At 41.1% G+C, this 126595-nt stretch overlaps 8 protein-coding genes, 1 long non-coding RNA gene and 1 pseudogene across 9 annotated transcripts; 9 read left to right on the top strand and 1 right to left on the bottom strand.

Moving 5' to 3' along the window:
• Window positions 1-10429: 10429 nt before the first annotated feature.
• LOC115790001 (extracellular calcium-sensing receptor-like) lies at window positions 10430-14197 on the top strand. Its single transcript, XM_030743633.1, has 8 exons — window positions 10430-10578; window positions 11007-11301; window positions 11414-11703; window positions 11820-12115; window positions 12385-12590; window positions 12727-12948; window positions 13059-13182; window positions 13299-14197. The coding sequence occupies exons 1-8, from the start codon at window positions 10520-10522 to the stop codon at window positions 14195-14197; spliced, it is 2391 nt and encodes a 796-aa protein (XP_030599493.1). The 5' UTR covers window positions 10430-10519.
• A 3184-nt stretch (window positions 14198-17381) lies between these two features.
• LOC115790006 (uncharacterized) lies at window positions 17382-18227 on the top strand. Its single transcript, XR_004020755.1, has 3 exons — window positions 17382-17646; window positions 17867-18019; window positions 18120-18227. It is a non-coding gene; the product is annotated as an uncharacterized LOC115790006 (long non-coding RNA).
• Window positions 18228-18253: 26 nt separating this feature from the next.
• LOC115790447 (uncharacterized) lies at window positions 18254-24215 on the top strand. Its single transcript, XM_030744262.1, has 9 exons — window positions 18254-18273; window positions 18366-18502; window positions 18609-18702; window positions 18795-18906; window positions 18983-19209; window positions 19584-19755; window positions 19834-19961; window positions 20109-20298; window positions 24157-24215. Exons 2-9 carry the CDS (start codon window positions 18462-18464, stop codon window positions 24213-24215), a joined length of 1023 nt encoding a protein of 340 aa, XP_030600122.1. The 5' UTR covers window positions 18254-18273; window positions 18366-18461.
• Window positions 24216-30651: 6436 nt separating this feature from the next.
• On the top strand, window positions 30652-36581 carry LOC115789993 (extracellular calcium-sensing receptor-like). The gene is made up of 9 exons (XM_030743624.1): window positions 30652-30758; window positions 31178-31472; window positions 31561-31850; window positions 31951-32246; window positions 32483-32688; window positions 32820-33041; window positions 33143-33266; window positions 33364-34159; window positions 36473-36581. Exons 1-9 carry the CDS (start codon window positions 30652-30654, stop codon window positions 36579-36581), a joined length of 2445 nt encoding a protein of 814 aa, XP_030599484.1.
• A 10923-nt stretch (window positions 36582-47504) lies between these two features.
• Window positions 47505-51357, bottom strand: LOC115789997 (extracellular calcium-sensing receptor-like). Its single transcript, XM_030743628.1, has 8 exons — window positions 51209-51357; window positions 50464-50758; window positions 50067-50356; window positions 49666-49964; window positions 49119-49324; window positions 48759-48980; window positions 48525-48648; window positions 47505-48409 (listed from the first exon to the last, which is right to left on the bottom strand). The coding sequence occupies exons 1-8, from the start codon at window positions 51265-51267 to the stop codon at window positions 47505-47507; spliced, it is 2400 nt and encodes a 799-aa protein (XP_030599488.1). The 5' UTR covers window positions 51268-51357.
• Window positions 51358-56910: 5553 nt separating this feature from the next.
• On the top strand, window positions 56911-61124 carry LOC115790448 (extracellular calcium-sensing receptor-like). Its single transcript, XM_030744263.1, has 9 exons — window positions 56911-57146; window positions 57370-57664; window positions 57815-57901; window positions 58182-58451; window positions 58696-58902; window positions 59010-59285; window positions 59684-59911; window positions 59999-60122; window positions 60214-61124. The coding sequence occupies exons 1-9, from the start codon at window positions 56911-56913 to the stop codon at window positions 61122-61124; spliced, it is 2634 nt and encodes an 877-aa protein (XP_030600123.1).
• Window positions 61125-68040: 6916 nt separating this feature from the next.
• On the top strand, window positions 68041-71949 carry LOC115789999 (extracellular calcium-sensing receptor-like). The gene is made up of 8 exons (XM_030743630.1): window positions 68041-68189; window positions 68687-68981; window positions 69083-69372; window positions 69489-69784; window positions 70134-70339; window positions 70478-70699; window positions 70810-70933; window positions 71045-71949. The coding sequence occupies exons 1-8, from the start codon at window positions 68161-68163 to the stop codon at window positions 71947-71949; spliced, it is 2367 nt and encodes a 788-aa protein (XP_030599490.1). The 5' UTR covers window positions 68041-68160.
• Window positions 71950-83151: 11202 nt separating this feature from the next.
• On the top strand, window positions 83152-87126 carry LOC115789992 (extracellular calcium-sensing receptor-like; annotated as a pseudogene).
• A 4876-nt stretch (window positions 87127-92002) lies between these two features.
• On the top strand, window positions 92003-95843 carry LOC115790000 (extracellular calcium-sensing receptor-like). Its single transcript, XM_030743632.1, has 8 exons — window positions 92003-92151; window positions 92596-92890; window positions 92999-93288; window positions 93405-93700; window positions 94044-94249; window positions 94386-94607; window positions 94717-94840; window positions 94939-95843. Exons 1-8 carry the CDS (start codon window positions 92093-92095, stop codon window positions 95841-95843), a joined length of 2397 nt encoding a protein of 798 aa, XP_030599492.1. The 5' UTR covers window positions 92003-92092.
• An 8835-nt stretch (window positions 95844-104678) lies between these two features.
• Window positions 104679-116243, top strand: LOC115790002 (extracellular calcium-sensing receptor-like). The gene is made up of 9 exons (XM_030743634.1): window positions 104679-104717; window positions 112409-112512; window positions 112969-113263; window positions 113372-113661; window positions 113789-114084; window positions 114431-114636; window positions 114780-115001; window positions 115112-115235; window positions 115339-116243. The coding sequence occupies exons 2-9, from the start codon at window positions 112454-112456 to the stop codon at window positions 116241-116243; spliced, it is 2397 nt and encodes a 798-aa protein (XP_030599494.1). The 5' UTR covers window positions 104679-104717; window positions 112409-112453.
• Window positions 116244-126595: the final 10352 nt, after the last annotated feature.

A 126595-nucleotide genomic window follows, 5' to 3' on the forward strand; every position in this document is an offset into this window, starting at 1 on the left:
CTCCTCCGACGCCGTAATTCCTTCGGAATCTCGGGTCTCTCCTCCGGGAGTACGCTCCTGTTGCACAGGGCTAACAGCTGATCCCGGCTGTAAACAATAGAGTGGCTCACCGGTTCTCCAGATGAAGTGGTGAAAAGTCCCAAAAAGAGTATAAGGAATGCCACTACTCTAATGAAACTTTGCAGGTCCATGGCGGGTTTGATATCCGATATAACTACGAAACTAAGAGTCTGAAAGAAAACCTTAAAATACAAGAAAAACACACAAGAAAGGGAAGTAACCTGGGAGCTGCAGTAACAGGCTGCCTACCGTGGCGCCATCTTGGAAAGAAAAAAAAAAAACTGATATGATCTTATTTTCAGAATTGAACGACTTTGGAGAGACGTGGTGTGCAGTGACAAACATATCCTACACTGTGCTGCACTCACTAGAGGACAGTGGTTTGCTTGACCTGTCAAACTGTCTACACATTTTCTGCTGTCATTATGTATTTGTGCCCAGACTACAAGCAAGTCTTGACATCTTCAGGAGTGGCTGGGATAACCATCCACTCAGAACTGAGGGTAACCTAACACCCAATCAGTTATGGGAGATGGGAAGCATTCAGCATGCTGTGGGAGAACCAGAAAATACAGAGGTAAATGGTAATTTTGGTGCCAGCTATTCTGAACTGTTATGGAATTTTGGTGTATTTACTTTATTTCAGTGTAGAAAAACCCTTTTATCTGACTAGTACAATACAACAAAACAAAAAAAGTACATCAAAGGGATGTGTTGAAATTGGTTTTCTTGAAAGGCATCTGTTATGGTCTATCTATTACGGAACAGTTTAATCTAACTTCAACTTAACATAAATAAGACTTTATTGTCCCGAAGGGAAAATTCTTTAACACAGACCAGCCCCGTACTCCCATCACCAAGTAGACAATGACACACAGCATGAGACAAATTGCTTCAAGTAAAAATGTTGAACATTGTTTTGACCATATCTATATTTTGTTTAAGTGCACAATGTATTATTAATATACAGATTATACCCTAAGGACAGAATAATTCTTTTATATTGTAGGCCTACAACTAATATTTTGCTAACTGACTAATCTGTTAACTTTTTACATTAACCAATTAAGTTAGATGGCAGAAGGTGTTTAGTATAATCTTTCACAGAATTTGAAGTAGGTGAAGCTAAAACTGTCACTTCAGTTCTGGATAGAGCTAATAGAAGGTTTTTCATATTAAATGCAAAATGAATCTTTTTATAGAATTGTGGCTAAATTACTGCTGACTAGGTTCTTTTAACAAATGCTATGTTTTTTGATTCTGTATACTTCAGTTAATAATTTGATTACTGAATTAGTTGACAATCATTTCAATAATCAATCTGATAGTTTATGCCCTAACATATAGTTTGTAACTTAAGTCAAGTTGGTGGGTCAAAAAACTTTTGTTATTCTTAGTTTTATGGTTTAAGAATATTCTGGAATTGAAATCAAGGTATGTTAAGCAGTAACAATAAAATTGCCAACCTGTATTAATGTTCTACATACATAGTTTATTCTTTCTTGCAGGGACTCTACCTGCCTCATATTGACTGGGAGGACAGTGGACTGCTTGACGAGCCACACTTTGGTGTATAGAAAACCTACTTCTTCACTGTCTTCCATAGCCTTGCAACAAGACTGTACATGCAGAGCAAGAACTTGTAAGGGTAGAATTTCTCCACAGGTTTTGCACTGCAGCTTTGGCATTTTGCTGAACTCAGGAGCATTAGCAGGTAGAGGCTCGGTGCTGATTTCATGTTGAAGTGGAATGATGAAAATTACATGTCTTCCATTATTGGATGCAGTCTTCAGAAGTTTTGCAGTATAGCCTTCAGACTCAGGTGGAAACACAGAAAGTTTTCTCTGGCCACTCCCTCCTTCAATATTTTTTGAAAGCAAGGAAATTTATTTTAACCTTAAACAATAATTAACTGAAATAATGACGATAGCTAGTGAAGGAAGGAATGTAAATATGCTGCACACTAGATATACCATAAATATAACAATTTAAATAGAAATATATCATCAAGTAGCATATTGCACAATTAATGTTCACAACAAGGTGAAGGTGTTGAAATAACTGCACAGCAGACAGAAATAAGACTGCATAGCAGAGGAACATCAAAATCACATGCCAATGATTTACTGGAAAAGAATGTGTGTTTTGGTCTGATGTTTTGTGTCTACAGGACTCAGATGAGGCCGTTAACAGGCGACAGTGAAGGGCACAGAAGAAGGAACTGATAAGCATGCTACATACTTGCATATTTCATGCATATTGTGTAACTGTGTCTAAGTCTGTGTATAAAAGTTGAACTAAGATAGAGAGCGGTGTCAGACTTGTGTAAAGCTGCACCAACTGACTTCATTAGGCAGCACCGACAATTCTGAACCAGATTAATTTGTAAACTGTTTTAGATGGCTTTATTAAATGTCATAATTGGACTCCTTATTCGTTTGTCTGGTGTCATTCCTGTTCGATAAGCGAACACGCAGAAACCTAAAGGCTTAAGCAGCACTCACTCTTATTATTTAAATTCCTTCACTAGCACTGTCTTGCAACATGAAAGTAAAAACCAAATTCTTACACTTTTGTTAAAATAATACTAATCACAGATATACCAAATGATGTTGAATGGTAAATGGACTAGTTCTTATATAGCACTTTTCTACTCAGTATGAGCACTCAAAGAGCTTATACAACCTGTTTTGCATTCACCCATTCACTTCCATTTATACAAGCACTTCCATTTTTTCGAAGCTAAGCGCTTTTAATTAACTAACATTCACATGCATTCATACTCTGACAGAACGGTCGGAGAGCAACTTGGGGTTAAGTCTTGCCCAAGGATACATCAGCATGTAGCCTGGAGTAGCCAGGATTCGAACCTGGATTCGAAAAATAACGTGTGTATGTGCCTCTGTCATGGAACGTACTCACCAATGGGGGCAAGAAACTGCAACCATGCCCCCCGTGATCCAGAGGCAAACAGGGAAGGACCGAGGGGATATGGCCTATCCACGGCCTACTAGGACCTCAGAAGACGGGAGGCCACACTTCCCGATGGCAATTGCGCACACACCCCAGAGGAGGAAGGAGGGAGACCCCAGATGGACTCCCCATGGTCAAACGGCAAGAATCCAGAGAGCCAGAGGCAATGAGCAGCCAACCCCCGCCGCAGGCTGGCACCCCCTGCACGAGCCGAGAATGCGGCCCCAAGGCCCCAGGCACCTGAGAACCGCCCGACACCTAGCAGAGCCCCCCACGCCAAAGAGGCCTGAGCCACCCCCAGGCCACAACCGCCAAGGGAGCGGGCCAAGAGCCATGCCAAGACATCCGACCATGAATCCCGGGACCCACAAGCACCTGACACCCCAGGGGGGGCAGTGGCAAGCAGCGGGAAGCAGCGGGAAGCAGGGGGAAGCGGTAGAGAGCGGTAGGGAGGGGTAACTCCCACCCTCCACAACCATCTACACACACCCACCACACACATACAAATATCTCTCTCTCTCACACACACACACACACAGTGGTCCTGAATCCGGGACCAACCGGCCCCCTGTGGGAAACTACTGCTCCCTCACCTGAGTGCCCCACGGGCACCCTAGAATTCCGGAATGACGGCCAGACATCTCGACGCGGGCCAACCCACCCCACTCGGCAGTGCGCCCAAGGGGGCACAGACCTCCCAACGCAGGGAGGGGCCCAACTCGGAAACGGGCGGCCCCGGGAACCAGGGCCCCAGACCCCACAGCCCGACCCCCGCGGAGAAAGCCGGCCACCCGGCCCAGGGCCAGCACCACCACCACGGTCACCCCAGCCCCACACCCCAAGACCATAAGAGCACCTGTCCAAGCCCCCACCACCAACATCCAGGGCCCGCACACAGAGACCACAAAACGGCAGTCACCGTCTCCAGTCCAAGAACCATCAGACACCCGAATCCCCCGGCCCACCCCCAGCCACCCACTGGGCACACCGCTAGACGAGACTACAGCCGGTCACCCCCACTAAGTGATGGAGCTGATCAGTGGAAACCAGAGAGATTCAAATTTGTCCAACTGGTTTTTAGAGGTGGCAGACATTCTTTCCACACCAATGTGCTCTAAAAGTAAATTCCTATAGGTAGTAATGCACAAATCATTTTTAGATTTCCAATTCATGAGGATAGTTTTCTTAGCGATGCATATGGGAGTAAGAACTATGTGCGATATATTTTCTTTCACGTTTAATTCACCCACATCACCTAAAACACAGTTTTGGTGATGCTGGCAATTAAAACATGTGGATAAGTCTTCACATATCCTCTGCCAGAACCTTTGAACAGGTGTACAAGACCACATAGCATGCATATAGTTCTCAGCATGACTGCCTGAACAGTAGGTGCATATATTTGTGTCTCTGAGGCCCATTTGGAACATCCTATGTTCTGTATAGTGTATTCTATGAAGAGTTTTGTATTGTATGAGTTGTAAATTTGGACTTTTAGTCATTTTGAAAGTGTTTAAACATATTTGTTCAGAAGTTTTTGGGTTGATGGAAAGATCTCGCTCCTATTTTGCAGTTGGGACGGAAATTGAATCATTAATTTTTAATAATAACTTAGATATTTTTTATAACAATTTAGGGGTATAAAGATTTAGAAATTCTGTTACCAATACAGGGATTTCTTATTTCAGATCACTGAAATTAAACCTTGCCTGTATGATGGACCTCAATTGCTGATATTCGAGAAATTTGTTGTTGCCAATTCCATATTTTGTAACAAGTTCTTCAAATTAAATAAAGGTTCCATCTTGAATGACATGTTCTAGATTCCTTATTCCTTTCTCTTGCCATGCTGAAAAATTCAGTACTTTCTTTGTCTGACAAGATGATGGTCTTCACAGTGTCCTCTAGGAGCTCCAGGTGGGTCTGAATAAATGCTTTCACCATTGTTTCCAGGCCTTCATCTGCCTTCAACGGGATGCCTGAAAACACAAGGTTTTCCCTCACGCTGCGGGCCTGGAGCTCGATGGACTGTTTTTTTTAAATCTTTTTATTTTCTTCGTGAACATTAGGTAATGTCTTTTTCATCCAGAGTTTAACCAACATAGAATTGGGGATCCATTGAGAGCACGTGAAACCATGGATCTCTTACCAATGAGTTGTGCCAGACTTTTTCTTAGTGGTGGTTGAGTTGGCTTTGATTTTGCATTTTTGAGATGACTATTAGATACTGGGGGCACATGAACTATCCTTGTCACTGGCTGCCCCTCTCCAGTGACCTCATTACATTTCCTGATGTTCTCAGTTGTGTACACAGCCTATAGCCCTGTGTCCTGTCTGGCTGCACACAAATTGATGATGGCAGGTGACGCTGTTCCGCTGTACACAGGATCTGCATCTTCCCTGGGTTTCCACTTGTATATGTGAACTGCGCTTTGGAGAGCTAAAGTCAACAGGTATGGTGTTGTCAGGTGGTTGGGTGTTTTGGGCAAGATGCTTAGTCAGTGAGGACACCTGGGCCGTTAACTCTCTAATAGGATCTTGGTGAATTTGCTATTCTTTGTCAACCTTGGTGTTGTTAGTCCTGTCACCACTGTCAAGCGTCGCAACAATCACTGTCTTGGTCTTAACAGTAGCACCCAATCTTTTGTGTATTTCTGCTTCTTCACTCATAGACTTGGTGATTTGTTCTAATACAAAGTCATGACTAATTTGAATGTCTTTGGGATGGGTTTTTAAGTCAGGTCTCACATAATCATTTTTCTTGTTTAACCCTTGATAGTGTATGGATAAAAGTACCTTGGACCAGTTTTACATCATAGTTAAAACCAGTTCTAACTTGTGACTCAAAGACAACACAGCTGCTTTAAAACCATTATTTTGTATAAAAAATGTTGTGGACTCTCTTTGATTGCTTAATATTAGTTAGCTCTTGAAAAATTTTGATACTGTCAAGGCTGAGGCTGAGGACCCCAAAGCAGGACTCGAAGGCAAGAGCTGACTTGATACTTTAGCTTTATTAGCCCAAAACGCAAGCAATACAAAATACTTAGCTCACTTAAACCTTACACTGGAACAGGAACATGAACTAGGACTTGAACATGAACATGAACGCAACACTAACATGAGCACAGATGTAAACTTAAGGGCACTGTGATGGATAATTTTACTTTAACCTCTTATGTGTTGTTCAACTATGGAGTGTGTGACCATGAAGTGACCTGTAGGTTGTAAAAACTGTCCAGATGGCCATTCCCTTATCTGTAACCTATACACACCTTACTTTCTCAGGGCCTTTAGTTTATGGTGTGACCTTCCTTATCTTAGGGTACTATCAATGCAGGGGTATGCAGCTGGGGAGGAACTCCTCTCCTTTATTGGTGGGTTAAGGAGGGGGAGAACAGGGGTGTGAAAAGGGTATAGGTACATTGTGTTTCTGTGTAAGATTCAGAACTCACTCATGCCCCTCTGGGGGTGTGGGGCAACTTCGCCTCGTACGAGAATAAAAACCATGTAACGGAATCTTGTCTCTCTCATTTGACAAATAATTTCCATAACAGCGCACAGCAGGGAAAGCCAATGACGACCCAACAAGGACCAAGGGGGCAGACAATATATACACAATGGGATAACAAGGGAAGAGGCAACAGGTGAGGGGCACAGCTGAACATAATTACACAGAAGAGACAAGGAGAAGGAAAACTAAACACAAACAAACAGGACAAAGGACTGTCAAAATAAAACAGGAAGTAACCAAACAAGGTACAAGCAGACTTAACACAAAGGGAACATAAACATGGCCAAAACAGAAACCTAAACACAGCACTCGGGGAAACACTAGGAAGAGAAACAAAACATGACACAAGGGACAAAGACATGAGAAACAAAACAGACACAGGAACACTGACCAAACAGGAGGACATGGGAATCAAAACATAACACAGACCTGACACCGGAGGGATAACACAACCACCTGAACACAGACCAAGGAAAAGACAACATAAGGGAAATAGGAAATAACACAGATAACTAAACAGAAAACAAAGTCAAACTAAAATCCTAATACATAACTACAAACACAACTCAGTGAAAGATAAGGCACACTGGGCGAATGGCCGAGGATGATGACAGATATTGTTTTTGCCACAAATGTGAGAGTGAAGGAATCTCTTAAGCTCATCAACATTTAGATCACTTCTGTTGGTTAACATTTCTCTAAATGCACCAGGTTTTGTTACTTTAAGGACGCCTGTGATAACCCCTCACTCAGCGAAACCTTCTTGTAAACCTTTATCAATTTTTTTATACAGGTTCCCATAAGAAACATCAGAATTAATTTCAGAGATATGTCCACCAAGGAGTTTAAACTCATACATCATTTACACTCACTACCTGCTTTCTCAAGCTGGAAGATGGACTAACTGTACCCAAAGCAGAACCAACGATTCCTGCAGTTTGCATTGGAGTGTCGAGACTCTTCAGTGATACACCACTGTCTCTGTCTTCTCCAGGGGAAAAGATGTGAGTCGCTGATGGTGGTAATGGGTGATGAGAAAGGGCAGAGATGGCCCTGCTGGGTGTGGCAGGGCATGTACAGGAGTGACCTGTGATGAGGTCATCTAGGAGGAGCAGCTGGGACATGCCTTCATCCTCCAGGTGACCTTAACTGGTCACCTCTCACATGGCTGATAACTAGCTCATACCAGTCTATGTCACTTAACTCTTCAGTGTTGGTTGCCAGGATGCTGTCATCAATGGACCTGATGATGACTTGAAGCAAACTTGTGCTCAAACTCAAAAGTTGTCTCTTTATCTTTATGGTCAGCATCTGCCATAGTGCATTACTGGCCATGACGTTTCATTAGTGGTACAGATACAGCCACTTAACATGGCTGCTCCCAGCAGGCTTTCAGCTGCTGGGAGCCCCCTCTCTTTCTCCTAGGGCGTATCTACTTTCCACTAAACACACTCCTTTGAGTTAATTGCAGAGTGTCACCAAGAGATGGCTCTTTCTTCACAAAAACTTTGACGTAGTTCCAAATGTTTTGATAGGCTTGATGCATAAATATTTTCTCCTGTTAAAATATAAAAATGTAATCAAAGTTATGTTTTGAAAATGTAAAATAGATGGATAAAACTTGACTGTCAGTTTGACATTCAGACTGTAAGATACACTGCAAATCACCAAAAAATATTCCCAGCAAACATTTCTTCTGGGGAAGCAAAGCAGCAGGAAGTGGCACACAGCTAAGGTTAGGCTGTGTTGCCCAGAGTTGAGAATTAAAGCGGTGGCTGTGGAAACGATGGAGAGGAGACGATGATAACAGGCCACCAACTCATTTAATTCTTTGAATTATAAAAGACAAACTCATCTCTTACAATAAACATCAATAATCAATAATTATTATTAATAAACCAAAACCATAGTAGACAAATCATTTATTTCATAAAGTGCAAATAATAAGGTACATAATGCTAAATAATGCATACTTCACATGGGGCAAAAATAAAATGTACCAAAATGATATAAACAGACATTAAATATTTTAATTTGTACAGTAGCTCACTTCCATATTACTGCAATAGAGCTTAGCACACTTTATAATGCCATTTTAAACAGCATTTCGGTCTGGCACATACACATGCAAGCTTCTTGGCCACATGAACAGAATCATTCCAAATGGCGGGTAACGCACTGAAAGGCAATCTGCCGTCACCTTGAAATTGGGGAATAGTCCTACACAATATAATCAGAACTTGTATCAACCTGTTCAAAGCAATTTAGAAAATCACACTGCTTAAATAAGGCTTTGAATACAAACCTTTTTACTACCTCATTATTTGGCACAGAAAATAGCGGACTCATTATAAAAAACCAGGCTACATGTGCACTACAGAAAATACAGCTATTTCCAACACTAAAACATATGTAAACATTCCTGTCTTATTTATACATGAATCTGAACTAATTTGTGCCACTTTAGGACCAGGTTTAAGTCATTAAAATAACATTTATTCCTTAACTGTGGACAAGTCTGTCATGGTTGGCTGTTTGGTGGAAGGGTAGGACCCAAATGCAGGATGCATGACTCTGAGCTAAACTTTGACAGTTTATTATTCTGTGGCTCAGAAGAGAAAATAAACAAAACAACAAAATCTCAACCAAGGCCAAACCACAAAAACCAAGCCTGAGAGAACTCGGGAATATGTAAACTGGGAAACACACAACAGGAAGGAGAAACGCTGACAATGACGCAACAATGATCAGATGAAAACTGAGGGCTTAAATACACATCAGGTAATTAGGGCAAGAGGAAACAGCAGGGCACAACAGGTGAAGCAAATGAAACTAATAACAGGGGGAGCAAAACTGAACACAAAGCACATGGAACACAAGACTGTCAAAATAATACAGGAAGTGACTATCCAAGGAACACGCAGACTTGACACGGGGAACTGGCACACAGACACTGGACAGAGACGCAGACCTGACACGGGGAAACACAAGATACTAGAAAGCTGAGGAATACAAAAGAAAACTAATAAACATAACCAGAACTGAAACAGAATCAAGAAAACACAAAACACTGGGCCACCGGCCGAGGACCATGACAAAGACGAAGAGAAGACAATGATAACAGGCAACCAGCTCATTTAATTCTGAAGCTGCGCCTGCTCATCGGCCTCCTAGTCTCGACGGTAGCGTAATAGCACCCCGTAATAGAAATATTGGTGTACATTCATATTGTACAGCTGACTTAATGAAATACACAGTGTCGAGAAAAAGGGGTGGGGTGGGGTGTATGTGTCAACACAAAACCTCTGGTATAACATTTTTCAAACTGTTACATAAAACAGCACACGATTTTGTGTGATAATAGATATTTTTCTCCAAAAACTAGTCTTGTAAAACCTAAAATATACACTCTAATGCTCTCTGAAACATTAATTAAGGATTAATTATCCATTCATTAATGTCAGACATGCTATTTATGCGTTCTAGTTTAATCTGTTATTCCAAATTTGTTGTAGACACGTGGGAATTATAAGGGAACTCTTGGCCCAGGTCAAAATTGGCCTGAACCAAACTGTGAAGGATTAGAATATGAATAGCATAAACAGGTTAATCAAAGTCCACTTGGTAAGAGCATGTGCTTGAGAAAATGACAAAGCCCCTTTGTCTGAAGACCTATATAAACCAATGAAAACAAACTAACGCCCACATACACACATTTGATCTCAGTCAGGGATGGAGATAGCAGCTCTTGTAGTTGGTCTAGTATTAGCTGTGTGTTTGTTTCACTTGTACTCAGCTGATGCCTTGGGAGTGTGTCTAGATGGTTTGAGTCAAATGACTAGGTATACAGACACTCGGGCTGGTACTGTGGCACCATCTGTGAATTGTAAGCTGCAGGGAGGCACTCGACTGCCTGCATTCTCAAAGGATGGGGACTTTGTTGTTGGTGGTGCTTTTGCCTTTCATGTCTACATGCACACAGTTTACAATACCTACACCAGCAAGCCTGAGCCTGCAAAATGCAAAGGGAGGTCAGTAAGTGGAAGAAGCGGGTGCCAAAAAAATGTTTCAGTGTGTAAGAATAGAAAACTTTTCACATGTATTATGTGTAGTGCTGAAGAAATGAACAAGAAATGTATTCTAACATTTAAAGTAATCTTTTGTGTTTTTGAAATAGAAAAATATACTGTTGAAAAAAAATTTTCTAAATATTAAGCACAAAATAAGAAGACTTTACATTTTTGAATTTACATTTCTGGTGATTTCTTATACTAATCTAACGTGGTGAATTAAACTGGTCAGGCAAACCTCTGATGTCCATTTGATCAGGTTTGGACCTTTATCATAATTTGATCATGGTCCAAACCTACAAAAATTCCTAACAGTGTTTTTTTCTGTTGAGATTTAACATGACTTAAGTCTATATTTTAAATTCTAATAGTAACACAACTGTCTGCAGCATTATCACCAGTGAACTGCAGTCATCGCGTGCAATGGTCTTTGCCATAGAAGAGATTAACAACAGCACAGAGCTGCTGCCTGGAATCAGGCTTGGTTATCAGATCTATGACTCATGTGCATCAGTGCCTGTGGCAGTGCATGTGGCATTTCAGTTTTTGAATAGCTTTGACCCTGTGTTTTACACTGATAGCAAATGCTCACAATCTGGTATGGTGGTAGCTGTTGTTGGTGACTCTGGGTCTACAACATCAATCAGCATATCACGAGTCATCAGTTCCTTTAACGTTCCTCAAGTAAATATTTTTTATCTTCTAGCAAAGTTATTTAAAATATGCATGTGTATGATTTTCACTTATGCAGTTCTTTCAGAGTTACACTTTTTTTTTTTAATATCTGTTGGTTTAGGTGAGCCACTTTTCCACATGTGCATGCTTATCTGACAAACAGCAGTATCCAAGTTTTTTCAGAACAATCCCCGGTGATCAGTTCCAAGCTGAAGCTCTAGCCAAGCTGGTAAAACACTTTGGCTGGACTTGGATAGGTGCTGTCCGGTCTGATTCAGATTATGGAAATTATGGCATGGCATCTTTTTTAGAAGCAGCACAGAAAGAGGGGATCTGTGTGGAATACTCTGTATCTTTCCATCGAACCTACCCACAGAGCAAGATTCAGAAAGTAGCAGATGTTATCCGCAGGTTTGTTCATCTCAGATATTTATTGTGTAGACATTAGTTTATTATTTTCTAAATAAACCTTTGATGATGTGATTGCAGTTAAAAAATGCTGGTAATGCACTTTATTGTCTCTCAAGGTCTACAGCCATTGTTGTTCTGGCGCTGGCATCATTAGGGGACATGAGGGCCCTGTTGGAGGAGCTATCACGTGAGCCTTCCCCACCTCGCCAGTGGATAGGCAGTGAGTCATGGGTAACCAACCCCGAATTAATGAGGTACAGTTTCTGTGCTGGGGCCATTGGATTTGGGATTCAGAAATCTGTAATCCCAGGTCTCAGAAACTTCCTGGTGGATCTCTCTCCCTCTCAAGTAGCTGCTTCCGATATGCTTACAGAGTTCTGGGAGGATGCGTTCAACTGCACACTGAAAAAGAGTAAGAAATTTTTCTTGGTTTTAGAATTATCCTATCAAACTTCTGTGTTGCAAAGTCCACTGCTGCTTCATGAGGTGACTCATTTTCATTCCTTATTGTGAGCAAATACGTGAAAACAGGTATATGTTTGTAAATATACTGAACTGAAATGATAATTTTTCACGTCAAGTTCAGGTGTTACAGATTTTAAATTCATATATTTTAACAACTTTTAAAATGTGAGTTAAAAATGTGATTGATTTTGATAACATAATTTGCTAAATTTTTAGTTCCTGCTGCAGACAAGAAGGTGTGTGATGGAACTGAAGACATACAGAATCTCCAAAGTCAGTACACTGACACATCTCAGCTCAGAATTACTAACATGGTGTACAAGGCTGTGTATGCAATAGCACATGCCATCCATAACACAGTGTGTCAGGGGAAAAACGCCACAGCAAAGTGTGATAAACTAACCAAGTTAGAGTCCAAACAGGTCAGTAGAAATGAATCTGTTAATGCCAATGTCTTTCATCACCTCTAACTCAATGAAAAAATATTAATATGTTACCAAATTATTTCATTCATTTTCTTTTGCTCCCCTTCCTTTCTGTTTTAATCCATCATTACAGGTTTTAACTGAGCTCAAGAAAGTAAATTTTTCACAAAATGGTTATGATGTGTCATTTGATGCTAATGGGGATCCTGTGGCTATTTATGAGCTGGTTAACTGGCAAAAAAATAAAAGTGGCATCACTGAGATAGTAACTGTAGGGCTGTATGATGCATCACTGCCAGCGGGCCAGGAGTTCCAAATTAACAGAAACATAACCTGGATGGACGGTCGCATGCAAGTAATGAGTCAAATGACAAGAATATGACAAATTAAACTTAAGTGAACAAGGTCATTACAGCTTCATGGGAAATATTTGCATCTATTGTGCTGCCCTCATGTCTTTCACAGGTACCAGTGTCAGTGTGCACAGGCAGTTGTCCTCCAGGAACTCGTAAAGTGCTGCAGAAAGGAAAACCCATCTGCTGCTATGACTGTACACCATGTACTGAGGGAGAGATTAGTAATACTACAGGTAAAAATAAAACTATTTCCATGTATGTAAAATGTTTTACTTGTGTAAATATGCAGTATTAGATATATTTCAAGAAACTTTATCTTGTGTTTATTTATTTTTCCTTTTTCATTCAGATTCGACCGATTGTTTACCCTGCCACAAGGAATTCTGGCCTAATGCAAAGAGAGACACTTGTATTCCTAAGCCTGTAGAGTTTCTTTCTTTCCAAGACATCCTAGGAATCATTCTTGCTACATTCTCAGTTCTTGGTGCCTGTCTGGCCATCATAACTGCAGCTATATTCTTTCATCACAGGACAACTCCAATTGTTAGAGCCAACAACTCTGAGCTGAGCTTCCTGCTGCTCATCTCTCTGACTCTATGTTTCTTATGTTCATTAACTTTCATTGGAGCACCATCTGATTGGTCCTGCATGCTGCGTCACACTTCATTTGGTATCACCTTTGTTCTCTGTATCTCCTGTGTACTTGGGAAAACTATAATGGTTTTAATGGCTTTCAAAGCAACACTTCCAGGTAGTAATGTGATGAAATGGTTTGGTCCTCCACAGCAGAGAATGACTGTTGTGTCTTTCACCTTCATTCAAGTTTTAATTTGTACTATTTGGTTGCTACTTAGCCCTCCCTTCCCAATAAAAAATCTAACCACATACAAGGAGAAAATCATACTGGAATGTGCATTAGGCTCTCAAATTGGCTTTTGGGCTGTGCTTGGGTACTTAGGCCTACTTGCTTCATTTTGCTTTGTTTTAGCTGTCTTAGCCCGAAAATTACCTGATAATTTTAATGAAGCCAAGCTTATCACCTTCAGCATGCTGATATTCTGTGCAGTGTGGATCACTTTTATCCCAGCATATGTCAGCTCTCCTGGGAAATTCACTGTGGTTGTGGAGATATTTGCCATTCTGGCCTCAAGCTTTGGATTAATAGTGTGTATATTTGCTCCAAAGTGTTTTATCATATTGTTTAAGCCTGAGAAGAACACTAAAAAATATTTAATGAACAAAAATTAATCATAACACATTGCAGTTTTTGGAAATAGTTCATATTGTAATTGAAAATTGTAAACATTCAATGCACATAGAAAAGTTCTTCCTAATTTTTGTTATTTGTCAAATCAAGTATTTTCAATTTTTTCTGCTAAATAAATGCAAATTTAAATTTCAAATTCTTTTTTTTTATTTATTATGTATAACTTTTTAATGTATGAATATTTACAGAACCAGTCAAAGGTTTGTACACACTCATGTCTTCAGAAATGGGTTAGTGTATCCAAACTTTTGATTGGCACTGTACATTAAATATTCCTACACTAAATAGCACATGAATAAATATAAAGTTATATTTCACAACACTATATGATTCTGAGTTATTTCTCAGTAGTTTGATAAAACTGCTTTTTAAATTTCTGTTTTTATCAAACATCAAACACAAACATGCAAATATAAGTTTAATGTGAACTGATTGAGCTCTGTCAACATATACATAAATACCTGTCTGGCACAATTTCATTCATCATTTACTTAAGATACAGTGGTCCACTGGTAATTGGTGTAGATGCTACTTGTGCACTGAGCTCCCAAGCAGAACAATGCACCTGCCTTTCCAGAAATCTGTTCAGTAGCATTTTCAGGTATATACCAAAAAAGACTCCTGTAGCATTAAAATCTCAGCATTCCAATTCCTTTAGTCAGAGCATAAACTAATAAAAATATATATATATAATGAATTATATATAAAGGATAGATAAAACTACATTCAACGAACATTATTAATCCAAAGCAGGAGGTCATTACATTTGCATTGCAATGTATGCATTGCAAGAAAAGAAAAGAAAAGAAAAGAAAAGAAAAGAAAAGAAAAGAAAAGAAAAGAAAAGAAAAGAAAAGAAAAGAAAAGAAAAGAAAAATGATTTAATTACCAACAGTTTGCAACATGTTTCTTTTTTTTTCCTTTCTTCTTTTTATCCTTCCCTGACTTTGGAAATATGTAGCCAGTTACATTATGGCCAACATATTCAAGAGGATGAGAGACTAGATTAAATGTTAAACATCAACCACGGGTACTGAAACTTCAGCCTTTTTTAAAAGTTTACACAAAGAAAAGATTGCCAGTTACAGAACTTTCCAGGAGGATTCTTCTTTTGGTGTTTCAAGGTTAGACTTTATGGGCATCAGTTTAATCAAATTAAATTTTTACCGTGTTAGTCTAAGAACTTAATATATGCTCTGTTGGGCATGGAAGTTATTTTGCTTTTATGAGGTATATAACAATAAACCTCCACTTTCAAAGTAAATTTATTTGCTTTCAATTAAGGTTAGTACTGAGTACTGAACTTCATAGGGAACTTTAAAAAAAAAAAAAATAAGAGCAATGATATGTTAATGTTGCAAACAATCAAGTAGGAGTGCATCTGAGATTTAAACAAGCAAATATATATAAATACCAATATTTGTAGAACTTTAATTACAGTTTGGCAATAATATGGTAACGATAAGGTAAACTGTGAAAATAAAGTATCCATCCTTCCATTTTCTTCTGCTTTACTCTGAACCCATCCCGAATTACTGCACTCCTCAGCCTATTTCTAAGGGACAGGCCATCCACCCTTCAGAGGAAGCTCATTTCTGCCACTTGTATCTGCGACCTTGTTCTTTCAGTCAATACCCAAACCTTGTGACCATAGATGAAGGTAGGGACGTAGATTGACCGACAAATCGACTGCATCACTGCAGACGCAGCCCCAATCCATCTGCCAGTCTCCCTATCCTTTCTCCCATCACTCGTGAACAGGACCCCAAGATACTTAAACTCCTCCACCTCGGGTAGCAACTTATTCCTGAGCCAGAGTGGGCACTCCACCCTTTACTGGCTGAGGACCATGGCCTCAGATTTAGAGGTGCTAATTCTCATACCAGCCACTTTACACTCAGCCGTTAACTGTTCTGGTGCAAGCTAGAGGCCACCAGGGGATGAAGCCAACAGAACCACATCATCTGCAAAAAGCAGAAATGAGGTTCTGAGGCCACCAAGTTCTGTCACATGGCTATGGTCCGCAGGTCCGCCCACCAGAAGCCCGAGACGGATAGACAAAGATCCAGAGAGGGAGGTCCCAGGTGAAGCCCCACAGCCGAGGGGCAAGAACCCCAGAGAACCCAGGAAGCCAGACCCCCCCCCCCCCCCCCCCCCCCCCCCCCCCGCCCTCGGGGCCCCATGAGCCCGATAAGCACCTGACACCCCACAGGGTCCCATCCCCCACACACCGAAGAGGCCTAAGCCACCCTGAACCACAGCCCCCAGGCGAGCAGGCCACCAGCCAGGCCAGAACATCCGGCCCTGCTCCGGAACCCCAAGGCACCCACAACCCAGTGGCGAGGAGGGGCAGGGGGGGCACAGGAGCGACCTGTGAGGAGCAGCAGGGAGGCAAGTCACGATAAAGTCCAGACCCAGGTCCAGCCATACACACAGTAAAAAATATGGTGTTAATATTTCAGTGTAAACCTAATTTAATCTAAATAGAGTATTTATAACTATATGGAGTGTAAATCGGCTCTGACATTGGAGTTAAAAGTCAGAGTAAAATGCTACATTCACGCAGTGAAACTTTTGACTCTGTCAAGTGTCAATAATGCGCCAGTAAAGATTTTTGGCAACCGCAAAGAGGAGGGGGAGGAGGAAGAAAGAAGACGAAGCACCAGTTTTCTGAAGTTCGTGAGACGGCTACTTCCATTTTGGATTCTGAACGGAGTTGTGCTACATAAAAAGTAAGTAACTTTCAACAATCCGGTGTTATTAACTTACTAACTTATTTTAATATTAATTGTGATGAAGAACGATATTATAGCTTCTGTTGTTATCAATTAAATATGTTCGCAACTATTATGCGTGAGTACTAGCGTAGCAAATGGTTTTTGGCACCATGGCTTAGTTTGTTAGTGGTGAAAAACCGCCTCCATGTCTCCTCATTTTTGTACCCGTTTGGAGAAAGTTGTATTGTGTTAGGGTGAGAGCCGAGGGATAGCCCTATGCTAGACAAGTTGTCCACCTCAAAATATTTGCTCAGTTTTTTTCTAAAGGCTGTCAAGGTAAGAATACGTAACGGTTATAAATTGTAATAGTATTAATCACTGTGCCTTTTGCCATAGGCCCAGATTCCGTGGGTACTCCGGGGTCGTAGCACCCACCGAGTCATGTTAGCATGGTTAGCACCATGGCTGTAGCAGCTAATAGGCGCCATACTGCTTGTACAGATTATGTTCAAGTGTATTGGGAATATTAACTCAGTTTTCAAATGGCATTACCTTTGAAGCACATAAATTAACTATTAAAATGTGTCTGTCGTGGTTGTTTATTTTTGTTATTCTTTTTTTCGAACAGACCATGCTACTGCGTGTTTTGTTTAGTGGGGAGCAGAAGTACGTGAAACTTTCTGACCTAACATTTGATGCATTCGTGAGAGAAGGTTAGTATGCTAGTAAAATAATCTCACTACTTTTTTCTTGCATAAGAAACCCATCTTGCATGAAGTATTTTTTTCTTTGCATTAACATGTATTAAAATGTACTGGATTGAACTCACTGGCATTTTGTAAAATTAGTTGGGTTACTCTACTTATTTCACCCTTTATTTATCAGCAGTGAAGGTTTTCATTTTCACTTCTTTAATATTTCTTTCTGCTTTAGTGTGCCTGAAATTTAACATTCCAGAAGGCAGACAGCAGGATCTGAAGGTGTATGACCAGTCTGATACAGAAGTTGATGTAGATGTTTTTGAAGAAATAGTGAATCAGTCACCTGGAACCTTTCGAGTTATGTTGAGCAACAAAGAAAATCCTGGTAATCACTAACAATTCACCGATGTATTTATATTTAATTTAGAAGCTGGTTTGGGAGCATTAGAGTTCTCCTAAACAGGCTGTTGCTTTACTTTTTGCAGGTGCTGTTCTATCATCATCATCATCTTCATCTTCAGTCACATCTGATGATACAATCATTCTGAATTTCACAATGTGTGACCCATCAGAAGAAGAAGCCACTGCTGAAGAAGTCAACCTAAAAGGCCATGTCACATAAATTATGAGGCACAAGCGGTAAGTTATTACATTTAATTTAGCATTGTTTATGTACTTTCTAGGTTTAGTGGTTCAAGAGTTTTAAAAAATTTTTTTCTTTGAAATTGAAGTTGATTGAAAAAATCTTGACAACAAAGCCTGGTGGTGAGCGTATCATACAAGAGTATGCAAGAACTAAATGCTTGACAGATGCAACCAGAAGACAGATGATAAACATCCTTACAGCTGCAATGACAGAAGCACATGGGTAAGAATCATACACTTAGGCTATAAAGAAACATTTTGGTTTTGAATTGTTTTTCATTATTTTTTCAAACGTCAGTTTAGTGACTCATTGTTTGATCATATATCAGATCATCCCCTCCTAAAAGCATCAGAGTGATGTATGCTCAGGGGATCGTTGCCTTATTTCCCTATCTGGAAGACCCGTTTTCAAAACATGGATATGTAAGTAAAAGGGTCTCAGCAACATTAAGCATATATATTTACCTTCAAAGATGTTTATGGAATGGTAAGTCTGCTTGTATTTATTGACATAGGAGCATTACTATGATCCAGAGAGCGGTTCAGGATACCTTGCATGGCGTTTAAAGACCATTCAAAGAAAAACTGCAGAGGAAAGGGGTGCCTCAGGTAGCAAATCTCCAAAAAGTAAGTTTTCTCAATAGTGAGTATATGTAAAGTAATGTAAAATCTGGCTGGGAGTTAGAAACTTTTTTTTTTTAAGGTGGTGGACCAGGCCATGGTCAATCCAGGGTTTTCACTGCTGACAAAGTGCTGTCAGATGAGGAAGTGGAAGCAGCTATTGCTGTTTTGAAACACTCTGCTGATGATGACACTGTCCGTGAGAAGATGAAGGCTACCTTCCATTACCGTCATTCAATGGTCAATGATGAAAAGAAAGCAGCAACTGTCTTCTCTGTCTTTCCACGGTTTCTGGACACACCAGGACTGGTAAGACAGCTATATCTCATACACTACTAAAATATTCAGTGGCAACAGTCATTGGAGTTTGTCCTGTAACCTGTGTATTACCAGTTTGAACCACAACTCTTTCTAAATTGTTATGTCCTTGGGCAGGACACTTCACCTGCCTTGCCTGCTGGTGGTGTTCAGAAAGCCTGGTGGCACAAGCACATGGCAGCATTGCTTATGTCAGTCTTCCCTTGTGCAACTGTGGGTACAATGTAGCTCACCACCATCAGCATGTAAATGACTAAATGTGGTGTAAATCACTTTGGGGTCCTCTGGACTTCATAAAGCACTATACAAGTACAGGCCATTTACATCTTATCACTGTGTGAAATGCTTTTATTTATGCATTTCAGATAGAACAAGATTTTAGACTCCTGTTTGGTGAAGGCACTGCCAACAAATTTTTGGAGAAGTGGCCCACCAGTCTCAAATCCAAGGTTATAAAGGAAAGCCATGGCCTGGTACCCACCACTGAGCTCTTGGATTTATTGCGGAATGCAGAGTTGGATGCTGAACATGAGAATGGTATGTTGGTCCTCTAGGTAATTGTGACAAATTTATATGTTAGTGGGATGACTGTAACCTGAAGCTGTTGGTCTGTAGGTTGGGATAGTGACATGTCTGCTATTTTGCTTCTGCTGCATCTGCTACCACCATCTGCACAAGGACGAAAGAGGCCGGGTAAGATGTCTGCATCTCAAGCTGTGGATCACCTCATCAGATTTCTAAAGGTACTGCTAAACAGTTGTTTAAAGATAAAAATGCATAATTCAGTCTCTTCATTTTTACAATTCAAAATTTGATTCTGTCTGATCTTCATTCAGAAATTTGTCACTAAATACTTTTGTCATGTTTTTATATATTTTTTTTTTATGTAGGTTGGAACCAGTGTACAGCAGCATCTTGACAATATCACGCAACGTACCCAGCCCTACCTCCTGGCCCAGGGATCCATCCAAAGCAGTATTCACGCATTCTTCATTGTGATTGACAACTATGCTATTCCATGTAAGGCAACATGTTCAGTTGGAGCTCTTGATGAGCTCTTTAAGGCCCATTATGTGTTTGGTACGTCATACAGTGCTCCCTTGACCAACTTCTTCACCTTTCTCCAAACAACTGTTTACAACATAGATGTTGGAGAAACAAAGGAAACACCCAGAGTTGCAGAGTTGAGAGCAAGAATGCTCCATTAGTGTGACATCAAACAATGAAGTGTTTTATCTGCAAATGTGACAGTGATGCACCAAACAGCCTTGTTAAGCACCTTAAACTAATCCATGGTCTTTGTTCTGGCGGGACTCTCCATATTAAATGTGGTCAAGTAGGATGCTCACGTTCTTTTGGTAGCTTTTCTGGTTTTAGAAAGCATCTAAATAGATGTCATCTTAGTGGTTTATTTGAATCTGTAGAAGATGGGGAGTTTTCACCTTACAAAAATGTTCTGGACACAAGAGATGCCAGAGATGTTGAAATGGTGACTGAATCTTTAGAGGCTGACACAGCTTTATCTTCAACAAACATTGTAAATAGTTGTGCATCAGTAATTTCAGATATGGAGGCTGCAGGTGTTGGCCAAAGTTTGGTGAATTCTGTTGTGATTTCCATGGAAGAGATTGTAAAAGACATCCAACATCACGCTAAAGAAACTGTAATAAAGAATGTATTTAGCAGTGAAAGAGACACTGTAATGTGCAAGAAAGTTGAAGCATGTTTTGAAGAACTTGAGAATCCTTTCACAATTCTTAACTCGGAATACAAAAGATCTAAATTTTTGTCAGGCAAGTGGGAAACTGTAAAACCAATTGAATGTGTAATTGGATCAAGATTTGACACTAGACGAAATAAGAAGACGGGAACATATGATCAGGTTGTAGTTCAAGACAAGTTCATGTATGTTCCAATTCTATCTACTTTGGAGTCTATATTTAAAAGTCCATATTCTACTGAAATGTTGAAAAGCTCAACTTTTGATGACTCAACACTTAAAGATATTTATGATGGATCTTTTTTTAAGGGTCATCCTTTGTTTTCAACTGAAAAGCACTCAGTGCAGATCCAGATGTTTTATGATGATTTTGAGGTAGCAAACCCTCTTGGTTCCAAACGAGGTATTTACAAATTGGGTGCAATATATTTTACATTATGTAACTTCTCTGCAAAATGGAATTCTCTTTTAGCTAACATACACCTTTGTGCCTTGTTTCATGCACAAGATGTTAAACGGTATGGCTTTAGTGAAATTCTTGCACCTATTGTTAGAGACATTAGAGTTTTGGAAACTGATGGAATTTTTATTCCACTGTACGGTTGCCATGTTCATGGGAGTATTGTGCAGGTGACTGGGGATAATTTAGGCCTACATAGCTTGTTTGGTCTGGTTGAGTCTTTCAGTGCAAGGTATTGTTGCAGGTTCTGTTTGGCTGAAAAAGATGACTTCCAAACAGAATTCTCCGAAGATTCTTCCAAAATAGTGCTGCGCACCAAAGAAATGCACACTGCACACTGCCAAGAAATGGCTTACAATCCCTCTCTTCCTCATATTTTTGGTGTGAAGCGTTCATGTATTTTAAATTCACTTATGTTTTTTCACACAACTGAAAACTTCTCAGTTGATGTGATGCACGACATTTTTGAAGGTATTGGCCAGTACGAGTTGAAAATTTTGTTTGAGTATTTTAAAGAACACATTACATTGGAGGAACTGAATTTGAGCATACTAACTTTTGACTATGGATTCATGGAGAGGAACAACAGGCCAGTGGCTGTGAATTTATGTGGAGAATCGAATGATCTGGGACTAAATGCAGTTCAATCATGGTGCTTGCTGAAGAATGTTCCCCTCATGTTTGGAGATCTGGTAACATCTGATAATCCACACTGGCGCCTCCTCCTTTTACTACTACAAATTGTAAATATTGTTCTTTCTCCAATGTTAACCCAAGGTCTCTGTGTATATTTAAAACATTTGATTGTGGATCATCACAAACTGTTTAAAAAGTTGTATCCACAGAAAAAACTTTTACCAAAGCACCATTTTCTCATCCATTATCCTAGGTGCATTCAGAAAATTGGCCCTGTACTTCATAGCTGGTGCATGCGCTATGAAGGTAAACACAATTTTTTTAAGAAACAGTTAAAGTCGTTTAAAAACATTACGAAAACACTCGCTAAAAAACATCAAAATTATATGGCACATGTTTGGCAAGCTTCATCAACTTTTAATCGATTGGACATTGGACCAGGGAAAATGGTATCTTTAAACATGGTAAAAGGAGGTTCTGACATTTCTGAGGCAGTGCAAGTGTCTCGTGAGGTTCAAGTTATGAAAGTGAACTGGGCAAAACACAGTGGATTTATGTACCGTCCTCATCTGGTTATTTGTGGCAAAGTTGAATCTGAAATGCCTGTCTTTTACCAGATCAAGTCTGTGTTCATAGTTAAAGACAAATTGTTGCTGCTTACATTGCCTTTATGTACAGTAACTTTTCATGAACATTTTCATGCTTATGAAGTTACTAAAATGATGCAAGGTTTTGTTGTGTTTGATGTCAACCATCTATGTTATCCGAAGCCCTTTGCCATACAAATGTCATATGAAGCAAATGACACTGCTCTCTTTGTTGTCCCATATTGCTATCTTTGGTGAACATTGTTTTGAAGATGATTAAACTGACACTGTTAAAGTAATTATGGCACTGGATCATAAAGTTGAATAAATGTTGTCACTGTGAACTTATAACTTTGTGATTATTGTGATTGGTAGATTTTATAAAAGCCATATAATGCTAAAATTTAGCATTATATGGTATATGTGTAAAAAAAAACAAAACAAGAAAGGGAAAAAAAAACAACACAATAAAGTGTACATTTTTAAGTAAATTTAGTGTAAAATTAACTCCATAAAAATAACAGTATTACTCTGAAGAGTGTAAAACAACAATAGTGTTAAATAATTTGACTCACTGACTTGTTGATTTTGACACTAAAATGAGTAAAATTAACTCTGAAAATTTGACACTGGCCATAGAGTACATTTTACACTATTTTCGAGTGGGACCAAATGTTATCTGAAACGGAGTTAAATTCAACTCTATAGGTGTTACATTGACACTTTGTTTTTTACTGTGCAGGCACACGCATGTGCGCGCGCACACACACACACACACACACACACACACACACACACACACACACACACACACACACACACACAAACACACACACACACACATATTAGGTAAGTGTATGTATTTCTGTTTCTGAATGTATGAGGTGCGCTGGGTGGTGTTAAAATTGAGGGGACAGTTGTGGTCTAAGCCCTAACTGCCAGTTGTTATGCTCGCCCACACCGTCCCCCCAAAACCCTTAGGCCCGGGTTCCTGTACAGGGATTATGTCTAATCCTGGACTAAATACTTTTTCCTTGACTTTTTCCTTTTAGTCTAGGACCATGCTTAATCCATAACTGGGAAACAGGCTGGTAATGTCTAAGGTGCAATTAAAATTGAGGAGCAGACAGATGCTCCTACTAGAGGGCTGCCAGGCTTTAAACTGTTAACTGGCCACTCCAAAATCTACAAAAACACCTGAAAAAGGATACCCAAATTAAATCAGTTGCTGTTCCTGAACTTGGTCTCTTTGTGAAGATGACAAGCTATATTATATATCATTTTTGCAGTCAAAAATGGTTTAATTGCAATTATTATGTAGCTATTAAGTTTGGAACACAGAAAAGTTACACAATTTTTGTATCGTCTAGATTTTTCATGTTTATTTTTATGTAACTATACACTGAGTGTTGAAGGTATGGACTGGAAAATAAAATGAAACTGTATAATGAAGTCTTGTATACTTGTATTTCAAATTTTATCAAAATAGCACAAAAACGTACTGTTTTGGACAGATTTTGTGTGTTGATGTCCAGGCGTTGTCCAACTGGTGCCATTTGGGGACTCCAAGTGGCACCAATGGGACAATGCCTGATATACAAACCTCAAATGAATGTAACTCCTCGATGCTTCAACATACAGTCATCAATGAGGGCTCTAATGAAAGATAATACCCAGAGGAATTCTCTGTTATACACAAATTTACTGATAGTACAAATTATTTATAATTATAGAAATATAAATCAGAGGTTGCCCTAATTTGTAAAAGAAGGAAAATGTTAGGCCTTCATTCACAAAAAACCCAGTCTATTTTCAGTGATTCCTTCACGCACCCAAAATAACACACACACACACACACACACACACACACACACACACACACACACACACACACACACACACACACACACACACACACACACACACACACACACACACACACACACACACACACATAATTTCCAACTCACCTGTTGGGCAGACTTCTGTCCTCCAAGCTCAGGTCCTTTGTGACGGAAAAATTTGTATTCCAACTTTAATAATGTCTGTGTACCTCTTGGATATATAATTGTAATTTTCTTGCACAAAGACTGAGTGTGTGAAGATAAGAAAACAACTAAAATGTACACTGTGTCCAAGGTCATGACGCAGGTTACTGTCATGCCGATGCCTACATGGTGGTTGGAACTGGAACTCCCCACAGCTAACAGAACAAGATTGTATCTACACAATGAGTATAAAGAAGCTCCTATTATTTTGTTCTTTGGACAGTGCTAGTGCGGAGAGTGTTCATGCTGTATTGATTCCTTTGCAAAGGTTTACGCTCTTTCAATAAATCATCAGAAAATCAGTTTGGTTTAGGCGCTCAGCGTATTTGTTCTACCACACCTCTACCAGAGGCCTGGGAGCTTCAGGGTCGTACATAGTTTTTTTATCTGTTTCTAGGACAGCACTCTTCTGGACTGAGATGTCGTTCCTGGAATCTGCTGGAGCCACTGTCCCAGTTTGGAGGTCACTGCCTTAAGTGTTCCATTTACCACCAGGACCACTGTTATCTTCACCCTCCACATTCTCTCTAATGCTTCTCTTAGCCCTTGGTGTTTTTTGAGCTTTTTGTGTTCCTTCTTCTTGACGTTCGCATCACTTGGTATTGCTCCATCTATCACTACAGCTTTTTTCCTCTGCTTGTCCACCACTACTATGTGCAGTTGCTTATTGATCCCCAGTTTGTCTGTCTATATCTGGAAGTCCCACAGGATCTTAGCTTAGCTTAGCTTGGTCATTCCCATTTTGATCTTGGGACTGGAAGTCCCATTTTGATCTTGGGACTTCCAGGTCATACTTGGCAGAGATGTTCCTGTATACTCTGCCTGCCACTTGGTTATGGCGTGCCATGTGCGCCCTGGGTGCTGGCATCTTGCACCCCGCTGTTAAGTGCTGGATTGAATCAGGGGCATCTCTGCACAGCCTGGTCTCGCCCGTTGTGGTAGACCCCAGTCTCTATCGATCTTGTGCTTAGAGCTTGTTCCTGTGCTGCCATGATTAGTGCCGCTTTGGTGTCTTTCAGCCCGGCTTTGTGCAGCCATTGGTAATATTTTTCGATATCAGCCACTTCTTCTATCTGCCGGTGGTACATGCCTGTCCTTCCATGAGTGTTCCTCCTGCCTGAGCTATTCACTAAGCACGTGATCATTTGTGGCATTTTTCCTGATGTACTCACGGATCTTTATTGTTTCATCCAGAATAGTGATTCTGATACTCACTAGTTCTCTGCCTCCTTCCTTGCACTTAGTGTACAGTCTAAGGATACTGGATTTAGGGGAAAACCCTGGATGCATGATAAGAAGCTTTCTTGTCTTGATGTCAGTGGCTTCTATCTCCTCCTTTGGCCAGCTTATTATCCCAGCAGGGTATCTGACAACTGGCAGGGTGTAGGTGTGGAGAAGATGACTGATGTTTGCTCCGTTCCATAGTCGGTATCCGTAGTCATTCTTGTTGATGATCTGGCTGACGGGGTTCAGGTCTATGCCGAACAGCAGTGGGAACAGAGCATTTCCTTGGAAAATCCTGCATTTGATGGTAACTTGTACAATTGGCTTGAAGTTGGCCCCTAGTGTTGTTCTCCACATCCCCATCGAGTTCCTGCTAAAGGCTCTTAGGGTTTTGTTGACAGTGTACACTTCAAGGCATTCCAGGAACCATGTATGTGGTATTGAGTCATAGGCTTTCTTGGAATCAGTCAGTCATTCTGGGTGTGTCTCAGCCTTTAGCAGCTGGTTCATTTTTGCTGCCAGGTGCTCATGGAGTGCAGTTAGCTTCTTCAGCCAGTAGGTGTGAATCATGTCAGGGCCTGGTGCTGTCCAGCTCTTCATATTTGAGACTCTTTCCTGGATGTCATCCACTGTGATGATTACTGGAGCCTGTTCAGGGAGGTTGCTGTGGTCTGCACTTAGATCCACCAACCGCTGAGCCACTGCGCTGCAGTGGTTTGAATCATATTTTTCTAATAGATTCCAATTTGTTCATTTAAATGAGGAGTCTTCTTCACACACTAAAGTTAATTATGGAGTTCCACAGGATTCTGTGCTAGGACCAATTTTATTTACATGCATAATATACATGCTTCCCTTAGACAGTATTATTAGAAAGCATTGCATAAATTTTCATTGTTATGCAGACTATATCCAGCTTGACCTGTCCATGAAGCAAGATGATGCATATCAGTTATTTAAGGAATGTCTTAAAGACATTAAGGCTTGGATGACCTCTACTTTCCTGCTTCTAAATTCGGATAAAACTGAAATTATTATACTTGGCCCTACAAACCTTAGAAACATGGTGTCCAACCAGATACTTACTCTGGGTGGCATTACCTTAGCCTTATGTAGCACTGTGAGGACTCTTGGAGTCATTTTTGACTAGTATATGTCCTTCAATGCATATATTAAGCAAAAATGTAGAACTGCTTTTTTGCAATTGTGCAATATTTCTAAAATTAGAAACATCCAAAAGCTAATTCATGCATTTATTACTTCTAGGCTGGACTATTGTAATTCATTATTATCAGGCTGTACTAAAAGCTTCCTGAAAAGCCTTCAGCTTCAAATCTGGTCCAATCACAACTATCTACCCCCTGGGGACACTCTGTACCACTTCATCCAATTTACTCCAGAACTCCTCTTTCTCTTTTAACTGACATTCAACCCAGTTAAAACAACATTCAGCATCACCCCTTTGATTTCCACCTTCAAACTGTGACACTCGCTTCAGCTCCACCACATTATTCACTTACTCTCCCTTCAAGATTACCCCTACTCCATTTCCTTTCTACACTGTGGAGCTTAAATACGATGAGGGTACAAAAATGCCAAGGTTTCTTAAATTATATAATAAGTGGAAAATGGAACAAACAAGCAATAAATATATTGGAAGAACTTCTATTTAATTTGAACAAGTTTCATTTCAACAAACATCAGACATGATTAGGATTTATCAATCAGTGGGTTAAAGATTAGCTGCACTGTGAGTTTGTTTCTGAATTTGTGTCCTGAAGCCGATACTGGCCTGACTAGTGCAAGTTGTCTGGTGGAAGGCAAGCATGGTGGACCTGCCTCCAGAGCCTAAGTGGCTAGAAAATGCCCAGTCCTGAGGGTGAAAGGGTTTTAGAAACTGTGTGTGCCAGAAGGCCCCCACTGACTTTGCTGTGGACCACCACCCTGTGACAGGGGATCCATCATAGGATAGCAAGGACAGATGGGGCATCTTGGTCGAACCATCGAACGGTCATGCCCAGACTCATTGTCATCAGACAGGCATCTATTTTCAAAATTTGGAAGCTATCACGTGAGCCTTTCCCACCTCGCCAGTGGATACATTCATTCATGCATTCAATTGCTCACAGAAAAAAGGTAAAAAACTTTGCTTAATTTTTAAAATATCCCATTAACCGTGTAGTGTTACAAAGTCCGCTGCTGATATATGACTTGACCCATTTTCACCTACAGATAATGATCAAATATGAATTGAACACAGTCGTATATCTGGAAATATTCTCACTGATGACTTTTCAGTTTTTTCTTTCAGCACCTGTAATATATATATATATATATATATATATATATATATATATATATATATATATATATATACACACACACACACAACTGTATGTTATTCCCCTTTCACAAATTTTAACCATAAATGTAGTTTAACTTTCAGGCTTGAAGACATCTTCTCTGTCTTTTGTATGTTTAGTTCCTTCTGCAGACAAGAAAGTTTGTGATGGAACTGATAACATGCAGAATCTCCAAAGTCAGTACACTGACACATCTCAGCTTAGAAACATCCTTTCTCAGCTGGGTCAAGTGATGGCTTTTTAAGTAGAGGTTTAATTACAGCCACCTTGAAGGTCTGTGGTACATAGCCAACCACAGACCTAAAGGTAGCCATCACCTAGGTCTGCCAGTCCAGAGGTACTGTCCCTAACTTTCAAATTTTTTTGCAGAGGAATGTTAACCTAGATGGCCACAGAACATCCAGACCTCAGTGTCCACAAAGTTATTTAACTACCTCAGTGACCTTGCTCCTAGTGATGCATGAGTCATCCAAACTCTGCTTCTTCAGAAGGCATGCCAGCAGGATTGATAAGCTCCTCAAAGTATTCTTTCCACTCCATGTTTATGTCCTTAATTGAAGTCAGCAGCCTTTCATTTCTGCCATATACTGTGTAGACAGGAAACCACTTTGCTCTGCCGAGTCGGGTAACAATTTGCCAAGAATTTCCTCAATGCTGACCAAGGGTCCATTGCCTCACTATAGTCTTCCCACATCTGAGTTTTTTCTTCAGTTACTTGCGCTGCTTGTCTTACCAGTACGGTCAGCTGCCATCAGATTCCAGAGAATGGGTGCACTGTGGGCCCACAGAAGGGTGAACACATGTCAATCTTTCAGGCTAGGTCCGACTGGAAGACGCCATTATTATGTTGAATAATACTGAGCGTTCTTGTTTTTGTTCTTTTTTTGTTTATTTTTTTTATTGTATTGTGAATGATCATTTGTGCTTGAAAGCTGTTAGGAGTGATATGAAAATGTGATGCATGAATCCTTTACTTGATTACTTAAATCTAAAACCATAGATCAAACCACTTCAATACCCAGAGTTGATCCTTAATTATAACATTTACATTTAGCAAATAGAGACTAAGCTTTTCTCTTCCAGGGTTTTGAATTGTAAATATTAATTTGAAATGTAAAAGAAAGATGCACTTTTGTATTTTGCAGCTCTGATCCCTGATTATTAAACAGGAATTAACACATTTTTTCCTGGTAATAATTTCATTATTAAGCCTGCTTTAATGTGTTATTAACATGGAATTAACTAGAGAGAGGCAGTTGTGCATTCTACAGCCTTGATGTGTGGTTATTATAAATAAACTGCCACAAATGTTGCCTCGTAATAAACTACATCATTAAACCTAACATTTACACCATTACTTGTAAATAAAGAAAAACACTAGGAATATAAGGGAGGATTATTCTAGCATTAAAATATGGTTGTGGTAATGGTAATAATATCCTAATACGATAAAGCATCAGCTAAGATGATCCTATTATTATGATAATGTTATGAAGTCGGTAAATAAAACCTGGATATTACTTTGATCATTAAGTTGTTTTAACTTGTTTTTGTTATGTTATTATTACTTTATTACTACACTTTTTACCACATTATTACTGAACAGTAACAGAAAATGCTACAGTTTTTTTTAAGTAGGTAAAAGGCAACAAAGGTGAACTGTCATAATCCAGGATGTTCAGTACAGTCTTTTTCTTGTGTGATCATAATGTGTTTATGGAGCTACATCTTCTTTTTGGTCAACAGCAAATCTTTTGTGATCTATGATTTGAAAGTTAGACAGTCTTTCAGGGTGTTTAGTTGCTTATAAATTGTCTACTTCTTTCTATTATAATATAAATTTCCAAATACTTCTTCCAAATACTACACATAAATTATGATTTTATAGCAGACAGGTTATCATATTGTTACCAAAATTAAAAAAAAAATTGCTATACTCCTATGATTACTGTTTTTGCTTCATAGTCATTCTTAATTTTGTTTCCCTTACTTTTATGGCCCCTAGTTATTACCCAACTATTTAAATTTCAGTCTAATATTTCTTAAACAAAGTTGCTATGAAGCCACCACTTGAATAACATCTTAGTAAATACACAAAATTAAGTTGTAATACCTTATAAGTTCCTCTTATTCCCACATTGTTTCCCCACTATATAAACCAGTGAAAACTTGCTTATGCACATACACAGTCACCTGACATCAGGCAGTGATGGTGATAGCAGGTCTTGTAATTGGACTGGTACTGGCTGTGTATGTATTTCAACTGAATTCAGCTGTTGTCTTAGCTATGTGCCTAGACTGTCAGAATCAAAGGACTAGTTTCACAGGTGCTGGTACTGTGACTTCATTTGTAAAATGTAAGCTGCGGGGTAGCACTCGTTTACCTGCATTCTCAATGGATGGAGATTTTATCATCAGGGGATCTTTCGCCCTTCATGCCTACATGAACACTATTTACAGTAACTACACGAGCATGCCTGAGTCTGTGAAATGCAAAGGGAGGTCAGTAAAAGGGAGATGTGGGTGATAAAAGCATATTTTGATATGTATATTTCATGGTGCTGAACTTGCTTTGTGTTCTGCTGAAAACAAAGCAAGAAGTTTTGCAAAAATACTGATAAATTTAGTTTTTAAAGTCATTTAAATGTTTGCTGTGTTTTCACAACATAAATTATAGTGTGTTAAGTAACAGTTAAAAATTTGTTTGTTTTTTCTATTATTTATTACTGATTTCTCATACCAGTATTGGGTACGAGATGTATCTGGTAGGTAAAAGTTCAATATACATTTGATAGGCAGATCAATTACAGTCATTCTTTGACAGTGGTCCAAACGTGCAAGTCTTCCTTATTATGTTTTCTTTTGAAATCAAAACTGACTTGAATCTTTGTAGCCTAAAAAGTGGCATAATTGCTTTGCAGCATTGACACCCGTGAGCTGCGCTTCTCACGTGCAATGGTCTTTGCCATAGAAGAGATTAACAACAGCACAGAGCTGCTGCCAGGAATCAGGCTTGGGTATCAGATTTATGACTCATGTGCATTAGTGCCTGTGGCAGTGCATGTGGCATTTCAGTTTTTGAATAGCTTTGACCCTGTGTTTTACACTGATAACAATTGCTCTCAATCTGGTATGGTGGTAGCTGCTGTTGGTGACTCTGGGTCTACACCATCCATCAGCATCTCACGGCTTATCAGTTCATTTAACATTCCTCAAGTAAGTATTTTGAATTTCTGCCACATTTTCTATTTAACACATGCATCTGCATGATTGTTGATTGTGCGGTTTTATTTTTTTCCTTTAGGTGAGCCACTTTGCCACATGTGCATGTTTGTCTGACAAGCAGCAGTACCCAAGTTTTTTCAGAACAATCCCCAGTGACCACTTTCAAGCTGCTGCTCTAGCCAAACTCATAAAACACTTTGGCTGGACTTGGATAGGTGCTGTCCGGTCAGATTCAGATTATGGAAATAACGGCATGGAGTCTTTTCTAGAAGCAGCACAGAGAGAGGGGATCTGTGTGGAATATTCTGTGTCTTTCTATCGGACCCACCCACAGAGCAGGATTCAGAGAGTAGCAGATGTTATCCGCAGGTTTCTGTATCACACATACTGTGTGAAATTTAAAATTAACCTTTCATGATGTTATGAGACAGTTAAAAACATGTTCACATACATTATATTGTCTCTTAAGGTCTAAAGCTGTGGTTGTTGTGGCATTTGCATCTTTTGGAAACATGAAGATCCTGTTGGAGGAGCTTTCACGTGAGCCTTCCCCACCTCACCAGTGGATAGGCAGTGAGTCATGGGTAACCAACACAGAATTAACAAGGTTCACTTTCTGTGCTGGGGCCATTGGATTTGGGATTCCAAAGTCTGTAATCCCGGGATTCAGAGACTTCCTGCTGAATCTCTCTTTCTCTGAAGTTGCTGCTTCCCCAGTGTTTACAGAGTTCTGGGAGGACTCATTCAACTGTACACTGAACAAAAGTAAGGTTTTCTTGATTTTAAGTTGACACACTTCTTCTCAAAACCTACAGATAATGGCCAAATATTTTCATTTGATTTAATCACTTCTGAGGTCAAGTTCAGGTGACAGATTTTATATCTTTTTTTCTATCCTTTTACCTTGACATAATTTGTCAGATTCATCAAAAGGAAGATGTCTGAAATCTAGATTAACTTTTACTGTTGAAAACATCTAGTCTGCCTTTTTGTATTTTTAGTTCCTGCTGCAGACAAGAAGGTGTGTGATGGAACTGAAGACATACAGAATCTCCAAAGCCAGTACACTGACACATCTGAGCTCAGAATTACTAACATGGTGTACAAGGCTGTGTATGCAATAGCACACGCCATCCATAATGCAGTGTGTAAAGGGAAAAATGCCACAGCTACGTGTGACAAACGAATGAAGATAGAGCCCAAACAGGTCAGATTAAATGAATCAATGTCTCCCATCATCTCTAATGTCACTTGGATGAAAATTTAATATTAGTTGTTAAAATATTGTACCTTTTTTCTTTCTTTCTTGTCCCTTTCTGTCTTAATTAATTTTTACAGGTTTTGAGTCAGTTAGCAAAAGTGAATTTTTCCCAGAATGGTTATGATGTGTTATTTAATGCTAATGGGGATCCTGTGGCTGTTTATGAGCTGGTTAATTGGCAAAAAAGTGAAAGTGGCATCACTAAAATAGTAACTGTTGGGCTTTATTATGCATCACTGCCAGTGGGCCAGGAGTTCAGAATTAATAGAAACATAACCTGGATGGAGCATAGCACAAAGGTAATGAGTCCAAAGACAATAATCTGCTAATTAAACTTTGGAGAATAGATTAATTACTGCTGCATAGCAAATATCTATATGTACTGTTATGTCTTCAACAGGTGCCAGTGTCAGTGTGCAGTGACAGCTGTCCTCCAGGAACTCGTAAAGTGCTACCGAAAGGAAAACCCACCTGCTGCTATGACTGTATACTGTGTCCTGAGGGAGAGATCAGTAATACTACAGGTAAAATAAAATTATGTTTATTGTTCATATCTGTAACCCTGAACAAACCCATCTCTCACTGTATTTTTTTGGTGTCGTTGTTTGCTTTTTCATTCAGATGCGTTTGATTGTTTACCCTGCCACAAGGAATTCTGGCCTAATGCAAAGAGAGACATTTGCGTTCCTAAGCCTGTAGAGTTTCTTTCTTTTCAAGACAGCCTAGGAATCATCCTGGCTACAGTCTCAGCTGTTGGTGCTTGTCTGGCCATTATCACTGCAGCTATATTTTTTTGTCACAGGACATCTCCAGTTGTCAGAGCCAACAACTCTGAGCTGAGCTTCCTGCTGCTCATCTCTCTGACTCTGTGTTTCTTATGTTCATTAACTTTCATTGGAGCACCATCTGATTGGTCCTGCATGCTGCGTCACACTTCATTTGGTATCACCTTTGTTCTCTGTATCTCCTGTGTACTTGGGAAAACTATAATGGTTTTAATGGCTTTTAAAGCTACACTTCCAGGTAGTAATGTGATGAAATGGTTTGGTCCTCCACAGCAGAGAATGACTGTCATGTGTTTCACATTTATTCAAGTTTTAATATGTACAATTTGGCTGGTACTTAGCCCTCCCTTTCCTATGAAAAATCTAACCACATACAAGGAGAAAATCATACTGGAATGTGCTTTGGGTTCAGCTTTTGGCTTCTGGGCTGTGCTTGGGTATATAGGCTTACTGGCTTCATTTTGCTTTGTCTTAGCTGTCTTAGCACGTAAATTACCTGATAATTTCAATGAAGCTAAACTCATCACTTTCAGCATGCTGATATTCTGCGCAGTGTGGATCACCTTTATCCCAGCATATGTCAGCTCTCCTGGGAAATTCACTGTGGTTGTGGAGATATTTGCCATTCTGGCTTCATGCTTCGAAACTACAGACTGGGACTCAATGAGGGCTGCCTGTGACAGTCTGGATGACTACACGGACACTGTAACCTCGTATATCCACTTCTGCGAGGACAGCATTGTGCCATCACGCACCAGGGTGAGTTATAACAGTGACAAACCCTGGTTTACTCCCAAACTGAAGCAGCTGTGGATAGAGAAGAGGGAGGCTTTTAAAAGTGGGGACAAAGACTGCTACAAAGAGGCCAAGTACAGGTTTAGCAAGGAAGTGGCCACTGCTAGATCACATCACTCTGAGAATATACAGCAGCAGATCTCAGAGAACGACGCGGCCTCTGTATGGAAAAGTTTTAGGCAGATTACCAACTACAAGCCTAAAACCCCCCACTCCACAGACGACCTACAAACTGCAAATAGACTGAACGAGTTCTATTGTCGTTTTGATGATCAGTTCAGCAGCCTTCACACCTCCACCAGTCCCAACCACAATACAGCCAACACAAATATTCACCCCCCAACCTCCCCCACTCCCCACACCTCAGAGAAGCCCACATCATCAAGCACTCCCACCCCAGAGTCCCCCTCCTCCCCCACCCCCACAGTCTTTTGTATTCAGGAGGACCAGGTGCTAAAGCAGTTCAGGAGTGTCAAAGCTCGCAAAGCTCCAGGTCCAGATGGTGTCTCACCTGCCACACTGAGACACTGTGCTAACGAGCTTGCCCCATTGTTCACGAACATCTTCAACTCCTCACTGGAGGCTTGCCACGTGCCTGTCTGCTTTAAAACCGCTACCATTGTTCCTGTCCCCAAGAAGCCAAGGATCACTGGACTAAATGACTACAGACCTGTGGCACTGACTTCTGTGGTCATGAAGTCATTTGAGCGTCTGGTGCTGTCCCACCTCAAGTCCCTCACAGCCCCCCTTCTGGACCCCCTGCAGTTTGCCTACATAGCCAACAGGTCTGTGGACGACGCCATCAACCTGACTCTGCACTTCATCCTACAGCATCTGGACTCCCAGGGAACCTACGCCAGGATCCTGTTTGTGGACTTCAGCTCTGCCTTCAACACCATCATCCCTGATCTCCTCCAAGACAAGCTGTCCCAGATGAACGTGCCAGATCCCATCTGCAGGTGGATCATTGACTTCCTGATGAACAGGAAGCAGCACGTGAGGCTGGGGAAGAATGTCTCGGACTCCCGGGCCATCAGCACTGGCACTCCTCAGGGCTGTGTCCTCTCTCCTCTGCTCTTCTCCCTGTATACCAACTGCTGCACCTCTGACCACCAGTCTGTCAAGCTTATTAACTTTGCAGACGACATGACTCTCATCGGACTCATCTCAGACGGGGACGAGTCGGCCTACAGGATGGAGGTCAAATGTCTGGTGTCCTGGTGCAGCCACAATAACCTGGTACTGAATGCCCAGAAGACAGTGGAGATTATAGTGGACTTTAGGAAGCACACAGCCCCTCAACCCTCCATCATCCTGACTGACACCCCCATCACCACAGTGGACTCTTTTCGCTTCCTGGGAACTACCATCACCCAGGACCTCAAGTGGGAGCCCACCATCACCTCTGTCGTCAAAAAGGCCCAGCAGAGGATGTACTTCCTGCGGCAGTTGAAGAAATTCAACTTGCCAGCAAGGACCATGGTGCAGTTCTATACTGCCATCATTGAGTCCATCCTTACCTCCTCCATCACTGTGTGGTACGCTGGAGCCACCACTAGGGACAAACAGAGACTACAGCGCGTTGTGCACTCTGCTGAGAAGGTGATTGGCTGTAACCTCCCATCTCTCCAGGACCTGTACACCTCCAGGACACTGGGGCGTGCAGGTCGGATCACAGCCGACCACTCTCACCCTGGGCACAGACTTTTTGACCCTCTCCCCTCAGGCAGGAGGCTACGGTCCATACGGACCAGAACCTCCCGCCATAAGAACAGTTTCTTCCCCTCTGCTGTTGGACTCATGAACAATAACCCTAAGACTGTTACCACCACCCTCCACAAACGCTGATGACCCTATGTCTATGCACCTGTCTGATTGCACTGATGTACATATTAGTGGAATATAGTTTACATTCTTTTATCTTTTAATTAGTCTCTGCACTGTATATTTTGTAATTTTGTAATATTGTGTTATAGTTATAGCTCTAATATCTCTGTATATTTGCAATTTGTATACTTGTATATTGTCTTATAGTTTTTATACTTATTTGTTTTTTCTGTAAGCACGAAGTACCGCAGCAATTTCCTAATGCTGTGAACCTGTTCACCCATATGGCAATAAAAACCTTCTGATTCTGATTCTGATTCTGATTCCAGCTTTGGACTAATGATGTGTATATTTGCTCCAAAATGTTTTATCATATTGTTTAAGCCCAAGAAGAACACCAAGACATCTTTAATGAACAAAAATCAATCATAGCATATCAGTGCTTTGGAAATGGTTAATATTCCAACAGCAAGTCAAAATTGTACACATTCAGTGAACATAAAAAAGATATTAATTTTCAGATGTTAATTTAATGAAATACTTACATTTTTAAGCGTTTTGTAATTTACATGTCAATTGTTGAATTTATTGCTTATGTGTGTAATTGTTTAATAGATAAATGTTTCATTCATAGTTAAGCACATAAATATAAAGTCACATTTCATAGTAAATCTTGATTGTTAGAGAGTTGTTTAATACAGCTACTGTTAATATTTCTATTTGTCTACAAAACCAAGCTTAAAAATTGTAATTTTAAGTTTAATTCAATTCAATTCAATTCAATTCAATTTTATTTACATAGCGCAAAATCACAACAAAATGTTGCCTCAAGGTGCTTTGTATTGTGGATAAAGACCCTACAATAATACAGAGAAAACCCAACAGTCAAAATGACCCCCTATGAGCAGCACTTGGTGACAGTGGGAAGGAAAAACTCCCTTTTAACAGGAAGAAACCTCCAGCAGAACCAGGCTCAGGGAGGGGCAGTCATCTGCTGTGACTGGTTGGGCTAAAGGGAGAGAAAAGACATGCTGTGGAAGAGAGCCAGAGATTAATAACAATTAATGGTTAAATACAGAGTGGAATATAAACAAAGTAAATAAGGTGAATGAAAAGAAACAGTGCATTATGGGAACCCCCCCAGCAGCCTAGGCCTATAGCAGCATAGCTAAGGAATGGTTCAGGGTCACCTGATCCAGCCCTAACTATAGGCTTGATCAAAAAGGAAAGTTTTAAGCCTAACCATAATAGTAGAGAGGGTGTCTGTCTGCTCTGCACTGTGTCGGCACATGGCACTGAAGAGCATAATAATGAAGGAATTAGATCTTTAAACTTAGTTACAGCACTTTCAGAAAGATTTCTACTGTAATAAAACTTATTCCCCATTGCTGTGTAATCCATTAAAGTAAATGTAAATGTTACTAAGAAATGATCAGACAGGAGGGGGCTTTCAGGAAATACTGTTAAGTCTTCAGTTTCAATGCCATATGTCAGGACAAGATCCAGAGCATGATTAAAGTGGTGGGTGGGCTCCTTTACATTTTGAGAGAAGCCAACTGAGTCTAACAATAGATTAAATGCAGTGTTGAGGCTGTCATTTTCAGTATCTACATGAATGTTAAAATCACCTACTATAATTATTTTATCTGAACTGAGCACTAAATCAATTGAGCGTCAACTGAGTGAGCTCTGTGATATCATGGTCATGTACACCTATCTGGCACCACTTGAGTAATTTATTCATGGCGTGTTACACTGGGAAATACTGGGTTCTGATTTTCATGCTACTTTGAGATGTAGCAGACACGTAAATGCTCTTTATTAAGCAGTAGCCTCCCCAAGTTGCGGCCTTATGTCCTAAAAGAGACGAGGTGGACTAAGTCTAAGTAAGTCTCCCCAAGCAGAGCAATACACCCTTTCCACGACAAATCTGTTCAGTAAGGAACACAAAAAAAGGCTGCTGTGGCATTAACCTGTCCTGTCTAATCCCAAAAGAATAAAAGAATAATCAGAGAGAAATTTTAATTCATGGCTTGCACCTGTTCCTGTCCTAACAAGTTGCCAAAATACATTTGTATGAATGCTGAATAGCAACATCCATAACGGTAGGATTTAGTAACCACCTGTTGGCAACTGGCTTTCTTTTTTTTTTTTTGTCATCCTGTAGCAAGTTACAATATGGCAGACATACCAGCACAGCTTCTAAAAAATGCCATATATCAAATTGGACAAGTTGCAAAAAAATTTCAAATCAGTGTATTGGAACATGAGTTTTTTTCCTCTTAAATTTCCCTAAAGCAGTAAAGGACTATATACACATACATACAGACACACACACAACACACACACACACACACACACACACACACACACACACACACACACACACACACACACACACACACACACACACACACACACACACACAAGTGGCATAACACCAGCGTACGGTGATATTTTCTGTGTAATGGTGCATGTCTAACTCACCATTACATAATATTTACGTCTAAATGGCATATAATACAAGGACGAGCTGAGAATAAAAACTTACACTTACTCTGAATCGCCTTCCGACTAACTGCTGTTCACTCGTGGGTGGTTGAGTGGTCACCCTCCTACCCGAGTGGCCGTCAGGTAGATATCCAGGTCTGTGATGCACTTACACTGTGTGCAGAATTATTAGGTAAGTTGTATTTGATAGGAGTCTTTTTATTATTGAACAACAACTATGTTCTCAATCAACCCAAAAGACTCGTAAATCTCAAAGCTTAATATTTTTGAAAGTTGGAGTGGGGTTTTTTAGATTTGGCTATCTTAGGAGGATATCTGTTTGTGCAGGTAACTATTACTGTGCAGAATTATTAGGCAACTGAATAAAAATCAAATATGTACCCATCTCACTTGTTTATTTTCACCAGGTAAACCAATATAACAACAGAAAATTTAGAAATAAACATTTCAGACATTAAAAAACAAAAACAAATCAGTGACCAATATAGCCACCTTTCTTTACAATGACACTCAAAAGCCTTCCATCCATAGATTCTGTCAGTTGCTTGATCTGTTTGCGATCAACATTGCATGCAGCAGCCACCACAGCCTACCAGACACTGTTCAGAGAGGTACTGTACTGTTTTCCCTCCCTGTAGATGTCACATTTTATGAGGGACCACAGGTTCTCTATGGGGTTCAGATTAGGTGAACAAGGGGGCCATGTCATTATTTTTTCTTCTTTTAGACCTTTACTGGCCAGCCACGCTGTGGAGTATTTGGATGCATGTGATGGAGCATTGTACTGCATGAAAATCATGTTTGTCTTGAACGATACCGACTTCCTATACCACTGCTTGAAGAAGGTGTCTTCCAGGAACTGGCAGTAGGTCTGGGAGTTGAGCTTCACTCTATCCTCAACCCAAAAAGGCCCCACAAGTTCATCTTTGATGATACCAGCCCATACCATTACCCCACCTCCACCTTGCTGGCGTCTGAGTCGGAGTGGAGCTCTCTGCCCTTTACTGATCCAGCCTCGGGCCCATCCATCTGGCCTATCAAGAGTCACTCTCGTTTCATCAGTTCATAAAACCTTAGAAAAATCAGTCTTAAGATATTTCTTGGCCCAGTCTTGATGTTTCATCTTATGTTTCTTGTTCAAAGGTGGTCGTTTTTCAGCCTTGCTTACCTTGGCCATGTCCCTGAGCACACCTTGTGCTTTTTGATACTCCAGTAACGTTGCAGCTCTGAAATATGGCCAAACTGGTGGCTAATTCAAGATTCAAGATTCAAGATTCAAGAAGTTTATTGTCATGTACACCGCAAAACACTGTGGTTATGCTGAGCAATGAAATTCTTACTTGCGACTGCTTTACAAACAATTGAAATAAGCAACTAAGTTAAAATAAAATTTAAGAACTAGTATATTAGGAAAGTAAAAGTAGAAAATAAAAATAAATAAATAATAAAGCAAGTGCAATATATACAGATATATACAGATGAAAGAAAGGCAGGTAATCACAGTTTGGTAATCAGTCAGTGGTTCAGTAGCCTGATGGCCTGTGGATAGAAGCTGTTTTTTAGTCTGGTTGTTCTTGCTTTTACACTCCTGTAGCGTCTGCCAGACGGCAGGAGTGTGAACAGTGTGTGCTGTGGGTGGGTACGGTCCTTGATGATGTTGTGTGCCCTCTTTATTACCCGGGTATTATCCTGTAGTGATGGGAAGGCAGCTCCACAGATGAATTGTGCTGTTTTGATGACACACTGGAGAGCCTTCCTGTCCTGACTGGTGCAGTTTCCATACCACACCGTGATGGAGTTTGTCAGGATGCTCTCCACAGTGCATCTGTAAAAGTTGCTGAGGAGCTTGGGGGATAATCCGAATTTACTCAGTTTCCTTAAGAAGAAGAGTCTCTGCTGAGCTTTCTTGACAGTCTGTGCTGTGTTGTAGGTCCAGGTGAGGTCTTCACTGATGTGGGTGCCAAGGAATTTGAAGGTCTTCACTCTCTCCACCTGAGTCCCGTTGATGAATAATGGAGCATGCTGGTCTCTTCTCTTCCTCGGGTCAATAATCATCTCCTTAGTCTTCTCTGTATTTAAGGAGAGATTATTTTCCTGGCACCAGGACACCAGCTGGGCCACCTCTTCCCTGTAAGCTGCTTCCTCTCCCCCAGTAATCAGCCCAATGACGGTGGTGTCGTCAGCAAACTTGACGATGGAGGTGTTGCTTTGGGAGGGGATGCAGTCGTAGGTGAAGAGGGTGTACAGGAGAGGACTGAGCACACAGCCTTGTGGGGTCCCAGTGCTCACTGTCTTTGTTTCTGATGTCCTGGTACCAACTCTGACTGCCTGAGGTCTGTCTGTAAGGAAGTCCAAGACCCAGCAGCAGAGGGAGGGTGGTATTCCGAGGGTGAACAGCTTTTCAACCAGCCTGCTTGGGATGACGGTGTTGAAAGCTGAACTGTAGTCTATAAACAGCATTCGAACATAAGTGTCCTTATTTTCAAGGTGTGAGAGGGCTGTATGGATGGCTGCATTAACAGCATCATCAGTTGAACGGTTCTGACGGTATGCAAATTGCAGGGGATCTATTGTGTCCGGAATGGATCCTTTAATATGGGACATGACCATCCTCTCAAAGCACTTCATTACAAGTGAAGTGAGTGCAATGGGACGATAGTCATTCAAAGAGGTTGTGTTGGTTTTCTTGGGGAGGGGCACTATAGTGGTGGACTTGAAGCATGTGGGCACAGATGATTGGGAGAGGGACAAATTAAAAATATCTGTAAAAACCTCGGCCAGCTCTGAAGAGCAGACCCTCAGAGCACGGCCAGGGATGTTGTCGGGGCCAGGTGCTTTTCGGGGGTTGGTCCTCCTCAGGGCCTTGCACACCTCAGTCGATGTTACAGTGGGTGAAGAGCTCTGTGTTGCCTCCGGTAGTAGAATCTCTCTACGTTGGATGGAGTTGAGGGTGTCAAAGCGAGCATAGAACTGGTTCAACTCATCTGGTAGGGCGTTGTTGCAGGCTGTGATCCTGCTGTTCCTCTGCTGAAAGTCAGTGATGTGTTGCAAGCCCTGCCACATGCGTCGGGAATCAGAGTGTTTGTAATATCCCTCCAGCTTCAGTCTGTACTGCCTCTTGGCTTCCCTGATGGATCTACGTAGGTCATATCTGGTCTTTCTGTAGCCCTCCGTGTCACCAGAGGCAAATGCAGTTGAGCGTGCATGCAGCATGGAGCGTACCTCACAGTTCATCCATGGTTTCTGGTTGGGATATATCTTGCAGCATTTGGTGGGGACAATATCATCAACGCATGTGCTGATATAACTGGTAACCACTGATGCATATTCCTCTAAATCCACAGAACTGTCCTCTCTCAGAGCAGCATTCTTAAACACATCCCAGTTTGTGGCATTAAAGCAGTTCTGAAGCACCAGATCAGTCTCTTCACTCCAAACTTTAATGCTTTTAATTGCTGGGGGGGCTTGTTTGAGGAGCTGCCTGTACTTTGGATAGAGGAACACAGAAATATGGTCGGACTGTCCAAAATGTGGGCGGGGCACAGCCTTGTATGCATCCTTCACATTGCTGTACACGTGATCCAGAATGTTGTTATTCCTTGTGGGAAAGCTCACATGTTGATGTAACTTAGGAAGAACAGTCCTGAGGCTGCAATTGTTAAAATCCCCGGCAACAACAAACACAGCATCTGGGTGGGCGGTCTCATGTTTGCTGATGATGTCGTGCAGTACTCCTAGCGCTGTGGTCCGATCGGCTCGCGGCGGGATATAAACAGCCAGCATTAACACAGCACTGAACTCCCTCGGTAAATAAAAGGGTCTGCACTTCACCATCAACACTTCGATGTCAGTACAACAGTGTTTCTCCACCACCTGAACGTCCACACACCATCGCTTGTTGACATAAACACATACACCGCCACCTTTGTTTTTACCCGAGGCAGATGTGCGGTCTCCGCGGTGCACTGAGTGGGTCTGTAGTTGAATGGCCGAGTCCGGCGTAGTTGCAGTGATCCAGGTTTCCGTGAAGATCAGAGCACAGCACTCCCTGATCTCCCGCTGAGCTATTGTCCTAGCTCTCAGCTCGTCCATCTTGTTTTCGAGAGAGCGGACATTAGCTACCAAAAGGCTAGGCAATGGTGGTCGTGTGGCTCTAGCCTTTAGTTTAGCATGTAGCCCTCCTCTCTTGCCACGCTTCCGTCTTGGATGCGCTCATTGTCGGCTGCTCTGCCTGCCTGAGCGTGATCGTGGTGTTAGGGCCTGCTGGCTGGAGCTGGTATGATCCAAACACAGAAGAAGGCTATGGTCCAAAAGGTCTAAGCTAAGCCCATGGGAAACTTTTCCAATGTCCAATAGTGTTTCTCTGCTGTACGTGATCCTTGAGTACAAGCACTGAATATTAGCCACACAAACTAGCACTAGAATAAACAACAAATACAATTGGTGTAGGGAGCGCGTCGCAAACACATCTGCCACGGAGGGCGCCATGATGAACTAATGGCCATGATGGCTAATGGCATCTTGGCAGCTTCACGGTTGATTTTCCTCCATTCATGGGCAGTTATTTTACGCTTTTTTTTTCAACACGCTTCTTGCAACCCTGTTGGCTATTTGCCATGAAACGCTTGATTGTTCTGTGATCACGGTTCAAAAGTTTGGCAATTTCAAGACTGCTGCATCCCTCTGCAAGACATCTCACAATTTTTGACTTTTCAGAGTCTGTCAAATCTCTCTTCTGACCCATTTTGCCAAAGGAAAGGAAGTTGCCTAATAATTTAGCACACCTTATATAGGTTGTTGATGTCATTAGACCATACCCCTCCTCATTACAGAGATGCACATCACCTGATTTGCTTAATTGATAGTTGGTTTTCAAGCCAATACAGCTTGGAGTAGGACAACATGTAAAAAAAGGATGATGTGGTCAAAATACTCATTTGCCTAATAATTCTGCACACAGTGTAGAGCGATTGAGGAAGAGAAGGCATCCCTGTTTAAGGCCAATCGAGACCTTCAGTCAGGGATAAGAGAGCTCACAGAGGCCTGTGAGGAAATTAAAACCCTCATGGAGGAGGCTCGCTCCCTGCAGGCCATGGCTAGGTCCTCGCCGCGCTCACCTTTACGGGCTAGCCGGAACCAGTCTCCCTCCAGCGGTGAGACCATGGGGGAGGGCTGGCTGAATTCAGGAGGCCTCATTCGAGGAGGAGGAAGACTGGCCAGGGCCCTCAGCATGGCCGGACCCAGATGATGATGTGACTAGAGGTCTGAATGATCTTAAGTTTGAGAGACAGGCATCGGCTAGGCGCCACGCACGTTATGGCCCAAAAAAGTAGTTCATTTCAGCCTGTTAAACTGCTGGCATCAGGGCCGCCTTGCCCGTCAGAGGGTGCCCTTGGCACCTAGCTGATGCCTGTCTCTCAAACTTAAGATCCCCTTATCCGCCAGTGACACGTTGTGCTCCAGCCCAATCCTGGCCCGCAGCTCCAAAGCCTGCGCCCACCTGGTACCCTGCATCAGCCACAGTCCCAGAACCAGTGTATAGGGGGCCTCAACCAACCGCTCCCAAGTTAGTACACCCGGATCCCAGTGAGTTTGCTAGGGTTCATATGGTGTCGAGATTCATCTGGGAATACCTTCCTAATCTCCAGACCAGGAAGAAATGGCACTCAGCACCTGAGCTTCTTGAGAATGCTGTCACCATGTTGGTAGAACCCCAGCTGCCTCGGGCCAATCGGACGGGTGGTCAAGGTTCACCGCAGTGATGACGGATGGATCAGAGTGGCGGATGTGAGGATGAAGAGGCATATGTACACTCAACGTGTGGCTCCCTTGGTGGTGTTACCGGCTCTCCCCCGGGGGGAAGAAGATGCTCCTCCGGGCTGATCATGTAATTGGAATGGGTAGACCTTTATCAGGGGTGAATATGAAGTAAGTGTCCTTTGGGTTATCAGGCTTTATCCGTAGCTCTATTCAGCACATCCAGTGTGACCCACTTCTGGGTTCGGGGTAATGTTCAGACTGACTTCTGTAAATTCTGTGTTCAGTACATGCGCCTGGACATTACCAACCGGCAGGGAGGAATTGTGTTTCCATGTGACGTGGTGCGCATGAATATATTATTGTTATTATGGTGTCAGTTAAGTTGTTCTTGTTAAACTACGGTCAGGGGCATGTTATGTAAGCTACTGGCCAATACGTCCCATTAGTAATACATAGGTAGGCGCTTGTGTGTGTGTATCTTTGTATACCTGTATATGTGTGTAAACAAGTAATCTATGGAGATTGTGGAATACAATACAGGTATGCTATTTAGAGATACCTTAGTTACATCCTTTTCTGTTAGAATAGCAGTAATTGATTATGTTGTTTGTTGTTACAGAAACTAATGACTCGGACGTCATTAAACTCTACTGGGTGGCAAGCCAGTAACTGAAAATTCGTCTCTCCTCATTCTTCCTGTATCCTGACCGATACCTCATCTTGGTACGGTCTCCCCTACGAACCTGCCCTACCTCTACAGACACCCTTTGCTGAAGCATTAAAAGTTCCCTTTACTGGAGCCAAAGGGACAAGCCCAACTTCTGAAAGACAACCCCACAGCATAATCCCTCCTCTAGTAAACTTTACACTTGGCACAATGCAGTCAGACAAGTACCATCCTCCTGGCAGCCACCAAACCCAGATTTGTCCATTTTCATGCACAAACAGAAGAAACATGCCAGCCGTCTGCTGCCATTGTGGGAAAACTCAAAGCGGGTTGCTGCGGCCATTATAGGGTACAGTCTAAATTTACTGTTTTTGATCTCTGTTTGTTGACTGAAATGTGTTTGTCTTACAGCTGCCACCGTAGCTAGGATTATGCACTTGAATTGGTATAGGTAAAAAAAAAACTGAATTCAGTTGACTGAAATCTGTAATCTAGTGGCAAAGCAAATAAATGTACTCTACAAGTGAAGACTTATTGTTATGTATTTCATAAAAGCAAAATAATTACCATGGCCAACAGAGGATAGATTTAGTTCTTAGCCTAACACAGTACATATTAATTTAATTTGATTAAACTGATGATAGCAAAGCCTACTCTTAAGTCAGCAAAAAAGAATCATTACAAAAAAAATCTCATGGGATGTTCTAAAATTCACAATTTATTCTTAACTTTGAGTAAATGTAATGAAAAAGATTAAGGCTTCAGTACCCATGATTGATGTTTAATCCAGCCTGCACTGCTGAGAGTGAAACTGGAGGGAGCCGGAGTGGACAGGCAGCTGACTTCAGGAGGAAGTCACCCCCTACAGCACTGGTGAACATCCAGGGAAAGGACATCAAGACAGTGGTCTCTTACAAGTACCTGGGTGTACACCTCAACACCAAGCTGGACTGGACTACAAACATAGACGTCCTGTATAAGAAGGGCCAGAGTCGACTCCACCTGCTGAGGAGACTGAGGTCCTTCGGTGTCTGCAGGACTCTGTTAAAGACTTTTTATGACTCAGTGGTAGGATCTGCCCGTTTCTATGCAGTGGTCTGCTGGTGGATGAAAGGGACAGGAGCAGGATAGACAAATTGTTGCAGAGGTCTAGCTCTGTGCTGGGATGTCCTCTGGAGTCTGTGATGGTGGTGGGTGAGAGGAGGATGTTAGCAAAGCTGACATCCATTATGGACAACCCCCATCACTCTCCTCATGAGACTATGGGTGAACTGAGCAGCTCCTTCAGTCAGAGACTGAAACACCCTCGCTGCAGGAAGGAGGGCTTTTGCAGTTCATTCCTCCCAACAGCAGTTTGACTGTACAACACATCATGATGTTATGAGTCACTTGGACACTTTACTCCACTGCCATCACTTATTCACACAGTGTACCTTTATATATAATACATATACATTTTATTTATCTACACTCCCACCCATAATGCATACTGTGTATGCTCTGTACAAATTTTTTTTTGCCAGCTACAAATGTATACTTACTGGCTACAAATGTATATATTGTTTTTGATATGTGTATATAGTTATTTGATGTAGATGTGTATTGATATATATATTTTTTTACGTATATAGTGTTTTCTATTTTATTGTTTTTTTTTATTTCATCCTTGAGCTCATTAAAGTTTATCTTATCTTATCTTATCTTAATGAATTTATCATTCCCAATTAAAAAATACATAATTGGCAGATTTTTACACCAGATGCTTTCCTGGCTCAACTTCAAAGAGACTTCTCTCCTCCAAGACATTAACCAGGGAGACTTCACATGATAGGTGAATGTGTAAACCACTGGCACCAAAAAAAAAAAAAAAAAAGAACAAAGGAAAAAAAAAATTTGCAAAAAGTTGGAAATTAAATCCTAATCTTTGTGATGTAACTATTCAATTAATGAAAATGTGTTTTGGCATGGCAGCCATTTTGATATATTTCTCAAAATGTTACTGAACAGCTTTCTGGTGGAACCGCTGCATTGCTCTGCTTGAGGAGGCCACTGGACACATGTCTACTACATCTCAAAGTAGAAACCACATGAATGCCAGGACCCACAGTTTCCCAGTACAGCATTGCATAATTAATTATTACACTTGTCCCAGACAGATGTATAAATATATACTATAACAGCTCACTTAGCTCACGTAGTTTGAAATTTGATTTTGTACTTCACATTGAATTAAAAATTCACCCTTTAAGTGGCTATAAATAATCAATAAAAAAAATTTCACATTTAAATTTATTTAGCAGAAAAAAGTTGTAAATATTTGATTTGTCAAATTACCAAAACTGAATAACTCTCCTCTCTGCATTGAATGTGTACAATTTGGAAATGCAATATTAAGTGCTTACAAAAACTCTGATATGCTATGATTGATTTTTGTTCATTAAATATTTCTTGGTGTTCCTCTCAGGCTTAAACAATATGATAAAACACTTTGGAGCAAATATACACATTATTAGTCCAAAGCTGGAAGCCAGAATGGCAAAAATTTCCACAACCACAGTGAATTTCCCAGGAGAGCTGACATATGCTGGGATAAAAGTGATCCACACTGCACAGAATATCAGCATGCTGAAGGTGATGAGCTTGGCTTCATTGAAATTATCAGGTAATTTGCGGGCTAAGACAGCTAAAACAAAGCAAAATGAAGCGAGTAGGCCCAAGTAACCGAGCACAGCCCAGAAGCCAATGGGTGAGCCTAAAGCACATTCCAGTATGATTTTCTCCTTGTATGTGGTTAGATTTTTTATTGGGAAGGGAGGGCTAAGTACCAACCAAATAGTACAAATTAAAACTTGAATAAAGGTGAAAGACACAACAGTCATTCTTTGCTGTGGAGGACCAAACCATTTCATCACATTACTACCTGGAAGTGTAGCTTTGAAAGCCATTAAAACCACTATAGTTTTCCCAAGTACACAGGAGATACAGAGAACAAAGATGATGCCAAAAGCAGCATGACGCAGCATACAGGACCAATCAGATGGTGCTCCAATGAAAGTCAATGAACATAAGAAACACAGAGCCAGAGAAATGAGCAGCAGGAAGCTCAGCTCCGAGTTGTTCGCCCTGACAATCGGAGTTGTCCTGTGATGAAAGAATATAGCTGCAGTTATGATGGCCAGACAGGCACCAAGGACTGAGAATGTAGCCAGGATGATTCCTAGGATATCTTGGAAGGAAAGAAACTCTACAGGCTTAGGAATACAAGTGTCTCTCTTTGCATTAGGCCAGAATTCCTTGTGGCAGGGTAAACAATCTGTCGAATCTGAATGACAAAAGAAAAATAAAAAAACATTAGATAAAATTTCTTGAAATATATCTATTGCTGCATATTTACACAATTAAAACATTTTAAATGCATGGAAATAATTTTATTTTACCTGTAGTATTACTAATCTCTCCCTCAGGACATGGTGTACAATCATAGCAGCAGATTGGTTTTCCTTTCTGCAGCACTTTACGAGTTCCTGGAGGACAGCTGTCAGTGCACACTGACACTGGTACCTGTGAAAGACATTAATGGAACATAATAGATGTAAATACTTACTATACAGCCTTACCTGTCTTGTTCACTAAAATTTAATTTGTCAAATTCTTGTCCTTTGACTCATTACTTGCATACTACCCTCCATCCAGGTTATGTTTCTGTTAATTTGGAACTCTTGACCCAGTGGCAGTGAAGCATCATACAGCCCTACAGTTACTATCTCAGTGATGCCACTTTTATTTTTTTGCCAGTTAACCAGCTCATAAATAGCCACAGGATCCCCACTAGCATCAAATGACACATCATAACCATTTTGGGAAAAATTTACTTTCTTGAGCTCAGTTAAAACCTGTAATGATGGATTAAAACAGAAAGGAAGGGGAGCGAAAGAAAACGAATGAAATAATTTGGTAACATATTAATTTTTTTTTCATCCTAGTTAGAGGTGATGAAAGACATTGGCATTAACAGATTCATTTCTACTGACCTCTTTGGGCTCTAACTTGGTTAGTTTGTCACACTTTGCTGTGGCATTTGCCCCCTGACACACAGCATTATGGATGGCATGTGCTATTGCATACACAGCCTTGTACACCATGTTAGTAATTCTGAGCTGTGATGTGTCAGTGTACTGACTTTGGAGATTCTGTATGTCTTCAGTTCCATCACACACCTTCTTGTCTGCAGAAGGAACTAAAATACAAAAAGACAGACCAGATGTTTTCAAGAGTGGAAGCTAAACTAAATCTCAGATGTGTTCTGTTCATACATTTAGCAAATTCTCTTAACACCTAACTTACTTTGAAAAAGATTAAAATATATAGATATTATAATAATATAACACCTGAAGTTGACTTGAAAAGTTGTCATTACACTTCAGTATATTTACAAACATATACCTGTGTACACATAGTATTTAGTCACCATCAGGAAATTTTTTTGTAATATAAAACATGTTAGATCGAGAAGCAGCAGTGGACTTTGTAACATGAGAAAGTTGAGAGGATAATTCTAAAGCAAGAAAAATGTCTTACTTGTTTTCATTGTGCAGTTGAATGCATCTTCCCAGAACTCAGTAAGTATATCGGAAGCAGCCACTTGAGAGGGAGAGAGATCCACCAGGAAGTTTCTGAGACCTGGGATTACAGATTTCTGAATGCCAAATCCAACAGCCCCAGCAACGAAACTGAACCTCAATAATTCTGGGTTGGTTACCCATGATTCACTGCCTATCCACTGGCGAGGTGGGGAAGGCACCCGTGATAGCTCCTCCAACAGGGCCCTCATGTCACCTAATGTTGTGGCTAGTGCCACAACAATAATAGCTGTAGCCCTTGAGAGACAATAAAGTGTATTAAAAGATTTTTTTTAACTGTCATCACATCATCAAAGGTTTATTTAGAAAATAATAAACTGATTTCTGTGATATAGAAACCTGCGGATAACATCTGCAACTTTCTGAATCCTGCTCTGTGGGTAGGTTCGATGGAAAGCTACAGAATATTCCACACAGACCCCCTCTTTCTGTGCTGCTTCTAGAAAGGATGCCATGCCATGATATCCATAATCTGTATCTGACCAAACAGCACCTATCCAAGTCCAGCCAAAGTGTTTTACCATTTTGGCTAGGGCTGCAGCTTGGAACTGGTCACTGGGGATTGTTCTGAAAAAACTTGGATACTGCTGCTTGTCAGACAAGCATGCACATGTGGAAAAGTGGCTCACCTAAACAAAAAGTTATAAGAAAGTGTAACTTTGCACAATTAAAAATCATGCACATGCATATTTTAAATACAGTTCAAATAAGTGTGCTAGAAATTCAAAATATTTACTTGAGGAATGTTAAATGAAGTGATGACTCGTGATATGCTGATTGATGTTGTAGACCCAGAGTCACCAACAACAGCCATCACCATACCAGATTGCGAGCAGTTGCTATCAGTGGAAAATACAGTGTCGAAGTTATTCAAAAACTGAAATGCCACATGCACTGCCATAGGCACTGATGCACATGAGTCATAGATCTGATAACCAAGCCTGATTCCGGGCAGCAGCTCTGTGCTGTTGTTAATCTCTTCTATGGCAAAGACCATCGCACGCGATGACTGCAGTTCACTGGGGATAATGCTGCAAAACAGTTGCGTTATCATTAAAATTTAAAATGTAGACTTAAGTAAGAAATTTTTTAGGTTTGGACTATGATCAAATTATGATCATGGTCCAAACCTGATCAAATGGAGATCAAATTGATACTGAATTAAACTGGTCAGGCAACCCGCCTGACCAGTTTAATTCAGCACAAGAGATTAGTATAAGAAATCACTAAAAAAGTATAGATAAAAATGTAACCTTTCCATTTTGTGTTTAACACTTATAAAATTTTTGTTTAACACACCATGTTTTCTATTTTGAAAATACAAAGTATCAATTTCTGACTAGTGTTAGAGTACTTTACTTGTTCATTTTTTCAGCACTGCACAGAAGCAATATAGCAGCACAGAACATAATACATGTGAAAACTTTTCTATTCTTACACAGTGAAACATTTTTCAGCACCCACTTCTTCCACTTACTGACCTCCCTTTGCATTTTGCAGGCTCAGGCATGCTGGTGTAGTTATTGTAAACTGTGTGCATGTAGATATGAAAGGCAAAAACACCACCAATAACAAAGTCCCCATCCTTTGAGAATGCAGGAAGACGAGTGCCTCCCTGCAGCTTGCAATTCACAGACGGTGCCACAGTACCAGCCCGAGTGCCTGTATGCCTTGTAATTTGACTCAAACCATCTAAACATACTCCCAAGGCATCAGCTGAGTTCAGGTGAAACAAGCACACAGTCAATACCAGACCAACTACAAAAGCTGCTGTTTCCATCCCTGCCTAAGATCAAATGTGTGTATGTGGGTGTAAATTTGTTTTCATTGGATTATATAGGTCTTCAAACAAAGGAGTTCTGTCATTTTCTCAAGGACATGCTCTTATCAAATGGGGTTTGATTAATAACCTTTGATTAATACTATTTATGTTATAAGCCTTCACAGTATGGTTTAGGTCAAATTTGACTGAGCCAAGATTTCCCTCATAATTTCCACATAAGTGTCTACAATGAGAATGTATAAATAGCTTGTCTTACATTAATAAATGGATAATTGATTCTTAATGAATGTTTCAAAGAGTATGGAGAGTGTACATTTTAGGTTTTACAGCACTTGTTTTTGGCGAAAAACCTTTAGTATTACACAAGATCTTGTGCTGATTTGCCCAAGACATTAAATTATAACAACCTTAATGATTTCAATATAGAGTACCAGTTTGTCCAAATTTTTAACTGGTACTGTATGTTATTAATAGTGAAAATAGAAAAAAACATTATAAAACTGTTGGGATTTATTATATAAAAATGTATAACAATAACAACAGTGTTTAGTGGTTTTAATTTTTATACATTATTATATAACAATTACAACCACTAAACACTGTTGTTAATGTATTATTTTAAAAAAACAATCGATGTTAATTATCACTCACAAAATTTGCTTATTGTCCATTCAATGGTAGGAAATATCACGTGTTTGTATATATATATATATATATAATTATTTTATTTATTGCCCAGCGTTATGTGCTTTTTGTTCCTTGATATTCCGTTAAGTGTATTATGTTGTGTTTCCTAGTTTGGTTCTTGGTTTGAAATCCTGACACCATGACAGGCGCCCAGCACCCAAAGATCGGAACTTAATACAGCCACCTCAGCATTCAGAATTCCTAGCCTCCCCTGGTACGCTGTCATGGGTCTGTAGGAGTTGGGAACTGAAAATCTCATGGTAAGGGGCCTCTGTTAAATGCTCCCAGTGCACCTTCACTGTACATTTTGGTGAGTCAGACTGTTCAACATCCACTGTTGCCACCTGGTCCATTTCACCCCCAGGTGAAAGCTCTGCTCCTTTTCTCACCTTAATGTCTAAAACATGTGGTAAGTGACAACTGATGAAAACCCCAAATTCAGTATCTCAGAAAATTAGAATATTGTGAAAAGGTTCAATATTGAAGACACCTGGTGCCACACTCCAGTCAGCAAATTCACTCAAAAAACCTGCAAAGGCCTTTAAATGGTCTCTCAGTTTAGTTCTGTAGGCTACACAATCATGGGGAAGACTGCTGACTTGACAATTGTCCAAAAGACGACCATTGACACCTTGCACAAGGAGGGCAAGACGCAAAAGGTCATTGCTAAAGAGGCTGCTGTTCACAGAGCTCTGTGTCCAAGAATATTAACAGCGAGGCGAAGGGAAGGAAAAGATGTGGTAGAAAAAAGTGTACAAGCAATAGGGATAATCGCACCCTGGAGAGGACTGTGAAAAAAACCCATTCAAAAATGTGGGCGAGATTCACAAAGAGTGGACTGCAGCTGGACTCAGTGCTTCAAGAACCACCATGCACAGACGTATGCAAGACATGGGTTTCAGCTGTCGCAGTCCTTGTGTCAAGCCACTCTTGAACAAGCATCAGAAGTGTCTCACCTGGGCTAAAGACAAAAAAGGACTGGACTGCTGCTGAGTGCTCCAAAGTTATGTTCTCTTATAAAAGTAAATTTTCAATTTCCTTTGGAAATCAAGGTCCCAGAGTCTGGAGGAAGAGAGGAGAGGCAAAGAATCCATGTTGCATGAGGTCCAGTGTAAAGTTTCCATAGCCAGTGATGGTTTGGGGTGCCATGTCATCTGCTGGTGTTGGTCCACTGTGTTTTCTGAGGTCCAAGGTCAACGCAGCTGTCTACCAGGAAGTTTAAGAGCACTTCATGCTTCCTGTTGCTAACCAACTTTATGGAGATGCAGAATTCCTTTTCCAACAGGACTTGGCACCAGCACACAGTGCCACAGCTACCAGTACCTGGTTTAAGGACCATGGTATCCCTGCTCTTAATTTGCCAGCAAACTCGCCTGACCTTAACTCCATAGAAATGCTCATACATACATGTTCATACTTCCATCTATCCATCTATTCTCTTCCGCTTATCCGGGGCCGGTTCGTGGGGACAGGAGCCTAAGCAGAGAAGCCCAGGCTTCCCTCTCCCCAGCCACCTCCTCCAGCTCATCTGGAGGGACCCCAAGGCGTTCCCAGGCCAGCTGAGAGATATAATCTCTCCAGTGTCTCCTGGGTCTACCACGGGGCCTCCTCCCGGTGGGACATGCCCAGAACACCTCACCCAAGAGGCGGCCAGGAGGCATCCTAATCAGATGCCCGAGCCACCTCAACTGGCTCCTTTCGATGTGGAGGAGCAGCGGCTCTACTCTGAGCCCCTCCTGGATGGCCGCACTCCTCACCTTATCTCTAAGGGAGAGGCCAGCCACCCTTCGAAGGAAACTCATTTCTGCCGCTTGTATTCGCGATCTTATTCTTTCGGTCACTACCCAAAGCTCGTGACCATAGGTGAGGGTAGGAACGTAGATCGGCCGGTAAATCGAGAGCTTCGCTTTTACACTAAGCTCCCTCTTCACCACGACAGACTGGTGCAGCATCCGCATCACTGCAGAAGCAGCCCCGAGCCGCCTGTTGATCTCCCGCTCCCTTCTCCCATCACTCGTGAACAAGACCCCGAGATACTTGAACTCCTCCACTTGGGGCAAGAACTCGTTCCTGAGCCGGAGAGGGCACTCCACCCTTTTCCAGCTGAGGACCATGGCCTCAGACTTAGAGGTGCTTATTCTTATGCCGGCCACTTCACACTCGGCTGCGAATCGTTCCACTGCAAGCTGGAGGCCACCCCCTGATGAAGCCAACAGGACTGGATCATCTGCAAGGAGCAGAGATGAGACTCTGAGGCCACCAAGGAAGAAGCCTTCCGCCACCTGGCTACGCCTAGAAATTCTGTCCATCAAAATTATGAACAGAATCGGTGACAAAGGGCAGCCCTGACGGAGTCCAACACCCACAGGAAACAAATCCGACTTATTACCGGCTATACGGACCAAGCTCTCACTGCGGTTGTACAGATATTGAATGGCCCGCAACAACGGGCCAGACACCCCATACTCCGCAGGACCTTTCAAAAGGATACCCCGAGGGACACGGTCGAATGCCTTCTCCAAGTCCACAAAGCACATGTAGACTGGTTGGGCAAACTCCCACGCACACTCGAATATCCTTGAGAGGATAAAGAGCTGATCCAGCGTTCCACGACCAGGACGAAAACCACATTGTTCCTCCTGAATCCGAGGTTCGACTAACGGACTGACGCTCCTTTCCAGCACCATGGCATAGACCTTTCCGGGGAGGCTGAGGAGTGTGATCCCCCGAAAGTTGGAGCACACCCTCCGGTCTCCTTTCTTAAAGCTGGGGACCACCACCCCGGTCTGCTAATCCAATGGCACTGCCCCAGATCTCCACGCGATGTTGCAGATGCATTTCAACCAAGACAGCCCTACAACATCCAGAGCCTTCAGGAACTCAGGGCGAATCTCGTCCACCCCAGGGGCCCTGCCACCAAGGAGTTGTTTAACTACCTCAGTGACCTCGACCCCAGTGAGGTCACTGGAGTCCCTCCGGAGTCCCACAGGCTAACCAAGCCTGATTGGACTCTTGGGCTATTGGGACATGTTCATGTTCAGTTTTTGCAATCGGAATGATGATCCAAATGCACTGATGTACTAAACATATTTGCTTTTACAAGGACAGCTCTATAAGTTTTCTATAGGCTATTCTTGTTAATGTTTGTATTTTTATTTTTTTCATTTAGTTATTTATACCAGGCCTGACAGGCAATAAGGAAGGGGATAGAAAAGAGGGATAAAAAAGAGAGAGAGAGAGAAAAAAAGGAAGGGGGGAGAGAAACAAAGGGGAGAAAGGAAAAACAATAATCGAAGAAAAGTAGATACACATATACACACATACACACAATTTTGCTGTTTGCAGTAATGTGTGTATGCGCCTCTGTCATGGAATGTACTCAACAATGAGGGCAAGAAACTGCAACCATGCCCCTCGCAATCCAGAGGCAAATAGGGAAGGACCCAGGGGGCCCAGGCCATCCACAGCCCACTAGGAGCTCAGTAGACCTGAGGCTACACATGTAGACCTGAGGCTACAGTGAAAAGCAGTCCTCCTGGAGAGAGGTGAGTAGGGCAGGTAGTTACCCTGTAGTGATAAAACAAGAGGCGGCAAAATGCAAAAAGGCATCCACAACATTAAACTGGTAGATCGAGTCGAGTTACCACACAGCTGACGCTGACTCTCTGGCGAAGAACAGGAGCTTCCACTGGTCTATAAATACCCAGCATGATTACAAGATGAGATGCAGGTGCATAGAACAGGAATCACAGCACCTTCCTCGAAAAGGGATCCAACCCAACATGCTGCAATAGGCCTAAGCTGCTGTGGGTTCCCATGTGTTTCTTTACCACTTGTCAGTCTCTATGTCTTTATACACCACTCTGCATTTATTTACAGCATGTATTTTGTCCTATCTCCCTTCCTTCAACCCTCATCCATTGAAGCAGATGGATGCCCCTCCCTGAGCCTAGTTTTGCCAGAGGTTTCTTGATGTTAAAAGGGTGTTTTCTCATAGGGGGTCGTTTGATTGTTGGGTTCTTTACCATACAATATAAAGTGCCTTGAGGTGACTGTTGTTGTAATTTGGCTCTGTATAAATAAAACTGAACTGAATTGAATGTACTCAAGTTTTAAACTGAAAATACAAAGCTGGAAGAAAATTTACTTTTCCCAACAGGGAAAATGCAAACAGATACTTTAACACATGCACACTGAAGTCCACTGAGTGTGGCACTCAAGTAAATAGATAAATAAATAAAAAACAAAAATATTCTGATGATATGTTAAGTTTACACTCAGAGTTAGTCAGACTGGATTTTTTTTTAAAAATAGTCTTTTTGAGCCATTCAGCATGAACCTCGCTGTACATGAATTATAATATCGATATGCATTTCTCTGTGTCCACCTTGTGCGTTGGATGAACTACAAGAATATTCATTCTTCCTTTATATGAGTTGAAAGATATAAAATATGAAATCAGCAAAACATACAAAAATCTGAGTTTTTTTTGATAACTAATTCAAGCAGAAAAATAAATGGTTGGATGGATGCATGTTATGTATGTCTACCTGGATACAAAAGCAATCTGACATGAAATGTATTTTAGGCCCTGCCCTGTTCCTTCTTTTCCCCCGATGGGTGGTATGCAACATAAGCAACACAACATGTCAATAAAAGGGAATGGCAAAGCAATAAACCTAATGAGTAGGCTCACAAAATCACAAAGCTGCCATGTGGTCATTTTTACAAACAGATTTACTCTTGCTCATTTTGCTGTGTTCCTACTTTTCTTCTGCTCTATCCTCTTCTTTGTTTACCACCTCCTGTCAGTGGCAGGGGCAGTTTCATGTAAATGGAATGCACAAGAGTGGGGATGTCATTCTGGGTGGACTGTTTCCAGTCCACTTTTTTTCAAGTATTCCTGATCTGTCTTTTACTTCAAAGCCACAACAGCCTACTTGCCATGGGTATGTATACAATGGGGTGTGGGGGTGGGCGTGGGGGTGGGGGTGGGGGGGGACTGTGTCAAATCAATGCCAATATAAATACATAAGTTATATCTCAAGCAGTTAACACCATTCTTTAATTGTTGTTATTCAGATCCTTAACTGTTTGTATCATTAGTAACTTTGCAACATGTTTTCCAAGTATCCTGTTGTATTTTTTCAATAAAACAACTTTTTTTGTTAGTTTTTATGTCCTAGGATTTAGGCTTGCACAAACCATGGCCTTTGCTATTGATGAGATCAACAGAAACGCCAACTGTCTGCCAAATGTGACTCTTGGATACATAGTATATGATAACTGTGTCAACCTTGGAATTGGTTTCCATGCCGCATTGTCATTAGCAAGTGGTCAAGAGGAGCAAATTATGTTAGATGATACATGTGTTGGAAATCCTCCAGTCCTAGCAATTGTGGGTGATTCTTCCTCTACAGCTTCTATTGCTATCTCTAACATCTTAGGTTTGTACAGAGTACCTATGGTAAGTTTTCTTCTTAACCATGTGATAGTTTTCTTGCATTATTACAGTTCCAAATGTAATACAAAGATACACTGTGTCAGCCTGAAAAGGTTAAAACAGACATTAAAGGTTTTGAATATTTGCACAATATTCAGTCAGTATTTTTCACAGGTCAGTTATTTTGCCACATGTTCCTGCCTGAGTGACCGTCAAAGGTATCCATCCTTCTTTAGGACGATCCCAAGTGATGCTTTCCAGGTGAAAATATATCAGGAAAATTAAAATGAAAAAGTTAAAGTGTTTTATCAGGAAGGAAATTCCAGTTTTATAGCCAAATTCATAATGATATGAAATATTAACAAGTATACATATGTGTGACTTTTTATAGTTACACTCTATTTAACTACAGCATGTTCTCAGAGAACAAAGCTAAATTGCAATAATAATGATATGGTGTGCTGTAAAAGCTGATGAACAGATACTGCAGTGAAGGATTTTTCAAGTCTATGCACTTATCTTTTAATCTGTTTTCACTTAGGTACGTGCTATGATTCAGATTCTAAAACATTTCAGCTGGACTTGGGTAGGTCTGCTCATCAGTGATGATGATTATGGACTTCATGCAGCCAGATCATTACAATCTGAGCTGAGTCTGTCTGGTGAAGGTTGCCTGGCTTACTTTGAGGTTTTGCCTTGGGACAAAGACACAGATGAAATCAGGAGGATTGTGGATGTGATGAAAAAATCCACAGCTCGAGTTGTCATTGTTTTTGCACATGAGAGTCGCATGATAAACCTCATGGAAGAGGTTTGATTATAACAATTTTATTAGTAGTAGTTATAAAGAGCTAGATCACTATACTGTGTAAAACATGTTTTTTTTGTCTCTTTGTGAATGGGTACAGAAAAATAATCATGTAGAATTATTTCATTATAACTTTATATTTATTTATTTTTATTTATGAGCAGCTACTTCGATGGCATGATAAAATTACTAAATTAGTGGCTAGTTGCAAAATAACTTCATACATTTGGTACAATACAATGCACAGGTAGTGAGGCAGAATGTAACAGGTCTGCAGTGGATGGCCAGTGAAGCCTGGACAGCAGCTGCTGTGCTGCAAACACCTCAGCTTATGCCATACCTGGGTGGTACACTGGGCATCGCCATTCGTCGAGGAGAAATACCAGGGCTCAGAGAATTCCTGTTACAAATACGTCCTGACCTACATCATGACAAAAACTTTGTAAATATCATGGTGAGAATTTAACATTAAACTATGGTACTTAACTGTGGTAGTTACAAAGATTTTTTTTTTTTTTTTATTGTCGTTGTTTCTAACAAACAGGTTTCAATATATTTCAGGTAAATCAGTTTTGGGAATTCACATTTCAGTGCAGATTTGCACCAGCTCCAGCAGGCTGGGTGGAAGATGGAGGTGTACTATGTACTGGACAGGAAGATCTACAAAATGTGGACAGTGAGCTTTTGGACAATTCCAACCTCCGGCCTGAGTACAATGTGTACAAAGCTGTGTATGCTCTGGCATATTCCCTGGATGACATGCTGCGGTGCAAGCCAGGAAGAGGGCCTTTCAGTGGGAACAGCTGTGCGACTTTGCAAACACTGGAGCCATGGCAGGTGTGTTATCAGTTTGCATTCCATCTATGGCTATTTTTTTATTTTATAATTACTTTCAGAACAGAAAGTAATTTAATCCCACATTATCCTGGGGGATTACAAACAGTGCCATGAGATTAACTATGAAAAGCAAGAGTGAGCTCAAACATTTTTTGTACTCCTGATGAAAGAAGTGGTTGATGTAAGATCAGAGAGATTATTAAACAGTATATGGATACAGCATTATTAGTGATGTCTTTTTTAAATGTAATTAATTTCTATAGTCAGGTATACAATAATATGTGTAATATTATATCTATCTGACTTTTGAATAGCAGGTGCTACTGTTTGCTACTGTAAAAAGTAATTGTCATTTTTCCAAAACTGTAATTTATTTCTTATAAATCCCTTCTGAACAGCTTGTTTATTACTTGGAAAGGGTGAACTTCACCACTCCATTTGGCGATCAAGTGTCATTTGAAGAGAATGGTGATGCATTGCCAATTTATGATGTGATGAACTGGTTGTGGCTCCCTGATGGAAGCACTAAAGTTCAGAATGTGGGTGAGGTTAAGAGGTCAGCTTTCAAAGATGAAGAACTCATACTTGATGAAGACAAAATCTTCTGGAACTTTGAATTCAAGAAGGTTATATATGGTTTTACAGACTTTTACCTTTTGTAACATGTACAGTATATGTCATTGTAGTAAGTACTATTTAATTTTATCCAATAGCCACCTCGATCAGTATGCAGTGAGAGCTGTCCTCCTGGTACCCACATAATGAGAAAGAAGGGGGAACCTGAATGCTGTTTTGACTGCATTCCTTGTTCAGAGGGAAAAATCACTAATAAGAGCAGTAGGTGTTTATCTTTCAGCATGGTATATTTAATTTCAATTCATTTATATTAAATATAGTATGCATTTCACCATCTTCCCCTTTTTGTCAGACTCCTTGGAGTGCACCAGTTGTCCGGAGGACTTTTGGTCAAACCCCCAGCGTAACCACTGTGTACCTAAGAAGACAGAGTTCCTCTCCTACCATGAGCCTCTGGGTATCTGTTTGACAGCAACCTCATTGCTGGGCACACTGATATGTGCTGTTGTTCTTGGGATCTTTATTTACCATCGCAGAACACCTATAATACGTGCCAATAATTCAGAACTTAGTTTCCAGTTATTGCTCTCACTTAAGTTGTGTTTCCTGTGTTCACTGCTGTTCATTGGACGACCCAGGCTCTGGACATGCCAACTCAGGCATGCAGCATTTGGGATCAGCTTTGTGCTTTGTGTCTCATGCGTCCTGGTTAAAACCATGGTTGTTCTGGCTGTGTTCAAAGCCTCCAAGCCAGGAGGGGGAGCCAGTCTGAAGTGGTTTGGTGCTATGCAGCAGAGAGGAACAGTTCTGGTTCTTACATCTATTCAGGCAGCCATCTGCACTACCTGGCTTGCCTCATCCTCTCCAGTTCCACATAAAAACACCCAATATCACAATGATAAGATAGTTTATGAGTGTGCAGTTGGGTCCACTGTTGGTTTTGCAGTCTTATTGGGTTATATTGGCCTGCTGGCTTTCCTCAGTTTTCTGATTGCATTCCTGGCAAGAAATCTTCCTGACAGTTTTAATGAGGCCAAGTTCATCACATTCAGCATGCTGATCTTCTGTGCTGTGTGGGTGGCCTTTGTTCCTGCTTATATCAGCTCACCAGGAAATCTTGCAGATGCAGTGGAGGTATTTGCTATCCTGGCCTCAAGTTTTGGCCTTTTGGTCGCATTACTTGGACCCAAATGTTACATAATCCTGTTGAGACCAGAACTGAACACAAAAAAAGCTATTATGGGTCGTGGCATTGAATCATAAAAAGTTTTCTATTTACAGCAGAAATAAATAAATATAAATAATGATTGTATAGAAATATATTGAAATTTGAAAACAATTGGCATCCCACTGGTGTCATGGGATGAGAACATATAAACACAATTATTTATTTTGAATTACTGTACATATTTTCTTTCACAATGGAGTTAAAATATCAAGCACTTATACTTTTCAAATACTAGCACTGACTCTGTAAGACTTCACAGTGAAGTTTTACGTTATACATAATTTAATTATAAAATACACTGTCTAAATAAACTAAGCAGTAAATATGGATTCATCCAGGATTCTTAGTGTGTGTCCATGTGTTGGAAAATACTTCACACCAAGTCCATTGTGCCTCTCTATTTTCTCCACAGTCTATTATGTCACAGAAATCAAAATGGATTATGCAGTCCTGTGCTTCTATATAGGTTACAGTGGTTTTTGATTTTCTAGGATGATCATTATAGGAGGTGGAAGTGTTTACTGTAACAGCCAGAGCAAAGGGATGTGGATATGTCGTAAGGCCGAATGATGCCACAAGGTGGTACTTCTTCCTTGTTGTGATGTGTTGGACTGAGAACCACTGCAGGACACCGCTGATGCCCCCCAGCCGACATCTTGGAGAGCGAACATGACTTTGTGATGAGCTGGATGCAGGTTGCTCACTGCATTCCCACTGTCATGTATAACCTGCCTATGTAGTGCAGTGGAGACCTGGTATTTGTTGGTCCTAAGTTCTGCCAAATAAAGGCACTGTATTTTGAACCTTGTTGGCTGCATCTCTGAGTTACTCAGGCATGGCTAGAGCTAGTCCTAGCTAACTTTGCTAGCCTCTCCACCTGCACCGGCCTCACGTTACATTACGCTTAGGGATGATTCACAATTTTCAACATTTTCCAAAGCATACAAAGGGTGCTCTTTCTCAGAACACACTGCGCCAGAGGAAGAAATTCAGACATCGCCAGCATCTCAGTCTACCGCCTTAGATTTAATTTCTACGCGAGAGGGTGGTTTGGATTTGAAAAGACTGACATTGCTCAAAAGACGGGAGCTTGCAGACTTTGTAGGATAGCTCGACAACAACTAACTTGTTCCATCATCAATGAGTATGAGGACTATGAAAAAGTTTCAGGAACCTGCTGTCCAAGATGAACCTAAATCAGCTAATGTCAATGTCAATGTCAAATTTATTTATATAGCACATTTAAAAACCAGAATGGACCAAAGTGCTTCACAGGCAACACATAAAATACAAAACATCAACACACAAACAAAAATCCAGACAAAAATATAATAACTAAATAAATACAAAATGTCAAGATTTGCTCGAATTAAAAGCCAGACCATAAAAATGCGTCTTTAGCAAAGATTTAAATGTAGCAACAGTCTGAGCTGATCTAATATGAGATGGCAAGGCAATCCAGAGACTCGGCGCCACAACTGAAAAAGCTCGATCACCTCTGTTTTTAAGTCTAGACCTTGGAATTTTTAGGATCATCTGATTGGCAGACCTTAATGTTCTGACAGGAGTATGAACATGAATAAGATCAGACAAGTACAGAGGTGCCTGCCCAGATAAAATCTTAAAAACAATCAATAAAATCTTAAAATTAATTCTAAAATTAACAGGAAGCCAATGAAGTGAGGCTAAAACTGGAGTAATATGCTCACGCTTTCTGGTCCCTGTTAAAAGTCGAGCAGCAGCATTCTGGACTATTTGGAGCCGACGAAGAGATGACTGAGATAAACCTACATATAAAGAATTACAGTAGTCCAGTCTAGACATGATAAAAACGTGTATGACTCTTTCAAAATCCTTACAAGAAAGATAGGGCTTTACTTTGGCCAACAATCTCAGTTGGAAAAAACTACTCTTCACCACAGAACTAATTTGTTTGTCAAAGTTAAAGGAGCCATCAATGATCACACCAAGATTTTTGACAGATTGATGGATGTATGACCGTAAGTGTCCAAGAGAGGCAACAGAGGTCCTCAACTGGTCAGCACAATCGAGCAAAAGAATCTCAGTTTTGCTTTCATTAAGATACAGAAAATTCATGTTTAGCCAATTTTTCAGGTCAGAAAGACAGTTCAACAAAATCTGCAATGAATTTAGAGCATTAGATTTCATTGGAAAATACATCTGAATATCATCAGCAAAACAATGAAAAGACAAGTTATATTTCCTAAAAACTGACCCCAGGGGTAGGATATATAAAGAAAACAGTAATGGCCCAAGACAGATCCTTGAGGCACACCACAGGAAAGACAGGCTACAGAAGAAGAATATTCACCCATACTTACAGAAAAAACTTCTGTTAGTCAAATAGGATTTAAACCAATCAAGTGCTGAGCCTCTAATACCCACACACTGTTCAAGGTGAGACAGAAGAATCGAATGGTTGACAGTATCAAAAGCTGCTGTTAGATCTAAAAGGATTAATATAGCAGGGCTTCCTGAATCGACAGCTATGAGAAGATCATTAAGAACTCTTAAAAGGGCAGTTTCAGTACTATGGTCGGACTTAAAACCAGACTGAAATTTTTCATAAATGTCAAATTCTGCTAAAAAGGCTTGTAGTTGGTTAAAAACAACTCTCTCCAAGACCTTTGATAAAAAAGGGAGCTTAGAAATGGGCCGACAATTACCAAGGACAGATGGATCTAAATTCTTCCTTTTTAAGAGGGGCTGTACAACAGCATGCTTAAAAGAAGTTGGAACAACACCTGAGAAGAGAGAGGTGTTGACCAAAGTTAAAATACTGGATCCAATAGTACTAAAAACATCATTAAATAAAGGAGCAGGGATACTGTCAGTAGAGCAATTCCCAAGACGTAGTTGATTGACTATGTCCGACAAATAAGGGAACGTAATTGGTTCAAACTCATCAAAAACAGCAGGACACAAGGGGGATATTAAGGGTTCTACAGCAACGAGTGTGGAATGCATAAGGCCAGAAATTTTGTCAGTAAAAAACTTTAGAAAGCTTTCACATAGCATGTTAGATGATGGCTCATGATCTGAAGCCAAAGGGTCAACAAGAGAATTAAAAACTCTAAAAAGAACTTTAGGCTTATGGCTATTAGCAGCAACGACATTGGATAAAAAGCCAGACTTTGCCTTCTTTACAGCACTTTGAAAGATACGCAACGTGTCCCGAAGAATTTCATAGGAGACCTGAAGTTTATCCCTTTTCCATTTTCTCTCTGCCTGTCTGCAGTTACGCCTGAGAGTGCGAATATCCTCGTTTAGCCAAGGCTCAGAATGTGTTTCAGAGCGTTTCCTTCTCAGAGGGGCCACACAATCAAGGATCTCCCGACAAGTGCAGTCAAACATAGTGAACAATTCCTCAACACTGTATTCACAGTGATCCAGGGCATACAAACAAGTTTTTTTAAAAGCAGCAGAAAACCTGGAGGCAGTTGAAGGGTTAAGTGAGCGTTGCCAGCGTGCAGGAGGGGATAAAATCTCACAGCATCTGACCGTGACCGTAAACAACAAAGGGAAGTGGTCTGAAATACAGGAATGACAGATTTCACTGATATCCACACATAGGCCATAAGACAGCACAAGGTCCAATGTGTGTCCTTTTTCATGTGTGGGACCAGCAACCGATTGACTCAAGTTAAATGACCCTAAGAGATCCAAAAACTCTCTGACCACAGGTTTAGACTCACAACAAACATGAATATTAAAGTCACCAACAATTAAGAAATGGCCATATTTAAGAGCAATTCCTGCGACAAAATGCATAAAGTCCTGAACAAAGTCTTTGTTAAATCTTGGAGGACGATACAGAACAGCACACAGGACAGTCATAGGGAAATTTGCCTCAAAAAGCTGCAGCTCGAAGCTGGCACAGCTATCAAACGGTACCTCACGGCAGTGGAAGAAGGATTTAAAAATTGAAGCTAGCCCCCCACCTTTACCGGTGGCCCTCGGAGAGCTGAAGAAATCACAGCAAGGGGGAAGAAGCTCAGAAAACAACACAGTCTCACCGTCTTGAATCCAGATTTCCGTTAGAAACATAAAATCCAATTGGCGTGACGTGAAAAAATCTTTAAAAATAAAAGTTTTGTTTGCCAGTGATCTGGCATTGATCAATGCCAAGCGTAAAAGCCGGTCCTCTCCAGCCAAAGATGCAGCCCGGTCCAGTGAGCGAAGATTAGATCTATCAGTACCGCGTCTGTGGCCTCGACCCCGCGGAGGAGCAGAATATGGCAGCAGCGGAATGGCACCGGATGAGCCCGAGGAACTCGGCACAACTGGACAGAGCCATCGCCAACACACTGCCGATAAGCAGCGAGAACGAGCCTTCATACTAGCTCTCACACCTCCTCCTTTACCCCGTCGTCTGAGACGCTTCCTACGGGGAGCTGCAGAGGTTCGACGCCACAAGTACACAAGTATGTCAAGCAAGTCCGGTGGACGGCTGGCTGACCAGGTGTCAAAGTTGTATATCGACAGAGACGCTTGGAAATCACGGATGTTAAGAAGTGACTGGCGATCATAAACGAGCAAAGCTGTAACATCTTGGCAGAAAAAACCAATGGATCCAAAAACAACAAATAGCAAACTGAACAGGCTAGGTAGACGACTCGCCGTAAACATTGGCGCCATCTTAGAAGTGACTTGTTCCATCTCGTAAGGTGTCTGGCAAAACACACACTCAGCAAACTTTATTTTTTGTCTATATCGCACATGCCTAGTAATAGGAAGTATTAAAAAACATGGGAGGAAAAAAAGAAGAGATGTACTTTTGCGAGATCTTGCAAATTTTTTTAATTTTAGGCCATGAGCTTCCACGTTAATCTTGATATTGCAGCATCCATTAGAACACTGAAAGGATCAGCGAGAGATTGCCAGCAAAAGTTGCCTTTAATTTGTAATTCAGTGGTTCCTGTTTGCTGTAACCATGCCAAAACTGTACCTGCATGAAGGAATTTTTCAGCACCGCATCTGAGTAGAAGCAATTTTTCAGCATAGATGTTTTTGTGGGAGAGGGGTGAAAACTACATGTGCGCGGAGGGTGTGGTCATGGAGAATGCAGGTAGCTCTTTCCCTGCATCTGGTGGTGTAGATGTCCTTAATCAGTGGTAAGCTGCACCCGATGGTTCTCTGTGCACACTCTGCAGTGTCTCCTTCTCCTTCTCCGCCACCATACAGCCAGCATACCACACAGTGAGGCAGGTGGTGATGATAATCTCCACCATGCAGCTGTAAATGGACCTGAGGATGTCTGTCTTTAGGTGTGCCCTCTTTAACTTCCTCAGGAAGTGCAAGTATTAGTGGGCTTTCTTAATGCCAGCTGTGGTGTTGGTGCACCAGGTAAGTGTGTTGGTGATGTGTACACTGAGGTACTTGATGGAAGGGACCATTTCCACCATTAGTCCCTCAGTGTAAAAAGGAGGGGGTGCCACATCAGTCCTAAAAAAATCCACCACCACCTATTTGGTCTTGTGGATGTTGAGGATGCAAAGACAACAAACTCATATGAGTTTGTTGTCTTTGCACCAGCGTGTCAGGACTTCACTATGAGACTGTTCTTGTAGTGAGTGCTGCAGCTGTGGGTCATTAGTGTGTATAGCAGTGGGCTGAGCACAATCCTGAAAACTGAGGCATGTGATTCCCCCAATAGAGAACACCCTCTGGTCTCCCTTGGGAGATGGGGACTACCACCCCAGATCTCCAAGCGATGTTGCAGATGCATGTCAACCAAGACAGCCCTACAACATCCAGAGCCTTCAGGAACTCAGGGCTAATCTCATCCACCCCAGGGGCCCTGCCACCAAGGAGTTATTTAACCACCTCTGTCATCCCTGATTGACACTTAAGTGTTAAAAGAAAATTTTTAAGTTCCCCCTCATGCAGAACCCCCTGCATGCAGATCTGTGTGCATGCAGAATGACACAAATGCTCATATAACCTTGTATTTTGTGTACAAACAATGTGTTAACAGTGAGGTAGCATCTAATAAGGCTTACTGCCAAAACGTACAGGCTTAGCTTACCATCTGGCAATAGGGACAGATCACTCCTGGAGCACCGGCATAAAGCAGCAGTGGATTGCCTTACTGACTGCCTGACTGTTGGCAAATACCACAATCCGGGAGCAACAACCATTCGCCATTATTTATTCTATTAATGACCCAACTGGCAATATTACTCTACAACAAATAAATGCATTTGTTAAAGACTATTATGTGGTTTTATAATGATTGCAGAAGAATTGATCTGAAGCTATCATTAAAGAAATTCTTAACAATATAAAAATACCAAAACTAAATGATAAACAGGCAGTGGCTCTGTTCTCGGCCTGTGCCAGGATGGTGAGCTCCTGGTGGGGTAGGCTGTCTGTTGCCTCTGATTGTCTGGGACTCCTGCCCTTTGACCATGATGGCTCTGTCTTGGGCCTCCCTCCTTCTTCTGTTGGGGTGGACATCTAGTTGTCATTGGGACGTGTGACCTCAGGTCTTTGGTACTCTGTGGACATCCCAGGTTATTCTTTGTCTGCCTCTGGCTCCTGGGGTGCGTTGTTGTGGCTTCTCACCATCATTATCAAGTACAGGTTGTGACAAAACCAAATACACACACACACACACACACACACACACACACACACACACACACACACACACACACACACACACACACACACACACACACACACACACACAAAAAAAAAACCTCTCCGTCTGAAGACTTATATAGAACTCTGAAAACAAATGTACACCCATATACACACATTGGATATCACGCAGGAATGGCGATAGCAGCTCCTGTAATTTGTCTGCTGTTGGCTGCATGTTTATTTCACCTGAACTCAGCTGTTTCCTTGGCAGTGTGCCAAGATGTTCTGAGTCAACTGGCTAGGTCTATCAGGGCTAGAACTGGTACTGTAACATCATCAGTGAATTGCAGACTGCAGGGAAGCACTCGTCTACCTGCATTCTCAAAGGATGGGGATTTTGTTATTGGTGGTAGTTTTGAGCTTCATGCCTACACTCACACAGTTTACAACAAGTACACCAGCATGCCTGATCCTGTGAAATGCAAAGGAAGGTCAGTAAATGGAAGAAGGTGATCACAATAAGTTGGACTGTGTAAGAATAAAAATGTTTTCACGTGTATTATGTTCTGTGGTATTACATTGGATCCATGTAGCTCTGGGAAAAAAAACAAAAAAGAACAAAACAAAAAGAAAAGCATTCTAAGAGTAGTCAGTAATTTATACTTTTTATAGTAATGTTTTTTGTTTTCAAAATAGAAATCATATACTGTCTTAAACAACAATTTTATAGATATTAATCAGGAAATGCAAAAAGTTGATATCTTCATCTTTACTTTTCAAGTGATTTCTCATTCTATCATTTTCTACTATTTTGTGCTGAATTTAACTAGCTGAGTAACCTTTGATATACATTTGATCCACTGATAAACTGCAGTGATTATTTAACTATGGTCCAAACCTGAAAATCTTCCTGACTATGTTTTCTGTTGAGATTTAACATGACTTAATTAAATAGTCTAAATTCTAACAGTGACACAACTGTCTGCAGCATTATCACCAGTGAACTGCAATCATCACGTGCAATGGTCTTTGCCATAGAAGAGATTAACAACAGCACAGAGCTGCTGCCCGGAATCAGGCTTGGTTATCAGATCTATGACTCATGTGCATCAGTGCCTGTGGGAGTACATGTGGCATTTCAGTTTTTGAATAGCTTCGACCCTGTGTTTTACACTGGTAACAGTTGTTCTCAATCTGGTATGGTGATGGCTGTTGTTGGTGACTCTGGGTCTACGACATCAATCAGCATAGGACAAGTCATCAGTTCCTTTAATATTGCTCAAGTAAATATTTAAACTTTCTAGCAAACTTTGTATTTAAAATATGCATGTGCATGGTATTTTATTTTGCAGTTATTTGACTCTTTTTGTATCTTTTGGTTTAGGTGAGCCACTTTGCAACATGTGCATGCTTATCTGACAAGCAGCAGTATCCAAGTTTTTTAAGAACAATCCCCAGTGATCAGTTCCAAGCTGAAGCTCTAGCCAAGCTGTTAAAACACTTTGGCTGGACTTGGATAGGTGCGGTTCGGTCAGATTCAGATTATGGAAATAATGGAATGGCATCTTTTCTAGAAGCAGCACAGAAAGAGGGGATCTGTGTGGAATACTCTGTATCGTTTTATCGGACTCACCCACAAAGCAAGATTCAGAAAGTAGCAGATGTTATCCGCAGGTTGTTCATCACAGATATTTGATGTGCAAATATTAGTTGATTGTCATCTAAATAAATCTTTGATGGTGTGACAACAGATAAAAAAATTATTCTAATGCACTATATTGTCTCTCAAGGTCTACAGCTGTGGTTGTTGTGGTATTTGCAGCTATAGGGGACATGAGGATCTTGTTGGAGGAGCTATCACGTGAACCTTCCCCACCTCGACAGTGGATAGCCAGTGAGTCATGGATAACATGCTCTGAATTAACAAGGTTCAGATTCTGTGCTGGGGCCATTGGATTTGGCATTCAGACGTCTGTAATCCCAGGTCTCAGAGACTTCCTGCTGAATCTCTCTTTCTCTCAAGTGGCTGCTTCTGAAATACTTACTGAGTTCTGGGAGGATGCGTTCAACTGCACACTGAAAACAAGTAAGACATTTTTCTTGGTTTTAAAATGATCCCGTCAAACTTCTGGTGTTACAAAGTCCACTGCTGCTTCATGAGCTGACCCATTTTCACTCAAAATCTACTGATAATGAGCAAATATGAAGTGAACACAGGTGTCTGTCTGCATATTTTCACACTTGCTATGATGACTTTTCAGGTTAAGTTCATGAGATTTATGTCAGGTGTTATAGATTTTATATATCTATATATTTTAACTCTTTTACAAATATGACTCATTGTGCTTACATTACTGGTTAAATTTAAAAACAGGACATCTGAGATCTAGTTTAAATTTGAGCACTGAAAACATCTGCTCTTTTTGTGTGTTAAGTTTCTGCTGCAGACAAGAAGGTGTGTGATGGAACTGAAGACATACAGAATCTCCAAAACCCATATACTGACACATCTCAGCTTAGAATAACTAACATGGTGTACAAGGATGTGTATGCAATAGCACACGCCACCCATAATGCAGTGTGTCGGGGGAAAAATGACACAGCTAAGTGTGACAAACTAACCAAGTTAGAGTCCAAAGAGGTCAGCTGAAATGAATTTTAATGCCAATGTCTTTCTTCACTTATAATATGACTGGGATGAAATGAAACATTAATTTTAGTAATATTGCATCTTTTTTCTTTCTCTTCACTCTTTTTCTGTCTTAATTCATCTGTACAGGTTTTAACTCAGCTGAAAAAAGTAAATTTTTCCCAAAATGGTTATGACGTGTCATTTGACGCTAATGGAGATCCTGTGGCTATTTATGAGCTGGTTAACTGGCAGAAAAGTGAGGGTGGCATCATTGATATGGTAACTGTAGGGATGTATGATGCATCACTGCCAGTGGGCCAGGAGCTCCGGATTGATAGAAACATAACCTGGATGGAGGGTAGTACACAAGTAATGAGTCAAAGGACAAGAAACTGATTAATTAAACTTTAGTAAATAAGATTTTTACAGCTGTATAGTAAATATTTACATCTACTATGCTGCATTAATGTCTTTGACAGGTGCCCGTGTCAGTGTGCACAGGCAGTTGTCCTCCAGGAACTCGTAAAGTGCTGCAGAAAGGAAAACCCATCTGCTGCTATGACTGCATGCCATGTCCTGAGGGAGAGATCAGTAATACTACAGGTAAAATAAAATACTCTTCATGAATGTAAAATGTTTTTGTTGTGCACACATTCAAATATAAGAAATTATGAGCAGCCCTTCATATCTTTTTTTTTTTTCTTTTTACTTCAGACTCAGCTGATTGTTTATCCTGCCATAAAGAATTCTGGCCTAATGCAAAGAGAGACATTTGTATCCCTAAGCCTGTGGAGTTTCTTTCCTTTCAAGACACCCTTGGAATCATCCTGGCTATATTCTCAGTTCTTGGTGCCTGTCTGGCCATCATAACTGCAGCTGTATTTTTTCATCACAGGACATCTCCAGTTGTCAGAGCCAACAACTCTGAGCTGAGCTTCTTGTTGCTCATCTCTCTGACTCTGTGTTTCTTATGTTCATTAACTTTCATTGGAGCACCATCTGAGTGGTCCTGCATGCTGCGTCACACTGCATTTGGCATCACCTTTGTTCTCTGTATCTCCTGTGTACTTGGGAAAACTATAGTGGTTTTAATGGCTTTTAAAGCTACACTTCCAGGTACCAATGTAATGAAATGGTTTGGGCCTCCACAGCAAAGAATGACTGTTGTGTCTTTCACCTTTATTCAAGTTTTAATTTGTACTATTTGGTTGGTACTTAGCCCTCCCTTCCCAATAAAAAATCTAACCACATACAAGGAGAAAATCATACTGGAATGTGCTTTAGGCTCTCAAATTGGCTTCTGGGCTGTGCTCGGGTACATAGGCCTCCTTGCTTCATTTTGCTTTGTTTTAGCTGTTTTAGCACGTAAATTACCTGATAATTTTAATGAAGCCAAACTTATCACCTTCAGCATGCTGATATTCTGTGCAGTGTGGATCACTTTTATCCCAGCATATGTCAGTTCCCCTGGGAAATTCACTGTGGTTGTAGAGATTTTTGCCATTCTGGCCTCCAGCTTTGGATTAATGCTGTGTATATTTGCTCCAAAGTGCTTTATCATAGTGTTTAAGCCCAAGAAGAACACTAAGAAACATTTAATGAGCAAAAATCAATCCTAGTTTATCAGAGTTTTGGACATGACCAACATCCCTACAGGAAGCTCAAATTTTACATATTCATTGCACAGAACATTTTTTTTTTCAGATCTTAGTTAAATCAAATATTTACAGCTTTCTTCTTTACAGTTTACATCCGATTAATCTGTTATCTAATATAATACCTGTAGTTCCATCCATCCATCCATCCATCCATCCATCCATTCACTTCCGCACATCCTGTTAAGGGTCGCGGGGGGGCTGGAGCCTATCCCAGCTGTCATAGGGCGAGAGGCAGGGTACACCCTGAACAGGTCGCCAGCCTGTTGCAGGGCCAACACAGAGGGACAGACAACCTTTCACACTCACATTCATGCTCTCATTCACACCTATGGGCAATTTAGATTAGCCAATTAACCTAACCCCAGTAAGTGCATGTCTTTGGAAAGTGGGAGGAAACCGGAGTACCCGGAGGAAACCCACGCAAGCACGGGGAGAACATGCAAACTCCACACAGAGAGGGAGAGGCCTGGGCCAAGGTGGAATCGAACCCAGGCCTTCCAGATGGTATTCTAACTGTGAGGCAGCAGTGCTAACCACTACGCCTCCGTGCTGCCCTAATACCTGCAGTTGTTTAATGAAATGTCTTTTCAGAGGTAACCGCATAAATAAATATTATTTCATAAAATAAGAATTTTTGTCTCTGTTGTTTAATACATTTGCTTCTAATATTTCCATTTGTATGGAACAAGATGCCTAAAAGTAAAAATGTAACTTTAATGTGAGGTGAATGAGGTTTTTCATAGCTTACTCTGGAAGAATTTTGATCATTTAGTCATGCAGTGTGTCATGGTCCCTGGCTGTTTTGTAGCGTTTTTCTTTTGCTATCTCTGGTGTGTGGGTGTGTGTGTGTGTGTATGTTGGTGGGCGCATCTCTCTGGAGCTGTGGTTGTGAGTCTCCTCCCTCCTGGGCCAACCTTCATAGAAGCTGTTTCCACACCTGTTTCTGATCAGCTTGTCATCCTGCTCTTTTTAAGCTGGCAGTAGGCTTTCACCCATCGCTGGATCGTTGATTGTGAACCAGTTAGTTTCAGCCATCTCTCGTGAGTCTCTGTTGTCTATCTCCGCCTTGACTTACCTGTGTCTTCTTTGTGCTAAGATTCCCCCAAGTGGAAGTGTCCCTGGAGACCACAGCCCAGTCTCACCCCCCCAACGCCCACCTCTCTGCCTGCTCTCCACACCACCCCTGGAGCCCTATTCATCTCTTCCACCACCGGAGCCCCTTTTCCACCTCCATTCCAAGCCCGCCTGCCCATCTCCCTTTCCTCACTGTAAATAAAGCCTTGCACTGAACCCATCCCTCTGTATCTGCTTTGAGTCCACAGCACCTAACTGTGACACAGTGTTCCACCTGGAAACCTTGGGTCCTGGCATTCATGTGGATGCTACTTTGAGAGATAGCAACATGAATGTTGCTTAAGCAAGCACAGAACAGTGGCCTCCTGTGAGGGTTGTCACAGCTCCCCAGACAGAACAATGCACCCAATCCACCAGAAATCTCTTCAGTAACATTTTCATATATTTCTGTGTTACAGGTCCCAAGTGTCAGGATTATTGCAACAGTGATGTGCGCAATCTGAAAACCATAGAATAGGAGAGAGCGATGACGACCGGAGCACTGCTGTTCACATCCAGACTGCGTCTTTTATTTGTTATAACCAACAAACCCTTCAATGAACAACATAAACGCATTACTGTTCTTTATAAACTTTGTTTATCTTACACACAAGTAATACTTAACTCCAACACACTTCCTTTGTCATCTCTTCACATCACCAACTGTCATTTAGATGGAGACAACTAAGGCACAGTGTATTACACAGGATAAATCAACTGGTTTTAAACTTAATTGCATTTAGCTGCACATTAACTGGTTTAAGCATCAAAATGTACTCTAAATTTAACCTACTAATTACCAAAAATTCAATTACGATATTTACAGCAAATATAACAGTCAACACAGCATCATTCCAATTTAACCCTTTGAATTCTCATGCTTAATGTACAAAGAACAATTTCTCTCTCAATAAATTCAGTTAAGCTTACTTTGCTCTCAAACTCTGTTACTTTATGAATCACAAATTAACACATTGAATATTATTCAAGCCAAAGCAAAACAAAACTCCTAAAACCGGAGTTGTTAAAATATCGCGGTCTTTCATTCACCTAATCCCGCGAGACTTCCCCAGCGCGGGCTAGCATTCTGCCGATCTAAACCTCGGCTGACTAAACTTGCCAACATAAGCAGAAAAGTGCACAAAACTCTGTTCACATCCAGACTGCGTCTGAGGCCGACAGGAGGTCCGCCCCCAGACCAATCCAGCGCAACGCCCACTAAACAAAGGTTCCGCTTCGCCACCATTTCTCTCCCATCCACATTAGGACAGAACTCAATACAGGCAGATTAATATGCCATAATGCATACAAAATATAATTTGTTCATTTGTTTTCTCTGAAGAGAGTATAAATTGCATATGAAAAATATTTCAATGTTACAAAACCCAAAATAATGTGGTGACATTTTTAGGAGCACCACACCTGCTCTAACAAGTCACCAAAATATACTGTAACGTTGTAAACACACTTCCACAGTCGGCGATGTTCACAACAAAGGTCGTCTTTATTACCAGAAAAACGGCTGCTGTAGGCCACAGCCACGCCAACCACAACTACAACAACGGAACAGCAACACACACACACAGGCAAGCTCTCGGTCTTTTCTCTCTCTCCATGCTGCCTTCACGAACCTCCCGAACAGTCCGAAATCCCACAACATCAACACGCTCTCTAACTAAGAGAATCGCTACAATACTTTCATAAATGACGAACAGCAACAACATCGACAAGTTTAGGATTTAAATACCAATTGTTAGCAACCCATTTTTAAAAATTTTTTTTGGAGGCATGTAGCTAATGGTAAACCAGCACACAACTTTTTTAAAAGATAACATGCACAAAATGGGACACTATACATTAAACATAAAATCAGTGTTATTGAAGCATTAAAATTTAAAAATATACATCATAAAACAGTGATGAACTATACTGGCAATTTCAGAATGTCTTCAGCGGTTTATCGGGAATAAGGTTTTTTTTTGTCTTTAGGAGTTGCTATCATTAATTTAGCAGGCAAAGAAATTATATATGCTTTTTTGGTACATTCTAATGTCTGTCACTTGGTGTTGGCTCTCACTGCGGTATTGTATCACTTCCTGTTCCTGTTTCGGAGCACAGTGTTTTGCTGTCTGTTAGCTGTTATATCTGTATAACTCGATTTATGTGGATAATAACATATTTTAGTGTAATCTTCACCTACTTTAAATAGCATACTCTTTGCTGAATCACCTGTATTCACATTACTCACTTTATTTGTTTTTAGAAATTCGCTAGCTTAGCTCAGCTAGTAGCTTAGCCCTTAGCCGACTCACTACCAGCATGGCTTCTTCTCCTGTCTCTCCTGCACTTTCCTGCTCTGAGTGTCACATGTTTAGTTACTCCTCGGCCTCCTTTAGCAGTAACGGTACTTGTAATAAATGTAGTCTGTTTGTAGCTCTGGAGGCCAGGCTTTCTGAATTGGAGACTCGGCTCCGCACCCTGGAAAATCCTGCATCTAGCCAGGCCCCTGTAGCGGGTGCGGACCATGGTAGCTTAGCCGCCGTTAGCTCCCCCCCAGCAGATCCCGAGCAGCAGGGAAAAGAGGCCGGCTGGGTGACAGTGAGGAGGAAGCATAGTCCTAAGCAGAAGCACCGGGTACACCACCAACCTGTTCACGTCTCTAACCGTTTTTCTCCACTCGGCGACACACCCGCCGAGGAACAAACTCTGGTTATTGGCGACTCTGTTTTGAGAAACGTGAAGCTAGAGACACCGGCGACCACAGTCAAATGTCTTCCAGGGGCCAGAGCAGGCGACATTCATGGAAATTTGAAACTGCTGGCTAAGGCTAATCGTAGATTTGGTAAGATCGTTATTCACGTCGGCAGTAATGACACCCGGTTACGCCAATCAGAGGTCACTAAAATTAATATTGACTCGGTGTGTAACTTTACAAAAACAATGTCGGACTCTATAGTTTTCTCTGGGCCCCTCCCCAATCAGACCAGGAGCGACATGTTTAGCCGCATGTTCTCCTTGAATCGCTGGCTGTCTGAGTGGTGTCCAAAAAATGACGTGGGCTTCATAGATAATTGGCAAAGTTTCTGGGGAAAACCTGGTCTTGTTAGGAGAGACGGCATCCATCCCACTTTGGATGGAGCAGCTCTCATTTCTAGAAATCTGGCCAAATTTAATAACCCTTCGAAAAAATTGACTACCCAGGGTTGAGACCAGGAAGCAGAGTTGCAGTCTTACACGCCTCTCTGCAGCTTCTCTCCTCCTGCCATCCCCCCAAAACCCCATCCCAATAGAGTCGGTGCCTGCTCCCAGACCACCAAAAAACAAAGCTAAAATCAGCAAAAAGCTATTTAAGCATAAAAATTCAAAAACAATAAATAATACAGCTTCATCAACTGCACCAAAAAATAAAACAATTAAATGTGGATCGTTAAACATTAAGTCTCTCTCTTCCAAGTCCCTATTAGTAAATGATTTAATAATTGATCAACGTATTGATTTATTCTGCCTTACAGAAACCTGGTTACAGCAGGATGAATATGTTAGTTTAAATGAATCAACACCCCCGAGTCACAGTAACTGTCAGAATGCTCGAAGCACAGGTCGAGGAGGAGGAGTAGCTGCAATCTTCAATTCCAGCTTATTAATTAATCAAAGACCCAGACAAAGTTTTCATTCTTTTGAAAGCCTGACTCTTAGTCTTGTCCATCCTAATTGGGAAAATCAAAAACCTGTTTGATTTGTTATTATCTATCGTCCACCTGGTCCTTACTCAGAGTTTCTGTCTGATTTCTCAGACTTTTTATCTGATTTAGTGCTCAGTTCAGATAAAATAATTATAGTGGGTGATTTTAACATCCATGTAGATGCTGAGAATGACAGCCTCAACACTGCATTTAATCTATTGTTAGATTCAATTGGCTTCTCTCAAAATGTAAAGGAGCCCACCCACCACTTTAACCATACTCTGGATCTTGTCCTAACATATGGCATAGAAACTGAAGACTTAACAGTATTCCCTGAAAGCCCCCTCCTGTCTGATCATTTCTTAGTAACATTTACATTTACTTTAATGGATTACACAGCAGTGGGGAATAAGTTTTTTTTACAGTAGAAGTCTTTCTTAAAGTGCTGTAACTAAGCTTAAGGATCTAATTCCTTCATTGTTATGCTCTTCAGTGCCATGTGCCAACACAGTGCAGAGCAGCTACCTAAACTCTGCTCCCAGTGAGGTCGATTATCTCGTCAATAGTTTTACATCCTCACTGCGTATAACTTTGGATACTGTGGCTCCTCTGAAAAGGAGAGCTTCAAATCAGAAGTGCCTGACTCCGTGGTATAATTCACAAACGCACAGCTTAAAGCAGATAACCCGAAAGCTGGAGAGGGAATGGCGTCTCACTAAATTAGAAGATGCTCATTTAGCCTGGAAAAAGAGTTTGTTGCTTTATAAAAAAGCCCTCCGTAAAGCTAGGACATCTTACTATTCATCATTAATTGAAGAAAATAAGAACAACCCCAGGTTTGTTTTCAGCACTGTAGCCAGGCTGACAAAGAGTCAGAGCTCTGTAGAGCCGAGTATTCCTTTCACGTTAACTAGTAGTGACTTCATGGATTTCTTTACAAATAAAATTTTAGACATTAGAGAAAAAATTATTCATAACCATCTCAAAGATTTATCTTCATGTTCAGCTGCTTTCAGCACTGCTGGTATTTGTTTAGACTCTTTTGCTCCAGTTGATCTTTCAGAGTTAACTTCAATAGTTACTTCCTCCAAACCAGCAACATGTTTGTTAGATCCCATTCCTACTAGACTGTTCAAAGAAGTCTTTCCTATTATTGATGCTTCAATTTTAAAAATGATCAATCAGTCTTTATTAGTTAGCTATGTACCACAGACCTTCAAGGTGGCTGTAATTAAACCTCTACTTAAAAAGCCATCACTTGACCCAGCTGTCTTAGCTAATTATAGGCCGATCTCCAACCTTCCTTTTCTCTCAAAGATTCTTGAAAGAGTAGTTGTAAAACAGCTAACTGATCATCTGCAGAGGAACGGTTTATTTGAAGAGTTTCAGTCAGGTTTCAGAATTCATCACAGTACAGAAACAGCATTAGTGAAGGTTACAAATGATCTTCTTACAGCCTCTGACAGTGGACTCATCTCTGTTCTTGTCCTGTTGGACCTCAGTGCAGCTTTTGATACTGTTGACCATAACATTTTATTACAGAGATTAGAGCATACTATAGGTATTAAAGGTACTGCACTGCAGTGGTTTGAATCATATTTATCTCATAGACTCCAATTTGTTCATGTAAATGGGGAGTCTTCTTCACACACTAAGGTTAATTATGGAGTTCCACAGGGTTCTGTGCTAGGACCAATTTTATTTACATTATACATGCTTCACTTAGGCAGTATTATTAGAAAGCACTGCATCAATTTTCATTGTTATGCAGATGATACTCAGCTTTACCTATCAATGAAGCCAGATGACACACATCAATTAGTTAAACTGCAGGAATGTCTTAAAGATATTAAGGCCTGGATGACCTCTAATTTCCTGCTTCTAAATTCAGATAAAACTGAAATTCTTGTTCTCGGCCCCACAAATCTTAGATACATGGTGTCTAACCAGATACTTACTCTGGATGGCATTACTTATGCCTCCAGTAACACTGTGAGAAATCTTGGAGTCATTTTTGACCAGGATATGTCCTTCAATGCACATAATAAACAAATATGTAGGACCGCTTTTTTGCATTTGCGCAATATTTCTAAAATTAGAAACATCCTTTCTCAGAGTGATGCTGAAAAGCTAATTCATGCATTTATTACTTCTAGGCTGGATTATTGTAATTCATTATTATCAGGCTGTCCTAAAAGCTCCCTGAAAAGCCTTCAGCTGATCCAAAATGCTGCAGCTAGAGTACTGACAGGGACTAGAAAGAGAGAGCATATTTCTCCCATATTGGCTTCTCTTCATTGGCTCCCTGTTAAATCTAGAATAGAATTTAAAATTCTTCTCCTCACATACAAGGTCTTGAATAATCAGGCACCATCTTATCTCAAAGACCTCATAGTACCATATCACCCCAATAGAGCACTTCGCTCTCAGACTGCTGGCTTACTTGTGGTTCCTAGGATACTTAAGAGTAGAATGGGAGGCAGAGCCTTCAGCTTTCAGGCGCCTCTTCTGTGGAACCAGCTTCCAGCTTGGATTCAGGAGACAGGCACCCTCTCTATTTTTTAAGATTAGGCTTAAAACATTCCTTTATGATAAAGCTTATAGTTAGGGCTGGATCAGGTGACCCTGAACCATCCCTTAGTTATGCTGCTATAGGCCTAGTCTGCTGGGGGGTTCACATAATGCACTGTTTCTCATTCACCTTATTTACTTTGTTTATACTCCACTCTGCATTTAATCATTAATTGATATTAATCTCTGGCTCTCTTCCACAGCATGTCTTTCGCTCCCCTCAGCCCAACTGGTCGCGGCAGATGACTGCCCCTCCCTGAGCCTGGTTCTGCTGGAGGTTTCTTCCTGTTAAAAGGGAGTTTTTCCTTTCCACTGTCGCCAAGTGCTTGCTCATAGGGGGTCGTTTTGACAGTTGGGTTTTCTCTGTATTATTGTAGGGTCTTTACCCACAATACAAAGCGCCTTGAGGCGACAGTTTGTTGTGATTTGGCGCTATATAAATAAAATTGAATTGAATTGAATTGAATTAATAACTGTGGCCATGTTTACCTTGAAAAAGTGTATATCAGCAAATTTTCACTTTAAATCAATTTATTTGCTTTTAACTGAGATTATCAAGCACTAAACTTCAAAGGGAACTCAGAGCTAAGTTTTATGATAGCATTGATTATGACATATTTCCCGAGTATTATTTTGTAAAGAATAATTCATGAATATTTATTTCCTGTATGACCTAGTGCGGTCCTTTTATGTTGGAGTTTTCACTGTTCGGGCCAGGGAACGGGTCCTTGAATATTTGCGCTTATGCGCCAAATGACAGTTCAGAGTACCCAACCTTCTTGGCGTCGCTGGGCAGGGTGCTTGAGGGTGCTGCATCTGGTGATGCTTTCGTTCTAGTGGATGACTTCTGTGTTCACATAGGCAATAATAGTGATTGACTCCCTGATCTGAACCAGAGTGGTGTTCTGTTATTGAACTTCTGTTATTGGACTTCTGTGCACACCACAGATTATCTATAACAAACACCATGTTCGAACATAAACAGAGGTGGGAAGTAACGAAGTACAAATACTTCGTTACTGTACTTAAGTACATTTTTCAGGTATCTGTACTTTACTTGAGTATTTACTTTTCTGACTACTTTCTGCTTTTACAGACTACATTTTCACACAATTATCTGTACTTTCTACTTACATTTTAAAAACAGACTCATTACTTTAGGTTTAACATGTCTGAGTCCATAAATGCATTTCCGTCAAATGTCAAACAATCTGCGCCTAAACGCAGGAAGGAATGATAACATATAAGAGACTATCATACTGGCATATCCTCCATCACCAGGGCTTGTTGTGTACAAAGGGATTAAATACGCAAACCCATATAATTTATGTATCATTTGTAGTGCTATAATCAGGGGTTACAATGGGCTTGACCAAGTCCATAAGTTGTGCTCGCGGGACATAAACAGGTGGGGTGCTGGAGAGTGCTCCATCTGGTGACTCCATAGTCTTGCTGGGAGACTTCAACGCTCATATGGGAAATGACAGTGAGACCTGGAGGGGCATGATTGGGACGAACGGCTTGCCCGATCTGAACCCGAATGATGTTTTGTTGTTGGACTTCTGTGCAAACCACAGTTTGTCCATAACGAGCACCATGTTCGAACATAAGGATGTCCATAAGTGCACATGGCACCAGGACACCCTAGGTAGCAGGTCGATGATCGATTTTGTAATCGTATCATCAAATCTGCGGCCGTATGTTCTGGACACTTGGGTGAAGAGAGGAGCTGAGCTGTCAACTAATCACCACCTGGTGGTGAGTTGGATCAGGTCGCGGGGGAAGATGCTGGACAGACCTGGCGCACCTAAACGTATTGTGAGGGTGCGCTGGGAACGCCTGGCAGAAGCCCCAGTCTGGGAGATCTTCAACTCCCACGTCCGGCAGAACTTTGATAGCATTCCGAGGCAGGCTGAGGACATTGAGTCCGAATGGACCATGTTCTGCACTGCCATTGTTGAAGCTACTGGTTAGAGTTGTAGCTGCAAGGTGGGTGGGGCCTGTCATGGTGGTAATCCCCAAACCACATGGTGGTCACCAGAGGTGAAGAGAGTGATCAAGCTGGAGAAAGAGTCCTATCAGGCTTGGTTGGTCTGTGGGACTCCGAAGGCAGCTGATAGATACTGACAGGCCAAGTGGAACGCGGCTCAGGCAGTGGACAAAGCAAAAGGGAGGAGTTCGATGAAGCCATGGAAAAAGATATTTGGTTGGCCTTAAAGCGATTCTGGCAAACTGTCATGCGACTCAGGGGGGAAAGCAGTGTTCTACTCACACGGTATATAGTGCAGGTGGGACACTGCTTACTTCAACTCAGGCTATAATCAGGCAGTGAAAGGAATAGTTCAAGAACCTTCTTGGTCCCACTGACACACCTTCTGTGGTGAGTCTAGGGATGAGGGGGATGACTTGCCCATCACTAGGATGAGGCCACTGAGGTGGTTAAAGAATTCCTTGGTGGCAGGGCCCCCGGAGTGGACGAGATTCACAATGAGTTCCTGAAGGCTCTGGATGAGGTAGGACTGTCTTGGTTGACATGCCTCTGCAACATTGCGTGGAGATCTGGGGCAGTGCCACTGGATTGGCAGATTGGGGTGATGGTTCCAATCGTTAAGAAGGGAGACCAGAGTGTGTGCTCCAACTTTTGGGGGATCACACTCCTCTCCCTCCCCGGTAAAGTTTATGCCAGGGTGCTGGAAAGGAAGGCCTGTCTGTTAGTCGAACCTTGGATTCAAGAGGAAGAATGCAGTTTTCGTCCTGGTCGCAGAAGGCTGGAGCAGCTCTTCATTCCCTTGAAGATATTCGAGTGTACGTGGGAGTTTGCCCATCCAGTTTGCATGTGTTTTGTGGAACTGAAGAAAGCATTCAACCACAACACTCGGGGTACCGTATTGGGTGCTGGGGGAGTATGGGGTGTCTGGCCCGTTGCTGTGGGCCATTCAGTCCCTGTACAACCAGTGAGAGCTTGGTTCGTATTACTGATAATAAGTCGGACTTGTTCCCAGTGGGTGTTGAACTCCACCCAGGTTGCCCTTTGTCACTGATTCTGTTTATAATTTTTATGGACAAAATATCTAGGCATAGTCAAGTGGAAGAAGTCTTTGGCACTCTGTGGACATCCCAGGTCCACAGACCTTTGTCTGCCTCTGGCTCCTGGGGTGCGTTGTTGTGGCTTTTTACCATTATTATCAAGTATGGTTTGGGACACATAGACAGACACACACACACGCATGCACGCACGCACGCACGCATGCACGCACGCACGCACGCACGCATGCACGCACGCACGCATGCACGCACGCAAACACATACACACAGCAAGATTGTTGGTTTATGTATTCAGTTTTTTCAGGTGCTGTTTGTTTTTGTATGTCTTCTTGCAGGTGCAGCAGTTGCCCCTCCCTGCCTGTCAGCTCTGGCAATTACTATATTACATGTATACTCATATCATAAAATTGAATAAATAATTAATAAATGAAATTAAAAAAAGAAAAACATCAACAAGAGGAACCTCTAGAGAGCTTATAGAGCTCATCTTGGAAAACCAAATTGTTTGGCGCAACAATTCATTCAGGTCATGATTCTGAATTCAAAAGCTGCTGGAAAAAATGTCCCTGTGAGTTAAAAAAAAAAAAAAACTCATTGTCTGAAGACCTATATAAACACTGAAAACAAACTTACATTGGATATCAGGCAGGAATGGAGACAGCAGCTCCTGTAATTTGTCTGCTATTGGCTGTGTGTTTGTTTCACTTGTTTCACCTGAACTCAGCTGTTTCCTTGGCAGTGTGCGAAGATGATCAGTGTCAACTGACTAGATCTACCAGGGCTCGGACTGTTACTGTAACATCATCTATGAATTGCAAACTACAAGGAAGCACTCGTCTACCTGCATTCTCAAAGGATGGGGATTTTGTTATTGGTGGTGCTTTTGACCTTCATGCTTACACTCACACAGTTTACAATAAGTACACCAGCATGCCTGATCCTGTGAAATGCAAAGGAAGGTCAGTAAATGGAAGAAGAATCTGATCTCAATATGTTGGAATGTGTATTAATGAAAATGTTTTCAAATGTATTATGTTCTGTGGTATTACATTGCTTCTGTGTAGCACTTGGAAAAAAAGTCAGCAGCAGTAGTCAGTAATTGATACATTTTAAAACAATATTTTTTGTTTTCAAAATGGAAATCATATACTGTCTTAAACAACAGTTCTATAGATATTAATCAGGAAATGCAAAGAGTTGACATCTTTATCTTTACATTTCAAGTGATTTCTCATTCTATCATTATCTATCATTTTGTGCCGAATTTAACTAGCTGAGTAACCCTTTGATATACATTTGATCCACTGATAAACTGTAGTGATTATTTGACTATGGTCCAAACCTGAAAATCTTCCTGACTATGTTTTCTTTTGAGATTTAACATGACTTAATTAAATAGTCTAAATTCTAATAGTACCACAACTGTCTGCAGCATTATCACCAGTGAGCTGCAATCATCACGTACAATGATCTTTGCCATAGAAGAGATTAACAACAGCACAGAGCTGCTGCCCGGAATCAGGCTTGGTTATAAGATCTATGACTCATGTGCATCAGTGCCTGTGGCAGTGCATGTGGCATTTCAGTTTTTGAATAGCTTCGACCCTGTGTTTTACACTGGTAACAATTGCTCACAATCTGGTATGGCGATGGCTGTTGTTGGTGATTCTGGGTCTACAACATCAATCAGCATATCAGGAGTCATCAGTTCCTTTAATATTCCTCAAGTAAATATTTTGAATTTTTGGCAAACGTATTTAAAATAGGCATGTGCACAATGTTTGATTTTGCAGTTCTTTTAGAGTAACACTCTTTTGTATCTTTTGGTTTAGGTGAGCCATTTTTCCACATGTGCATGCTTATCTGACAAGCAACAGTATCCAAGTATTTTCAGAACAATTCCCAGTGACCACTTCCAAGCTGAAGCCCTAGCCAAGCTGGTAAAACACTTTGGCTGGACTTGGATAGGTGCTGTTCGGTCAGATTCAGATTATGGAAATAATGGCATGGCATCTTTTCTAAAGGCAGCACAGAAAGAGGGGATCTGCGTGGAATACTCTGTATCTTTCTTTCGGACTCACCCACAAAGCAAGATTCAGAAAGTAGCAGATGTTATCCGCAGGTTTGTTCATCAATGATTAGTTGATTACCTTCTAAATAAATCTTGATGGTGTGACGATAGTTAAAAAAAAAATCTCCTAATGCACTATATTGTCTCTCAAGGTCTACAGCTGTGGTTGTTGTGGCATTTGCAGCTTTAGGGGACATGAGGATCTTGTTGGAGGAGTTATCACATGAGCCTTCCCCACCTCGCCAGTGGATAGGCAGTGAGTCATGGATAACATACTCAGAATTAACAAGGTTCAGATTCTGTGCTGGGGCCATTGGATTTGGCATTCAGAAGTCTCTAATCCCAGGTCTCAGAGACTTCCTGCTGAATATCTCTCCCTCTCAAGTGGCTGCTTCTGAAATACTTACTGAGTTCTGGGAGGATGCATTCAACTGCACACTGAAAACAAGTAAGAAATTTTTCTTGGTTTTAAAATGATCCCGTCAAACTTCTGGTATTACAAAAACCACTGCTGCTTCATAAGCTGACCCATTTTCGTTCAAAACCTACTGATAATTACTAAATATCAAGTGCACATATTTAGTATCATAATATTTATTATTGTCTGTCTGCATTTTATCTCACATGCTATGATGACTTTTCAGGTCAAGTTCATGAGACTTATTTCATGTGTTATAGACTTTAAATATCTATACATTTTAACTCTTTTACAAATATGACTAACATAAATTCCTAAGTTTAAAAACAGATGACGTCTGATGCTGAATTTATCAAACAGATGTCTGACATATAGTTTAACTTTCAGCGTTGAAAACAACTGTTCTTTTTGTGTTTTTAGTTCCTGCTGCAGACAAGAAGGTGTGTGATGGAACTGAAGACATACAGAATCTCCAAAGTCAGTACACTGACACATCTCAGCTCAGAATTACTAACATGGTGTACAAGGCTGTGTATGCAATAGCACACGCCATCCATAATGCAGTGTGTCAGGGGACAAATGCCACAGCAAAGTGTGACAAACTAACCAAGTTAGAGCCCAAAGAGGTCAGCTGAAATGAATACATTAATGCCAGTGTCATTCATCACCTATAATATCACTTAGATTAAATGAAATATTAATTTTAGTAATACAATATTTTATCTTTTTCCCTTCTCTCCCCTCCTTTTCTGTCTTAATTCATCTTTACAGGTTTTAACTCAGGTGAAGAAAGTAAATTTTTCCCAAAATGGTTATGATGTGTCATTTGACGCTAATGGAGATCCTGTGGCTATTTATGAGCTGGTTAACTGGCAGAAAAGTAAGAGTGGCATCATTGATATGGTAACTGTAGGGCTGTATGATGCATCACTGCCAGTGGGCCAGGAGTTTCGGATTACCAGAAACATAACCTGGATGGAGGGTAACATGAAAGTAATGAGTCAAAGGACAAGAAACTGATTAATCAAAATTTAGTAAATAAGATTTTTACAGCTGTATAGTAAATATTTACATCTACTATGCTGCATTCATGTCTTTGACAGGTGCCTGTGTCAGTGTGCACAGGCAGTTGTCCTCCAGGAACTCGTAAAGTGCTGCAGAAAGGAAAACCCATCTGCTGCTATGATTGTATACCATGTCCTGAGGGAGAGATCAGTAATACTACAGGTAAAATAAAATACACTTCATGAATGTAAAATGTTTTTATTGTCCACAAATACAATTTAAAGAAATTATGAGCAGCCCTTTCATTTGTTTTTTTTAATACTTCAGACTCAGCTGATTGTTTACCCTGCCACAAGGAATTCTGGACTAATTCAAAGAGAGACACTTGTATTCCTAAGCCTGTGGAGTTTCTTTCCTTTCAAGACATCCTTGGAATCATCCTGGCTACATTCTCAGTTCTTGGTGCCTGTCTGGCCATCATAACTGTAGCTGTATTTTTTCATCACAGGACAACTGCTGTTGTCAGGGCGAACAACTCTGAGCTGAGCTTCCTGCTGCTCATCTCTCTGACTCTGTGTTTCTTATGTTCATTAACTTTCATTGGAGCACCATCTGAGTGGTCCTGCATGCTGCGTCACACTGCATTTGGCATCACCTTTGTTCTCTGTATCTCCTGTGTACTTGGGAAAACTATGGTGGTTTTAATGGCTTTCAAAGCAACACTTCCAGGTAGTAATGTGATGAAATGATTTGGTCCTCCACAGCAAAGAATGACTGTTGTGTCTTTCACCTTTATTCAAGTTTTAATTTGTACTATTTGGTTGGTACTTAGCCCTCCCTTCCCAATAAAAAATTTAACCACATATAAGGACAAAATCATACTGGAATGTGCATTAGGTTCTCCTGTTGGCTTCTGGGCTGTGCTCGGGTACATAGGCCTACTTGCTTCTTTTTGCTTTGTTTCAGCTCTCTTAGCCCGCAAATTACCTGATAATTTTAATGAAGCCAAACTTATCACCTTCAACATGCTGATATTCTGTGCGGTCTGGATCACTTTTATCCCAGCATATGTTAGTTCCCCTGGGAAATTCACTGTGGTTGTGGAGATATTTGCCATTCTGGCCTCCAGCTTTGGATTAATGCTGTGTATATTTGCTCCAAAGTGCTTTATCATAGTGTTTAAGCCCAAGAAGAACACTAAGAAGTATTTAATGAGCAAAAATCAATCCTAGTTTATCAGAGGTTTGGACATGATCAGTATCCCAACAGCAAGCTGAAAGGTCTGTCATAGCTTACTCATATACACCTATCTCTAACAATTTTAATCATGTACTCATGCAATGTTCCACCTTGAAACTTTGGGTCCTTGCATTAATGTAGATGGTTATCACCTGAGAGATACCAACTAAATGTTGCATAAGGAAGCACAGAGCAGTGTGCCTCCTGTGAGGGTTGTCACATCTTCTTAAGCAGCACAATGCACCCACCCCACCAAAAATGTCTTCAGTGCCATTTGGGGAACACAACATCTCCATTCCTACAATGTTCATAATTTCCTGTGCTAACAAGTCACCAAAATATACTTTCATCAATATAAACAATCTTTTCTCATCTTAAATATACTTTCTTACCATGATCTATTGTAAATAAAAGTTTATGAGATCTGTGAGTCTTTGCATTATATTTAATTATATTTTAAAATGTGCCCCAACTTGTTTTGGAATTGTGGTTGTATCAGAATGCACAGATGAATTCTGATCATTTAAACTTTATGTTTAGCTAAATTGTTTTCCTAAGCACACCAAAAGTAACCAAAAATCCTGAGTGATAAGACCATGAAAATGCTGCTGAAAGCTGCACATTATTAATGTAAAGTTCATTGTAAGAGAATTTCTTTTTAATTATTAATCCAAGGCAACTAAGCTGAACTGCCACATGGTCATGATGCTAAAATACAGTTATTTTATTGTTTGTTTTGTTTTTGTTGTCTAGTTATGCAACCAGAGAATGTTTATGGATAAACAGAATCTTGTTTTTGCTCATCAATAAATTGTTTGAAAACTATGACTTGAAGCATTAGATCAATCGGCATATATATTGTATATTGCATTTTTGTTGTGCTGATTCATGATAATTATGTAGAAACTACCACAAGTGTTGCCAGTTAATCATCATACCCCTGTGCATTTGGTTTGATCTGTTATTACTATGAAATAAATGTGCCTACTATCTCCACTGCTTATTGAACTTCCAGAGCACAAAAAGTACAAAGCACTTCAGCCTCCATCAGCTGAACAAGCTGACCGACCAGAGTCTGAAACACTGTTTCCTATGACAACACCAAGGAAGAGGCATTGGCGGCATTGCAAAAGGACACAGAAATGCGGCAACTGCAGAGGAGTTACTGCCAGGCTAACAGCAAACCCACACATGCCGGCAGTTCCAAAATTCCTCCTAGCTAACATCCATTAACTAGACAGCTAAACAGATTATATCAGGTTGTCTAGAGCCTCCCAAATCAGTATGATGGATTGATGTGTGTTCATCTTTTCTGAGACCCAGCTCGGCTGTAACATCGCAAACATTACAGTGGAGCTAGAGGGGCTAACTCTGCACAGATCCAAGAGAATGGCTGTCCAAAGCGGCAAGGAGGAATAGGTCTGGTGGTTTACACCAACAATTCATGGTGTCTGGATGCCGAGGTACTGACAGTGAGATGTCAACCCTTCTACCTGCCACAAGAGTTTGCGAGAGCCAACGTGAAGGAGGCTATGGAGGAGCCATACAAGAGCATGCAGCAGATGGCTCATCCATACACCTTCTTCATAGTAGCGGGGTATTTTAATCTGGCAAGGCTCAAATTTGTCCTGCCAAAATTCTATCAACATATAGACATTGCAACAAGGAGGAGCAACACATTAGACCTGGTGTACACAAATATTAGATACTCAAAAAAAGCTGTTTCCCCCAGCGTGGAACAACAAAGACTTGCCATTAGAAAAGTCTGGTCACAGGATGCAATTCCCACACTGCAGGACTGCTTTGAGATAACATAGTGGGACATCTTAAAGGAGGGAACCAAAATTGACAGGGGGATTCACCTTGAGGAACACAATGAATCAGTCATCAGCTACATGGTCCATATACTGAGGATGTGACGATGGACAAAATGTACAGGTGATGCAACAATGTGTGTGCTTCTGAGAGCCAATAACAGAGCATTTATGTCATGAGATACAGCAGCAACCAGATTGGCTAGGAGGAACTTGTCCCATGGCATTAGGGAAACAAAGAGGTGGTATGGACGGAGATTTCACAGCCACTTCACTAGCACAGGGGACAGGGACCCCGCAGCTGCGACAAGGCTTCCACTCTCTGACTGACTACAAACCGTGCCCCCTACAGATATGCCTCAACAACCTCACTCTTCCTGATGTACTCAGTCATTTCTTTGTTCAGTTTGAGGCAAGGAACACCACCCAGACATAAAATCCTGCCTCCCTGCCAACCTGGACCCCCTACAGTTTGCCTACAAGGTAACACCACCCTTCACACCTGAAGGGTAAAGATACCTACACCCGAATCCTTTTCATTGACTTCTGTTTGGAATTTAATGCTATAATTCCACAGCAACTGGTGGAGAAGCTGAGGATACTGGACAATGACACTGGCATCTGCAACTTGGTCTTCAGCTTCATTACACAGAGGCAGCAGACATTCAGGGTAGGGAAAAGAACATCCAGCTCCATCATGGTAAGCACAGGGTCCCCTCAGGGCTGTGTCCTGAGTCCCCTCCTGTTCAACCTGCAATGCCACACATGCCAACTACCATATCATGTATCCAGACCTAAGTATGCAGATGACATACCTGTGCTGGGAAAATGCAAAGGAGATAGTGATTTCAGAAAACCCAGCAGACAGGCCTACAGTCCTCTGACCATCAATGGGGCTGCTGTGGAGAGAGTCAGCAGTGTTAAGTTTCTTGGAGTTCACCTGGCAGAGGACTTGATCTTGACCACCAATATTGCAGCCATCATCAGCAATGTCCAACAACTATTCCACCCACTTAGGAGACTCAGGAAGACAGGTCTCCCCAACCTTCCCGCTCTGCCCGAGCCTTCAGAGGGTCCCGCTCAGCCCGAGCACTCTGAGTCCTCCAAGTGTCCTGAGTCCTCCAAGTGTCCCGTATCCTCGACCATCCTGAGCTCAGGAGAGTCCAGACCGGCTAAGGCTCTGGAGAGTCTCCACCGCATGCCATGCGGCCGCCCACCCAGGGTCATCCTTCTCCGCCACATGCCATGTGGACAGCCTCTTGACTTGTGTGTCGCCACCGCCACTGGGAGCGCGGTCGGCCTCCTGTCTCATCTTGCCACCGCTTCTGGAGCTGCGGTCAGCCTCCTGTCTCATCTCGCCGCCGCCGCTGGAAGCGCGGTCAGCCTCCAGCTTTGTCTCCTTGTCACTGCTGCCACTGGGAGTGTGGTCAGCCTCCTGTGTCGTCTCCTTGTCGCCGCGGCTGCTGGGAGCGTGGTCAGCCTCCTGTGTCGTCTTCTTGTCGCTGCCGCCACTGGGAGCACAGGAGGCCTCCAGCCTCGCCTCGCCGCCACCGCTGGAAGCGCGGTCGGCCCCTGAACTATCTGTTTTCCGCTGTGGATTTCCCAGCAGACCCCCCTGAACTGTTTTGCTTCTTCGCCCGTTTTATGCTTGGACTGTTTTTTCTGGCTTTGTGCCACTGATTTTTGGTTCCGCCCTGTGGTCTTGTTTTTTTCGTTTAGAGCTGTGTTACTTCCCTGGGTGGCCCCTGGACTGTTTTTGAGACATGTTTGGAGTCCTGTGTTTTCTTTTGTTTGGTCCCTTCATCCTGGTCCCCCTCCTCCCACCCTGGTCTGGTTTTGGTTTTTCTTTGTTCTTGTTGTGGGTCGTCGGGAGCTAGCCCTTAAGGGGAGGGTACTGTCATGGTCCTGGGCCGGTGGCCCAGTGTTTTTTGTTATCTTTTGTAATTGTCCTCAGTTTGTTATTTCTAGTTCCTTGTGTTTCCATGTGTCAGGTCTGTGTCCTTGTTCCCCCGTTTGACTTCCTGTTTTATTCTGATAGTCATTTGGTCTCCGTCTGTCATGTTCAGTTTTGCTTCCCTTGGTCTTGTCATTGTGATTGGTATTTCCTCTGTGTCCCAGCTGTTCCCACTCCCCTCGTTATCCTTGTGTATTTAAGTCCCGTGTTTTCTCTGCGGGTTGTCGCATCGTCGTCATTCGCTCCCCTGCTGTGTCCCTTCTGTGTTTCTCTGTAGTTCTTGGATTTAAGTTCTGGTTACCTTCCTGTGTTGATTCATTTGCCCCAGTTTCCGTTCTGCACTCACCCTAATAAAGACAAAATATTCATCTTCCCTTGTCTGTGTTGGGGTCCACTTCCTGCCTGCCACACAGCCGTTCCCTGACACTTTGAGCATTTGCAATTCTTGTTTTGTACAAATTTATTTACACAGTACAGCATATGCACTTCAGCACTACTCATTATAAATGCTGCTGGGTGCTGGCATTATTGCTGTTTTGATGTCTTAGTACATTTATGTTTAAGTTAGATTGTTTTTAACTTTATTTGAACTTATTTGTACTGCTTCGTTCCAGGCAAAACACCATTTCATTTCTGTTGTACCTTGCAACTGCAGAAATGACAATAAAAAAATTGATCTTGAATTAAACAGAAATGGCTAGTGTTGCATTTTGCATGTCTGTCTTATTGTTATTACATAGAAACTACCAAAAGTGTTTCCAAGAAATGAATCAAAGCGCCAAACACATTTGATTACATTATTACCTACAAAGGAAGAAAGCTTTTAAGGTAGGATTAATTTTGCCACTATAATGATGTAATACTGCCCTAATATGTGAAATCATTAAAGCCATATATAAACCACTAAAATCAAACGTACGCCCATATGCACACACCTGACCTCACACAGGGATGGCAATAGCAGCTCTTGTAATTAGTCAGGTATTGGCTGTATGTTTCATTCTCCTGAACTCAGTTATTGCCTTGGAAGTGTGTCTAGATGGTCTGAGCGAAACAATTAGACCTACAGGGGCTCGGGCTGGTACTGTTGCATCATCTGTGACCTGTAAGCTGCAGGGAAGCACACGTCTACCTGCGTTCTCAAAGGATGGAGACTATGTTATTGGTGGTGCTTTTGACTTTCATGTCTACATGCACACAGTTTACAATAACTACACGAGCATGCCTGAGCCAGTGAAATGTAAAGGAAGGTCAGTAAGTGGAAGAAGAGGGTAATGAAAACATGTTGTACTGTGTAAGAATAAAAATGTCTTCATATGTATGATTCAACATTACTTTTGTGCAGTGCTGAAAAGATCAAGAAAGGTATTCAAATAGTAGTTGGTAATTATACTATTTAAAGTAATTTCATGGTGTTTTCAAAACAGTAATGATACAGTGCATCATTTTTATATATATGAAATAGGAAATGAAAAGATTTTATCTATAATTTGTCACTGATTTCTCATAATAATCTTTTTGGGGAATTTAACTAGTCAGAAAGCCTTTCGATGTACATTTGATCCACAGATAAACTGTAGTCATTATTTAACCATGGTTTAAACCTTTAAGTCTTTCTCACTGTGTTTTCTTTTGAAACTAAACCTGACCTAAATCTGTAGCCTAAATTCTAACAGTGACACAACTGTCTGTAGCATTTTCAGCAGTGAGCTGCACTTCTCACGTGCAATGGTGTTTGCCATAGAAGAGATTAACAACAGCACAGAGCTGCTGCCCGGAATCAGGCTTGGTTATAAGATCTATGACTCATGTGCATCAGTGCCTGTGGCAGTGCATGTGGCATTTCAGTTTTTGAATACCTTTGACTCTGTGTCTTCCACCGGTAACAACTGCTCACAATCTGGTATGGTGATGGCTGTTGTTGGTGATTCTGGGTCTACGACTTCAATCAGCATGTCACGAGTCATCAGTTCCTTTAATATTCCTCAAGTAAATATTTTGCATTTCTGGTGAACTTTACATTTGAACCACGAATGTGCATAATATTTGATTTTGCAGTTCTTTCAGAGTTACACTGTTTGATTTCTTTTGATTTAGGTGAGCCACTTTGCCACATGTGCATGCTTATCTGACAAACAGCAGTATCCAAGTTTTTTCAGAACAATCCCCAGTGACCAGTTCCAGGCTGAAGCACTAGCCAAGCTGGTAAAACACTTTGGTTGGACTTGGATAGGTGCTGTCCGGTCAGATTCGGATTATGGAAACAATGGCATGGCATCATTTCTAGAAGCAGCACAGAAAGAGGGGATCTGCGTGGAATACACTGTATCTTTTTATCGGACGGATCCACAGAGCAAGATTCAGAAAGTAGCAGATGTTATCCGCAGGTTTCTTCATCACAGATATTTATTTTGTAAAGATTAGTCTGCTGGTACCAAAATAAACGTTTCATGACGTGATGACATTTAACAAAATACTTCTAATGCACAGTTTTTCTCTCAAGATCTACAGCTGTGGTTGTTGTGGCGTTTGTAGCTTTAGGGGACATGGCAATCCTCTTGGAGGAGCTTTCACGTGAGCCTTCCCCACCTCGACAGTGGATAGGCAGTGAGGCATGGGTAACCAGCACAGAACTGACAATGTTCAGATTCTGTGCTGGGGCCATTGGATTTGGGATTCAGACATCTGTAATCCCAGGTCTCAGAGACTTCCTGCTGAATCTCTCTCCCTCTCAAGTGGCTGCTTCTCCAATACTTACTGAGTTCTGGGAGGATGCATTCAATTGCACACTGAAAAAAAGTAAGACAGTTTGCTTAATTTTTAATTATCTTGTTAATCCTCTGGTGTTACAAAGTCCACTGCTGCTGACCCATGTTCATTCAAAACCTACTGATAATTACTAAATATGAAGTGAACACAGGTGTCTGTCTGTATTTTTTCTCACTTGCTATGATAACTATTCAGGTCAAGTTCATGTGACTTATTTCAGGTGTTATAGATTTTATATTTCTATATATTTTTATCCTTTTACAAATTCGAGTCATGGTGCTAATATAATTTGCTGAATTTATCAAACAGATGTCTGAACTCTAGTCTAACTTTCAGTGTTGAAACCATCTGCTCTGTCTTTTTGTATTTTTAGGTGCTGATACAGACAAGAAGATGTGTAATGGAACTGAAGACATACAGAATCTCCAAAGTCAGTACACTGACACATCTCAGCTCAGAATTACTAACATGGTGTACAAGGCTGTGTATGCAATAGCACACGCCATCCATAATGCCGTGTGTCAGGGCACAAATGCCACAGCAAAGTGTGACAAACTAACCAAGTTAGAGTCCAAACAGGTCAGTTGAAACTAATAAGTCAGTGCAAATATCTTTCGTTGCCTCTAATATACATTTAACGAAACTGAAAAAGTAATGTTAACAACACAAAACTGCATATTTTTCTTCTCCTCTCCCTTTCTGTTTATTTTCATAGGTTTTAAGTGAGCTCAAGAAAGTAAATTTTTCCCAGAATGGTTATGATGTGTCATTTAATGCTGATGGAGATCCTGTGGCTATTTACGAGCTGGTTAACTGGCAGAAAAGTGAGAGTGGCATCATTGAGATAGTAAATGTAGGTCTGTATGATGCATCACTGCCAGCAGGCCAGGAGTTCAGGATTAACAGAAACATAACCTGGATGGAGGGTATCACAAAAGTAATGACTCAAAGGACAGGAATCCATTTAATTAAACTTTAGTAAACAAATCATTACACTTGCTCTGCAAATATTTACATCTACAATGCTACCTTTACGTCTTGAACAGGTCCCAAGGTCAGTGTGCACTGCCAGTTGTTCTCCAGGAACGCATAAAATACTGCAGAAAGGACAACCCATCTGCTGCTATGACTGTATACCATGTCCTGAGGGAGAGATTAGTAATACTACAGGTAAAATGACATGATTTCCATGCATGTAAAATGTTTTTATTATCTATGTATGAAGTATTGAAGCAATTACATTTCTTCTTTTATTTATTTTCATTTAGATTCACCTGATTGTTTACCCTGCCATAAAGAATTCTGGCCTAATGCAAAGAGAGACACTTGTATTCCTAAGCCTGTAGAGTTTCTTTCCTTTCAAGACGTCCTTGGAATCGTCCTAAGCACATTCTCAGTTCTTGGTGCCTGTCTGGCCATCACAACTGTAGCTATATTCTTTCATCACAGGACAACTCCAGTTGTCAGGGCGAACAACTCTGAGCTGAGTTTCTTGTTACTCATCTCCCTGACTCTTTGTTTCTTAAGTTCATTAACTTTCATTGGAGCACCATCTGAGTGGTCCTGCATGCTGCGTCACACTGCATTTGGCATCACCTTTGTTCTCTGTATCTCCTGTGTACTTGGGAAAACTATGGTGGTTTTAATGGCTTTCAAAGCAGCACTTCCAGGTACCAATGTGATGAAATGGTTTGGTCCTCCACAGCAAAGAATGACTGTTGTGTCTTTCACCTTTATTCAAGTTTTAATATGTACTATTTGGTTGGTATGTAGCCCTCCCTTCCCAATAAAAAATCTAACCACATACAAGGAGAAAATTATACTGGAATGTGCATTAGGCTCTCCTGTTGGCTTCTGGGCTGTGCTCGGGTACATAGGCCTACTTGCTTCATTTTGCTTTGTTTTAGCTGTCTTAGCCCGCAAATTACCTGATAATTTTAATGAAGCCAAACTTATCACCTTCAGCATGCTGATATTCTGTGCAGTCTGGATCACTTTTATCCCAGCATATGTCAGTTCCCCTGGGAAATTCACTGTGGTTGTAGAGATTTTTGCCATTCTGGCCTCCAGCTTTGGATTAATGCTGTGTATATTTGCTCCAAAGTGCTTTATCATAGTGTTTAAGCCCAAGAAGAACACTAAGAAACATTTAATGAGCAAAAATCAATCCTAGTTCATCAGAGCGTTGGACATGACCAATATCCCTACAGGAAGCTCAAATTTTACAGAAAATTTTTTTCAGATCTTAGTTAAATCAAATATTTACAGCTTTCTTTTTTACAACTTTCATTGAATTCATTACATTGTATTATGTAATATTTGTACCTGTAGTTGTTTTCTGAAATTTCTTTTCAGAGGTAAGTACATAAATAAATAAAAAGTCAGATTCAATAATGAAACTATTCTGTTTTCTCTCAGTTGTTTGATACATTTACTTCTAGTATTTCCATTCGTATGAAACACGATGCCTTGAAATGCAAATGTAAGTTTAATGTGAAGTGAGTAAGGTCTGTCATAGCTTACTCATATACACCTATCTGGAACAATTTTAATCATTTATTTATGCAATGTTCCATCTGGAAACCTTGGGTCCTTGCATTTATGTGGATGGTTCTCCAATACCAACTAAATGTTGCATAAGGAAGCAGACAGCAGTGCCCTCCTGTGAGGGTTGTCACATCTCCTCAAGCAGAACAATGAACCCACCTCACCAGAAATCTCTTCAGTCGCATCTGGGGAACACAACATCTCTATTCCTACAATGTTTATAATTTCCTGCTCTAACAGGTCACCAACATATATTATATAATTCCGTTCCAGAACACCCATCCTAGAAAAAGACAAACAAATCAAACAAACAGGGAGGATATGTGTCTGCGGCCTTGCAGCCATCAAAGGCGCTGCCGTTTTAAAAAAAGATGGAAACTTAGCGAACACAATGGGGTAAGTGAGAATGAAAAAAAAAGCATCCTATATAATGCCCGTAACAGGGCAATATATGAGGTTTATAAAACTTCTGCTTAGCATAGTGTAAGTACATATACTGCATAGGAGCGCTAGGGTGGGAAGGGGCAGGGGTGAAGAGAGCCAGCGGAGGGGAGTCGGTTTGGGTTACTGTGGAGCTGACCCAGCTCCCCGCTCAGCTAACAGTTCCTGACAAGAGGTGGAATGTTCATCAGCAGCTTGGTCTATACTAGGGATATCAGTTCACACAGGTTGGAAAATGGGACGCTGGTGCATAGAGCATCTTCTTACATAACATCCAGGAGAAAAATGAGATACCGGCAGTCCAAGGCTGTCAGGGATCCAAATTTTAGATACTACAATTGTTTTGGTACAGGCTGTCCTAACTGATTAATTTGCTGAGAGCCTTACAGTCATTGCTGGGAAGCCTCAATCGTAAAAAATCCAATCATCCAAATTTTCTTGCTTCCTTCCTCGCTGCACAGAGACAGACAATCACAGACAGACAGTCAGTCACTAGACTCAAACACCTAAAAATTTCTATGGAAAAACAAACCATCATGAATGAAGGCCTTTACACTCCAGACATGTAAAATTCATGCAAATGTTTCGTGTGTTAAAAATATTTTTCGGACTCACCAATTCTTAATGCAGTCATTCACACTGACTGCGTAATTTTAACTGACAAATTTGAGGCATTTATTTTTTCGGATCAAGTTAGATTTTTCTGACTTTTGCAAGTGAAAAAACAGATCGGACTAATCAGACTGCTACACTTGACAACATGTGGGCTCATAGCTCAGAACGCGCACCAATATACTGAATGGAAATAGTAAAATAATCCTGTTTTACCCAGGGCTGAAAAAAGTTTTAAATTCTTGCTGGTACTATGACAAAAACACACAGACACACACATATATATAGAATCCATAGGTCCCACATCCTCTTCATGTAACCCCTCTCGCTGGGATTACATATCCCAGCTTGCCCCTATGGGTGGTCTATTTTTGCCCTCCAAGCTCGGGTCCTCTACCAGAGGCCTGGGAGCTTGAGGGTCCTGCACAGTATCTTAGCTGTTCCCAGTATTGAGCTCTTCTGGACAGAGCTCTTGGATGTTGTTCCAGGAATCTGCTGGAGCCACTCTCCCAGTTTGGGGGTTCACTGCCCCGACTGTTCCGATTACCATGGGGACCACTGTTACCTCCATCTTACACATCCTTTCCAGCTCCTCTCTGAGCCCTTGGTATTTGTCAAGCTTCTCATGTTCCTTCTTCTTGATGTTCCCGTCACTTGGTATTGCAACGTCTGTCACTGTGACCTTCTTCCTTTGTTTGTCCACCACTACGATGTCCGGTTGGTTAGCCACCACAAGTTTGTCTGTCTGTATCTGGAGGTCCCACAGGATCCTAGCTCTGTTGTTCTCAGCCACCCCTGGGGGCGTGTCCCATTTTGACCATGGGACTTCCAGGTCATACTCAGCACAGATGTTCCTGTGTACTATGCCAGCCACTTGGTTATGGCGTTCCATGTATGCCCTGCCTGCTAGCATCTTGCACTCTGCTGTTATGTGCTGTCACTTGGTGTTGGCTCTCACTGCGGTATTGTATCACTTCCTATTCCTGTTTCGGAGCACAGTGTTTTGCTGTCTGTTAGCTGTTATATCTGTATAACTTGATTTATCTGGATAATAACATATTTTAGTGTAATCTTCACCTACTTTAAATAGCATACTCTTTGCTGAATCACCTGTATTCACATTATTCATTTTATTTGTTTTTAGAAATTCGCTAGCTTAGCTCAGCTAGTAGCTTAGCCCTTAGCCGACTCACTACCAGCATGGCTTCTTCTCCTGTCTCTCCTGCACTTTCCTGCTCTGGATGTCACATGTTAAGTTACTCCTCGGCCTCCTTTAGCAGTAACGGTACTTGTAATAAATGTAGTCTGTTTGTAGCTCTGGAGGCCAGGCTTTCTGAATTGGAGACTCGGCTCCACACCCTGGAAAATCCTGTATCTAGCCAGGCCTCTGTAGCGGGTGCGGACCATGGTAGCTTAGCCGCTGTTAGTTCCGCCCCAGCAGATCCCGAGCAGCAGGGTAAACAGGCCAGCTGGGTGACGGTGAGGAGGAAGCGTAGTCCTAAGCAGAAGCCCCGGGTACACCAACTAATCTCCACTCTGCGACACACCCGCCGAGGAACAAACTCTGGTTATTGGCGTCGGCATTAATGACACCCGGTTACGCCAATTGGAGGTCACTAAAATTAATATTGACTCGGTGTGTAACTTTGCAAAAACAATGTCGGACTCTGTAGTTTTCTCTGGGCCCCTCCCCAATCAGACCAGGAGCGACACGTTTAGCCGCATGTTCTCCTTGAATCGCTGGCTGTCTGAGTGGTGTCCAAAAAACGACATGGGCTTCATAGATAATTGGCAAAGTTTCTGGGGAAAACCTGGTCTTGTTAGGAGAGACGGCATCCATCCCTCTTTGGATGGAGCAGCTCTCATTTTTGGAAATATGGCCAAATTTCTTACACGCCTCTCTGCAGCTTCTCTCCTCCTGCCATCCCCCCAAAACCCCATCCCCATAGAGTCGGTGCCTGCTCCCAGACCACCAAAAAACAAAGCTAAAATCCGCAAAAAGCTATTTAAGCATTAAAATTCAAAAACAATAAATAATACAGCTTCATCAACTGCACCAAAAAATAAAACAATTAAATGTGGATTATTAAACATTAGGTCTCTCTCTTCCAAGTCCCTGTTAGTAAATGATTTAATAATTGATCAACGTATTGATTTATTCTGCCTTACAGAAACTTGGTTACAGCAGGATGAATATGTTAGTTTAAATGAATCAACACCCCCGAATCACAGTAACTGTCAGAATGCTCGAAGCACAGGTCGAGGAGGAGGATTAGCTGCAATCTTCAATTCCATCTTATTAATTAATCAAAGACCCAGACAAAGTTTTCGTTCTTTTGAAAGCCTGACTCTTAGTCTTGTCCATCCTAATTGGGAAAATCAAAAACCTGTTTTATTTGTTATTATCTATCGTCCACCTGGTCCTTACTCAGAGTTTCTGTCTAATTTCTCAGACTTTTTATCTGATTTAGTGCTCAGTTCAGATAAAATAATTATAGTGGGTGATTTTAACATCCATGTAGATGCTGAGAATGACAGCCTCAACACTGCATTTAATCTATTGTTAGATTCAATTGACTTCTCTCAAAATGTAAAGGAGCCCACCCACCACTGTAACCATACTCTGGATCTTGTCCTAACATATGGCATAGAAACTGAAGACTTAACAGTATTCCCTGAAAGCCCCCTCCTGTCTGATCATTTCTTAGTAACATTTACATTTACTTTAATGGATTACACAGCAGTGGGGAATAAGTTTTATTACAGTAGAAGTCTTTCTGAAAGTGCTGTAACTAAGTTTAAGGATCTAATTCCTTCATTGTTATGCTCTTCAGTGCCATGTGCTAACACAGTGCAGAGCAGCTACCTAAACTCTGCTCCCAGTGAGGTCGATTATCTCGTCGATAGTTTTACATCCTCACTGCGTACGACTTTGGATACTGTGGCTCCTCTGAAAAGGAAAGCTTCAAATCAGAAGTGCCTGACTCCGTGGTATAATTCACAAACGCATAGCTTAAAGCAGATAACCCGAAAGCTGGAGAGGGAATGGCGTCTCACTAAATTAGAAGATGCTCATTTAGCCTGGAAAAAGAGTTTGTTGCTCTATAAAAAAAACCCTCCATAAAGCTAGGACATCTTACTATTCATCATTAATTGAAGAAAATAAGAACAACCCCAGGTTTCTTTTCAGCACTGTAGCCAGCCTGACAAAGAGTCAGAGCTCTGTAGAGCCGAGTATTCCTTTCACTTTAACTAGTAGTGACTTCATGGATTTCTTTACGAATAAAATTTTAGACATTAGAGAAAAAATTATTCATAACCATCTCAAAGATTATTCTTCATGTTCGGCTGCTTTCAGCACTGCTGGTATTTGTTTAGACTCTTTCGCTCCAGTTGCTCTTTCAGAGTTAACTTCAATAGTTACTTCCTCCAAACCAGCAACATGTTTATTAGATCCCATTCCTACTAGACTATTCAAAGAAGTCTTTCCAATTATTGATGCTTCAATCTTAAAAATGATCAGTCAGTCTTTATTAGTTGGCTGTGTACCACAGACCTTCAAGGTGGCTGTAATTAAACCTCTACTTAAAAAGCCATCACTTGACCCAGCTGTCTTAGCTAATTATAGGCCAATCTCCAACCTTCCTTTTCTCTCAAAGATTCTTGAAAGAGTAGTTGTAAGATCAGCTAACTGATCATCTGCAGAGGAACGGTTTATTTGAAGAGTTTCAGTCAGGTTTCAGAATTCATCACAGTACAGAAACAGCATTACCAATGGTTACCAATGATCTTCTTACAGCCTCTGACAGTGGACTCATCTCTGTACTTGTCCTGTTGGACCTCAGTGCAGCTTTTGATACTGTTGACCATAACATTTTATTACAGAGATTAGAGCTTGCTATAGGTATTAAAGGTACTGCACTGCAGTGGTTTGAATCATATTTATCTCATAGACTCCGATTTGTTCATGTAAATGGTGAGTCTTCTTCACACACTAAGGTTAATTATGGAGTTCCACAGGGTTCTGTGCTAGGACCAATTTTATTTACATTATACATGCTTCCCTTAGGCAGTATTATTAGAAAGCACTGCATCAATTTTCACTGCTATGCAGATGATACTCAGCTTTACCTATCAATGAAGCCAGATGACACACATCAATTAATTAAACTGCAGGAATGTCTTAAAGACATTAAGGCCTGGATGACCTCTAATTTCCTGCTTCTAAATTCAGATAAAACTGAAATTCTTGTTCTCGGCCCCACAAATCTTAGAAACATGGTGTCTAACCAGATACTTACTCTGGATGGCATTACTTTGGCCTCCAGTAATACTGTGAGAAATCTTGGAGTCATTTTTGACCAGGATATGTCCTTCAATGCACATATTAAACAAATATGTAGGACCGTTTTTTTGCATTTGCACAATATTTCTAAAATTAGAAACATCCTTTCTCAGAGTGATGCTGAAAAGCTAATTCATGCATTTATTACTTCTAGGGTGGACTATTGTAATTCATTATTATCAGGCTGTCCTAAAAGCTCCCTGAAAGGCCTTCAGCTGATCCAAAATGCTGCAGCTAGAGTACTGACAGGGACTAGAAAGAGAGAGCATATTTCTCCCATATTGGCTTCTCTTCATTGGCTCCCTGTTAAATGGACTAGTTCTTATATAGTGCTTTTCTACTCAGTATGAGCACTCAAAGCGCTTATACAACCAAAGCGCGTATACAACCAAAGCGCTTATACAAATCTTGAATAGAATTTAAAATTCTTCTCCTCACATACAAGGTCTTGAATAATCAGGCCCCATCTTATCTCAAAGACCTCATAGTACCATATCACCCCAATAGAACACTTCGCTCTCAGACTGCTGGCTTACTTGTGGTTCCTAGGATACTCAAGAGTAGAATGGGAGGCAGAGCCTTCAGCTTTTAGGCACCTCTTCTGTGGAACCAGCTTCCAGCTTGGATTCGGGAGACAGGCACCCTCTCTATTTTTAAGATTAGGCTTAAAACTTTGCCTTTTTGATCAAGCTTATAGTTAGGGCTGGATCAGGTGACCCTGAACCATCCCTTAGTTATGCTGCTATAGGCCTAGTCTGCTGGGGGGTTCACATAATGCACTGTTTCTTCTCGTTCACCTTATTTACTTTGTTTATACTCCACTCTGCATTTAATCATTAATTGATGTCTTTTCTCTCCCCTCAGCCCAACCGGTCGCGGCAGATGACTGCCCCTCCCTGAGCCTGGTTCTGCTGGAGGTTTCTTCCTGTTAAAAGGGAGATTTTCCTTTCCACTGTCGCCAAGTGCTTGCTCATAGGGGGTTGTTTTGACTTTTGGGTTTTCTCTGTATTATTTTAGGGTCTTTACCAACAATACAAAGCGCCTTGAGGCAACTGTTTGTTGTGATTTGGCGCTATATAAATAAAATTGAATTGAATTGAATTGGATTATCTCAGGGGCATCTCTGCACAGCCTGCACCTGGGGTCTTGCCTGGTGTGGTACACCCCAGCCTCTATTGATCTTGTACTCAGAGTTTGCTCTTGTGCTGCCATTTGCCTCTGTGCTGTCAGTCAGTCCAGCCTTGTCGAGCCATTGGTAGGATTTCTCTATGTCAGCCACTTCATGCTGTGGTACATGCCGTGCAGAGGCCTGTCCTTCCATGATGGTTCCTGTTCTTCATCCTCTTCTTTCTTGGGTTTCTGCTGCCTGAGGTACTCACTAAGCACATAATCCTTTGTGGCCATCTTCCTGATGTAGTCATGGATCTTTGTTATTTTATCTAGGATAGTGGTTCTGACACTCAGTAGTCCTCAGCCACCTTCCTTTCACTTACAGTGTCAGGGTGCTGGATTTGGGTGAAACCCTCCGTGCATGGTAAGGAGCTTTCTTGTCTTAATATCAGTGGCTTCCATCTCCTCCTTTGGCCAGCTTATTATCCCAGCAGGGTATCTGGCAGCTGGCAGGGCATAGGTATTGATAGACCGGATCTTGTTCTTCCCATTCAGCTGACTCTTCAGGACTTTCCTTACTCTGTGCAGGTACTTGGAGGTTGCAGCTTTCCTAGCGGCCTCTTCATGGTTCCCATTTGCCTGTGGGATTCCAAGGTACTTGTAGCTGTCCTCAATGTCTGCTCCAGTCCGAATGACATTCCGATATCATTGCTGTAGATCCTGGTGGTGTGGATCTGTGAATCAATATCTCGTCCTGTTGCTATTATACAGTTCGAGGCATTCCAGGATCCATGTGTGTAGCATCGAGCCATAGCCTTTCTTGTAGTCAATCCAGGTGGTGCACAGGTTGGTCAGTCGGGTCTTACAGTCTCAAGTGACTGCTCTATCTACTAGTAACTGGTGTTTTGCTCCCCTGGTCTCTCTGCCTATCCCTTTCTGGGGCTTCGCTCATGTATTGTGCCACATTAGCTGCTATAATGCCTGACAGTAGTTGGATGGGACCGGTCCCTTCTGGGTGTCTTTGGGGATCAGGACCGTCCGACCCTCAGTCAGGCATTCTTGGTGTGTCTTAGCCTCTGGCACAGGGGTGACCAAACTTGCGGCCCGCGGGTTGCTTCTGGCCCCGCCCACTCCTGGTCCGCGAATTGATGTCAAAATAACATACAATTTGTCCCTTTAAGTTACTTTTTTGACATTTTGCTTAACCCTCTGAATTGGAGGGGAAGGTGTGTTGTACCTCATCAATCTCTAGCTGCGATAGCAGCTGCTTCCTTCGTATGTTGAAACACTGAGCCACAAGTTGTTTTGCCATCAGTTTGGATGTTGGGTTTTTTAAGAATCCATAGGTCCCACATCCTCTTCATGTAACCCCTCTCACTGGGATTACATGTTACATGTTACATGCATTGTATCTCTCACTCATATTCCGAGGTAGGCTTGGTTAGCATGGGGGCGTGTAGCCTGGGGACCCTTACTGGAAGTACGCCCCAGTCGGGATTCGAACCCCACTACGCCATTCCATCTATATATATATACGGGGTTGGACTTCATTAATTGCACATTTCACCAGTAAGAGTAGATTGTGAAGGTTCAATTAGCAGGGTAAGAGCACGGTTTTGCTCAAAATATTGCAATGCACACAACATTATGGGTGACATACCAGAGTTCAAAAGAGGACAAATTGATGGTGCACGTCTTGCTGGCTCATCTGTGACCAAGACAGCAAGTCTTTGTGATGTATCAAGAGCCACAGTATCCAAGATAATGTCAGCATACCACCAAGAAGGACGAACCACATCCAATAGGATTAACTGTGGACGCAAGAGGAAGCTGTCTGAAAGGGATGTTCGGGTGCTAACCCGGATTGTATCCAAAAAACATAAAACCACGGCTGCCCAAATCAAGGCAGAATTAAATGTGCACCTCAACTCTCCTGTTTCCACCAAAACAGTCCGTCGGGAGCTCCACAGGGTCAATATACACGGCCGGACTGCTATAGCCAAACCTTTGGTCACTCCTGCCAATGCCAAACGTCGGTTTCAATGGTTCAAGGAGTGCAAATCTTGGGCTGTGGACAATGTGAAACATGTATTGTTCTCTGATGAGTCCACCTTTACTGTTTTCCCCACATCCGGGAGAGTTACGGTGTGGAGAAGCCCCAAAGAAGCGTACCACCGAGACTGTTGCATGCCCAGAGTGAAGCATGGGGGTGGATCAGTGATGGTTTGGGCTATACTTGTGCTAGATGGGCGCGTCACTGCCAAGGACTACCGAATCATTCTGGAGGACCATGTGCATCCGACTTGTAATTAATTCGATTAATTTTTTTAATCGAGTCCCACCCCTAATATATATATATATATTAGGGATGGGACTCGATTAAAAAAATGTAATCGAATTAATTACAAGCTTTGTAATTAATTAATCGAAATTAATCACATTTTAATCAAATTTAAATATTTAACATGATAAATATTAATTTAAGTTTGGTTGATGAATGAATCAGTATACATAAGCTTAAACTTCAAAATTTTATTTTCCCACCAGTCTACTACACAGACCAATGAAGGGCAGAAGTGCTCCTGTGATAAGAAAACTCCTGAAATTAAAGTTAAGCATCATAACTGGATAGTTTTAGTCGACATTAATGTCTCACTTAACATAGTTGAAAATTAATCATTCTCTCAGCTGTATTCCTTGATGTTGAAATGTGTTATGCTTGTTTTAACAGCTTATTTTGAATAAAAACTTAAAATTAAACCACAAAAAGGAGAAAAAGTTCATTCTCCATTTAACCAGCTGCTTTTACACAGCTGTGCTTTACACTCGCGGTTGGTAGGCGACATGAGCTATGCAGAGGTGACGGCAGGTGTCGCTGATATGAAGGCTAGCCACTCACTTCCAATCTTTGCGGTCTTCCTGGGCTGCGAAGGACGTGGGCCGGTTCCTTCGCAGGATGCGGCCCCTGAATTTGGACATTGTGCGTTAAAGTCCCACCCCTAATATATATATATATATATATATATATATATATATATATATATATATATATATATATATATATATATATATGACGATAAGTGGGCTACTGGAACTAGAAGGTTACAGTATAAGTGGAAAAACTTGCTCTCAGGCATTGGTGTATCTGTGCAGTCAGAAAAAGGGCAGGTGAGTGACACAGCTTTAACGTTCAATAGTGCAGTAGTGTTCAATAGTGTACTAACGTGACTGGTCTGACAATCCGGCACTGATTGAATGGCCCACTTCTGCTTAAGAAGCCACAGCAAACAAGGGATAATGAGCCTCAGATGCAATCATAATCTCCAGGTGTGCAATCTGATCCCGGGAAACCCCACTTCTGGAAATACCATGGCAGGGCTCCAGCTACACACACCACCGAGGCAAGGGACAGAGAGCAAAAAGGAGAACAGAGTACAAATCCAAGCACAGAGAGCAGGCAGTCCCTGACAGTTGCAAAAGGGTAAATGAATAAGCTCCCATTATCACTGCTCCTCCTTGGGAAAACACATGACATTACCACCAGTTTTCCTAAATGCTACTTAGGGGCGTTACTACTCATGGTCACATTGCCCATGTCGTCATGGGGGATCTGGTGTATTTATCTAGTAGTGGGGGAATCTCGTTACAGACAGGATTATGGCGGTTCAAGGCCATTTTAAGTGGCTGTATCTGTACCTTCAAATTCCAATTGTTATTTCTAAGAATTGTATCTTTTCTCATCTTAAATATACTTTTTCTATGATCTATTGTGAATAAAATATGGGTCTATGAAATTTGCGAGTCATATATTTTAAAATGTGTCCCAACATGTTTTGGAATTGTGGTTGTATCAGAATACACTGATGAATTCTGATCATTTAAACTTCATTAATCAATTTCCTAAGAACACTCAATCAAATATTGTGATTGATTAGACCATTAAAATGCTGTTGAAAGATTAACATTATTAATGTAAAATTAATTTTAATAGGATTTCTTTTAATTATTAATACAAGCAACTAAGCTGAAAATAAAGTCATTTTATTGTTTATTTTATTTTGTTTTGTTTGTTTTTCCCCTTCATGTGTATTATTATGCAATCAGAGCATGTTTATGGAGAAACAGAATCTTCCCAGATAGCAAAATGTAAAAACCTAGTTTCTCTCTGATCTTTCTGATCACATTATCATGTCATATGAGTTTATCCTCTAAGTGTTGCAGTGATGATGGATCCACTTCAAAGACAGTTTTACTAACATACGATAACAGCAGTATAAACCCCCAGGGCTCACCAAGAGAAAGAGGTCAGGATGTCTTCAACAGCTCACCTCAGTATCACTGACACTCAGCAGAGCTTTACTGACTTGTATTGAACTCCTTTTACAAAGTTTTCAAGCCTCCCCCAGAATAACATGGAAGTTTCTTACTGGCACACTGACAGCAGCAGAAATTCGGCTGTTTTTAGTTAAATGTTGAAGAGTAAAAATAGGTTTATATTAATAATAACTACCGGGTCCTGTCTGGAGGGCCAGAAATGAGTGACAGGGTGGGGCGGATCAGCTGACTTGAAGGCGGACCCCCCCCCCCCCCCCCCCCCCCCCCCCCCGAAGTCTCTTGCTATCTGGGTTGTTTTTGCTCATCAATAAATTGTTTGAAAACTAAGACTTGAAGCATTAGATCATCATTCAGCCTATATATTGTATATTGCACTTCTGCAGTTCTGATTCATGGTAATTATGTATGTGGCAAGAGCCCAGGCATGGATGGTGTAATTGGTAGTGGTGTTGGGGTGAATGAATAAAGAAAACAGAATAATTTGATAAATGGATTTCCAGACAACGCTACCCTGGGAATTTCACCCAGGGAATTTCAGGTTTTACCAGAAGACACTCACAGGTTTGCCTAGACAGGTTTGCCCAGATAAGGAGGGAGGAGATGAGGTTCAATGTTAAAACAATACAATTTCATTTTAAGAAAAGTGATTAAAATGCAGAAACATAAAAGCAAAAACACAACAAAATCATAACCAGTAGCTGAGGCTCTATGGGGTACAGGGACCAATGCAAGGGAGGATGGAATCCCAAGAAAACAAAGAAAACTAAAGCAAACTAAATCACCCAGACACGTGATGACCACACCCTTGAATGAAGAGCTCAATCCCAGGAAAACACAGCAACCACGAAGACAAGAGGTAGGGGGAAACTACCACCCAAGCCACCAGTACTGCCACCACCATGGTCTCCAGCAACTGAGATGAAATCAAAACAATCAGTGAAAAAACAAAACAATTAATTAATGAACAGAAAATAAACAAAAACACATGAACAAAAATGGAGGCAGTACACACCCCACATGCACACACTCATTAAAACACTGGGTCTGAACCCATATTAAAAACCCAGCTTCAGCAAAGTGGTTTAAGCCGCTGCACACGAAGCTGAAGCAACTGATACTGCTACCATCTGCTGGCGAAGGAGTCATGGACACAAACCAAGTGGCAGCGGAACCCAATACCAGACCGCTGCGACGATAAGACACAGCAGCAAAAGTCAAACTGTCACAGATGGAGATAGGGCAACGGCGAATAAGGTAGAGGCGCTGTTTATATACTCGCTCTCACCACTGTGAGTGGCTAAAAATGGCAGGCTAATTAAGAGATGTCAATACTGCCACATTCTACCCCCTCTTCTTGCATCGTCGCCCCGACGATGAACAAAACAGAAGAAATCAAGCCAACTTGTTCCAGGACTTAAACCAGGCAGAAACTGTGCTGGAAACAGGAGCAGGAGGATCCGGGGCTTCTGCACCACTGACTGATTGTGGGAGGTGGTATACGTTCAAATGCTGACCAGCAGTGTGCCTGGTGGTCCGACTCATTAAGAGGCTCATTAAGAGAGGTCAATACTGCCACATGCAGAAACTACCACAAGTGTTGTCAGTTAATCATCATTCCCCTGTCCATTTGGTTTGATCTGTTATTACTATGAAATGAATATACCTACCTGCAGTACTTATTGAACATCCATCCATACATCCATTCGCTTCTGCTTATCCTGTTCAGGGTCACGGGGCTTATTGAACATCTGGAGCATAAAATGTTGCTAAAAAGCACTTCAGCTACCTGTTCTCCATCAGCTGAACAAGCTGACCTACCAGACCCTGAAACACCATTTCCTGTGACAACACCAAGTAAGAGGTGTCGGAGGCATTGCAAAAGGACACAGAAACATGGAGACCACAGAGGAGTTTGTGCCAGGCTAACAGCTAACCCACACAAGCCAGCAGTTCCAACAGTCCTAGCTAACATCCGGTCACTCGACAGCAAAATGGATTATATCAGGCTTAATAGAGACTCCCAAAAGCAGATTGATGTATTTTCATCTTTTCCGAGACTCAACTCTGCTGTAACATCGCACACACTTCAGTGAAGCTAGAGGGGCTAATTCTGCACAGATCCAACAGAATGGCTGTACTAACCGGCAAGAGGAGGCTGTCTGGTGGTTTACACCAACAATTCATGCAGGGCTATGTCTGTATACCAGACATAGACCTGCTGACAGTGAGATGTCATCCCTTCTATCTGCCACAAGAGTTTACTAGGGTCATCATCATAACTGTGTATGTACCATTGAGGGCCAACAAGAAGGAGGCTATGGAGGAACTATACAACAGCGCACAGCAGATGGCTCATACAGATGCTTTCTTCATAGTAGTGGGGGATTTTAATCTGGCAAGTCTTAAATCTGTCTGCCAAAATTCTATCAATATATGGACGTTGCAACAAGGAGGAGCAACACATTAGACCTGGTGTACATAAATATTAGATACTCAAAAAAAGCTGTTTCCCCCAGAGTGAAACAACAAAGACCTGCCATTAGATAAGTCTAGTCACAGGATGCAATTCCCACACTGCAGGACTGCTTTGAAACAACATAGTTGGACATCTTAAAGGCAGGAACCACAAATGACGGGGGGATTCACCTTGAGGAACACACTGAATCAGTCATCAGCTACATGATCAATGTACTGAGGATGTGACGATTGTCAAAACCTACAGGTGATGCAACAACGACAATCCCTGAATATATATTGAAATACACATTCGACAAGGCTTCCACTCTCTGACTGACTACAAGCCTTGCCCCCCCACAGATATGCCTCAACAACCTCACTCTTCCTGATGTACTCAATCATTTCTTTGTTCAGTTTGAGGCAAGGAACACCGCCCAGGCATGGAGGCTCCCCCCTTCAACTGGCAAGGAAGAAGATCCTCACTAGCATCAACCCATGGAAAGCTGCAGCATCCAACAACATCCTGGGTCCTGAAGTAATGTGTCTAGCAACTAAAAGATATGGTTACAAAAATCTTCAACACCTCTCTCAGCCAGGCAGTGGTACCCACATACTTCAAAAGAGCTACTGTCATCCCTGTTCCAAAGAAGCACAACCTGGCCGATCTAAATGACTACTGTGCCATGGCACTCACACTAGTGTTGATGAAGTGCTTTGAGCAGCTAGACATGCAGCACATAAAATCCTGCCTCCCTGCCAACCTGGACCCCCTACAGTTTGCCTACAAGGTAACACCACCCTTCACACCTGAAGGGTAAATATACCTACACCCGAATCTTCTTCATTGACTTCTGTTTGGAATGCACACATGCAAAAAAGCGATCTGGTGGAGAAGCTGAGGTTCCCCGAACATGGACACTGGCATCTGTAATTTGGTCTTCAGCTTCGTTACACAGAGGCAGCAGACATTCAGGGTGGGGAAAAGAACATCCAGCTCCATCATGGAAAGCACAGGGTCCCCTCAGGTTTGCGTCCTGAGTACCCTCCTGTTCAACTTGCAATGCCACCCACCATATCATGTATGCAAACGTAAATATGCAGATGACATGACTGTGGTGTGCTCCATTGAGAACAATGAAAAGGCAACATACAGAATGGAGGTGGATCAACTAATGTTGCAGTGCAGGTCCTACAACCAATTCCTTAACTTCAAAAATGCAAAGGAGATAGCGATTTCAGGAAACCCAGCAGACAGGCCTACAGTCCTCTGACCATCAATGGGGCTGCTGTGGAGAGCGTAAACAGTGTCAAGTTTCTCGGAGTTCACCTGGCAGAGGACTTGATCTTGACTACCAATACTGCTGCCATCATCAACAAGGTCCAACAATGGTTCCACTTAGGAGACTCAGGATGGCAGGTCTCCCCAACCTCCACTTGACCACCTTCTACAGTTGGTCAAGTGGATCTATAGCCTTATCTCCTGGTTTGGCAGCTGTAAGACCTTCGAGAAACATCAGCTGAATAGGTTGGTGAAGATGGCCAAAAGGATCACAGGTGCCCCCCTCCCCTCGCTGCTGGACATCTACAGCAAGTGCTGCGTCCTTAGGGTGTCAGGTATCCTAAAAGACCCTTATGACCCAGCTTACAGCTTGTTCAGAGAATCAGGTGTAGATCCAGCAGATTTTTTAACAGCTTCTTTCCACAGGCTGTGAGAGCACTAAATAAACTGTGACCAGGGACCTTCTTTGAACATTTTCAATTCTTGTTTTGTACAAATTTATTTACGTAGTACAGCATATGCACTTCAACACTACTCAGTGTGAATGCTGCTGAGTGCTGGCCTTATTGCTGTTTTGATGTCTTAGTACATTTATGTTTAAGTGAGATTGTTTTTAACTTTATTTGAACTTATTTGTACTGCTTCGTTCCAGGCAAAACACCATTTCATTTCTGTTGTACCTTGCAACTGCAGAAATCACAATAAAGAAACTGATCTCGAATGAAACAGAAATGGCTTGTATTGCATTTTGCATGCCTGACTTATGGTTATTACATAAAAAGTACTACATGTTTTTCCAAGAAATGAAAGCAAAGCACCAAACATATATGATTACATTATTAGCTACAAAGGAATAAAGCTTTTAAGGTAGGATTAATTTTGTCATTATAATGATGTAATACTGCCCTAATATGTGAAATCATTACCCTATATTACAGTTTATTATTAGGTTAATAGCATATGATTGTCACTAAATGAAAAATGTTTATTTTCAAATGGTGCCAGAAAGTACTATTTTATTGTACACAGGTTATCATGTCGTTACCAAACACATACAAATACAAATACATTTCACTGTGCAAATACATTTCACTGTGCATTGTACTGTGTATAACTGTGCATGTGACAAATAAACACTATCTTAGATTATTATGACTGTTTTACTGGCAGCATTACATTTCCTTCCAGTTTATGATGCCTACTTATTAACCCTGAATTGATAACAAGCTATTACTTGAGTGTTTCCTTGGTAATTATCATGCTAGGATGTCATGTAATTGATATTATCTAAAACAATTAGTGCTGTCCTCATGCCCTAATGAAGACATAAAAAAGGAAAAAACCCTTTGTTTAAAGCATATATAAACCACTAAAATCAAATGTACGCCCATATGCACACACCTGACCTCAGACAGGGATGGCGATAGCAGCTCTTGTAATTAGTCAGGTATTGGCTGTGTGTTTCTTTCACCTGAACTCAGTTATTGCCTTGGAAGTGTGTCTAGATGGTCTGAGCGAAACAATTAGACCTACAGGGGCTCGGGCTGGTACTGTGGCATCATCTGTGACCTGTAAGCTGCAGGGAAGCACACGTGTACCTGTGTTCTCAAAGGATGGAGACTATGTTATCGGTGGTGCTTTTGACTTTCATGTCTACATGCACACAGTTTACAATAACTACACGAGCATGCCTGAGCCAGTGAAATGTAAAGGAAGGTCAGTAAGTGGAAGAAGAGGGTAATGAAAGCATGTTGTACTGTGTAAGAATAAAAATGTCTTCATATGTATGATGCTACATTGCTTTTGTGCAGTGCTGAAAAGATCAAGAAAAGTATGCAAATAGTAGTTGGTAATTATACTATTTAAAGTAATTTCATGGTGTTTTAAAAACAGTAATGATACAGTGCATCATTTTTATATATATGAAATAGGAAATGAAAAGATTTTATCTATATTTTGTCACTGATTTCTCATAATAATCTTGGGGAATAATCTTATGGGGAATTGAACTAGTCAGAAAGCCTTTCGATGTACATTTGATCCACAGATAAACTGTAGTCATTATTTAACAATGGTTCAAACCTTCAAGTCTTTCTCACTATGTTTTCATTTGAGACTAAACCTGACCTAAATCTGTAGCCTAAATTCTAACAGTGACACAACTGTCTGCAGCATTATCAGCAGTGAGCTGCAATCATCACGTGCAATGGTCTTTGCCATAGAAGAGATTAACAACAGCACAGAGCTGCTGCCCGGAATCAGGCTTGGTTATAAGATCTATGACTCATGTGCATCAGTGCCTGTGGCAGTGCATGTGGCATTTCAGTTTCTGAATACCTTTGACTCTGTGTTATCCACCGGTAACAACTGCTCACAGTCTGGTATGGTGATGGCTGTTGTTGGTGACTCTGGGTCTACGACTTCAATCAGCATGTCACGAGTCATCAGTTCCTTTAATATTCCTCAAGTAAATATTTTGCATTTCTGGTAAACTTCACATTTCAACCAGGAATGTGCATAATATTTGATTTTGCAGTTCTTTCAGAGTTACACTGTTTGATTTCTTTTGATTTAGGTGAGCCACTTTGCCACATGTGCATGCTTATCTGACAAACAGCAGTATCCAAGTTTTTTCAGAACAATCCCCAGTGACCAGTTCCAGGCTGAAGCACTAGCCAAGCTGGTAAAACACTTTGGCTGGACTTGGATAGGTGCTGTTTGGTCAGATTCGGATTATGGAAACAATGGCATGGCATCATTTCTAGAAGCAGCACAGAAAGAGGGGATCTGCGTGGAATACACTGTATCTTTTTATCAGACCGATCCACAGAGCAAGATTCAGAAAGTAGCAGATGTTATCCGCAGGTTTCTTCATCACAGATATTTATTTTGTAGAGATTATTTTAATGCTGCCAAAAGAAAAAAAAAAAAAACCTTTATGATGTGATGACATTTAAAGAAATACTTCTAATCCACAATTTTGTCTCTCAAGATCTACAGCTGTGGTTATTGTGGCGTTTGCAGCTTTAGGGGACATGAGGATCTTGTTGGAGGAGTTGTCACATGAGCCTTCCCCACCTCGGCAGTGGATAGGCAGTGAGGCATGGGTAACCACCACAGAACTGACAAGGTTCGGTTTCTGTGCTGGGGCCATTGGATTTGGGATTCAGACATCTGTAATCCCAGGTCTCAGAGACTTCCTGTTGAGTCTCTCTCCCTCTCAAGTGGCTGCTTCTCCAATACTTACTGAGTTCTGGGAGGATGCATTCAATTGCACACTGAAAAAAAGTAAGTTTTCTTGATTTTTAAATTATCTTGTTAATCCTCTGGTGTTACAAAGTTCACTGCTGCTTCATGAGCTGACCCATGTTCATTCAAAATCTACTGATAATGAGCAAATATGAAGTGAACTCAGGTGTCTGCATTGTTTTCTCACTTGCTATGATAACTATTCAGGTCAAGTTCATGCGACTTAGTTCAGGTGTTATAGATTTTATATAATTCTATATTTTTACGTTTTTACAAATATGAGTCATGGTGCTAATATAATTTGCTGAATTTGTCAAACAGATGTCTGAACTCTAGTCTAACTTTCAGTGTTGAAACCATCTGCTCTGTCTTTTTGTATTTTTAGGTGCTGATACAGACAAGAAGATGTGTAATGGAACTGAAGACGTACAGAATCTCCAAAGTCAGTACACTGACACATCTCAGCTCAGAATTACTAACATGGTGTACAAGGCTGTGTATGCAATAGCACACGCCATCCATAATGCCGTGTGTCAGGGGACAAATGCCACAGCAAAGTGTGACAAACTAACCAAGTTAGAGTCCAAACAGGTCAGTTGAAATTAATAAGTGTGCCAATATCTTTTGTTGCCTCTTATATACATTTAAAAAAATGTAAAAAAAAATTATTTCAGTAACACAAAACTGCATATTTTTCTTCTTCTCTCCCTTTCTGTCTTAATTCATTTTCATAGGTTTTAACTCAGCTGAAAAAAGTGAATTTTTCCCAAAATGGTTATGATGTGTCATTTAATGCTGCTGGAGATCCTGTGGCTATTTATGAGCTGGTTAACTGGCAGAAAAGTGAGAGTGGCATCACTGAGATAGTAACTGTAGGAATGTATGATATATCACTGCCAGTGGGCCAGGAGTTCAGGATTAACAGAAACATAACCTGGATGGAGGGTATCACGAAAGTAATGACTCAAAGGACAAGAATCCATTTAATTAAACTTTGGTGAACAAAATCATTACAGTTGCCTTGCAAATATTTACATATATAATGATACCTTTATGTCTTGGACAGGTCCCAAGGTCAGTGTGCACTGCCAGTTGTTCTCCAGGAACGCATAAAATACTGCAGAAAGGAAAACCCATCTGCTGCTATGACTGTATACCATGTCCTGAGGGAGAGATTAGTAATACTACAGGTAAAATGACATGATTTCCATGCATGTAAAATGTTTTCATTGTACATAGGTGCAGTTTTGAAGAACTTACATTTTTTTATTTTATTTATTTATTTTCATTTAGACTCACCTGATTGTTTACCCTGCCATAAAGAATTCTGGCCTAATGCAAAGAGAGACACTTGTATTCCTAAGCCTGTGGAGTTTCTTTCCTTTCAAGATATCCTTGGAATCATCCTAAGCACATTCTCAGTTCTTGGTGCCTGTCTGGCCATCATAACTGCGGCTATATTCTTTCATCACAGGACAACTCCAATTGTCAGGGCAAACAACTCTGAGCTGAGCTTCTTGTTGCTCATCTCTCTGACTCTGTGTTTCTTATGTTCATTAACTTTCATTGGAGCACCATCTGAGTGGTCCTGCATGCTGCGTCACACTGCATTTGGCATCACCTTTGTTCTCTGTATCTCCTGTGTACTTGGGAAAACTATAGTGGTTTTAATGGCTTTCAAAGCTACACTTCCAGGTAGCAATGTGATGAAATGGTTTGGTCCTCCACAGCAAAGAATGACTGTTGTGTCTTTCACCTTTGTTCAAGTTTTAATATGTAGTATTTGGTTGGTAATTAGCCCTCCTTTCCCAATAAAAAATCTAACCACATACAAGGAGAAAATCATACTAGAATGTGCTTTAGGCTCTCAAATTGGCTTCTGGGCCGTGCTTGGGTACATAGGTCTACTTGCTTCATTTTGCTTTGTTTCAGCTCTCTTAGCTCGCAAATTACCTGATAATTTTAATGAGGCCAAGCTTATCACCTTTAGCATGCTGATATTCTGTGCAGTCTGGATCACTTTTATCCCAGCATATGTCAGTTCCCCTGGGAAATTCACTGTGGTTGTAGAGATTTTTGCCATTCTGGCCTCCAGCTTTGGATTAATGCTGTGTATATTTGCTCCAAAGTGCTTTATCATAGTGTTTAAGCCCGAGAAGAACACTAAGAAGTATTTAATGAGCAAAAATCAATCCTAGTTTATCAGAGCTTTGGACATGATAATATCTCAACAGCAAGCTGAAATTTTACATATTCAGTGCACATAAATTGTTTTTTTCAGATCTTAGTGAAATCAAATATTTACAACTTTCTATTTTACAACTTACATCCAATTAATGTATTACCTAATATTTGTACCTGTAGTTGTTTAATCAAATTTCTTATCAGAGTTAAGTACATAAATAAATAAATTGTCAAATTCCATAATGAAACCATTCTGGTTTTTCTCAGTGGTTTAATACATTTACTTCTAATATTTTCATTTGTATGAAACATGATGCCTTAACACTAGAACTCCCAAAGTGTTCATTTTGAACAGTGCTTCCACCTGAAAACCCTGGTGGTAATGATCCACACCTATTTTTCACACCTTAGCTTATGTACAAGAGCACATGAATAATAATGGGTCAATGACCACCTCAAAAGGGGACAACTCCCAATAGGGTTTAAATACCTGGGGTTCTCCACCAAAATACCTGGGGTTCTTCACCAAAAGGTGGACAACCCCAGGTATTTAAACCTGAAGACGCTTCTTGGATAAGCGGGGAATTGGCTTCAAAGAAATTTAAAGAAGTTCACTCACCTCTTTTCAAGCTGTTGAGAAAACCATGAACTGGATGACTGAGAATCTACACAGACATAAGTTCCCTCTGATGATCTTATGGGAGTATGGGAGTTATAGCAGTTCTAAAATTCTGGGAGTTCTAGTGTTTAAGTGCAAATGTAAGTTTAATGTGAAGTGAGTACATTGTAAAAAAGAATTTGTTGACTCAACTTGACTTAGTCAAGTAAACTTGTTGCTTTGACTCAGTTAAGTTTTGAATATGTAAAGCTTCAAGTGAACTACACTGAAATAAATGAGTTGATCCAACATGGTGTTTGTTGACTTAACTTTTTATATAAAGTAATTTGGACTAAAAATGATTAGTTAGTTGAACTGAAAGCATGTAATCTGATCTTGATAAACTGAGTTCAGATTACATGATTCGATTCGATACCTGCCAACAGAGCATACAGCTGCCATCAGAATTATATGAGCCCATCAGTCCACAAATGATTTCTAGTACATATTTTGGTTCCACACTGGGATGCTTGAATTTTACAAGACAATATTTATTTAATAAAAAATATTTTTTATATACAAACTAATAATAAATGTAAAAGAAAAAAATAAAACATAGAAACATTACATGATTAAGACAAGTAGAACAGAGATGGGACTTAGCAACATTATATCTACCTTTTTAGTATTTAGGTTCACCCTCTCTCCTAATTCCCATCCCCTTCACTTCTTTCATTTCCATCTTTCCTCCTCCTCTCTTTCATCCTTCTGCCTTATCCCTAATAATACATTCTCCTTCTCTCAGCTGCTTTATTTAGTGGTCACCACAGTGGATCACCTGCCTCCATCTCACCCTATCCCAAGCATCCTCCTCTGCCCCTCTGCATGTCCTCCTTCCATGAATCTTCTGAGGTCTTCCTCTTTTCCTCCTGCCTTGGAGCTCCATTTTCAGCTTCCTTTGTCCAATATATCCACTATCCCTTCTCTGCATATGTCCAAACCATCTCAGCCTTGCCTCTCTAATCTGCTCAGTTTAAGCAGTTTGGAGACTAAGATGTTTCCCTCTGATGTCACTATTTCTCCCAATGGAGACCTGAACATTTTCAACCCAGCCACCTCCAGCTCTGCCCCCTGTCTTTTTGTCAGAGCCACCATCTCCAAACCATTCATCACAACAGGTCTCACTACCTTCTTGTAAACCTCCCCCTTCACTCTTCTACTGGCTTTCTACTGTTGTGTTCATTTTCTGCATGAACCCATCCTGCTGCCCACTGACAGTCACCTCTCTTCAACAACTCTTTCCCATAGCTTTATGGTATGGCTCATCAGCTTTATCTGTAGCTGCTACAGCTCTGTATAAGACAACCCCAGCTGATGCTGTATAGAATTCTCATTCTTGCTGATCTGCATGTTTGATTTGGCAAAGGTTTTACCCCAGATATGATATTCTTCCTGATGCAATCCTTCCCATTTATCTGGTCTTGTGACAAGCACTGAGTATACTGGCAAGTCTCTAGTCTCAAGTGTCTATTGCACTGAAACAATTTCAAAGTAAAGAAATGTACTCACATCCTTGTAAAGATGTTCCAGTATGAGTGTAATTTCTTTAACCCCCTCATTTGACCTGAACCACCAAATAGACGGCTGTCCAGATGCTTGTAGAATGAACTGAGGTCCATCCAGGTCCATCAGCCTTGTGAATTACTTGAAGACCTATATGAAGAGGTGACATTACATAATTTCAGTGCAATGATATTTTTATTTTAGTCCATGTTAGGTGACATTACAGCAAGCTGTCTAGCAACCATTCAAAAAATGCATAATTAACAAATAGGTAATAGTCAAACTACGCTAAGTACAACACTAGCATGACCACCGCATTTCACAGCCCACATTCAAATGTAAAATCATTTTTCACTAAGAAAAAAAATAATTGTTTTCCAGGTTTTAATGTATTTAGATATGGGGACACTTCAGTTTATTAGAAACTACACTGAATGACAACTGATAACAATGCAAAAACAGAAGAAAAATTAATACTGCTTAGTGAACTGAATTTAATGATGATTTTACTGTAGCAAAATTATTATGAATGAATAGAAAAATCAAATACATAAAAGTTTAACAATACCTTTTGCTTGTGTGTTGACTGCAGCGTGGCTTTGAAAAATTGCAACTGCTCAAAGAGAAAGAGATGATCAAACAATCTATAACACTGTGTAACACTTTGATAACTTAATACACAAACTAGCTAATGTTTTTTGTTTTTTTTACAGTGAAACAATTAAATAACTATCACCTTCTTTGAACCAGTAATTAGTACTGTGATAATTAGATTTTTATAAATTATACTGTCAGAGCTGATTGTCAGGCCTTATGAAATATGTTACAGTTATGTGTGTATTTTATTAAATATACTATATAACATATACTTTGTGTCAAAAAATGACTTAATGAAAAACAAAGTAATTACATTATTAATATTAGTACTCCTAATTAATATCAATAATAATATCACTGTTTATGAAAAGTAAAACCAGTTATTACCGTGGTTTTATACAGTGTCACACAATTTCTGTATCTTGCTTAACTGAATTTTAATGTTTCAAAGCCATAAACTTGTGGGTCTCATTTAACATTTTACTGTTTCCATGCTCATTATATCTATATGAGAACTGTGCTCAATTGCAGTGTCTGCATAACAACCGTCAACATAACAGACAAGAATATATAAGTGCAAGACTTGCACATCACAAGTTAAAAATAGCATAATTTGAAAGGAAAATTGATATATCAAATGATAATATATAACTTACTTAGATAACATATTAATTACAAGACCATCTGGCTCTCACACTGACTGCCGAGAAAAATTCCGGCCATTGGACAAATGTAGTTGATGAGCCCTGCTTTACAGAATGAATAACACTGAAGGACCACAGAGAGTGAACAGTGACGGAACAACTTCTAATCAGGACTTTGTAAATTGACTTGGTACTTTTCATGTAGCGCTATAAAGGGTCCCTGCAAAGTCTCATATTGTGACACAGAAGATGAAAGTTGATTGTGATGATAAACAAGACATTTGAAAGCATTGCAATTTTTGAAGTGAGACTTGCAACGTACTATCCAACATGCAAACTGGTGATGTGTCTCGTTTTTGTGTAGCCCTTAATGATGTATAAATGACCTTTTAGGATTTTCACAGAAACCCTACTATATTCCATTTTACAGCTTATAAGCTCACCTTTTCACAATACTGCTTGACACCAGTATAATGAATGTTCTGAGAGAAGGAAAAACAAGTCTATGTGAGTGCAGGGGATGCTTGAATAAATAAATCTGGCTAAATAAAAAGTATGTGTACGGACTGCAAACTATTGTGTGCAGGTAGGTTAAAAGATAAAACCACCTCAGTAATTAGCTTTCCTTGCAAGCCCACTCTGTCAACATAATGAGAGGGAAGAGTTGTTTAATAGCTTAATAGTTAGCTAACACCACTGTTAACTATAAGCAGTATGAATGGTCATAAAGATTTAGTGCCAAGCTGGAGTAAAGATAGCATGGTATATTATCAAGCTAATTCAATTCAATTCAATTTTATTTATATAGCACCAAATCAGTTGCCTCAAGGCGCTTTATATTGTAAGATAAAGACCCAACTAATGTTGCTGAACTTGAGTTTGGTATACTTATAGTGATGGATCGGTCGCAAATGATCTGACTCTAAGACCCAACTCTTTGAAGTGAATGACAGAAGCCAGCTCCTGATGGTGAGCCGTTATTTATTTTCATTTATTTTTTGTGAACGCCACACATGATTGGTTAAGATCCATGTATCAATTCATTCTCTTCCACTTATCCTTTTCAGGGTTGCAGGGGCCCTGGAGCCTATCCCAGCTGTAGCAGGGTACACCCTCTACAGGTCACCAGCCTGTCACAGGGCTAACACAGAGCGACAGACAACATTTACACTTACATTCACACCTACGAGCAATTTAGAATCACCAATTCACCTTTGGACTGTGGGAGGAAACCGCAGTCACCATGCTGCCTGAATTAAGGAACCCCTGAGCAAATTTCAAATGTATGAATATACAGTGTTGCAAGGGGTACATGAATGAGCTCCCATTATCACTGCTCCTCCTTTGGAAAACACAAGACATTATGACCAGTTTTCCTAAATGCTACTTAGGGGCATTACTACTCATGGTCACATTGCCCATGTCATCATGGGGGATCTTGTGTAGGTATTTAGTGGTGGGAGATCTCGTTACGGACAGGACTATGGCGGTTCAAGGCCATTTTAATTGACTGTATCTGTACCTTCAAATTCCAAATGATATTTTTTTTAAGAATGGTACCTTTTTTCATCTTAAATATACTTTTTCTATCTATTGTGAAAAAAATATGGGTTTATGAGTTTTGCGAGTCTTTGCATTATATTTATTTATATTTTAAAATGTGTCCCAACTTGTTTCGGAATTGTGGTTGTATCAGAATGCACAGAATAATTCCAATCATTTAAACTGCATGTTGAGCTGAAACAGTTTCCTAAGAACACTAAACCAAATATTCTGATTGATTAGACCATTAAAATGCTGTTGAAAGATGAACATTATTAATATAAAATTAATTTTAATAGGATTTATTTTAATTATTAATACAAGGCAACTAAGCTGAACTGCCAGATGGTCAAGATGTTAAAATACTGTCATTTTATTGTTTGTTTGTCCATTTGCCCCCCATATGTCTTATTATGCAACCTGAGAATCTTTATGGAGGAACAGAATATTTCCCAGATAGCAAAATGACTATGGAATGGATCCGCCCCGGATGTGTCACGGACTCTGTAACGCAGGGGTGCCCAAACTCCCGGCCCCCGGGCCGCTTCCAGCACCCCCCCTACTTCCGGTCCACGAATTGATGTCAAAAATAACATACAATTTGGCCCTTTAAGTTACTTTTTTGACATTTCACTTAACCCTGTAAATTGGAGGGGAAGGTTAAATGTCAAAAAAGTACCTTAACCTGTTAACTGGCAAGGGCCCGCCCCCGGGCCCTCTGTAGCGATTTCCGACTTTGAAGCCTCATAGCGTCACAGTAACGCTGCCGTTCGCCCTCACGATGCTTTTATATGACAGACTAGACCCTCAGAATTCGATTGACACCTCATTTAGCCAATCATGTTATGAAATGGATTTTCCAGAGCCAATAATATCCAGAGAGCGTCATGTGACATTTAAGGACATGCCCCCAAATGTTCTCCAATCGTTCTTATTGGTCAACCCTAACCTGAAATCTAAAACCACAGATGGATAGCCAATAAAATTCCCGACACGTGGGTATATGGCACTATGGGGTGTGTTTTCACATGAAGGCATAAACTCCCTGCGTATTCAGTGCGTATTTGCTGCGTCCTCCATGCGTAAACCAAACAGGAAGTAGGAGTCTATGCGCTGACGTGCAATAAACAGTATTTACAATGTTTTCTCTCGGCAATGGATTGTCAGAATGCATCAAAAACAGACTACATTTATTCAACGAAGTGACTAAATGACTCACGAGAGTGGATTATTTTGTATTAGAGAATGTCGTCGCTGATTTGACCAGTTTTATCGCTGCAAATGAACACCTGTTACTCAGAAGGCAGAAGGTAAGTTTTTATTCTCAGCTCGTCCTCGTATTATATGCCGTTCTGATGTAAATATGTATGTAATGCTGAGCTTGGCATGCACCATTACACAGAAAATATAACCGTGCGCCGCTGTGGCGCCACTTATATTGTGTGTTTGCGTGGGCGCTGTATAGTGGTGTGATTTACGTATTGAAATGTGCCAGGTGTTTGGGGGTAGGGAAAGGTGTACTGTAAGTATCGATTGGGGGTTTCGCGGGCTTCTCTATTACGTCAGCATCACCCGATAAAAGGGCAAGGTGAGGTGGACAACGTCTCAGAGCTTCATTTGAGATTCGTCGTGATCGCATCGTTGTTTTGGAGTTTTGCGAAATGGCACAGCGGGCCGCCGGCAAGACCAAGTTCAGCGCTCAGGAGGTTGTGGAATTGCTCACACGGAGAGAGAGCGACATTTCAGCATCAGACTTTTTGGGTTCAACTGATGATCCAACATCAGAAGAAGATTTGTTTTCCGATGGAGATGACCAGTAAGTGTCTAAAGTTTACAAGTTGGGGGTGGGGGTTATTGTATGGGAGGAGGTTGTACATTTTGTATCAGACAAGGACTACTGGGAGGATTGTGTGGTTTTTATTTATGTGTGTATGCACTGTCTGCATTTACTGTAACTTTTTTTGATATACAATGTATTTATTTGTGTGTGTAAGGGAATCACTGAAAAATGACTGGGTTTTTGGTGCATGAAGGCCTGACATTTTCCTTCTTTTACAAATTAGGGGAACCTCTGATCATGAGTGGCAGCCAGCCAAAGAGAAGATGGTGGAAGAGGCTTCTTCATCTGATGAAGAGGATCTAATGCCTGTTACAGCACAGGCCAGAAGGGCCAGTGCACCACATGTGACAAGCCATTGTGCTTTGTCCCAAACAGAGACTGCTATAACCAGTGGCACATTGAAAATTCCATGTGAGGGGGGGTGGGGGTAGAGCAGAATAATTGTAAATAGTTGCAGTTTGCTGTGCTGTGTTTTTTTTTTACATTACTCTGAAAAATAAAATAGCATTTACAGAAATGGTGATTTGTTTTGTGACTATTTTTTTTTTTACAATGTACAATAGTGTCATTCATATTTTATTGGATTAATATGGCTTTATTTATGATTTATTCAGTAATTTTGTGTGTAGTACAGGATTCCTCAGGACAGTATCTTTGATTAGAGCCCTCATTGATGACTGTATGTTGAAGCATTGAGGAGTTACAGCCCTTTAAAATTTGCATGTCAAAGGGGGCTTAGATGCGGCACTTGGACTATCCAAATGGCACATGAGAGAGCACGCCAGGGCATCAATGCACAAAAACCTTTACAAAACAATAGGCTTTTGTGCTATCTTGATGAAATTCGAAATGCACGACAAAAAGACTTCATTCTACAGCTCCAATGTATTTTCCAGTCGTTACCTTCTATATTCAGTGTGTAGTTACATGATAACAATCAGGAAAAATCTAGGCGAGGCAAAAATTGTCTACTTTTTCTGTGTTCCAAACTTAATAGCTACAAACTCATTACAGTTACAGTGCTTTTGACTACATAAATGAAAAATATAGGTTGTCTGCTTCGCAAAGACACTAAACTTTTGTGTGTACTCCAAAGAGTTCAGGAACAGCAGCTGATTTAATTTGGGTATGCTTTTTTCAGGCGTTTTTTGTTTTTTTTAGCCGCCAGTTAAGTGGTTAAAGGGCCAAATTGTATGTTATTTTTTACATCAATTTGCTGACAGGAAGAAGGGGGCGGGGCCAGAGCAGCCCGTGAGTTTGGGCACCCCTGCATTAAATCATCATTCATGGTAATTATGTAGAAACTACTACAATTGTTGCATTTAATCATCATACCCCTGTTCATTTGGTTTGATCAGTTATTACTATGAAATGAATATGCCTACTATCTGCAGTGCTTATTGAACATCTGGAGCACAAAATGTTGCTACGAAGCACTTCAGCCACCCATTCTCCATCAACTGAACAAGCTGACCAACCAGACCCTGAGACACCATTTCCTATGACAACACCAAGAAAGAAGTGTTGGAGGCATTGCAAAAGGACACAGAAATGCGGCAACTGCAGAGGAATTCGTGCGAGGCTAACAGCTAACCCACACAAGCCAGCAGTTTCAACAGTCCTCCTAGCTAACATCCGGTCACTAGACAGCAAAATTGATTATATCAGGCTGTCTAGAGCCTCCCAAAGCAGTATGATGGATTGATGTGTGTTCATCTTTTCCGAGACCCAGCTCGGCTGTAACGTCACAGACACTGCAGTGGAGCTAGAGGGGCTAACTCTGCACAGAGCCAACAGAATGGCTGTGCTTATCCGCAAGCACAGAGGAGGCTGTCTGGTGGTTTACACCAACAATTCATGGTGTCTGGATGCCGAGGTGGTTTCATAGGCCTGCATACCAGACATAGACCTGCTGATAGAGAGATGTCATCCCTTCTACCTCCCACAAGAGTTTACAAAGGTGATCGTCATGACTGTGTATGTACTGTTGAGGCCCAACATGATGGAGGCCATGGAGGAGCTATACTAAAGCGTGCAACAGATGGCTTATCCAGACACCCTCTTCACAGTAGCGGGGGATTTTAGACTTCATTAGACCTGGTGTACATGAATATTACAGACTCAAAAAAAGCTGCCCCCCTCCATCATGTTGGTAACTCTGACCATCTAGCAGACCCAGGGTGAAAAAACAGAGACATGCCATTTTGAAAAGTCAGAGTCAAGCCACAGGATGCAGTTCCCACACTGCAGGACTGTTTTGAGACAACATAGTGGGACACCGTAGCTGAATCAGCCACAAATGACAGGGTGCTTCACCTGGAGGAATACACTAAATCAGTCATCAGCTACATGGTCAATATACTGAGGATGTGATGATGGTCAAAATTGCAGTGTGTGTGCTGCTGAGAGCCAGAAACACAGCATTTATGTCAGGAGATGCAGCAGCATATAGAATTGCTTTTATAAAAGTGTGTATAGTGTATAGTATATAGAGTATAGTGTATAGTGTGAATTACTTTTTTTTATTTTTATTCTTCTTCTTATTTATATGTGTGTGTATATATGGTTGCAGGTACAAAATACATTTCACTGTGCATTGTACTGTGTATAACTGTGCATGTGACAAATAAACACTATCTTAATCTTAATCTTAATCTTAATGCTACGAGGAACCTGTCCCATGGTATTAGGGAGACAAAGATGCAGTATGGACAGAGATTTCACAGCCACTTCACTAGCACAGGGGACACCCAGCAACTGTGACAAGGCTTCCACTCTCTTACTACAAGCCTTACACCCCACAGATATGCCTCAACAATCCCACTCTTCCTGATGTACTCATTCGTTTCTTTATTCAGTTTGAGGCAAGCAACAGGCATGGAGGTTCCCCCTTTCAACCGGCAATCAGATCCTACAGCTGTCCATAGCTGCAGTGAAGAAGATCCTCACTAGCATCAACCCCTGGAAAGCTGCAGCATCCAACATCATCCTTAAGTACTGTGTCGAGCAACTAAAAGATCTTGAACACCTCTCTCAGCCAGGCAGTGGTACCCACATGCTTCAAAAGAGCTATCATCACCCGCCCCCGTGCCAAAGAAGCATAACCTGGCCAATCTAAATGACTACTACCCCATGGCACTCACACTAGTGTTGATGAAGTGCTTTGAGCAGCTAGACATGCACCTCATAGAATCTTGCCTCTCTGAGAACCTGGACCCCTACAGCTTGCCTACAAAGTAAACAGTTCCACCACACTCCACCTCATCCTTTCTCACCTGGAGGATAAAGATACCTACACCGGAATGCTCTTCGTTGACTTCTGTTTAAATTAGGGCTGGGACTTTAACGCGTTAATTTCGATTAATTAATTACGGGGAAATTAATGCGTTAAAAATTTTAACGCATTTTAATCGCACTTTGCACCATGGAACGTTTCTCAGTGCACGAGTTCCCGGCATACAGATTATATCGACGCACAATGTCCAAATTAGGGGCCGCATCCCGCGAAGGACCCGGCCCACGTCTTTCGTAGCCCACGAAGACCGCAAAGACCGGAAGTGAGCGGCTAGCCTTCATATCAGC

The sequence above is a fragment of the Archocentrus centrarchus genome, chromosome 13, assembly GCF_007364275.1.
Source record: "Archocentrus centrarchus isolate MPI-CPG fArcCen1 chromosome 13, fArcCen1, whole genome shotgun sequence".
NCBI classification, from domain to species: Eukaryota; Metazoa; Chordata; class Actinopteri; order Cichliformes; family Cichlidae; genus Archocentrus; species Archocentrus centrarchus.

Bases quoted from the DNA above. Each gene is read 5' to 3' on its own strand.
- LOC115790002 (XM_030743634.1), top strand. From the start codon at position 112,454: ATGCACACAGTTTACAATAACTACACGAGCATGCCTGAGCCAGTGAAA. The intron at 113,264-113,371 runs GTAAATATTTTG...CTTTTGATTTAG, and splicing joins GTTCCTTTAATATTCCTCAA to GTGAGCCACTTTGCCACATG. The intron at 113,662-113,788 runs GTTTCTTCATCA...TTGTCTCTCAAG, and splicing joins GTAGCAGATGTTATCCGCAG to ATCTACAGCTGTGGTTATTG.
- LOC115789993 (XM_030743624.1), top strand. From the start codon at position 30,652: ATGGATGGAGATTTTATCATCAGGGGATCTTTCGCCCTTCATGCCTAC. The intron at 30,759-31,177 runs GTCAGTAAAAGG...ATTGCTTTGCAG, and splicing joins TCTGTGAAATGCAAAGGGAG to CATTGACACCCGTGAGCTGC. The intron at 31,851-31,950 runs GTTTCTGTATCA...TTGTCTCTTAAG, and splicing joins GTAGCAGATGTTATCCGCAG to GTCTAAAGCTGTGGTTGTTG.
- LOC115790001 (XM_030743633.1), top strand. From the start codon at position 10,520: ATGCACACAGTTTACAATACCTACACCAGCAAGCCTGAGCCTGCAAAA. The intron at 10,579-11,006 runs GTCAGTAAGTGG...AACTGTCTGCAG, and splicing joins CCTGCAAAATGCAAAGGGAG to CATTATCACCAGTGAACTGC. The intron at 12,116-12,384 runs GTAAGAAATTTT...CTAAATTTTTAG, and splicing joins CAACTGCACACTGAAAAAGA to TTCCTGCTGCAGACAAGAAG.
- LOC115789997 (XM_030743628.1), bottom strand. From the start codon at position 51,267: ATGCACACAGTTTACAATAACTACACCAGCATGCCTGAGCCTGCAAAA. The intron at 48,649-48,758 runs GTAATGAGTCAA...TGTCTTTCACAG, and splicing joins GGATGGAGGGTAGTATGCAA to GTACCAGTGTCAGTGTGCAC. The intron at 48,410-48,524 runs GTAAAATAAAAT...TTTGTCATTCAG, and splicing joins AGAGATTAGTAATACTACAG to ATTCGACAGATTGTTTACCC.
- LOC115790000 (XM_030743632.1), top strand. From the start codon at position 92,093: ATGCACACAGTTTACAATAACTACACGAGCATGCCTGAGCCAGTGAAA. The intron at 92,152-92,595 runs GTCAGTAAGTGG...AACTGTCTGTAG, and splicing joins CCAGTGAAATGTAAAGGAAG to CATTTTCAGCAGTGAGCTGC. The intron at 92,891-92,998 runs GTAAATATTTTG...CTTTTGATTTAG, and splicing joins GTTCCTTTAATATTCCTCAA to GTGAGCCACTTTGCCACATG.
- LOC115790448 (XM_030744263.1), top strand. From the start codon at position 56,911: ATGTGGTCATTTTTACAAACAGATTTACTCTTGCTCATTTTGCTGTGT. The intron at 58,452-58,695 runs GTTTGATTATAA...TACAATGCACAG, and splicing joins TGATAAACCTCATGGAAGAG to GTAGTGAGGCAGAATGTAAC. The intron at 59,912-59,998 runs GTTATATATGGT...TTTATCCAATAG, and splicing joins GGAACTTTGAATTCAAGAAG to CCACCTCGATCAGTATGCAG.
- LOC115789999 (XM_030743630.1), top strand. From the start codon at position 68,161: ATGCCTGATCCTGTGAAATGCAAAGGAAG. The intron at 70,700-70,809 runs GTAATGAGTCAA...TGTCTTTGACAG, and splicing joins GGATGGAGGGTAGTACACAA to GTGCCCGTGTCAGTGTGCAC. The intron at 70,934-71,044 runs GTAAAATAAAAT...TTTTTACTTCAG, and splicing joins AGAGATCAGTAATACTACAG to ACTCAGCTGATTGTTTATCC.
- LOC115790447 (XM_030744262.1), top strand. From the start codon at position 18,462: ATGATAAACATCCTTACAGCTGCAATGACAGAAGCACATGG. The intron at 18,503-18,608 runs GTAAGAATCATA...ATCATATATCAG, and splicing joins GCAATGACAGAAGCACATGG to ATCATCCCCTCCTAAAAGCA. The intron at 19,962-20,108 runs GTACTGCTAAAC...TTTTTTATGTAG, and splicing joins ACCTCATCAGATTTCTAAAG to GTTGGAACCAGTGTACAGCA.